At 39.2% G+C, this 126,376-nt stretch overlaps 1 protein-coding gene across 2 annotated transcripts; it reads right to left on the reverse strand.

The window, feature by feature from the left end:
* Positions 1-14,108: 14,108 nt before the first annotated feature.
* sema6a (sema domain, transmembrane domain (TM), and cytoplasmic domain, (semaphorin) 6A) lies at positions 14,109-82,938 on the reverse strand. 2 transcript variants are annotated; one of them, XM_037680967.1, is made up of 18 exons: positions 82,830-82,938; positions 81,919-82,036; positions 69,345-69,405; positions 67,165-67,227; positions 66,513-66,614; positions 58,467-58,557; positions 56,266-56,385; positions 55,680-55,768; positions 50,646-50,863; positions 48,200-48,331; positions 46,292-46,447; positions 41,438-41,611; positions 39,774-39,914; positions 39,601-39,678; positions 35,365-35,423; positions 34,620-34,640; positions 31,159-31,338; positions 14,109-17,268 (listed from the first exon to the last, which is right to left on the reverse strand). In XM_037680967.1, exons 1-18 carry the CDS (start codon positions 82,927-82,929, stop codon positions 16,133-16,135), a joined length of 3,039 nt encoding a protein of 1,012 aa, XP_037536895.1. In that variant the 5' UTR covers positions 82,930-82,938; the 3' UTR covers positions 14,109-16,132. The 2 variants fall into 2 exon arrangements, with proteins under 2 accessions (XP_037536895.1, XP_037536896.1); XM_037680968.1 differs by lacking the exon at positions 31,159-31,338.
* Positions 82,939-126,376: the final 43,438 nt, after the last annotated feature.

Consider the following 126,376-nt stretch of genomic DNA (forward strand, 5'->3'; position numbering starts at 1 on the left):
TATATATATATATATATATATATATATATATATATATAATTTTTTTTTTGCTTTGATTCTTTGAATTATTGATTTTACTCCGACAAAATAAAAAAATAAAATATTTTATCTGAAGTCAACACAAAGTTTCAGCTTCTGATTTTGTCAGAAGATGTGTCACTCTACAGAAAATGTTTTCGTGTTTCACAGCAGATCACACAAAATGAAGACTTTAAACCAAAATATTGAAGATCTAAACAATATTCACAGTATGTTTAAAGCTTTTTATTAACTTTGGATATCTTTATATTTTACAGCAACACATAGGGCGGCTGTGGCTGAGTGGTTAGAGCAGTCGTCCTCCGATGTAAGAGTTGGGGGTTCGAATCCACCAGCAGTCACATGCTGAAGTGTCCCTGGGGAAGACACTGAACCCCTCATTGCCTCCGATGTTTGTCCCATCAGTGCATGAATGTGATAAAGCTCTGATTAGTCTTTGTATAGATCTAGTAGAGTGCTGTATGAATGGTTAAATGAGGGCACAGATTGAAGTGTAAAGCACTTTGAGTATCCTGATAAGACAAAAAGGCACTATATAAGTACAATGTATTGACATATTTATGGATGTCTTCCATTTCATAGATTGTTTTAATTTCAAACTTATTCCTAAAGTCCATTCAGTTGCTTGAAAGGTTCCTCAGTAACATGTCGAACAGTGGATGTGTTTAATGTGTTTGTCACAATTCAAACCTTTTTTACATCAGAAACGTTTTGTCTTTACCAAAAACACTAAACCTAAGAGGAAAATGATCAGGTTTGTTTTTAAATGGGTCGATCTGCGTCTGTTCTTTTATTATATTTCTCCGAGCTGCTCTGCTTCTGGTGGATTCATGAAAATCTCTGAGAAAAGAGTTTTCCGTGGCTACATCTGTTGTTTGGTGAAACAGTTTCTTTTATTTCAGAAATTCATACAACAGCCTCCACCACGACAACGACACACAAAGTGCTGAGCTGATACCACAGAGAGGATGTCAAGTGAGAAGATGCGAGGCGGTTCATCTAACAGAGAGGAGCTGCTTACACAGGTGGTGGTAAAAAAAACACTTCCTCTATGTTTGTCTTTCACAACATATATTTATTTAATTCAAGGAGTGCAAATGTGTTTGTCTCATGAATGCATTTTTAAGATAAGTGACACAAAGCAAAAGTCTCGTTGATGCTCGTACTTAAAATGTTTAAAAGTTAATGTTTCATATATTGAATTTTTATTCATTTATAAGAAGAGTGGGTTTGTGTTTTAGATTTATGTTTAAGGTTTAGCTGGGTTTTTTTTAGCAGAGAAATCACGTGAATTTACTGTTTTCACGTGCAGTCACGTGGAAAATCATGGGACAATGTGAGAGCTTGTGTTTCCCATGTGAAGCTAACATGTTTGTACATTTCAAAAAGTGATCTCCACATGTGACATTCGTGTGTTTGTTTTTCCTGTAAAAGCAGCAGCGCAGAGAGAAAGCAGTGTGGGGATTATGCGTCACATTCTTGAGCACTTCTTCAGCTTTTCATTTCTTCCTGCCTTCACATCACCTGCAAATGCGAGCAGCAACGTGAATTGGTTTATTTGAATTCATCATTTGTTTGCACCTTGTGATCTTGGAAATAGCATCTGTTGACCTTACCTTTTCTCTCCTTGCTTTAAAGTGAACGCAGTCCTGTGGGCGTGTTTCAGCATAACCTCAATCTGAGGATGAGTCCTTTCAACTGTGTTAGAGCAAAAGATGTTACACAAGCAGCCACTCTTCCCACAAACTGTGATTTATAAAGTTTTTTTTTTTTTTTTACCCACTCACGCTTCTTCTTTAATACACAGAGCTGGTAAACGACTCGCCTCTTCCATTAGCTCTGACTCTATTCATATGTGTTCTACAGATAAATGCACTGATGTGGGGGGAAATCTGACTCCAAGGTATTAAGAACTCATTCATCCATTGATAAAACAGAAGGAGGCTTTGCTTTGGACTCTTTTACTTTTAGCGACGTTACATTTTATCCTCATCTTTACTGTAGTATGGATCATTTTGACAGTATTTTACCATCTGACTGTCAGTACTGATGGAAAACATCAAAGAAAATGTAAAAAAAATAAAAATAAAAAATCTAATATCAGTTGCCAGCTGCTTTAAATTCAGACATGTGACGCCTCAGAATTTGCATTATATGTTATTTGGGCAACTTTTTGTTTCTTTGCAAAACTCCAAACAACTGGTAAAGCAAGAAAATGGTATTTGTTTTCTTGGGGGTATCAAACCAGTCCTTTAGTACCAGTAATTACTGGTGCGACTTTGTGTTTTCAGAAGTGGCTGCAGAAAGAAGGTGAGCGCTCACTCACCAGGCGACAAGTTTGTTCCTACTTTTTGTGTCTGACAAGCCCAGACCATCCACACTGTCAGCAACTCTCAGCAGACGCCAGAACTTTAACCATTTTTTACTAAAGGTCATGGATCAGCTTGTGAATTAGATGAATAATAAAATACTTTAATGTGAACATGGCTGTTTTTTCTTGTGAGTTTTTCACATCATGCTTTTTAAATCCATGCCAACAGGCCGCACCTGTTCTCATGTGAAGAAAACATGTGAATTTAATTTTAGCAAATAATGTCAGCAAAACTGTAGCCACGAGTGTCTGGAAACATTTTAATAGCTGTTTAAATGAGAACAGGACTTAGGATTGGATAAGTTTAGGTTATAAATGTCTACTTTATTAAGCCTTGTAAAGAATTTGAAGAAGCCCCCATAAAAACTAAAGATCGTCAAAAATGTGACGTCAGTCAGTTCATTTAATTTCTTTTTAAGTTTTGCACAAAACAAACGTTTTGCAGATGTTTTAGAACGATGCTTAAATCCAAAAATTATATTTAAGATCCAATGAGCTATAAAACAAGGAAGTTAACTTTATTTAATGGTTGTTTGATTCTGTTGCTATAAAGCACAGACAGAATGTGACTTTTTGAGACAAATTCGCGGAGCTCTGATGGTTTCCCGAGTCAGCGTTTTACTTCTCTGAGCAGGTTTTGTCACAAAGTCCTGAAAGTCTTTGGACTTGGTCTCTCTTTGTATTTATTTCCTACAAGACTATTGATAATTTGTTTTAATTTGTGATGTTTTACCCAAACTTTTCCTAATTTACAACAACCTATTAAGAAGACACCACTTTGTGAGCACACACATCTTTTAATCTTAAGCTTGAATTTGACTTTTATCTCCATTATTCATAAATATTCTCTCCTATGTGACAGACACATTGAAAGAAAAGTAAAACAACCAGTCATTATTGATTATTAATCTTTATGGCTGATGACGTGCTCATTAAGTTTTTCAATGCTCGTGCATTTCTGAGTATTTATTTTATTCTGTGACACAATGGCACAAATTATTCAACAATGACAGATACTTAAAGAATTTAAAAAGAAAGAACAAACAGCAAACTGGTCACGGCAAGCTGTTTTGAAGTAAAGGCCATAGCTGTGGTATATTTCCACAGAGAGAAATAACACCAAAATGACAAACTGAATTTCCTTATAAAGATTAGATGGATGAAAGCTGTGGATGAATTCATAGGAAACGATCGTGGCAGCTTTCACACAAACAGCGCATGTTTTCACGCTTGTCCCCCGAGAGGATGGGAAGGTGAGACTTTCAACAAAATACTCTTTTGACCTCTTCTTCTTATGTTTTAATGACTGCAGGAACACTGGTAGACAACTTTGGTGAAGCATTATAATTGTATTGATATAAACTATTGATGCTTTAATAAGGATAAGAGCTGCACATGTCGAGGAAAAATGTGATTAAATATTAAAATATTTAAGCACAATATATATAGGAATTTATATTGAGGGAGTGTTGGCGCAGAGGTTAAAGAAGGCAAGCCTGTGATAAGAAGGTCGCCGGTTTGACCTCTGGCACCAACACCATCAAAATGTGCATGGGAAAGGTGAAACACACACACCTGTCCCCCACTCTTGTTTACCTCACTCTGGGCCCTTTATCAAGGCCCGTAACCAATTCAACAATTTCCTGCGGGCTCAATAAATTTCTTATCTTATCTCCCTTATCTTAACTCCACCATCTGCTTCCCTTAGTTCATGTGGCGACCCCTGAGGAAGGGAGCAGCCAAAAGAAGAAACAAAAAAAAGGGGGGGGGAGTGGGATTTATATGACCTTATTTGTCGGACTATAAGGCACAATGTCAATGAACGGGTCTGTTTTCATATATAAGGCGCACCAGATTATAAGGCGCATTAAGAGAAACTAAAACATTTGGACAGCTTTTTGAGCGCCGTGTACCACATAATATCAGTTCGAGGTCAGTAAGCATAACCAGAATTAATACATAAGGTGCATTGGATTATAAGTCTCACTGTTGATTTTTGAGAAAATTTAAGGATTTTAAGTGTGCTTTATAGTACAAAAACATATGGTAGTTTATTTATATTGCCTATTTGTTTTAAATGAGCAAATACATCAGACATGATGTCAGCTCACATAAGGCTAAACTCCATTGTGCAATATGACTCACAAAAAGGCAACTTCTTTCCCGTGAGAGTTCTAATTCGTTCATCCATATTTTTGTAAAGAAAATTAAAACCATAAAACTTTTGAATTGCATCCAATAATTGGCTGGATTTTGTAGGTCTATCATTTAAAAGACTGTGTAAGTATTTCAGACGTTCTGAGCTACAGTAGCATCCATTTCTGCAACAAACCGCTTACACATCTATTTTGATACAAGCAAAGAAACTTTTGCTGCTTCCAGCTTTCAGAGGGACTTGTTTAGTCTGTTCTGTACAGAAGCAAAGCAGAGCCATAAATCAAGTGACATTTCCCTTTTTAATACTTGTCACTTCAGTACGCCCATAAATCCTGACTTTTTGATCCTGTTTAATTTCGCTGACACTCTGCACCTACGCTTTGGAATACAGGCCTGGTGCAAACGCCATCTATTTGTTCCACACTACGTATTACTGCGTATCTTGTTTTCATTAAACTTGCTTTGAACTATGTGCGGATGAAAACAGCAGGCATTTCTGCAGAAAATATTGAAACGGGCTGAAACAAAAATAACTGGATATATCTGTGGTGCTGATATTTTCACCCCTTAAAGGTTCAGCGTTTGGAAACCAGGTCACAGATTGTTGTGGTTTAAAGCTGACTGGCATGTTCTCTCCACTTTTGAAGGGAGTTTTCTTCTTGCCACTGAAGCTAGGTTTCTCTGCAAATAAACAATTTCAAAGGATTACCCTTTCACTTCAGGCAAAATCATCCATTTAGAACCGTATGCTGTGGGTGTAAATGCGCTTGAGAGCTTGTGATTATTATTTTTTCCTCCGTGCAGTGTCTTTTTTTCGTGGTCAGTGTGCTCCAAGAATCAGTAAATTCACTACGAGTGTGACTGTGTGAGTACGTCCAAACATGCATATGGTCAGTAGATGAGTAGCAGGTTTCCATCCCGACTCCCTGAGCTCCCTTCCAACATCACCCATGGGTTTTGTTTTGATCCCCGTCCACACACACATCTTAAGCCCCGTGCATACAGGGCTGCATGTGTATGTGCAGGGCCACAGGGTTGAGTGCACAAAGTAAGCGCCCCGAAGACTTTTGTGCTTCAAATTTACACCGCCTTGCCCTTATTCCCACTGCCAATTTCTCCCCTGCATGCTTGTCAGTGTGTGCAGCACAGGCTTATAACGGCAGAACAAGGCTTGGCGCTTTTTCTTGCTCACTCTGCCATCAGAAGTCCCAGAGGTATCCTCCTCTTACTGCTTCTTTACTGCCCAAGGCTTTTTTTTCAAAGTGCAAGAGACAGTTGCTTTCACCCTCATTCTTGTGCTTCTGCTGGATTTTTTTTCAGGAGTGTTCTGAGAAGTTTGAGCTGAATCATGCATGTTTTAGTTTGCTGGAAATATTACAAGAATAGGCTGTTATTGTGTCATTAATGTCGTATCCGTCTCTTCGGAGCATCTTTCTTGTCATAAGAGCTTTTTTGAAAGAAGCTTTAATGGATTTCTGGTCAAAGTTCATGAAATTAAATCAGTTGCACTTCTAATGGAAAGCTGAAAAGACACACGTGTAGAGCGTCTTACTGAAAAGGAGGCCTAACTAAACACACCGTATTGTGTAATCAGAACGTTTTGTCATTTCTTCCAGATGGATCGACAGCAGTATTCAGCAGTTTTACTTCATAACACAGAAAACTGTCATAAACTAAGTCACTTTGTTGGAACATTTTTTGGTTTGGTGCTTTTTTTTTGTCTGAGGTTGTCAGTTTTCCTGACACACAAACAGTAGAATGGAGACCTTTCTCTCGTTTTTTCTTTTTTTTTTACTTCCCGCTTCACAACTGAACCAACTAAATGACATAAAAGTACATCAAGTGGGTTTCTAGTGCTCGTGATGTGTTAATGGGCCACATACAATTGTAACATGTCTCCTGTGCGCTTTTATACCTTTGACAAACAAAATGTGCACTCTGCACTGATTTTTGGCACACAACCAGATTACAGGAGGATCTAAGATCAAAATGGAGAGCATAATGGTGGTTCATAATAAGCACTTTATGGTAACTCTATTATCCATATCAGACTGAAAGACACACATTGATTAGATGTTGTCATTTTTCTTTCAGCTGCTCCCTTCTGCAGGCGTTGCCAAAGTGAGGGAACTTGCATGCAGCTTTTGCACAACCAAGGTTTTGAATAATAAGGCATAGTCATAAAAACTTCAATTTTTTTTTACTTTGCAACCAGATGTTCATGTTCACGTTCTCACAAACTGGCCTGCTTAAAGAGCAACAGTGCAGATAGATGTTATTTACTATGGTAGAAAATCTGCAAAAAGCTATATTGGTCATGGAATCATTGACATATAGTGCATTTGTCAAACACTCACAAATAAACGTGTATTTTTAGAAAAAAGTAACCTTTAATATGAAGTTTGATAGCATTAAAGACGAAAACATCAAAAAGCAGGAAATGAGTTTAACATTTGAAAAGATGTGATGCTGTGCTGGGATTTTTGCCATCCTCTCTCAAAGATTTGGCAATTGTTTTACGCCGCATGTCCTTCCTGACACAACCTGGGCCCAGCTGACCAATCTACCAAAGCAGCAAATTGATTAGATGTTGCTTGTACTTATACTAATCCAGTTATTTATATATTCTAGTATATCATAAAGAGTAGTCTATATTAAAGCAGCTTCTAGAACAGTGGATCTCAGCTGCTCTTGCTTCGGAACCTACCATCACCCTTAATGCCAAGTTGTATTCCAATCTAATTCTCAACTTCTCAAGAATGAAAAGATGGTGCAGTTTGAGTTTGATATAGTAGAACAGATTATTGTAGTATGTCAATGCAAAAAAAAAAAAAGTTTATTGATAAAACAAAATGACCAAAAAGGAAATATTAACTGCTCGAGAAGGAAATATTCCTCTTTATGCTTCATTTTAATTAAAACAAAAACTTCTCACTTCAGTAACGTCAGCCTTGTTTAACAGACTTAAAACTTGCACACTCAGACATGAAATACAAAAAGTCTGACTACTGTGAAATATCTTTAAAAAGACCCAAAAATATATAGCTTCAGATGAGTACCTACTCATTTAATGATTTGTTACTAATCTACTCTTCCTTTTATTCGTTCATCAGACTGAATGGAGCCTTTTCCATCAATGAAATTAGTTGAGAAACATTAAAATGCTTCTTAATTTGTCTGTTGCCAATACATTATAAAGAATAAAAAAATATACCCTTAAAAATCAACCTTAAAACCACACATTGCTAGAAAATGTTCAGTTCTCACTAAAATGTCCTCTGGCTTTGACCACTAGGAAGCTCACATGTTCTTATTGCTGTGATGACACATTAATGACAACATGGAGAATGGCCATTAAGGGGCCTATTGACTCCCATTAATGGCTCATAGAGGGCCATATTATTTCCCCTGGGACATATTATTCAACATTGTTATAATGTGTCTGTGTCTGAGAGACAAACGAGTGACTGACTGTCCATTTTCATTTTACCAAATATAAATCTATGTGAGCCTTTTTAAAATTTGGCTATAAACACATACTTTCTACCAGCTTAATTTTTATTCTGTGTGCCTAAATGTTTGAGTCACTGTTGATGGAACAACCACATATTTTAAAAATCACCATGCCGTTCTTTGCCATTAAGAGCAGCGACTGATGCAGACGTGTATCAGTGACAGGATAATGAATGCTGGATGTAACAACGTGGATTAGCACACAGCTAAACTGGTTGTGACCACAGATAGTAGGACACTCAAAATGAGCACTGGCAAGCCACAACCCAGTCAGGTGGATTAGAGTTGTGAGGGACCGGTGGGGGCTTCATGGCTAAATGAACGACTGGTCGGCTGATGTAAACCCAAGCTGGCTGGGATGTAGAAAGCCTGGCTGGCCGACCCCTGATGCTGCTGCTGTCAAGGAAAAGAGCCATTAAGCTCTTGGATTGACAGGTCACAATGCCAAATCATGAGGCAAGTTTAATTGATTTCTGCTGATATACATTCAAAAGGATTTGCAGCGTTCTACAAAAAAAAAAAATCCTACTTACAAGATGCATTAGCATATATTAAGCTAAAGACTCTCAATAATAGCACCGCTGACTGATATAAATTCAAACGTTTTGAATAAATCCTGTGTATAGCTTGTAAACAATAAGAAAAGGCACTGATTGATACATCAGTGACTAAGACATTTCACAGTTAATCACAAATTGCCATTTTTTAGGAACATGTGGCCAAGTCTTTAATTCCTCTGACATGAGGCTGATGTTACATCATTCATTTTTTTTCCAAACTGGTTGAGACTTACTGAAAATGTGTCACGAAGTAAACATTTTAATGTCACTGTGATAACCTATTTAACATTATAACAGAACAACATCATTAAAGTAAAGTAGTAACTTAAAATATTTTATAGCTGTAACTCAAACTGGGCAGCATCAGCACTGCAGGGAAGCCAGGGAGAATAAAAAATATATGCAAAACATAAATTTATCTAATTCCTCACTCTGAGTCAACAAAGGCAGAAAATGAATTGAAACCTTTTTTTTATATTTGTGTCATTTTAAGAAGAAGTTGCTAGAATGCCTGAAACATTTGGAGCAGGACAAGGCTGTTGACTGTATTCTGTACCACAGACTGTACCCAGGGGAGGCCACACCTAGTCTGTATGGTTTACCTAAAATCCACAAACAAGGTGTACCTTTAAGACCAATTGGTTAACTCTGTCAATTACAATGTTTCCAAATATCTGCGTCTGTACTCATCCCTTTAGTTGGCAGCTCAGAACACCACATACAGAACACCATGGACTTTGTGGACAAGGTGAGGGATGTCATCATGGAGACTGATGAAACAATGGTCTCTTTTGATGTCACATCACTCTTTACGTGCATTCCTGTTGATGATGCAGTAGAGGTGGTCAGTTTAAAATTAAAATCAGACACCACTCTGAGCAGCAGGACCACGCTTTCCACAGAACAACTGTGTCAACTCTTGAAACTGTGCCTGCAGTCAACCTACTTCACATATGGGGAGCAATATTATAGGCAGATAAATGGGTGTGCTATGGGGTCTCCAGTTTCTCATATTGTTGCCAACCTGCACATGGAGGAGGTAGAAAAGAGCCTTGAAGTCCTTTTCAGAGACACCACCAAGTCACTGGTTTAAGTTTGTTGATGACACCTGGGTTAAAATTAAATTTCAGGAAGTCCAACATGGGCAGCACGGTGGCGCAACTGGTAGAGCTGCTGCCTCTCAGCGAGCAGGTCCCTGGTTCAAACCCCGGTCCAGGGGCCTTTCTGGGTGGAGTTTGCATGTTCTCTCCGTGCATGCGTGGGTTTTCTCCAGGTACTCCGGTTTCCTCCCACAGTCCAAAAACATGCATGTTAGGCTGATTGGTAACTCTAAATTGTCCCTAGGTGTGAGTGAGAGAGTGAATGGTTGTTTGTCTCGTTTGTCTCTATGTGGCCCTGTGATGGACTTGCAACCCGTCCAGGGTGTACCCCGCCCCTCGCACAGTGATTGCTGGACATGGGCACCAGTGACCCCCCGTGACCCAAAATGGAATAAACGGGTAAAGATAATGGATGGATGGATGGAAGTCCAACATTTTACTGACCACATCAACTCTGTGGATAAATACATCAAGTTCACACAAGAAGATGTAAAAAATGGCAGGTTGGCTTTCTTGGCCTGTGAAGTCAGTCTTCGATGGACGACATTTAGGAACTGAGGTGTACCGCAAACCCACCCACACATACCAGTATTTGCAGTTTGACTCCCATCACCCTTTGGAGCACAAGTTAGGAGTCATCAGGACTCTGTACCACAGAGCAGACAGTGTCCCCACTAACTCAGGAGCCAGGCAGAAGGAGAAATCCCACACAAGACAGGCCCTGGAGCAATGTGGATATCCTAACTGGACCTTCCTGAAAGCAGAGAAGAAACCCGAACAGGACTCCTGTCAGCCATCAGGTGAAAAGGAGGAACCCAGACCCAGACCAGTGGTCATTCCATATGTTGAGGGAGTATCAGAGAAACTGAGACGTTTATTTTCTAAACATAACGTCCCAGTGGCTTTTAAACCCCAAAATACATTACGGCAAAGACTGGTTCATCCCAAAGATCCAGTCCCCCGGCACAAACAGAGTAATGTTGTGTATGCTGTTCAGTGTCAGGAGGGCTGTGATCAGTCTTACATCGGGGAAACAAAACAGCCACTGGCCGAAAGAATGGACCAGCACAGAAGATCAACAACATCAGGCCAGGACTCTGCGGTCTACACTCATCTCCAGGCCAGCGGTCACTCTTTCAGGGATGAAGATGTTCACATCCTGGATATAGAGGAACAATGGGTTGTGAGGGGAGTGAAGGAGGCCATCTTTGTAAAGAGAACCCGTCTATCTTTAAACAAGGTGGAGGCCTCTGTGTTCAACTGTCCCCCTCTTCCAATGCTGTTATTGCTAGTATCACTCAGCCCTCTGTGAATAGCAAACAGCCATCAGGGCACTAATGATCTGTCGTTAGGCTGATGTCCTACTTTTGCATGTGAACAACTAGTTTTGGATGCCACCAGCAAACTAGTTGATCCATTATGAGAAGGTGCTGTTTGTAAGACTGGTTGTTGCAGCTCCTAAGACTGAAGAAGTCTTTTGGATAAAAGATGAAAAGTTTTATCAAAGAAGAATCCGTCCAGAGGACCTGACTCAACCTTGTTAGATTCATCTACCTGGATATAAAGCATGCATCAGGATACTTGTCATTTTGCTTCTGTCCTTCTTCTGAATTTTTAATCCAAGGTTATTGTTTTAATTGCTGTTTGCTGAAAGTGAGTGTATTAAAACTTTCTCAGCTAAATCTATTTTGCTTCACTTATAAAACTAAAAAAAAAAAAGATTGCTTGAAGTACTTTAGTACATGTCGACAAGTCAATTAAACATTTGAATTTATCCTATTCCTACCTCAGATCTTAAGATGTTGGTTGTGGTTTAACTGGGAAAAAAATAACCCAAAGGTGGTAAATCACTAGGCTGCAAATGCAAACACCGTTCATGAGGGAGCCTCCAAAATGTTTTGCCACTTACACAGGGGTGTCCTCTTCCTCACGTGAGTCGCAGAGGCGTTCAGTTTAGTTGCTTGACTTTTAAACATGTTCAAAGAAATTGTGACAACTTTTCTTTTAAAAATAGATTTTCAACACACCCCCCCCCCCCCCCCCCCCAAGAGCACTGGAGCTGTTTTTTGTTTTTACCCCAAACATGAGTTCTTCTATGACAGAAAGCAGGTCTAGAAACGTTGCTGATGATACTTACAACAACAACAAAACTAGTCCAGATCTGCTCATTTTCATTTTGTACTCCAGATTAAATCATACATGTGGGGGTGGCTGCCAAGGCGGGTATGATGTAGGCAGAGATAGACTACAAAACAATCTGAATAGCCATAAAAGCAGTTTCTTAAGCTGTGCATACACAAATAGGACATTATTTATTTTTTTTTAACTGGCTGCTCAAAATGTAGGTTCATGGATTGCTGGTCACTTGATCACAAACACTCAGAAATCAGAGCGACTGAAAAGAAAAAGATTCACATATTTCCTTCAAATTTTCCTGTGATACACCAACAAGTCTCCCAACAGCAGTGCGATACCACCTTAAGGTCACAAAATAATGATATTTTTAAAGGAGGCTTCAAACCCTCTGTGAAACCAGCACCTGATTTGGTATTGCACCAAGCTGAGAAAATTTCAAGGGTCTAATGGGGAAAAAAAAACAAGTGAAAAGTCAAGCATGTATCACAGAATTTTATTTTATTTTTATTTTTTTAATTACATTTTGCATTAAATTAAAGTTTGTTTTTCTTTACAACATACAATAGGTTGTGAATCAGATGTTAAGGAAGTGGAAAGAGTAGGGCAAAAAACTTTGTGACATCACAATATATTACAAGCTTACAAAGTTCAAAAGTTTGAAAGGTTGATGAGAGAGTTGATTTGCATCTAATAGCAGTGAATTATAACAAGGGTGAAAGACAAAAAGGCACACACTAAAGAACCTCACTGTCCACAGCAGCCTTCACAGTCTACCCCAAACCAGCCTTTAAAATCTTTTAACCTTATTCTGATATCAAAAAGATTCAAGCTCCAGAACCTTAAAAGCCCTGACAGCTAAACTCACATGTCTACACAGGATGTGGACATTTCAGAACTGGTTTTCCAGTTCACATTCTGTGTTGACATCATGACTTTTCCAGGCAAGGACCATTTAATTCAAGAAATGTTCAGCTGTCAGTATTATTCCAGACCTATGGAAGTTTTAGGTTGGTGGACATTGGCAGGTAAAACAATTTTCTTGTCCTAAAACACACACTTTCAAGCTAATCTTGGGCCGCTTACATTGCTTTATTTAATGGATAGCTTTTCTTAAATGCCCTCAGACAATGTTTAAAATTGAGAACTTTTAACTGGAGCTTAGCATTTGTCAAGTGTAGAAATAAAACCAGATGTGAAAATCTGCTGCCTCAGTACCAGGAACACAGATGTGGTGAAATGCATCAGTTTGTATTAGAACACACAATTAATCATTGAGTGAAGTTAAAACTTTAGACAAAACTTATTCCCAGGAGAAATAATTTCTAAATGAGCCATTGTAAGATGGCCGCGCTCAGAGCAGTTGCAGCTTCACAGGCTCCCGGTACCATCCCAGTTTTTAGAAGTTTTGATATTGACTCTGTGCCTGACTCCGCGCGATTTATGCGTGTGAACTATAGCCTGGGACCTTGTGTACATAATTTCGCTCCACCACATGTACCCCATGAGGTGCGAATGACAATAAAGAAACTCTGACTCTGACTCTGACTCTCTGTAAATATCACAATTTTTACATTTCTTCAACAGAAAATAAACTACAAACAATACTATTGCTGTTGTTGAATTTTCCGGCTTGAAAATGCAATAGACAGTTTCCAAACTCTCGTTTCACATCTGTTGGTGTGGTTAATAAAAGCTACTCCATTTAGTTTAAAAATACCCAGCTCAATACACCTGATGAGTCCAACATTATTGCAAATCCATGCACATGGCTGACTAAACCAAGGGAACTGATTTCCTTTTTATTTCAACACCTGACACTCGCCAAGCTCCATACTTTTACCTTGGCTTGTGCTTTCAGCTAATATTCCATGGCCCATTGTTTGCGACTGAACCCTGCAAGCATCACATATAAATAAGTCCCAGAACCTACATGTCCCACTTGTTTCAGCTGTGGATTCAGACATTGTTGGCTTTCTTCCATTAAGAAACAGAAAAATTGCTTCATGTCAATAAAACTGTGACCTTTCAACACATACGACACTAGGAGAGTGCTCCACTGATTTAAGTGTTCAGGTGAAGGGTAGAAGTGATCAATAAAAGTTTCTAAGTAAAAATAAAATAAAGCAGAAAGGTCATTTTAGATATTAGTCAAGGCCTTAATAATGAGAGTTGTGAAGTAAATTTAAAAAAAAGCATCTAAACTTTTTCAAATTGATTTTTTGTTTCATTGCAAAAAAGGGAGTTAAATAAAAAAAAAACGATGTTTATTTTATAATGCCAACTTTTTTATTTAACAGGAACCAGCCTGTTATTGCAACCGCCTCCCAAATGAATGGTTACATGTAACCTTAAATTAGTTCTTTAGGGTCTTATGAGTATCTCATACGGTGAGTTTGCTACAAATTCACCTTGGCCTTCTTGACAAATAACAAATGTTAAGTTTCAGTTTTTCAGTCAAATGACCATCACGCCAAATGAACACCAAAACAAGTAGAAACAAACACCAGGACTTTTAGCTCGTATAAAACAGAAAATCAAAAACACGACGTTTTCATCAACACTCCAGCACAACAGAAAGGGCTGCTTTAAGCGCATTAATGGCACAATCAGAAATGAACCACAAAGATGTTGTGTGTTACGTGTGTGTGTGTGCATGTGTTTATTTGTAAGAAAGAAAAAGACTGTGTTTTAATGTCTATGGACCAGAATTACAACAATAACACCTACATTCTTTAAAATGTATTTTTTTTTCCTTTTATCAAACCAGGGAAATAACATGACGTAAGAAAATAATAATAATAAAAAAAAACACAACAAAGACACAAAGTTAACAGCTATTAAAGAAAACATTGTCACTACTTGAGGGTGTAAGGCACAAATTTACATGTGGAGACAGAAGCAGGCAGTACAGATGTTTTCTTTGTTTTCGTTTGTCGCCTGCTCGTCTGCGTGACGCCACCGGACGTAACGGTATGTTCCGACGAGGGAGCATCGTTCGGTTTGCTTGCAGCCTCACCCACAGCATCGTTTTGAAAGTCTATCCTCTGAATCCTGCACTGTTGCTGCAGCTGCTTTTCTTATTTTTTGCAACATGCAACAGTGAGCTTTGATGGCACCAATAAGCCGCTCAGGACAAATGTTTCTGACGCACACAAAAAACCACAGTGCTGGTTGGGGGTGGGGTTCTGGTCGGAGGAGTGAAAAGGTGAGATTCAGGTCTTTTTTTTTTTTTAATGATTGGTCTGAAACTATGGAGTCTGTAAAAATGAAAGTCAGGACTGGCACAGTTTCAATAAATATCTCCTTCGCATCACAGAGGTCATGTACACCTCAAGCAGGTCCCACTGATCACACAGTAAGACCTTTATGGACCTTTAGTCACTGAGAAAGTTCTACTGGCTCCAGTTTAATGACTTTAAATATTTCTCCTCACTTGAATAATTAAAATTAAAAGATTTCTTCTTTGTCTTCTCTCTGTCCGAGCCTAGAAAGTCAGTTTGTTTTTATTTTTATTTTTATTTTCTTAAAAGCACTTAATAAAAATAAATACAACAGGCTATTAGTATTAACAGTCACATGATATTTAGTTACCATTACAATAGAAGATTCTTCTGGCCAGGCTTTCGGTAAAACCCAGGCAGGTCTTGATTGCTGTAACACTGAGATGCTTTTCACAGTTTCCAACAGAAATCAGGGAGGTGCCTGTCCTTTCAGTCCATCTCTCTGAGTGCCCCTCCACTCAGATTCTTCAGTCATCAAGGTACTGTACAACTATTATTCTCCATGCTCTGCCACCCTGCATGTCATCTTCTTATGTGCTTTTATTGGCCTGATAAAGTACCAAGTCAAGCTATGGCAGCCAAAGACGCGACAAACAAGAGAGCCACCGCCTTGAATGCTACAAGGTGCCAAAAGGATGAAATATTCAGTACAGGACTTGTCTTCTTTTTCAGTAGCACACGGTCCCATTTTGTTCACAAACAAAGTGGGAAGCTGGTCAGAGCATGAGCTCAATGACAGGGACAACAGACAACAACCAGTTTATATTTACATATTTATATCAAAAGGAGGGTTTTCTAGGAGGGGGAAATGTGTTGAATTTTCCACCACAATGTACACCAAAAACATAAACAAACAAATAAAAGCACTGAAGGAGATGCAAGTTGTACAGTATTCCCTGTTTTTTTTTTTCTTTCTTTCAGAAAAATACCTTTCACTTTTGTGTGTTCACATTGGACTGATGGACTGAAGGCTGACTATGTGCCAGAGTCACTGGACTTGACTTTTGTTGACAGTGAGACTACAGAAGGTTTTGGAGGGACATCAGGCTTAAGGTATTTGATGCCTGTTCGAGGCAGTGAGCCATAGGAGATCACTCTAGGCTGTCGCGATAGTGATATGCCCTGTGCTGTCATTTGTATAGAGTCCACCCTCTGGGGTGCAGGCGGTGGTGTCTCCACACGGAAGCTGTGATGCCTCGCCATATGGGAGGAGTTAGATGAGTTGGTGTTATGCTTCTTCAGGGCAGAGGATCCAGACGCAACAGATGCTGATCCTTTTCGGAGGGCGTAGACCGACGAGTGGACCTCCAGGCGTTTTCCCATCTGTGGGACGGCAGGAGGGATGGTGAGAGACGCCTCTCGTTGGGGCACACGAGGTGGCAGCCCCCCATCTGGATCCACCATGTGGCTTTTTGCTGTCTTGTACTCCAGCGTGGCCCCCTGGTCATCCATGATGCCATGGCTCAAGCTCAAATCACTATGATGGGGCTGTTCCACATACTCATGCTGGTAGGATTGCTGCAGATGAGGCTGAAGTTGGTGCTGATGCTGCGGCAGAGGCAAGACTACCACACTGGGAATGTGTCCAGGTGAGGCCCTCAGGGGCAGGTCTGTTGAGATGACAGGGGAGCCCATAGGCGGCATGTCCTTGGTGCAAGCGTTGATGAGGTTCTGATTTCTTTCCCACTCACGGCTTCCCCGGCTGGGTTTACGACGTGGCTGCATGGGTGTGGACTCAGGTGTTGGCAGAGCAGCAAGATCCAGGTGGTGCTGGTCAGCTTTTATCAGCATCTTCCCATTTGGTGTCAGTCGCCCGTTGTGCATCAAAGGGGTGAGGATGGCTTCCGGGCGACCATCTTTGGCCTGCGTTTCAAACAGACCGGACAGCTTGGTCACACTGTTCATTGATCCTCTGCGGGAGTGAAGGTGGAGGCTGTCCTTTTCTTTGCGACCTGTCAGGTCCAAATCTCGCCGCCGGTGGTCACACACACAATAGACAATGAGGCCTGAGAAGATGGCTCCCATTGCAAATGCCAGGATGACAGCTATGGCCAACAGGGTCACAGGAACCAGCTGATCACGACCCTTCTGGTAGCTCTCACGGATCACACCTACGGAGAGACATTTACAAATGGCATTGAGACTGGCAGAAAAAAACAAGCAGAAAACCTCGTGGGCGTTTTGTAAGAGAAAGATATCTGTGGAGAATTATCTGTATTTGACTAATCTAAAAGTAGAAAACATGACTCATTCACAACGATTAAAACATACGGTTTGTTCTGGGAATAAAACAGATTAGAGATTGAAATCATTTTATGAAAAACATGCAAATGAATGAAGATTGATCCCATTAACTGGTATTCATAACAACTACAAATGGTTGCCTGAAGTAGCAAGATTCAATATTTCCCAAAGACACAATCTTGGACTGAAAACGCTTCAGAGGAGTGATTAGGATTCTCATTTTAAATCCCAGATAAAACCTTCTGCTGAAATGAAAAAGATAAGAGAGCAGATAAAGAGCCAGAAATACTCTTTCTTCTCATTGATACAAATGTGAAACGTTTCAAAAAGCTTGGATGCAATTTCACGATTTCCAGAGAATACATTAAAATGCCTCTGATTAGGCTTAAATCCAACGAGCTGTGTCAGAGTTTTTCAAAGCTGTCACTGCCAAAAAGTGGAGAAGACTCACTGTGATACAGTAAAATAAAATCTAATTAAATTAAAACAGTTGTGACATAATTTATTCACCAAAGAGTTGGATCAACAAGATTACAAATGAAGTGTTATCCACTAAACACATGAAGAACTAAACTCACACACATTTTTGAAAGACTGCGTATAAATGTAGACATCTAACCCAGCTGCATGGTCTTTGGGTTAAACACTCCGTTTCATAGCAGAAAGATTTATTATGCATTCACACATGACCCACAGCCAGCACAGATCAGTAACTGCAGACAGAGGATTAGACAGGTGGACTTCATCACAAAAAAAGGCAACCACAGCACAGAGCTGGTCTCGAGTCACATGTGAACAGCTCTCGTTGTCCCGCACCAGGCAGGACATATATCACTGTGGGGAGTAAACACATGAAATATTTCTCAAATTCCTCTGTGCATGCTTTCTGTCTCCCAAGGAGATCATTAAAAACATATAAAACTGCAAGGACCTTTAACATTTTAAGTAGGGATGCACGATATTGGATTTTTGGCCGATATCCGATATGCCGATATGTTAAACTTATTTGGTCTGTAAACGATACAAATACCAACATTTTTTTTTACCTAGCCCTACTTACAGAGACTACATAGATTTCTTTGCTGTGGAGTTAAAATACTACATTATTCTGCACGGTCTTTGTCAATTTGGCTTGTTACCAAATGCAGATGCCAAAAAGGGGGCTGAAAATGATGTAACACTTCAAACTTGTTTTATGTTTAATGTCAAATTTATTCATGACATTTACTCTCTCTAACACAATGACAACACCTGAACAGTGCAAATTTGTAAATTTTCACAAATCTAAACTCAACGGCACATGTCGTGTCATAACGTTGTGCTAACGCTGCAGGCGTCCTTGTCACTGGGTTGTCATACAAAAACAGTGCCATATATATATATATATATATATATATATATATATATATATATATAAATATAAATATAAACAGTGCCTTATATCGGTGAGTTATTTTGATGGAATGGCCAATGGTCAATATTTAACTTTATCGCTAATATCGGCCGATACCATGCCAATAATATCGTGCATCCCAAGTCAGTTTGCATGGTGTGATTGTTAAAGTTAGGTGAATAATCATAAGTATATGTCGAAGCTAATTTAATAATTTAATCGTCATGACAATAACGACTTTTTACTCAGGAAAGTTTAGAGAAAATCTAAAAAGTTAAGTCAGGTCCTCTGGACGGGTTCAAAAAACAAAAAATTGTAGAAACATTTCGTCTTTCAGCCGAAAGACTTCTTCAGTCTGAGGAGCTGTATTCAGCTCTTTTTGAACCCGTCCAGAGGACCAGACTTAACGTTTTTAGATTTTTCTGCCTGGATTATTGAGCATGCATCAGGATAGTTTAGAGAAAAGCTCAAATAAGCAGGAGGGAGGTGATGCAACCACATTTATTAACTAGCAGTTTATATTAGGGTGGCAAAACTGGTACTTTGTGTTATTATTTGTCTGAGAAAAGTAAGATCTTTAGGCTTTTGTCATTTTTCAAAGAAAATATTTTCTATATGAATTTACAGCAGACCTAATTTTCTAACCTTTACAGATTTATGAACTTTTGTCTTGTTGCACTTTTGCTACACAGTAAGAGTAATAAGTGATGATTGTAACAGTCAGTTATTGCCATAGAATGTGTTTCAGCTAAAAATGATAATGTATTCAAATTGTTTAGTCTTGCACAGCCAGATCTATCTTTGGTGTGTTTTGTCTGCACAGAAGAATAATCTTGCTGCACAGCTTCCACACTCTGCTACAGGGGAAACAGAGAAATCTTTCTTTGGTTTCCTTCTTCTACATCAACAAGACAACAGATTTTATGCTGCGCTAATGGCACAATATGGTTTTGGCTTTTAGTTTCCCTTAAAAATCACAGTTTAATTGTTTTACAGATGTTTAGCTGGAAAATAGATTTGGATACACTGAGGAGGATATTCATTTTGGCAGAAGTGGGCTAAATATCAACAGCCTCATTGTATTAGTTTTGATGTATACTTCACTTTACCAAGATATTATTGTTGTTGACAAATACTGTAAAAATGTGCTAAGACTGAATTTCATTTGTTTGCTTGAGCTAAAAAGATGCAAATTTAGTGACTAAATAAGAATATACAACATTTCATACAGGAATTAATGGTGATATAATTTATTAAAATATGTGTTTTAATTAATTGTTTTAAAATAAAAACAATAATAAACATTCTAGACCTGCAGCTGAATTTTACACACACACAAAAATAAATTCAAAAATCCCCAAAACAAGCTTTATAAGTCATATTTTCTAAACTGTAGCTCAGATTTGTTACCATCTGATTCTGCATTTGATATTGTTTCCTAAACAACCAGTTCAGAAAGTCAACATCAAACTTATTTGGATGTTCCTAATCTAAAAAAAAAAAAATCATTGGGCAAAGTATTTTATGTCATGCTTTCTCAGAGAAGTTGATGCTGAACAGCTGATAGTTTATTTAAAGTCAATTAACAAACCAAACCTAATACCAAAAAAGTCCATGCTCAATAATCCAGGTATACAAGCCAAACATTTTCAGTCATGTCATCTGGACAGTTTATTTCTTTTTTTTGCTGAAACATTTCACCTTGCATCCAGAAGGCAGTCCAGAAAAAAGAAACTGCCCAGATGCCATGAATGAAAATTTTTGGATCGTATACCTGTATTATTGAGCATGGACTTTGTTGTTTTTGAACCAGTTTGACATGACTGTCGACGAGGGAGGGGGCCGTAACCGGAGGAGGGTGCGTGCCAAAGAGACCATCTTAGAACCAACATAACTGGTTTGTTCCTCTTTGGAGTAAGCTGTTGGGGGAAGATTCAGTTTTGTGTTGCGTGCTTCCTTGATTGATGAAGCCTTCTGGATGGAAGGACATGTTTCAGCAAAAAAATAAAAAAGACACTGCCCAGAAGACATGACTGAACATTTTTGCAAACCTAATACCACTCGTGATTTTCCCATTAAATTTCTCATCACACACAACGATGGTGTGTTTTCTGAGTTGCATTTTTATACTTCTGAAATCCAGAGAATATAAAACTAATCTCATAAAGGGATATGTCAGGCAGGAAAAAGGCATGCGACAAAAATACAGTAATATTTAGTGTTTAAGACAGTTATCACCATCTTGGGTGGCATTACTTCCAGCAATGGTTTATTTTGCATCAGAGGACTTGTTTCTGTGGAAGCGCTGGATAAATAAAAAGTGAACAGTGGATAGGTTATAAAACAATGTTTGGTTTTTAAGCTCATTTGCGTCACAGATGATGTACTCACATTATCTCCTCTCTGGGTCTCCTCAGTGAGACAGAACACAGACAGCTGGGTGATCTGTTCTCATGAAGCTGAGATCCTGACTCACTTAAACCAACATCCATAATCCTCTCTCACTTCAGCTGCACTTCATTAGTCCAACAACTGGACTTTTAAAGCCCTTTTCCTCCGAGCTAAAATAAATCACTGAGTACTTCAAGGTCTGTCTGGACTTTTTTTAAAAGAGCTGTTATGATCAATCCTCATTTACTGTAAAAGCTAAACTTTTTTAATGGCAAAAGTTGTTTATTTCCAAAGATGTGCCTCGGTGTGTGGATGGTATGAGAAGTGATGAGCCATTGGGCTTTGACAAGTGTTACGCCGTGAACTTACACGACCACATGACCTGCCTGTCGGACAAAACATCTGCTTCCCGTCACATGCGCTAACATCTGAGAACGAGAAAGATACTCTCCTTCGCTGCTATCTTTATACTTTGTTGACCTTACTCGCTTAGATCTTTATTTTCCTCAGTTTTCCTCGGCGTTTGACTTTCTTCAGGCTTCAGAGCGTTTTCTTTCAGCCTCAGCGTGGTGTTTTATTCAGTGGAAACTCGGAGGGCTGTAATTACAACCATGTGGTCTTTGTGAGTTATCATCCTTTGGCAGAAAGGACAGTGGTCACAGCGGTGAAGGGTGATGTTTGAAGGCTGTTGGGTTAAATATTTCAGCTAAAAAAATAAAATAAAAAAAATGTGGAGGAGGAATTCAGGCTCACTTGATACAAGAAACCTGGGGAATCTCCATAACCCAAATGGAAAATGAAAGTAGGAGCATAAATATAGTTTGGCAGGTCTCTCATTCCTTAATTGGTGTTGTTAACTCATTTGTCGCTGTCTTTTCGACAAAGGTGCTGAAAAAACATGTCAAAACTGGTACAAGCTGTCATGACAATGAATATTGTTACTGAAGGTTCTTCAACACAGCATTTGGATTTGACATTATAGAAAGCTGCAGGGCTGTTGAGTCAAATAGATGTCCGCTTTGGTACAGGAGGTGAACTGACGGGCTGGATATTTAATTTCGTCTTTGTGTATGAGAATAGGTGAAAGCCCTATTTAGCTCACATTACATGCAAAATAAAGATTTCAGACTTTTTTCCTCACTCCCCCCCCCCCCCCCCCCCCTCATCGATCTATCACTCACCTCTCTCGAACACTAAAGGGTACACTCAGCCCAAGGCCTTGGGTAAAAAAAACTAAAAAAAGGAGGAAACTTTGAAGGCTTCCATCTTTCTTGGGAGGAATTGTTTCTCTGAGATCAAAGAGAGTGAAATTTGCCACAAAGGACACCTCGGTTATCTTAGTCAAATCACATAACTTCAGGCTTTTAAGTCGAGATGGCAACACTGCTCTTTTTTTTGTTGCTGGTTTGTGATCTTCGCAAAAAGTTTTCCAGACTTCTACAACCTGACCTTGGAGTATCAAAGCGCTGCTGAAAACCACAGATTTTCTGCTTCAGCCTCATCTTGTCGTACAGCGCCAGCCCTTAAACGCATCGCGAGGCATCCTGCAGCTCGACGCCTCTCACTGTGGCTGAATTAGTTTTTAATTTCGTTCTGCTTCTGGCCTCAACATTCACACACTGAACACATATCTCAGATATTTCTCACAGTCAAAACAGAGTAGGTCCGTATAGCATACGCTTGTAAAGCAGAAAAACTCTACTTTGGTGTGACCGGAATGGGTGAACCCTTCTCTCTCTATCTGTCCGATGCACATTCGCACTCGGAGACTCTTTTAATCTCTTCACAGGAACCGTCTGACTTGAGCCCACAGAGTTTGTCTTTGTGTTGGAGAAACATCAAAGACCGTTAAGCATCACAGAGGGGTCACAAAGAGAGCCGTAACCTCTGACTGAAGGTGTTTACACAGAGGCATCGTCTGAGAAACAATAAAAATATTCATCAGTCTAATGTAGAGAGACAAAATGCAGCAGATGACAAACTGAGTACAAGAAATGCTCAGGCTGACATCACTGCTGCCACCTCTGCAGCGAGTTTTCTGATGAGGACAAACTTGTTTTCGTTTGCCAAAGAGGACATTGGAGCTTAAATGACGGCAGCAATTTATTAAACTCCATTTAATCCCCCGTTTGAATATTATCCCATTAGTTCTTGTGTATGTTTTCGTTGAAGAGGCACTTGCATTAATGGTATTACTCAATATTAGAGCCTCCATCAGACCGTCCTGAGTCACTGCGCTGCATACTGATTAGTTAGTTAAGATATAATTAAAGCTCTAATTAAATCAGTCTGCACCTCAGGTACTAAAACTAATGTACTAACCTTGTAGTTGATTTCCTACGTACAAGCCGTGTTATTTAAAAACCACACCAAGGTAATTTGAATGTACACGGAAAACTACCAAAAAATGCAACAATCCACCGTCATGCATGACATTAATAAAACTGTTATACCAATACAGTAGTCCCTCGCTACGTCGCATTTCGTTTATCTAGGACTCGCTCTATCGCGGTTTATCAAAATAAGATTGGACATGACACTTATTTGGCTGATTGATGGATGAACCGCACAATCGGCATGGAATTTTTATTTAAAATAAATTATTTTAAATTATTTAGCAACTCCTGCACCCTTGTGCAGCCCATACTGCAGGATAAACTTCCTGCTGCAGCTGATCAGCTGTTCTCCGTGCAGAGCAAAAAAGTGGGCGTGGCCAAGAGCTCTTGCAGGTGGTAAAGAGCAGAGAAGGCAGGGAGCTGAAGTCATGACATTCTGTGCTCTTTTAGAGCTTTAGAGTTTAGAAACATTGTTCAGAATATTGCAAGGTGTGGGAAGTGTTTTAAATGCCTTAATATATATTTATATAAATACTAAAATAAACTACTGCTTACTACTTGTACTACTATTTCTACTTCGTGGTTTTTCACTTATCGCGGGGCTTCAGGGTACGGATCCCCCGCAATAAACGAGGGACTACTGTACTTTAAATTTTAGTAATATTGCACACTGGAAAATTCAAAATCACAAGATTTTACTGCAAGTTTTTACAAAGCAAAATTGGCAAATAAATAAATAAAATATGGTCTGAAATGTCACGTGGTTTTATTCAAGAGTCATGGATCCTGTTAATTAATATTCAGTCCTGATGAGTAACTTTTTCACAGATGGTGACCTACTCAAGTATCGTGTCAGCATGGTAATTAATAAGAAATGTTTTATTAAACAAGAGCAACACCACCAGAGAGAAAATACTTTGCTTGTATTTTTCTCTTCTTTTTTTTTTTTTTTTGTGATGAGTTCACTCATGAATACGAGTAATTTGATTCAGTCCAAAGCTGTGCGATGCCAGCTGAGTGTGGGTTAGAAGGTGTGAAACACACAAACCAGCAACCTGTTATGATCAGAAGTTTATTCCTATTCATCTGAAAGAGAATTCAGTTTTTAATAGCCCAGTAACTGCAAAGGCTTTTATTGAGTAATCAAAACTTAGAAATGATCAACTAAGCAGCAAATGTGTGTTTAAAAGAAAGGCAAGCCTTAAGAACAATAGGCTAATCAGTGGAGGAAATTATGGCTTGTGGCTTGATGTCAGTCAAGGAAGCACGTGGTGCTGAGAAAACATCCAGTCCATTGTTTTTCCAATGACTCACAAAAAGCTGTAAATAAATGTGCCTCACAAAAGCCTATCACAATCTGGCTGACGAGAAACACTAAACCAAATCCTCTGCGTCATATAACAGTGGAGGTTTTAGGAATGACAGGAATTTGTATTGTACAGAAGGATCATTTAGTTCATTTATTTTTGTTTGCAATGCTGTGTTTGCCTTTTCCTAAAGGGCCATTACACCAAACTTTAACCTAAATCCGATCATCCTTTTTTATTTACAGGATTAGTCTAAATCTGATCATTCTAATGCAAAGACATATAAAACTACTAGCATTGAATTTCTCTTATACTTCTTAAATTGACACTAGCCAAATGCACAGAGATTACTCACAGTAAATTAATCCCACAGTCAGTTTATATTTAAAGGAGTGATTTGTGCAATTTGGCACTGCATGGATGTTTAAAAACAACAAAGTTCCCCTTTTTTTTAACTAGAGTTTTGCGGAAAGATTGTTAATATTTGTTTAATATCTTGTTGAACAACCTCAGTTTGGGTCATGGAATGCATCTAGACCTATGATCAAAACCCAGAAGTTGAAGTCAGAATGAGACCAGCTTCTCTGCAGACTGATATCAGAAAAAAAAAAAAAAAGCAAATTCCGCCTCCTCCATATAAAACATTGTACTTGGTAAAAACAACAACAAAACTCTGAAGTGGATTATTGTAATCTTAAACAAGTCCAATCTCAGAAATGTTATAGCAATACATGCAAACTATATTTTTAAACATTTACACCAAATCAGTTTCCGTTGCACAAATATTCCAGCAGTAATATCACGATGTTCTGCACCTCATGCTGCGCAGGTAGTACCACAGCTACCTGCTGCTGTCGCTATTCACACTTTCAGAGCACGTCTATGGAGCATTAACTTGATAACAAGTTAAAGGTTTATGAACTGGCAATGAACACATACATTACTATGAAACATTTAAGATTTGGACTGTTTCAATATGGCAGCAGTCTTCTTGGATCTCAACCTCATTCTGACTAGCTGCTATCTGGTCAGTCCAGTTTGAATTAAATTCTGGTCACTTAATGAGAGTGTTTATAATCTTTACAAAAAACTTTTCTACAAAAGATCCAAACTATTGCTTTAATGTGTGAATAAATGCTGCTTAAATGAAACCAAAACCATTATATATTTAATTTAAAATCCTTGAATTTTCTCAAAAATCAACAGTGAGCCTTATAATCTGGTGTATTAATTCTGGTTGTGCTTACTGACCTTGAACCAGTTTTATGTGGTACATGGTGCTCAAAAATCTTCAAAATTAACTTGTTTCGCTTAACGCGCCTTATAGTCTGAAAAATATAGTAATATGGATTAATTATTTGTAACCTAAGGAGTAAGCTTTTTTCTGTCAAAGTGTAATTGAATATATTGTGTGCAACAATCTTTCCTGCATAACTTTCTCATGTAACATTTTAGTCACATGACATCCCAAATGACTGCAGTGAGATGTTCCTTCAGCTTCTTTCCACAGGCTGAGATGAAGAAAGATCAAGACACCTTGACAAGAATAAAAAAAATTGCTACATCCCTGTCTGTACAAGGTCAAATCCTTTTTCCATCATGCCAGCCTCACCTTGGCACACAGGTGTCAGAAAGAAACCTGCAGCTGAAAATAACCCTTGCAGAGCAGCTGTTGGTTGACAGCTGGTATTACTGTGAAACTCCGGCATGGAGGGAAATCACGTCTCAAAATAAATTACTCTAGCACTTGTGGGGTAGTAAAAAAAACTGCCATCAAAATAATCTGAAATATAGAAAAATTGCAGTTCTGTTGATTAATGTGAAAATCCAGCTGGTCATCATCAAAAGAACATTCAGCATCTGCTTTCATCGGCAGCAATTAAAACAGAAAACTGTTTAAGAAATTTGATTTATCACTTTCCAACTGCAAAAAGCATTTGAAGTATTATAAACTGCTTTATACTTTCTGCCTATTAAAACATGTTTTTTAATTATCACTTTCATTCTGGAGCTTTATGACATTATAGTATTAGATTTTTGTCATATACTGTGGGCAGAAAAATATAATAATACTTTATTTTAGGATGTAAAAATTAACCATTTACTAGTTGATTAATAATTTATTGATAACCTACACGTATCAGCTCTCACTAAGTCATTATTAAGCTGAAATTATTAACTTAGTTTGACTTGTATTGTACAAAAATAACCAATAATTAAAGAGTTTTCTAACAATTTATTTATTGTAGAATTATTCATTTATAAAGCCAGTCTGGTTACTACCATTAACACTTTTAATTAACTGTTTTGTTACTTGAGAAAAAGGCAAAAAAAAAAAAAAAATCAGTGTTGAATTAGTACTTTCAGAGCTTATTTTGAGCTTTTTTTTAAATAATATATTAAATTAAAGCATCATCATTGTTCACATTTAATAAAAATAATAATTTTTAAAACAAAATCTCAAACCTATTAGTTGTAAAACACAGTCGTCAGAATAAGCAATTTTAAGTGCTGTTAATTTATCAGTTAGGAATTTATATGGTGCTAAAATACTTAATAATAACAAGTTACTGATGATTTGTGTACCCAAAAATTACCAAAAATGCGTACAAGTTATATCAGTTATATCCCTCTTATTATCATTTGCTATTATTTTGCATAAAGTCTATAAGTCCAGGTGCATCTTTTGAGGTAAGAGCATTCATACAACACAGTTCTGGAATTGAGGTACAAGTATTTATAATGTGGTAATGATGGGTATCACTCTATTTTGGAAAATGTAAATGTCCATAAGTAAAATGTTTGGTCGTGAGTATGATAAATTGTGAAACAATAGAGGATAAAAGAACACCCACAACAGTTGGTACCAGAATGGATTCTGATAGACCCACATTCGTTGTTGGATTTTTAGTGATAACCTTCAGCTGGTTGGCTGTAAACACTGACAACAGGCCAACGTAACAGAGAATATCCCTATCAAAGCCCATAGTCTTGGAGAACATCATGTTCAAGTTATAACTTTGATATTTTTGTGCCCTAATATTAACCTTACTCTGTTTTATGAGTTAACTAATACAATAACTGTAATCACATAAGAATCATCTGTATTAAGAGTGAGAGAATAAGTGAATTAATTGTAATATAGAAGCGTAATTTTAATGGAAACTGGGACTCAAAATGTGTGTCGATTGCTTTTGAAATATATTTTTATAATTACAGTAAAGATGACTTTAAAATGAAACACAGAATGTGAACTGATAAGAGTAAAAATAGTAGCTCATTTCACCAAACAATGGAAAAGGAAGAGTATTTCAATACATCCTATATCCTCTCAGAGCCATATCTCCTCCATCTTGTTTCTTTGTATCGCGCAGCTGCTTTGTCTACCTTCCTTGCCTATCCTCCATGTAACCTTCACTGCTACGTTATTGTTCTAGTCTTTTTAATAAATCGTTATCGTGTGGCCCTCTCATCATCCACAAAGTCTCTTTCCCTGTAGTCTTTTTCCATCCCCTCTTTCCTCCCACCTCTCCCCTTTCCTTCTTCCTTGGGTAGCAGCTTTAATGAACCCATAAATTGGAGCAACACAGCGGTGGCTACAGGTCGGGGTTGGGGGAGGGTGGTTGTAAGAGAGGGGCTGAGCCTGACAGAGAAGAGGAGACAGGTATAAAAGAGGAAACTGTGGGCAAAAAGAGGGGGGCGTGGGGCAAGAATTTATTCCTGCAGAACAGATATGACTTCAGTTTGTGATACGACAGACTGCAACAGGATAAACGGAGGTGCAGAGATGGAGGACAAAGAGAGGGAAAGAGGAAAAGGGCAAGGAGGTTCCATCAATTGGTTTAGCTGCTAATTTGCATCAGGTAAGGTATAGCCTTGGAACATGCTATCCTAGTCAGATGAGAGGTCCAGTGGAAGGGAGACTGATCACAATGGCAGCAGGTGGTGGTGGAGGTGAGGCTGCTGGTGGTTTGGGGGTGCAGGGTGAGCTAAAAGGAAAAGGGTGAGGTGTGTTATAGCATGGTATGGAGTAGGTGAATATGTAGCAGAGATAGATGAGGCCCAGAAGGACTAACACAAAGCTCAAATGTACTGTGAAGCACAATCAACCACACAGTTACTGCAGTGGCCCCTTCGGAACAGCAATGATGCTGCATATAATCATTTTGTGGGAACACTCATCAATTTACAGCATTTCTAATTACTCTGCTGGTGTTGGGCTAATGCATATTGACAGCACTGTCATATTCATTAGCAGATAAGATTCCATTGTAAATGAAAAATTTCGGGGGTAATTTTACTTTCTTTTAAATAATAAACAAATGGCTTTATGAGATAATGTATTTTCCTGGAGCATAAACTTGAGATTGATGCTTTATCTCTTATTTCTGCCACACAAAAGTTTCTGCATCATTAAAATGGAGGGAAAATTGCTAATTTACTTGGTTTCAGACTCCATAATCATTTCTCATAAACATGTTTTCCTCATTTTGTGACTCACTCAGTTTTCACAGTACAGTTGACACCTGAAGCTAATGATATGAAAGGCAACAGGAAGGAAGAGAAGGCAGGATGGGGTGGAGCGGAAAAAAAAGAGTACTGTTGGCTGTGGTGCTCAATTTGCCATGCTGAAAAGCATTAAGCCGTATGGAGGCAAAACTGTGCTTAATACCATCAAAGCAAAGAAATATAGGAAAAAGTGGCAAATGTATAAATAGCACAAAATAAAAGAAACACAGCCATGCAAAATATCAACTGCTCACAAAGAACACAAAAATCATCAAAGCTGGCTTTCAGCAAAAAAGGAAAAATAAAGATAAGAGAGCTGAAATTGAAACTGAACAAACAGTGAAACAAGCTGCAAAGGTGTCTCATAAAATAATAATAATGATCATACAGAAGAAAAACTGCTAGAAGCATTGTTTTGGAATGTGGAGCCCTGTTGCAGTTACCTGAGCATGATTGTACACCATTCCTGGTGAGGGTTCCACACCTGCTCAGGTAAAGGCAACTGGGGGCGCGGCAGCATGTTGTGATGCTGACTGCAGGCATGCCGTCTGAAGTCTCTGCCACCACTGTGCTTGGATCTACCCACTGGTGCCTTGCTGCTTCCAGCTGACATGTGTGTTCATTTCACGCACAGAAAAGACAGAAACGTGTTTCGCACAACGACTAAACCAACAGAACGCGGACAGGTTGATTTGGCATATGGTTAAGATTTACATTCAGGCGAGATTTCAAAAAGTTTGGTGTAGATGTGAATCATTTGTAAACTTTTCACACAAGCGCGCTAAGCAAAAATAATCACACACAATTCAATAAAATCACACAGTTTCTTACTTCAAACATGATGTTTGCTGTGTGGTAACCCGGCAACTGATTCACATCATCACCATAAAATTTCTAACGTGTGTGAATGTATTTCATAACCACGTGCAAAATCATCGTCATGTCAGCAAATGAGTTCTTTAAAGGATTACAATGGTAAGAACAAAGACATTTTCTGTGTTTTGTCTCAGGCTGTACTTACTCCCCAGGAAGATGGCAGTGAGCCTAATTGTTTTGTGTGAAAAGGAAATTTCACAATCGCGACGCTGCTTCTAATTGCCTAAACTATAAAAAGTAGCAGGAACGTGTTGCATGTTGTTTTAATAGGTTGTGTTATAGGTCTGCCTGTTTTATTAGAATGAAGTGGCAGCAGCCTATAGACCTTTATATTCTCTCCTTCGATTTGTGCGTTGTCTCTTTCATCTCCTCCTCTTCCACCCTTTTCACTCTGACTCGTTTATCCAGTGAGCCGTCCTTGAGGCGGTACAGCATTAGGCAGGTTGTTAACACGGGAGAAAAGGGCGTTCAATGTCATGTCACTGTGTTGCGAAGGATGACAGAGCTGGAGACTGAGCCATCTTCTCGAGGAAATAAATACATCGCCATCTTCCTTTTTAGAGTGTAATGGTCTGGATATTACATCTCCTGTGGGACATTACGGTCCACGGGTAATAAATCCATTCTGCACAGTGTGTATGTGTGTGTGCCAGTGTTTATGTGTGCATACATGCCTCTTGATGAGCACTGAATGTGCGTGCACGTACATGTGTGTCTTGTTTGCTACTTTTCTTTAGAGGGTTTATGTGCACAGTATGAGGCAACCTGCCCCCCGGAGAGAAAGCCATCCGCCATCTCTACACCTCGTCAGCTGGAAGCAGCCAGGCAACAGTAAATCTCAATTACTTAAACCCCTCCCTTCCACTTCACATTCCCTCCCCAACTTCCATGCCACAAGCAACAATGGACCCAACTGACTACTCGCTGTTGCGTTCCAAGGCTTACCATTGACTTCGGCTTGAGTCTGAGAGGGCACTGCCACGTACGGGTCCTCCCCTTTGTCTGAGCTCATGGGGGGGTCCTTCCGCTCCACCATGCGGCCCCGCCCCAGGGGGCCCTCTGCAGCCTCTGGGAGGGCTGATGTGGGAAGTGTAAGGGTGTGGTGATGGTGGTGGTGCTGGTGGCCTGCCGGACACAACACAGGTTAACTCACGCTCGGTGCACGCAGGCACAGGCGAGCTGGGTGCTCACGCACACACACACACACACACGTTTGTTTCTCTGATCAGACACACACAGTCACATAAACAGTCAGACAGCTTCTGGGCTGTGTGAGTTAACAGGCTGTTTCCCTTGTGACCTTCAGCAACTCATTAGCAAACACGTGAGCGTTTGCTAATGATCAACATGTTTCCTTTTTCTGTCATTCTCTGCGTCTCTGTCTTCCTCGCCGTCCCTCCTCCTGCTCTGATTGACATGTCAGATCTCTGCTGGGACCTGTCAGCACATAATTCCTCCACAGTAACCACAGGGTGTCTTATCTTTCATATGTAGGACAAAAGATAAACTTCCCCAACACTGGTCTTGTTAAGAGTTGCCTGTAATTTTGCTCCAACTATAAAATGCCTCTAATGCTGTGCCTTTTCCTTTTCCTTTAGTTTTTCTCAAGTCTTTAATCATAAAATTTAAATCGGTGTAGTTGCACTGTTCGTTGTGCTTTGACATACAACCATAACTTATCCCACTTTCAATTTAAAACTGAACTGAGGGATAAACAATTGGTTAACGGTGAGAAAATGAGTCATTGCTCTGCAGTGGCTCTAATCATTTCTCAACCTGAAATCCCAAATGATTTATGATTTCAGCACCTTAACTGTAAAACATAGATGCTTTTTCTGCATCTCTTGAGACATCTTTGCATTGGACCGCCTGTCACACAAAAAAGGCAGCTTGGCTGTTATCTTTGTCCGAGAGAAATTGTTCTTTTTCTGACGTTTTGTAGAGTAAATGATGAATAGGTCTCTGTTGAAATAAATGCACATATGTGGGTGATGGATCATAAATATCATGTCTCTGCTTATATCTACACATCGCATCAGTTTTCCTCTATTTGTATAAGTTACTTATTGTCTTTCATAAGCAAATTCTGAACATGTTTTTTGTCCAGCTTTTTATTTTTGAACCACCATAATCACATTAGCATCCCACAAGCTTAGAGTTAAGCCACCCTGCACCATTTAGCCCAAGCGACATATTCTATTTAACTCGGCGTATTTAAGCCACATGTGAAAGGGAAAAAGGTTTCTGCCATGGTGAGTGACAACACTTTTATCAACATCCTCTTGCAGAGCTCAACCCCCAGTTTCCATTTTGACAAGCGCTCGCTCCACGGAGGAGGTGACAGCACGTGAGAGTGTGTTTGTTTGGGGATGTGCACGTTCAATATGTGTTTGTGCTTGTGTTTGAAGATGGGTGCAGACTGCACATAATAGATCCCCGCACAGAACACCACTCAAAGCCCCCTCCTCCTCTGTGTGGCGTGGCAATCATTAAAATGATTTATTTAACTACTGGCCCAAGGCTGAGAGATTAGTGTGACAGGCCTATTTTATAATTCATTCCCCCGCCACCAGGGGAAGTGCAATTCAGGCAGATGACACACATAGAGAGAGCTCAGAGCCTCAGTGCTCCTCCACGAATCAGGAGGGGGGGGGGGGGGGGGGGGGGAGAAAAACTGCCAACTGATGCACAACTCCCCTTTTTCCATATTAAAAGATAGGCAATAGTGTTAAGATTTTAAGAAATTAGAGAATTTAGAGGGGGCAACTATTTATCTTGATATCAACAAGCAACAGTTGGAAATAAAGTTTTAGTCTAGGTGATGGTGTTGTGAACTGTCTGCGTGAATTTGTGCATGTTCCTGAAAGCACACAGCCAAGCCTGTGGGAGCATATTCATCACTGCATGGAGGGAGAGGGTGGAGTGTGTGGGGGTGGGGGTCATGCTTTTCGATGACCTTGAATCTCCAAAAGGAGGGAGACTTACAGTGGGAGTAGAACCACAGGGGGTGGGTGAAAGTGCTTTCTGGAGAGACTTTGAAAAACATCTATTTTTGTTATTCTGTATGGATCTGGCAGCTGCGAGGCATCCGTGAGTGGAAGACGAAGGTGGGGTTGTCTTTTTTATTCTTATTATTTGTGTGAGTGAAAAAACATTGTATCATGCATCTAATGTCGTCACTGATTAAGAAAAAAAAAATCTACAGAACACTCTGATCTAGTCTACAGCAGCACTTTAGAATTAAAGGAACGTGGTGCAGATTTTATGAAGCAGGGTTCTGTGAAACGGTTATGAACAATTAATATTTAGTTCAATGTAGATACAATTTTAAACAGCCTCCATTTGGAGACTTTAAATCTGACTATATTGATGAGCTTGACTAGTCCGAGCGGGCCAAAGGCCAAAGTGGATTTTAGCTCCGGTAAAACAACTCCACTCTCAAAACGTTCATAGCTGGATGCACACACTCGTTTAAGAATCGTTTTCACTATTTCACAATATATTGTCATTTGAGCAGAAATATTATAATGTTCCTCTCATGTGTGTCCCAGACTCAAAAAGGAAGTGCTACAGCTAGCTGCTGTTGGGGCTATTTAAGCTTGCAAATAACCGCAAAATGAATGAACCACAATATAAAAAATAAAATAAAATTCAACAACGCAACAATCCACTTTTGTCTTGGCTCTGCTCAGGTTAGCCGTTAGCTCATTGTTTCAGTCTGAATTACCTCATTTCTCCAAGATGAAGTTGTTTAAAGTTGTTTAAAGAGGTAGGATGTTCTTTGTTTTTAACATTCCCCCAGAAACCCACCTGAGAAAATTGGAACTGTTGCTTTAAGTACGTTTTCTTTCTTTGGTTCACAGAATCACACTAAACAGGCCAGGTTAATGCATCCTTCTCTCTATCGACTTGTTTAGTTCACATAGTGAGGGACTTGCTCACTATCAAAGCCTTTCACCACCAACAACCAGATCCATCCACTTAACAAAGCAAAGGTCATGGCTAATCAATGCTATTGCACAGGGGAAAGGAGGCTGGAGCTTCAGAGATGAGGAGGAGGAAAAGGCCCAGTAAAACTAACAGAAACAGAATGAACATCAAAGATGAAGGATTTTTAACTACGACCTTTATTCTAAACACCAAAGGGGCTAGATAAGGAGCATGAAAGTGACCGACTTTCATTACCTTCATAACTGGAAGGGGAGTCTATCAAAAAGAAGAAATGAGATCAATTCGGTTAAAACCCCAAGTCATTAATAACCCGTCTTTGCACATGTGGGAGGAGTTTTAATTTCCTTGAGAGCTGATGAATGACTGAGTAGATGAAGAGGTGTGGCTGAAGGTAAAGATTTAAGATGAAGAGATGGAGCTTCCATCTTATATGATTGCCTGTGTGGGATACTTACCATTCAGTGCCACAAATGTATCTGGGAAAAAGAAAAAAAAAGAAATGAAGGGAGACATTATTGTGTGCAATAAAAGGAGCCTATTTGCTATAACATAATGAAAAGCCATGACTTTTAAGGTCATTCAGAATCGTCTGGCAGCTCTTTGCTCTGCTCACTTCTAATCAAAAAGATTTTAATCTCCCTCTAAGAATGATGAAGTTACAACAATATGTGTTGCCTTCACTAAAATTACAAAACAAAAGTGGAGAGAAAGTGTGCTACCTTCATTTACTGGGTGATTTGATAAGTGATTTATTGCTGAATAGTTTACACGTTTTTTTCAAACTGTGCAGCTCAGAAGAATTGCATCTTTAAAAAACAGGCTTGCAGCGTCTCACAAAGTAAATGTTTTCTCTGTGCTTCTGAATGTTGATGTTTTTGAAAGAATTTGCAAGAAGCAAACCAATATTTGTCCATTATGGGACACAACACTCTATTGACCAGGACACCAGAGAAACAGCGGGGAATGGGACTCTGGAGGACAAGAGCTGAAAGAGACAGATGGATGGAAGACTCTGAAAGTGAGAGGTTTGTTGGGAAGAAACAGACGGGAGAGGAAAAAGGTGACGGCAGCAAAGAGGGAAATAGAGCGCTTTGGGGGGAAGGAGGGCAGAGCTAACAGAGAAAAGAGGAGTGATGGTGGTGAAGAAGGTGGGGGTATGGAATAGAAGAGGAAAGATAAGAGTGAAGAAGGCCTGCTTACTTTGGCAGTCTCCCAGGCCATCTGTGTTACCATGCTCCACGTCCTGCTCAAAGGCAGATCTGCAGGGAACAAAGACATCATGGTCAGCAGCGGAAAACAGGCCAGGCCATGCAGGCTTGACACACCTAGCACAGGAACAAAGCCATGTGGGGGAAAAAAAAAAAATACACCCCCAAAGATAGCGCACACTGGAACACAAGCTGCAGAAAGTCTTATGCTGGCTTGAAATCAAAGAACACCTGGAAAAGTGCCCTGGAGACCAGAATCAGTGAAAATCCAGACAGGTAGTAAAAAGCTTGTACAGAACTTGTTGCCAGGAGTGTTGGAAAAAAAAAAAAAAAAAGTATTTTAAAATTATGTGTGGCTCTGAAAAGTAGTTTAACGTTTTGTATCATAATGCTTTCTTGGCAAGTAAAAGAGGAGTGATCACTAATAACCAGTTAGCTTAGCCTAGCAAAAGTAGCGAGCTAGTGGTTCATTAGCCTAACAGCTAACTTGATCTTACTTGCAGTAAACGACATAGCAAAATAAAAACTGCAAAAAGTCACTGCCTGTTTTTATTTTAAAAGGTCCAACACAAGCTCTAATTTATTTTGAACAATGTAAATGTGTTAAATCGTCAGTTATTTGCGAAGCTATTGTTACATCTGTCCTCATTGAACTCAAAAGTGTACTTTATATTGTCCACCCAGAATCAGACCATGGGCCTCTCTCTGACCGGACAAAGATTTTTCATCTGCTCAGAGATGAGCAGTCCCAGAAGAAACTCCTTCTATGGAATCGTTTGCTGCTTGTTGCATATTTTAGACACAAACATTATCATCAGTTTAAACCAGTTATGACCTGCTCAAGTCCACACATAATATACATTATTAATGATTCAATGAGGTTGCACTCCCGTCCCCTTTAAGGGGAGGAGTCTAGGATCGAAGAAAGCCAAGATTCTCTGTTGGGTTCAGGACTTCATTTCCGGTTCCTGGTCGCGGAGGTTCGGACGTTGCCAGCAGTGCTGCAATAATTCTGTAACTTTTATCTGCCTTAATAGAAATTACATGTTACAACTTTATTATTTTCTGCCGTAACTCATGTCGGCGCGAGTCTCCTCTCCACCTGGGATAAACGAGCCGGCTTTGAACGCCACGGCCAAATGGTGTCACTATCCAACATACTGCTGCTAGTAGCTCCAGATTTATACAAGCATAAGTGGTATCAGTTTTCTAACGTAATTCTTTGCAAGAAAGTAAAATTCATATTTATTTCACAATTTCTTTTTCTCCAGTGCTCGAAGTTGTGCAATCTTGTCTCCTTGTGCACTTTGTCTGATTTTATCAAGTTTCAGGAGATATGAGTGTAGTTACAATCACATGGACCAAGAGCAGAGCAGTGGGGGGTAACCATGCTTGAGGGCCATCATATGACACAGAAAGAAAGAGTTTTAGATGTGTTATTTTCTGATACAGTCTGCACAGAGACATGTTTTCTCCCTGAAAGACCACCAAGCAAGCTGTAAGGAGATCGGTGAAACAGAGCGGACCAACTGTCAACCAGAATTACAGTCACGCATGACAGTTTTTCACAGTCCACCTCAGCTCCCTCTTCAGCACTCCACCTCCTCGGTCTGTCCACCCGCCTCTCATTTTCCTCACCCTTCACTGATCAGAATGATAGCTTAAAGCAGGATTATTTTCCAAAACACCATCACCTCTCCCTTGTGCACACTGGTCAAAGGGAAAAAATGTGGACCTCACAGGAATAGGAACATTTTGGATGAGAGGCTACAGCTGGATTTCTCTTGTTTGGGAATCAGAGTAGAAAAAAGTCTAATTTATTCAAAGCCATAAACACATTTAGGAGTAACACTGAGCAGAATGACAGTATTAATTACAACACAATGTTTTGTGGTATTCATATGGATTATTTAATATGTACCTCCATCCTAAAGATACTAGCAGACCTTGAGCATCTATGGTACAAATTAACATCTTGAAATAGCTTGCACCCTCCACATTACACAAGACCAAAGCAACTTTGTTGTTGGGATTTTTAGCATAGGTTCTTAGTAACATTATCAACTGTAGTATGATAAAGATTTACAAGGTTGAAATCCTACTGGCCTGAAAATGAATTAACAATGAGCATTCATTGTACATATGTAGTTTCTGGGCCCCACTTGGCACATATGAAGAGTGAATGAACCACAGCATGAACCCTCAGTTAAGAGGGTCAGGCTTATAGAGGCTGCATAATAGCAACAGAAGTGCAGTGTGTTCAAATGTTCGACACTACAGGCGGGCAGATCAGGGTTGAGGTCCCAGAGCAGCCATATTATACATATTTAAAGCAGATTCAAAATGTGTTCTACATAACTGGAGGCAGCTAAATATCCTATATTTGTATTATTCATTATTTTTCATCAGATTAGATTATTATCTACGATTTGATGTTGCACAGAGGGGACTTGGTTGTTGAAATGCAGGTCAGGCATAATAACACTAATTATTCATGTAAAAATAAAATGGAAAGCGGGGAATATACTGTAGAAACAGTGTGAGAGAAATATGCAAATTAGACTGCAAAGCTGCCATTTCTTTATGATTCATGCCATTTGTTTAAAAAGAAATAGGAACTCATCAGGTCACAAACCAGCATATGGGCACATTTTATCTGAGCATGCTTATTTGATGAGCTGATTATTGCAGTACCATGGTGTACCTATATTACAACATAACAACCATTCAGAATCATATGCAATTATATGCATGAACAGGGGGGTAACTGGGGACCATATTGCAGAAGACTAGAGTGCAAGCTGTTTATAGGCAGCAGGTATAAGAGGCATAACTACACATGGGAAAGCTGGCACACTAGCATCAGGACCAGATGGAAGAAGAAAGGAGGGGAGGTTTACAAGAGAGAAAGAGCATGTGGAAGGAAAATCGAGGGAAAAACAGATAAAAATAGATACACCGAAAGGAATGGGCATGCACATTTAAGAAAATATGTTTGGGTAGAAAGACTAGAAAACAAAAGGACAAATTGTATGAGCAAACTTTTCCACACCTGTTTAGATAGCTCATCCCACCAAACCAAATGTACATCATTTTACTGTAAAAAGGCAGTCATCTGCCCTTGTTTGTGTCAGCTCCTGCTGCAAACACAGTCAAAACTGTCCACCAGTTCATCGTCACAGAGTAATAACTGGATGGGTAGCATATGCGGTTTGATGTATGTTTTGTGCGTATGTGTTGCACTGGCATGCAAGACCAATATATTTCAAGGATGATCAAATTTATCCATCGTCAATTAGCCAGTGGTCCTTCTTTATGCTTTCATCTGTAAAATATTTTTCCCACCACAAAATTTCATGTGCTGTTTGTTCAGAAAGCATAATCTGGTTCTGTGTCATAACTGCAGCCACAAAATTATAGTCGCTGCAGCCATCAAACTTTCCCCGAGCCCTGCATACCCAACATCAGGCTATGGTCAAACAACACTTTCCATCCATTCATCCTTCCAACAGCCTCTTCAGCTGGAGGCAAGTTCACTTACTTGCCAAAAAATAAGAAAATTCAAGAGAAAATGGCAACAGGTACAATGAAAATGGTAGAATATTGTTGTAGTAGTGACATTCAACTAAGTTCATAAGATTCAGGAGATGAAACAAAAGGGGTGGATTAATACACTATGATACCCATGAGCCTCAGAAAGTGGTTTTATGGCAAAAAAAAAAAAAAAAAAGCCAGGAATATAAAATATGTGGGAGCTGTAGTGGTGAAAAAAGCAGGAAAAATCATAACGGTATTGGAATCATGAATCAGAGGGATGTCTGCTACACAAACTGAGGGGAACAAACAAAAAATGAATAACTACCCAGTGAAGTTACACAATAAATACATTTCTGAATATCTTCATAGTAATAGCCCTAAAATGACTAACAGAAACTAAGTTAGAAAACTGAAATTATCGCAGATTTTATCGACAAACGGTTATTTAAAAATAAATCAATGCAAATTGCCATATAATTTGATTTAACTCTTCAAAACAAACACATTTAGCTTAGCAGCACTTCTTTTATGCTGTTTACATAGGACTGGGTGATGGTTTTTTATAGTAGCTGATTTCTATTCCAAGGTTTTATTGTTTCTTTCTTTGTTTCTTACATAAAAAGAAACTTGGCTACCCAAAAGACTTCCTCTCACTATACACATTTCAAGGCTTGCGCTTGTGTTGACTTACTTGGTGTTGCCAACCACTTGTCTGCAGGCACCTTCTGACACCCAACCACAGTATGGGTCCCTGGAGGCTATACAGGACCTATACAGGATAATCAACCCACAATCAGTCACTCATGTTTTACACACTGAAATAATGATTCAAAGAATGGTTTTACAGGCGAATATCAAACTTACTTCTTGCACCGTCCATGCCTTTCACATCGAGACAATGGCACTTTGACCACACAGGAAGTGAAAGCCACCCACAGAGCTTGACTCTTGGTGTCAATCTGCATCCCGATGATGCGCTTGTCTTCCACACCATCTATGTTGCATCTAACAAAAGGCAGAAAATAGGAATAAACCTTCCTTAATAGGTCTTTTCTTTGGTTGTAAATCAAATGGAAAAGTCTAAGAAAAAAGTTTAAGTAACAAAACAAGATGTAGAAATAATTTAAAGAACAAAATGTGGCGATTAGATGTAGAAGACAAACAGTGAGGTAAACAAGAACACAGATGAGGCTGGAAAAGACTACATGAGGTCAGGGACAGAGTGGGAGATAAAGCGAGATAAGAAACTGGGTGATACGGATACAGATAAACAGACAGATGGTCACTGTGAGCAGTCTGCAGCACTTAACTGTAAAATCCACTAACAACTGACTCAAGCCCCTCCACCTCCTACATGTGACCACTCCTCCATCCCTGTTAGTCAACTCTGCCTTTGCAGCCTCACAGGACCCCATTCTAATCCCTCAGAGGTGTGTCAAGCATCTCTATCCCTTCTTTCCCTTCACTCTTCTCTCCATCCTGCCATCCAGCTCCTGAGATTTAATCTCCTCTTCACAGAGCTCTGGTTCTGCATTAACATTCTCAATTAGGGCTTAGAGTCAATCTACACTGGGTAATGCACAACAATCGGGCCTGGGCTGATCCAGCCAGCCAGGCGGGGAAGCAAAGTCACTTACTGTACACGACTGAAGCCAGATGGCCAGCAGCCGACAGATTCTCAGCCCAAGCCGACAGGAGAGAGGACAGTAACATGGAAGAGGGGAGAAAGAGACACAGGAAAGGGGAGAGGAAAGAGGACAGAGCCATGCCCTCATCTCCTAAACACAGCTCATCACATGGCTGCAGCATGTTAGATAATAAACCATGAAAGCCCTCCCGTCAAGTCCTTCACTTGTTCCTTTTAGCTTCCCATCACATTTCTGTTCTTCCCAACTGTTTTCTCCCATTCACTGTGTTTGTGCTGCCATTTGCTCCCTCTCGTCCATTTCCTCCCAACCAAATGTTTGCTCTGGCAGGACTGTATTGTGGCTGATTTTTCCTTATTCCCTTATACTTGAAATACAACGTTCAACTCACTCCACAAGTTCATGGTCACACATACATACAGCACAAACCAACAGGCATGTAATGTATTAGTAAGAGATCGGAGGCTGGCTCCAAAGACTAACATAAACCTCAAAGTGAATGTGTGTTAGCTTTAATCAGCCAACATTTTTGAGGAGCTGGGCTCCGCTGTGGTTAGGAACCACACTCAAACACTATTCAGAGTCTTAGTGTCTATGTCTTTAATTTAGTGGCTGTGGTTGGGCAGAGTGTAACCTGATAAAACTCTTAAATGATAGAGTAGCCATCTGGTTGACTGGCTTCACTACAGAGCTTGGGTTGGGGGAACTGACTTGTAATGATGAAGCTGGTGGGTTGGCAGAGATGATAGGTGCTAAAAACATACAACGTCTCTCTGAGTAACACACACACATTTAAGCAATGACTGGCCTTCCTTCGTTTGTAGCAACTGTATCTATGTGTACCCTCCATCATACATGCCTACTGTGCCCAGAGCTACGTACTTGTCAGGGTTGTAGACGTTTAGCTCCTCTAGAAACAGGCTGTCATTGAGAAAGCCATTGTTCATCTTGGCTAAGAATTTGAGAATGATGCCTTTCTCGGATCCCAAGAACACAACTGTGTGATTCTTATGGGGCCCTGCTTTGTTGTCCACCACGATGCGCGTCAGACGATACCTGGAAAAAGGGATACCAAGTAAGACAAATAAACCAATCAGTACATTAATTAGTCAATTTGTCTACCAATAGAAAAACACATCAGTTCTTTGAAAGAGAAACAAATAGCAAATCACATCAATCGTAGGAATACAAGTTGAACTAAAGTTAAAGAGACAAGCAGTCAGTCAATAATTGTGTTTTCCATTGTGTGTCTAAAGAGGACAACAGAACTGCAGGGAACACTTATTAAAAATGTTTTATTCATTAGACTGGAAAAAAAATCCTGTCGGAGAATTAAAAAACATAACACCTATATATCTTAGGCACAATTTCTTATCTGCTTGACAATTAGTGATCACACAGTTTAAATCACCCCTCCCCCATATATCTACATTTGTATATCCATCCATCCAGATATACATACATACATACATACATGCATACATACATACATACATACATACATACATACATACATATATATATATATATATATATATATATATATATATATATATATATATATATATATGCAATTTTATTTATCTTTTGAGGTGATATTAAACCAGTAATTTTGGATTCACACTCTTCTTTGTGATTGTGAGTGTTTGAATCTTAAAATCACAAAGAAAAAAAAAACAAGTATTTATTTAAATAATGAAGTAGACTGAAATAGATATCGCTGGTGTTTATATGTTTTCTTATTCTGGGAAACAAATGTGTTGAGGTTATCAAAAGGAGAAACATTTGCATGTTGGTGTGCCTTATGCTAATGTTATTTATTTTTCTTCTTTTATATATGATGGATTTTTAGGATCTTTAGAATTTGTTGCAATAGAATGACATTGGTTCTTAATAATATGGAAACATGTTATTGTGTAAAGAACAAAAATTATAACGTAACAAATGTTATTGCCATGTAAGTGGCATATTTTTGTTTCGTACATTTATTACTTAAAAATAAAGATTTTAACACAAGTTTTAAAACATCTTTCTCTTATTTACACATTACATTTGTTGTCAAAAAAAAAAAAAAATTTTCAGAAAATTTGGTGTGATGGTTCGGGAAAAAAAGCTTTTATTGGCTCTAGAGCGTCTCTTACTCTTAAAGCCCAATGTTTTTCTGTTTGGTCTCAAAGTTGTGCAATTGTTACTAACTGGATTTGAGAATCTTTCAAGATAGAAGCTCCAAAAAACAGCTTAAGGCTTTAGGGGTTAATAGAAGTAGATTGGATTTAAAGATTAGAGATGAGCGCTTATCCGGAAATCTAGGAAGTCCACCATTACCCTCATTAATATTGACTGTGTTCTTGACGTGAAAACGAGTCAAAAGCTACACACCAGTGAAGCAATTATCGAAAAAATAAAATGTCTGCATGCATCAGGTTATTTTTTTCCTTACAAGTGCACAGTTTTACACCAGGAGACCATTAAAATACAAAGTTACACCGATGTGACCAGTAACACGGGTTTCATACTGTCAAACTCAACAAGAATGTGAAGGTCTAATTAGGTTTTGATCCAAGAGGAGCTCTAAGGACATCAGTGAGGCTGCAACTCAGTAAAACAATACAATCTCTACAGATAATACAGTTTATTTATTTCCTATTTAGATCCAGATAATAAAAAAAATCACAAGAGCGAGATTCTTCAGTGTCTCTCCAGTTTAAAGTGATTGTGTTCAGCCAGCTGAGGGCCTTACCACAGAACACCAAAATTCAAAATTCAAGCTAAAAAAAAAAAAGAAGAGAGAATGAAAGAAAAAAGCTTTTTCATATTGAGTCAGAAGGTTGCACTTGATACTGGAATTTCCTCTCGTGTCAAGTATGAAATCATATTACTGGCTTTATTTCCAGTTGAATTCAGCTTCATGCTGAAACCACAGCAAATATTCTCATCCATCTCATATACTTTTGTGAAGCTTTTTAAACTTCAACAATTCTTTGATGATTGGCTCACATAAATTCAGTCATTTCATGGTTGATCAATGAAAAAAATATTTACTTTATTAAATAATTTGCTCATTTATTGCTTATACAACAAAGAATGTTAATCAAACATCAGTTTAGAAACAGCAAGGAAACTTACTGAAACGTACTAAAGCACTTTAAAGTGAACGCAGGTTCACTTAGACCTGTCACAAATCTGTCAGTTTGTCCAACCTTTAAATCGCAACCAGCTTCAAGTATAAGCAGTACGATGGAGCTTTAGGGCCACGCTAAGAAAAAAAAATAAAGTCCATAAAGTTACGAGAATAAAGTCGTGCAAGACTTTTTTTTTACAGTTCTCGTTTATTTTATTTTTTTCCCCATGAGTCGGATCCTCAACGCGACCTGTCAATCAATCTAGTAGGCGTGTCAGAAAATGACCAATCCAAAGCTAAATGCTCCTTACCTGCAGAGAACTGTGCTGCAGCCCATCAGAACATACCACTTTACTGTAAGCAGGTTCAAAGTCCTGAAACTGATAATAATCTGATGCTGATGTGTTGATAGATTAACTATCTCCTTATTTGTAAAACCAGTACCAAAGTATAACTTAACAAGATGCTCACCATTCTTCATTTTACCACAGTTAAAATGTGGAAAACCTGCTTTATCGTGTTGGAGTTCGGATAATATTACAACTCATTTAGATTTGGATTGGTCATTTGCTGACACGCCAACTGGACTGATTGACAAAAAGACTCGTATGACTTTAATCTTATAATATTAAGACTTTATTCGACTTTATTCTCATAATGCTACGACTTTATTCTCGTAATTTTATGGTTTTCAATTTTTATCTTTTATTTTTAGTGTGGCAATGTAATTTTTCTTAGCGTGGCCCTAAAGCTCCATCGTAGACCCAGATCCACACAGGGAAGTTGGTTTTCAACTTTTTACTCCTTCAATTACTGGTAGAGGTGTCGTGTCAGCTAGTTTTGTCCTGCAGATGAGAACATGATGTGCCATTGTATCTCCCCAGAGCCTGGTTAAATGTCTGTGTAGTGTTCATAAAAGCCAGAGTGACCTTTAGGACCAAAAGACAAACGCCATGGTGCTCTGGCTTTTGGGAACTGGCCTCGGGTGCTGAAGCTCATCAGTAAAGGCAGCCACTCAACAAAAACAAAATATTTCTCCAGTAATATTGCTTTGAACGTTTAATTTATTTATTTGTTTGCTTGCTTGTTGGGGGAACAGTGAAATCTAATTCAGTTGAATTCAAAATAGTTTGTTTAGAGAGTGCCAAATCACAATAAAGGTTATATCAGTGTGTTTTATAAGGCAGGAACAAGTCCATTTCAAATACAAATCTGTTCAGAGAAATAAACTATAATGATAAAGCTCTTTGTCTATTCTTAAATAACTAAGTATAAACACCAGCAAGTCTTAAAATGGCTATTAAAAAACCAGTCAGGGGTGAACCTGGTCACCTCTTTTCTGAGCACTTAATTCAACACAAATGTTGTATGTCCATGTCAATGGATAGGTGTGTCCCAGTTGTTTTTGTCATACAAATGAAGGGTCAAGTGGTAGTGATGATGATGATCTTCTGTGCTGGGCCAAAAGGATGGCCCAGCACAGAAGATCAACATCATCAGGCCAGGATTCTGCGGTCTACACTCATCTCCAGGCCAGCGGTCACTCTTTCAAGGATGAAGATGTTCACATCCTAGACAGAGAGGAACGATGGTTTGAGAGAGGAGTAAAGGAGGCCATTTTTGTGAAAAGAAATCGTCCATCATTAAACAGGGGTGGAGGCCTCCGGGTTCAACTGTCCCCCTCTTACAATGCTGTGATTGCTAGTATCACTCAGCCCTCTGTGAGTAGTAAACAGCCATCAGTGTGCTAATGACCCATTGTTAGGCTGATGGTCCTTCTTGAGCATGTGATCAGCTGGTTTTGGTTGTCAGCAGCAAAACTGGTTGATCCACCCTGAGAAGGTGCTATTTAAGAGACTGAGCTGAAAACAGCACCTCAGACTGAGGAAGTCTCTTGGATGAGAGACGAAACGTTTCTAGATTTTTTTGCTTTGTTTTGTTTTTTGTTTTTTTGAATGTCCAGAGGACCAGATTGAACTTTTTTGGATTTTGCTCATGCAATCATAAAGTCTTGTTCAGCACATTCTGGTGTATGACAACTGGTACCATTGTTGTCCATTCTTAAAAATAGTTGCATCCTCTCGTGGTTTTGTACAGCTAATTCAATTTTGGGCAAAAACACATCACGTGCCTAAGGAAGTTGTTTACACCATCAGCTTCTCGCAGAGGTAGAATATTTTATTTAACCTTCATGACTTTTAAATAAGACCCAAGAAGAAAATACTTAAAATGTAGGGCAGTGATCATCAACTGGCAGCAAACACACCATATCCAGCTTCTCACTCCGTTTGGATGAAGAAATCCTTAATAAATCAAGATCCATAATCAATTACCTTCTGTTCTTGAGCCTTGATGTAGGAGTTAGGTTAGAAGTAACACTAAGGAATGGCATTTGGACTGATCACTGGTTTGTCATACAGGGAGAACTATAGTAAAGTGTGAATTTGTGTTTTTTCCACTCCACAAAAAGTAGGTCAGTTGCTGGTTTGCGATGAAGGACTACTGGCATTTAATGAGCTCGACTCCCTGAGCAGCACTTGGAATAATTACTGTCCTGGTCTAAAGAGGCTCACAGACCTCCGATGATAGCGGTTTGTAGAGTGTGAAGTACTTACCGCACCATGGTCTTGAGAAACCAGGGCCTGTTAGCAATGGAGGGCACAGCCTCGTCCATCAGAGGGTGCATTTTGATGAAGTTGAGCGTGTCATCAGGGAACTCATTGGATACCTTGTACCTCTCCATGGATGGAGTGCCGGCACAGCTGCCAGGTCTGCAAGTGGAGCGGAGGAAGAGGAAAGTAATGAGTACGAGAGATGATGGGAGAGGAACAAAACAGTGAGCGGATGGAAGAAAAAGTGCAGATGAAAAACCACTTCAGGACAAGAGGCCAACAGAGGACGGAAAGTCTAATTTCCAAAAATCAATAAGAGGGATGCTATAAATGACCCAACTCTTATTCCAAGAGGCTTCGGTCAAATAAGAGGATGCGTCATGTCTTCTTTTCTCTGAATTCAGGGTAAAACATTTAGACATTCAATCTATGTGATCCTTTTACAGGGAGCTGGAGAGTTTCTTGTAAAAGAGAAGCAGCTTTTGATAGCGTATCCTCTTTGCAGGCATGTCACTTCTGAGGGCTTGTAAAACCTCTTTACAGTGTAGTCTTTGATACCTTGCACATAATGCACACCAGACTCTTGAAATATTAGCCAGCTGGCCTGGCACTGTCAACGCATTTAGTGCAAACCCTAAAATGTAAATTCGTAGATGATCCAGAGAAATGTATATTGGTTTTTTGTAATTATTTTTTGTTGATGATGAAGTGAGGTTGAGCCATGGTCAACTGGGTTATGAAGAAAGTGTGTGCATCCCTTTACACATATCTTTTACACCTTTGTTACAACACAGGACTGGAAAGAATTTCATCAAGGAATGTGTTTTGATTCGTCTCTTGGCAGCTGAAATAGGCTCCAGCCTCAAACTCATGGCAACCCAGAAAAGAAAAAAAGAAAAAACTTGCACAAAATAATATTGAACAGTTTGAGGCAGGTAAAATTAAAATTTGATCCCGCTGTGTGAAAACGCAAAGTTCTGCTCCTGAAAGTCCTTACTTTGTCCTGAAATAAAGTTCATATGAGTTTTGGTCAGCTGCTAGCTAGCAATATAAATGTAATCTCAGAATTGCTGCTGGGAGTCTACTGGTTATTTGTGCACGCATATGGACGGCAGAACGGAAACAGACATGTCTTAAATATGAAAATCTGCAAATGATTCGTTTAAGAATGTAGCACATGGAGGAACAGTCTGCTGAAGGACCAGACCTTGGTGGCATTGTTACAGCTCTCCATCTGCTTGCATGTTAATAAAAAAAAGATCAGAAAACACCAGAGAATAGATCAATTACTGCCAAGTGAACAAATGCTGGCATATCTGCTCCTTGAAACGTCTGACCTTACTGTAAATAAACACGCTGTAATGTGCTAATTGAGGTAAGAAGGTGAACTCACTCATATAGTCATTTACACAGATTACTAAGATGAGTTGCTCCTACTCACATCTCACAGATAAACACTCAGCATCAACAATTACCGTGGCCCAGATCTTTGTAGTAAATTTGTTTTTTTGTTTCCCTTGAGGATACAAGAGAAGCTTTTAGCGAAGTAATTAGTGAGTGATAGATGAGAGATTGATCAGGCTGATGCTTTTGTAGACTAAACCAACCATCTTTAAAATGATCTTACGCATCATTTGTTGATGCTTATGCAACTGTGTGTGGACGAGTGCGTTCAGTTTTGAAAAACAGGTTGCATTTATACTAAAGAATTGCAGAGATAAGTTGGGTTTAAGTATTTGCCGTGCATCACATTGTTTTCTGCACTAATTTGAGAGCTGCGGATGTATAGCTTATGTCTGTTTACAACAAAAGAGCGAGAACAATAACTGAGAAGAAAGACAGGATGAGACACTTTTGGATTTGATTACTTTTATGCATGTGTTTATGTTTATGAATAAGACACAGTTTTACCTTGGCTTGGGAACCTTCTCTTCAGGAAAAGCCGTCCAGGTGGAGTCAGGGGATTTCTGCTCTTTGAAACGCCCTGTGAATGCGTGCGCCACCTCCGCCATGTCGTAGGCGCAAACAGCTGAACCTGGAATACTGCCACAACATAAACAGATGCACAGAACAAAAGCATGAGCATTTCAAAGAAGCACCTTGCCAATTCTGGACTATCACCAAGGGACAGAAAAATGGATTTCCAACCCCCTTTCAGAAGAGTTAAATCCCCTGAGGATGCTTTAATTTAGAAGCTGCATGTTTTAAATGATGACCATTTTCAATTAAAATAAAATACAATTTCTTCTATTATTATAATTGCCCACAGCTGAAGGCGATGTCAAAGTGTTTTTTTGACCATTTTGTGTGTGGTATGTGTTAGCAAAAAAGCTCATGATTTGCTGAACAAATTTTTATGAAAGATTTAGAAAGTAATCATTAGGTGTGCATTTAGTTAAATAAAAACAGCCTCCACCGCTTATTAAATATGAAAATAGCTGCAACTAGTCAAGAGTTTTTGAGACTGATCTCTGAGCACAGACTACCTGAGATTTGGGTTCAATGGACTCAACTGTCTGTGTTTCGTGGTAAAAATCTCACAATTCTCTAATAGATTTTAATGAGACTTTCAGGAAGTAGTCACTGGGTTGACACATACAACTGGTTAACTTTTGGAGCCAGCACAGAAAATCCACCTTAGTCTACGCAACAATTTTTACCTCAGTAAATTTTACAGATATGAAGCTAAAACTTTGGTGTGGTAGTAGCTGACAGTCATTCTCAACACACACTCCTAGTGCTAGTAGTTTATAACAGTTCATGCTGCTGTTGTTTGGTGTATTGTTTTGCACTATTGTTGTTTAGCATACGTCTCGGATCTTTTGGCGTGCCGTTTGGTTTTGTTTTAGCGTATATCTTAGTTGATATCTTGGATCCTAATTTACTGTTTCTTTTTACACGTTATATTTTTGCTGTTGTTGGACGTAACTGGAACCATGTGTACACAATTTCATTCCACCTCACGTACCACATGTGATGCGAATGACAATAAAGAAACTTGAACCTTATACAAGAGCACACAAATTATCTATATACTGAAAGAGATTGTGCAAAATGCTTTTTTCAATGTTGGATCAAAACAGCTATAAGTGCATAACTTTTCATCCTGAAATGATCTTTGTGTAAAAAGCTCTGGTATGAAAGGCAGCAGGCGATAGGCATTCCTTCAAGAAATGCAAAGCTTTTAATTCTTCTTCCTTCTCCCCTCCCTTCTGTGGGTTTCCCCAAAAACCTCGTGTCCTTAAAAGTTCATCACAAGTTTACTGCTAAGCTCCAAATATGAACAACAAATCATTTATTATTGCCTCACAAAATACCCATCTTGTGATAGCAGCAGTGTCACTGACATCTTGCCTTTGTGAGGAATCAATGCATAGCTGATTACTGAGTCACGTCTTGGATTTTTAGCGCATCCTTTTAACCAAGAATTGTTTACGGGGAGTGAAGTCCTTCTCCCCCTCTTTTTGCTGCCAGGACTTTCTTACTGTTGCATCATGAGTTAAACTCATAGACATCGAGGGGACTGAATACACAAGGGCAGTATTATAGAGGTCAGAAAGTTGTTCATTCTTGGCTCAGCTGCTAAATTGCAGTAATTACTGTCTGCTGTGGATATGTACAGAAAGTTAGACAATTATATTTCTGTTTATTTCAGGTTTCTAACAAGGCAAATAGAGGAACGAGGTGGTCAGTTAGCAAATGGCCCGGTCTTGAAACGCTGCCGTGTTTCCAGACAGACAATTAAGTGACACAAACTTTCTAAATTTGCCTCCTCTAATTCCACTCCCTGAGTATGAAATGTAAAATTAATACTAGAATCAAAACGGGTGCTTATAGAAATTTTCAGAGGTGCTGCTTCGTTGGGTTTTAATGTCCATTAACCATGCTCAATTGCGTTGTCACAAGTAATTGTCTTATCTGCTCAAAAGCAGGCATAAAATAGAAAATTACAATATGTATGAGCTATCAGCAGAGCTCCGTGTCTCTGTGGTAATTTTCAATTTGGATAAAAACACTCCCACGGCCTTCAAGGAGAGGTCAGCATATGAATTTTAAGATAGAAAATATGATTCAACGCCTGCAAGTCCAAAGGGCATTAAACTTGTTTTGATGGAGTACGAAAATGTTGACCCTGTGGTGCTCAGAAAATACACGTGGCCAAAAGGTAGATGAGGATCACAAGCCAGCAACAAATAATATGATAAAGACTGTCAGGTTGTCAAAACACAGACAGTTTGAGGGCATTTTAGTTCAAACAGAGAGATAATCACACTAACGGAAGCTTCTGACATTTTAAACATTAGTTTAGATTAGAAATACAAATTTGTGTCTCTTTTATTTCTTTTGCTCTGGATACCTGTTGTAAGGTGTGGAGAACGTCGCCATGACGACGTCCCTCCCGTTGATGTGAATGACGTCTGTCACGGCCTGCAGGATGTTGAAGTAGAAGTGAGAGTCGCCGGGGATGGAGCAGTTCAGGCGAGATTTTAGGAAGGAGGTCCACTGTTTCTCCAGGACGCGGGGCGAGCCACCGCGGTCGTTCTTACAAACCCTCGCCACCCGTGGAAACACGACCTGACAGAGTGACGGTTTGAAAAGTTACATTGCTTTGAATCAGCTGTCACTTTTGTCACATCCAGTCTGATGCTTTAAGTGAAAAGAGTACTCTGTGGATTTAGCATTGCACCCCTACAGCGCTGTCAGACTCATGATGGACAGTTTTACAATAGAGATCCTAATTGACGCTGGAGAGCAAAGAAGACATCTACAAAACTCAAGGCAATTCATTATATTGCACGTGGCACCCTCTCAAACCAATCCACAATCCAAAGACATGCATGTTATAGGTTAACTAGTGATTTCAAAGTGTCTGGAGGTGTGAAAGCTAACGCTTTTCTCTGAGCTCTGTAATGGATGTGACTTGTGTTCTGCCTTTGGCCCAGTCTCAGATGGAGTTGACAGATGATGAATAGTGGCTTTCACCAAATAAGAAAAAAAAAATGATAGTCTCACATTCAGAGTCAGAATAAATAGATTTTTATGTTGCTTTTTTTAAAATTTGCTGGCTTTTGTGCCAAATTATGAGCTGTCACACTTTGTCACCTTTCATTGTTGGGCTTTTTCTTTTAAATATGACAAGATGGAGAAACAATTTTGTGTGAAAGCAGATATTAAAAAATAGCACATTTTACAAAGCCTCTGCATCAGTTGCATTTCAGTGTTATTTCACTGTGATTAGTAAAAATGTGTGGGGGAAAAACTACCGCGATACGTGAGCAGCCTTCAGAACTGTTGACTGTCATGTTGTTTTACTTGACCTCCAGTTTAAAGAAATAATTCTGTTTCAGAAAATGTTGTGAACAACAAATATTGTCATTGTTGAAGATATCGCTTAACCAGTGTTGTAATGTAACAAAGTAGAAATACTTAGTTACTGTCCTTAAGTAGAATTTTGACGTATCTTTAATTCACTATATAAAATTCTAGCGACTTTCACTTTTACTTCAGTAGATTTTCTCAATAAAATGTGTACTTTTACTTGAATACATTTCCCTTAACCATCTTAGTTACTCGTTCCTACAATATAAAATTAGAAGAAATCTGATTGGGCAATGCCTGTTTGTTGTCGAGGGCAACCAACGGAAGTAGCATTCTAGAGCCTTCGGCCAAGCCAACCGCAGACCAGCGCTGTGACTGTCAAGGCAAGTTGTTATCAGTCATTCTGGATGTGACCAGCACCATGATGGAAGTTTGAGTTTCTAACAGTGAAACTCTGAAAGCAGGTGACGACTGCACTGGTGATGAACTCGGTGGTGTCCAACACAAGAACTTTTTTCATACGTTGGAGTGAAAGATTCCTCTTTCCGGATGAAATGCCTCTTATGCCTACCGAAGACAACAGAGATATTAGCATTCAAAAACTCCCCATCCCACTTAAAGAAGCATGTTGAGGTATGTTTATTTGTTTGTATGCTTATTTAAACAATATAATTCATATTAATTCAATCAAGCCACAGTGTGGCTTGATTTAATTAATTAACGTGTTATTTAACGTTAAATAGTCGATAATTGGTTGTTTAGATTAATTAGAAGTTTGCTAACTTTGTGTTCGCTAACTAACATTGTAGGGTACAGACTGGATTAAAAACAAATTGCATAGTGTCAAAAGCTAGGGAATAAAAGTGGGTTTTTAAACAAGACTTAAAAACAGTGAGAGTGGGAGCCTGCCTGACATGTAGTGGTAAATTATTCCACAGTCTTGGACCTGCAACAGAGAAGGTCCTGTCACCTCTGAGTTTGAGACAGGTTCCTGGAACCACTAGGAGCATCTGATCTGCTGACCTCAGAGATCACTGTGGGACATATGGCTGCAGGAGATCATTGAGATAAGAGGGGCAGAACTTTTCAGATGTTTGAAAACATACAGAAGGATTTTGAACTGAATTCAAAAGTAAACTGGGAGCCAGTGCAGGGAGGCCAGAACGGTGTAATGTGCTCTCTTTTGCCTGTACCGGTTAAAAATTGGGCTGCAGCATTTTGGACCAGTTATAATTGTGCAATGGAAGTCTGACTGATTCCAAAAAGAAGTGCATTGCAGTAATCGAGCCTGGATGTTATAAATGCATGTATTACAGTCTCAAGGTTATTTTGGGGCAATATGGGCTTCAGCTTAACTCCAGGCCTCGAGGGCCGGAGTCCTGCAACTTTTAGATGTTGCACTGGTCCAAAACACCTGAATCATATGACTGAATTAGCTTCTCAGTGCAGTCAAGTTCTCCACAGTCCTGCTAATGACCTCCTTATTTGATTAAGCTGTGTGGTATCAGAGACACATCTAAAAGTTGCAGGACTCCGGCCCTCAAGGCCTGGAGTTTGACACCTGTGGCTTAGACTGTCGCCTCAGCTGGAAAAAACAGGATTTAACAATCATGTTTACATGACTGTTAAATTTCATGGAAGGGTGCATTATCATCCCCAGATTTGTGACTCTTTGTGTCTCTAACGGGGCTAGAGAGGAAAGGTTGATGCAGTGGTTCTTGATCGTGCCATTAGTAGGAAACAGTATGACTTCAGTCTTCTTCTCATTGAAACTTAAAAAATTTAAAGCCATCCAGTCCCTGATGTCAGCCAGGCAATCAAGAAGAGGCTGAACAGAACGTGCACCAGTGTGCTTCAGAGTGAAGTAAATTTGACAGTCATCAGCATAGAAATGAAAGGAATTGTTATGTTTACGGAACCTAGTGGTACCTAGTGGTAGCAGGTATAAAAAAAGAGAAGAGGACCGAGGATGGACCCCTGCGGTACCCCCCATTGAAGCGCTGTCAATGCTGAACTAAAATATTTGATGTTTACAAAAAAGGTTCTATCAGAGTGGTAGGATATAAACCATTTGAGGGCTGACCCTGTGATGCCCACCCACTGCTCCAGCCTGGAAATGAGGATCTCATGGTCGATGGTGTCAAAAGCAGATGTAAGGCCCAATAGGACAAGCAGCACAGAGTCACCTGCATCCATTTTCTAAACCTTTACACCAGTATTTGTATTGTATTACAGAGCTACTCCAACACAAATATTATGATACTCCTGCAGGAAGTGCCTCAGGCTGCACCAGAAGTGCTACTGCTGCTTCTGCTATTTGCTCTTGCAAATAACCAGATAATATTATGTAAATTACCATGTAATACAAAATTGGCATTTGATGTAAAACAGCATTTGTTTAAAAATCTGTTAATCTTAACTTTTACTCCAAACTCCACTTCAAAAGATCTGAAATACTGTTTACAGCTACGTACTTATTCAGAATGTACAAGTTTTTTTTAATTCTATAGAAACTGAAATCAATTAAGCTTAGACTATTTTCTCAATAGCTAGAATATAAAAATACAAAATCTAAAACTTTCATTGTAATATTCATTGTAAAACTTTTTGTTAAATGAATCAAATATTTGAAAGACACCACAGTTTCAATCCAGCAATTTATCACTATAACGTAAATTAAACTAGAGGAGTAAATTGGTGTGCTTTGGTGTGTTTGTGAGTCAGCACCTGGCAGCAGAAAGTTTAAACTATACAGCTTCAAATAAGAGCCATGCTATAATTACAGTTCTGCTGTTAGATCTTGCAGCCAGCGTTGTAATTAGCTGTTGTCACACTATACTTAACAGCTACAACTTCGACCATGACCTGAAATTGACAGCGTGACTGTGAGCAAACATGCATTTAAATCAGATCTCTACAAATATACACACCCTCACCTCTGCACACACACCACAGGTATTCACTTCCTCACACAGAAATATGAATCAGAAATTCAGCAGCTATGAAAAGCACAGTAGCTTCCTATATTTAGGGACTGATGGCATAAAAAGCATTTGGAGGAACAGGTAAAAATGTAAACTTATACCAGTTTCTCATTTTTTTGTGCTCGGTACTTCTGAATTTAACTGCTTAAATTTACCCACATATACATAAACAAATGCTTATTAAATCTCTAATGTGAATAAATATTTATCCTTTGTTTTTCCCAAGTAATACTTGAGCAATCAAACTGAAAAACGTATCTCTTCAAGTACATTCGTCAGTTGGCGATAAAGCACAGGCGACTCTTTATATCGTCAGAGAAGGCCATTTTGCTGGGATATAATGAAGAGATATCATTCACTAAATGTTAAATTGCTCTCTGCTCCATCACTTCTCCCACCACATGCATAATTACGCTGACACTGCTTTCAAAACACCCGGCAGATTGAGAAGCTTGATCTGTATTCATGCTCTATATAACACGGCTGTCATTTCTGGCAGTGAATCCATTATTTCTGTGTTTTGCATCGCCTCGGCTCTGTTCTTCTACCGACCCTCTCGTGCAATCCATTTCATTTATTTTGCAAAGTGCATATTCATTTTCATAACGTAACTACCTGCGGCTCAATTAAACTTTCTCGTTGCAAGATCCAAAACTGAACTGAGCGGATGAGGAGAGACGATCCTGTCCCCTTGGTGGAATACCTGAGAAAAGCCTGCTTGTTCTTCAGCTTCTCAGTTTCTGATTCAAGTCACTTGTGTGGAATTTCTTTTGGGAAATTTGGAGACAAAAGGTCAAACGGGAGCGCTGAGGGACGGATGTGGATGTGCAATTCAAGGGGTATATTTAGACATGAAAAGTGGGTCTCCAGACATCAATATATTTTGTTTTAGGATCTATTTTAGGTCACATATCCGGTTCAGGATTGCTAAAATATGTTTGGGCCACTTAACAGCTCCTAAAAGCCTCCTTCCCATTATGTGATACACCCATATCCTGTTGGCTTCCCCAGGCACTTCCTGATTCTCTCAGTAAATAGGAAGTCACCTCTGATTAGAGCTCAAACAATTGAGAAAGAACTGTGCTTACCTTTCCCATTGTGTTGTACTCCATGGCAATTTCCCGAAAGAAGAAATAGATGAAGTCTCCATAATTGACTGCCTGGACAAAGTACGGCTCTGCAGGAAGGCAAAAAAGAAACGAACATTTGAGTCAAAGTGATATTTTGTCCTGACAAAACAGTTCTGACACCATATTTCACAGTAAACTGGTCCAATTTCTGTCATAATACGGAGAAAATGTCCAACTGAGAGTCTTGCGAGCATCAATCTATAATCTTTTATCTCGGCACAACAATTTGCATCTGAGAAAAGACAGTTATCTTTATTGAGATTTGACCTACTGGACTTGTGCTTGTTTCATTCTGGGAGCTGAGCAGTTTCAGCTAGAGCAGAGTGACAAAATAAATCTGCATCAAGCAGAGTGTGTCGTTTTAGCACGTGTCACTGTACACAGTCATTTATACACAGAAGTGCAAAGATGAGTTTTCACGTACATCATAAATCACAGAACAGTGAAGCATGCATGCCTAAGCCCCAGTGTGTGTTTGCATCCTTTTTTAGCAAGGTTGCTTCTTTCCAGCTACCATAACTGTGTTGGTGTATCCCCAACTCACCTTTCAGCCATTTGGAGTCGTGTTTGACAGTGCGAAGAGTCGGACTGTCGCCAAGGCTACGATAGATGACCGCATCGATCGCTAGAAAGTCAGTTACGGTGGCCGAGTACAGCTTGCCATCTGGAAAGGGAATGCAGAGACAGAGAGTGCAATGAGGAGGAAAGATGGAGACAAACAGAGAAAAAGAATAAAGAGAGAAAGAAACATTTGCCACAAAGAAGAGAAAAATGTGAGGCGAGTTACATTAATTCAAAAGAAAAGAAAGTGCACAGTTACTAAGAGATTCATTCTCTTTGTCACTGGATGAACAAACATGTTTTTGATGATTCAGACCTGATTCACAGAATTAAGTGATGCACAACAAACTTTTCAACATGGTGCACCTTTTTTCTTTCACAAACACCCTTTAAAATCCCAAAGACTGAGTTTCTGTAGTGTAGAGCACCAGAAAAAGCCACAGTGACACACTTCTACACACGTCCATACACACATACGCTTCAAAAACACAATGCAGAACCAGAATGACCTCAGCCTGCTTCGGCTAAAACCACAGTGGAAACTCAAACGACATAATTGAAAGGATGGCAGTTGGAGGAACCCTCTTGATTACTCAGTGCTCCCAGCTCCTTCCAAGCTGCTCTGCAACACATCACTGCACAAGTTTGGCATTTGCTCTCATCATGTGCTTCAAACCAGCAGGGACAGCTCATCAATAGTGCCATAAATCGGTTCACAGTGAACGAGAACTGGATGTCTTTAGCAGCCAGTGGATAGCACCCCACCAACAGAGAGCTAGCTGACTCATTCTGGCCCCATCTACTTGTGACTTATTTTTAATCACATGCATATTGAAAACACTGAATGAGAAACAAAATGGATAACAGCAGAGTACAGTGAAAGCCAAAGATAAATTATTTATTCTGTTTCCACAGTACCACTGATGCATTTCCAATGATCTCAATAAGAAGTGAATTCCTGACATGGAACAAACGTAGCCCAGAGATTGATGTTTTGCTCTGTTGTACATGTCAAACTCTGGCTTTCTCCTCTGACAATGTCAGAATACCACCATTAAAATAAACCACAGGAGCTCAATAAAATTAATAAATGCAACCACTACTAACTGCTCACTCAAATGCACACAAATAGCAAACTATTTCCAAACTGTTCCACCATTAAAAAGCCACAGATAGCAGAAAAATAGGATTAATACTTTGTCCTTCTCATAGCAGCCAAAAACCTTGCTTTCAAAGACAAATCCAAAGAACAAAGACTAACAATCAGTAGAGGTGGACAGATTTGGATTTTTAAGTGGTTGATTCCTGTGCCAGTCTTTATCTTTATCAATAACAGTATGGTCTAAGGCCATTTTTAAACTAGAATGTTTGCCTTTTTTAAGTCAAAAGTTTAATATTTTATACTATGAATAAGATTTTGACTAAAATAATTGTTATTACATGCAATTTAGGGTCTAATGAGTAAATGTCATATTTTTTTCTTGTTCAGAACTGGTTTGCAAGTCTGACAAACAGACTCACAAACAGAACAGAGAAGAACTGAGACATGGTCAGGATGGACCTGACAGACTCAGAGGAAGGAGGCAGTTGGTTGTGGGTGGATAGATCACCACTGAACACAAGGTTTGATTGTTGCAAAAACATTTTGGTCTATTTCAAGAGTTAAAGCCGATGCAGCTTATTAAACTTTTTTTTTAATTTTGTTCTTTATTGCTTAGTTTGAGTTTATGGGGGGTACAAAGAGCTTGACGGCAAATGTTGGATCATTACAGCAGTAATGGACTGTATGAGGATGAGAAAGAACAATGAAGACTATCTGAATTATTAATTTGACAGGTATTGTGATGATCCTAACAAATTTATTCTTTTTTTTTTAACCTTTTCTACAATTTATTGACATTTTGTTATAAATGATGCTCCATGCATGAAGTTATCTATACTTTCCCCTCTAAAAGTAGCCTTTCTTTTCTTAAAAAGTAAATTAAACAATGTTTTAAAAGCTAATAATTAAGCATAAATAGTACTCTTTTAAAAGTTTGTGGAATATGATTAATTAATCAGTTGTGGTGCATACAGATTTGTGGATATTAGCAAAAGTCATCTTAATTAATTGACCAGTCATCCAGTCGTTCTTTGCTTTTTAATGTAAAAATAAGTAAGTCACAGAAAATTGTTCAATCTTACTAGCAAAAAGAGCAACATTGGCGTGCTTTGCATCGTACGGACAGCGGGCCATCCCACTGATCTCCTCCCCCAGAGGCTCCATGGTGTCCATCTAGGGTCAAGAAAAAGGTGAAAGGTCAGAACTGTGGCGTGTCAAACAAATCAACTGACTAAAAATAAAACTTTGACTGTGATGACTTCCTGTTGAAGTCAAAATAAAAAAAGGAACGTCTTAACAAATGTCAAAACTTTGACTGTTTTAAGATAGTAGTAAAACAGAAAGTGTGTTAATGCGATCCGGTGGGTGTATCGATAAAATTATTCCAAATGCTGTCTTCTCCAGGCCAGGAGTGCATCCATTTAAAACTGATCTAACCTAATCACCCCTGGATGCCACTCGTATCCCACTGATGTCTGTCAAAGCTGCACAGATGGGGAGTATCTGGGAAACTGTCACAAAGAAAGATGAAAAACCAGACATTTTCCACAGTAATGTGCTTCACGGTATGGGTGGATGGATCTTTTATCCTCCATGTGCACTGATGTTGCAGCAGAGTTTTAACAACCCTCAAGACAGATCTCCAGCCCATTTATTACACATCTTTCTCCTGGCCTGATTTCTTAAATCTGTGCTTTTTGCTGTGCAGACGAATAAAATATGTGAAAAGGGAGAAAACGGGTGAGCACACAGCCCTGAGCAGCGGATACGAGAAACTTTTACTAAACCACAGAAGTTTAAAAATATCGGATCAGATAGTAGTGGTTATTTTAGTGATATATTTTGCAGTTTTAACAGCCATGTGCTGAGAAGTTTTCCTTCAGCGAGGCTTGTTAACCTTCATTTTAAAATCCTATATTTTAATCCGCACTTCAAAGAGAAAAGTTGACTTTTTGTGGCACTAGGAGAGTAGTTTAACCAATTTTGTTGAGTTACTCAGTGTTCCCATTTCCTAAAGCTATTTAGAGTTCTTGTTAAATGTCACTAGTTTGGATCTAGTTGCAAATATCTAGAGAAGTTTGTCTCTTTTTATCCCATGTTTGGTTCTGGTGAAGCAGGAAAAAATAAGCTATGGATACAAATGTTCATGAACTAAGAACAAAAACAAATACTGATCAGGGATTGAGGTCCAAAAATACAACTATACTTCAAATTTCTTAGTTTGCAATAAATAATATAGTTTCTTTCCATATATCTATTTCCCTCTGTCTTATTGTTTACGACCACGCTTTCTTACTTTCTCCTTTTTCTCTCCATAGAAGCGAGAGAGGCTCACAAGTCTGCAAACTGCTTACGCCGCCCTTTCTGCTCTCTAAACAGGTCATTTTGTTTTCTATTCCTGTCTCGGCGGAAACAGTTATCATCTGCCCACTAAAAAGGTCAAACGTGCACGCAAACCGGCGCGCGCACACATACGCACTGCAGTGCAATAGTGGGAAAAAAAAAAAAAAAACCTCACCAGAGAAATTGTTGAAGCTGATTTGGCCGAGAGAATTAGAAGTGACCTTTTACAACAAACAGAACCACTAGCAGCAGTGTGATGCTTGACCTCTTGTTCTGTTATTTTGGAAATTAAAATAAAATAAATGTGAACACATCATATATTGTTATTTTTCAGGCAGATAAACAGCTGGAGAAAATGACATGGGAACTTGCATCAAACGTCAGCAGCTCCTGTGTAATCTGCCTAACATAAGCAGCCTGTCCCTCCCTGTCACAACTCTCATATCTCTCACACCTCCCCCCGCCCCCCCCCCCCCCCCCCCCCATTTATATCTCCTCTCTTGTTTTCACCAAGACAGTGACCTCTGTCTGCTGGGCCTGGCCGTCTGTCACTAATCTGTTCCTGCCGCTAGAACAGTGGAGGACACTCCCAGCCTTGCCGCAGATACGCGTCAGGCTCCAGTCTCCTGTCGAGCTGGCATGTGCTCGTGGTGCCTTCCATGGCATTAGCCCTGTCAAAAGCAATATTCAATATTTTGAAAAGAGCTGACAGAAATACTTAAATCGGCCATGCTCCACCACAACGAGCATAAACACAAGAAAATGTAATGTTTAAACTGGTTGATGGAATTTTTTTTTTTTTTTCCCATTGTTTACCAGACTAACATTATTATCCTGTCAACCTCACTGGCGTTGACAAAGAAAGAGAGGGCTTAGGCTTTGTGGGGACATAATTTAAAACAAAGAAAGGGGAATATAGAGTTGTTAGATGTTGTCAGGCCTGCTTCACACACACACACATGCACACACACACTGTTGTGGGGATCTACTGTATCCTTGCAGATTTAATGTATACAGTAATTTTAGCTTGAGGTATATTGTATTTGAATGAATTAATTACTACAGCAGCTCATTTGTGCTTTCTATAGGCTATATGCTAATTAATTAGACAAACACCAAGCAGGGCCAAAACATGCCCATTAGGAACGTTATAATTGGGTCAGAATTGCTTGTGAGGTTCTGATTCCATGTAACAAATGCTTGGAAGACTCAAAGTATTTGTTTCTGTTACTGGATGCTTTTTTTAATTATTATTATTATTGAAGACAACTGCAATTATTGGTTTTGTAGAAATGAAACACTTGGGGTTTCAGTTAAACTCAGTCAACTGAACCAGTTTTACATTACATATTGAAAAGCTGAATTGAGGTTTGTCAGGTTTTTTTTCTATCTATAGAGTTGTTACATATAGAAATGCATGGGTTTTTTAACAAAACTGACACATAAGCAAATAAAATGTCTACCAAACCAAATTAGTTTGACTACTGCAAGAGATATGAATCAGACCAAGCACTAAATAAGTTGAATCAACTCTAAAGGTTCATGCTGACCCAACCTAACTAGGCAATTAAAGCTTTTTTGGCATTAGTCAACAGAACTGCCTGATGCCAAAAAAAAAGTAGTTATTTGTGCTCAAGGGTAGTCTGTAGTAAGTCAGCACATTCAAATAAAAAAACTTGTTTCAACCAAGTTATTAAAATAAATAAAAAAAAGAAAAAGAGACAGTGACAGACCCCAGTGGATTAGCCCTGCAGGTCATTTTCAGAAGCTGTTTGACACTTTGCAGCTGCGTTGAGTCCCACATGTGTTTCTATGTAATCCATATTTTCACCTGCAACCACTCTCCATTCATAAAGTCGAGTGCACAAGTTCACACCTGGTGCAGAAGAGGGTTTGAAAACCACTAAAAAGGAAAGCATCTCCCTGGTGATTAATAGTCATGGTTGTTTTTTCTGTGAACTCGATCTGAGGCGGATGAAAGCTTTCCACGATCCCCCTTTCTCAACAACACTGAAAACTTTGCAGATACCTGAACAACAATCGTGCTTTAATTCAGTGGTTCTCTATTTTTTATTTTATTTTGTTGTTATTTTCGCTTTCAACCCACAAAATAACAACGAGGGTGTGTAATATAAACTATTTTCTGCCGTAGTACAAATTAGCTAATAAAGAAAAAGAACAAAAACATAATGACAACAGAAACCGTCTCAATAACCATTATGTTATTTTATCTGTTTATAATCATTGTTTTTGTCTTTAACAACATTTACACATAAAATGTGCTCTTATCAATCTTTTTTTATTTATCTTGATTTCTCAAGACCTTCTTGTGAACCTTCATTTGGTGTTTTATGGCCCATGGTGGGATCTTAACCTCAACTTTGGACGATGCTGTTTTCATATTTCATATTCATCACCTCCTTCTCTCCTTCTGGTATGTTTTAGTAGAATTTATAACACTAAACATAATAACTGTATAATTAACTTTCCATTCTAATGTAACATTTTAAATGAAATACATTTTAATCATCAGTCGGCTCCTGAAATAGCATCAGCAGAAAGAAATCACGTAAACTTCATTTTTCGCCTAGCAACAATACTTCAGCTACTTCTGCCGGCACAAATTGTTTCAAATGCTGCAACTTTCAAGTACAAACAGTATCATCACCTGGAAGTCAGAGACTTCGAGGCTCCCCACCGATTCCCTCACCCCAGCTTCACCCGGCAACAGGCGATGAAACTGACTCCATTCATACATCAACCCAGCTGGATGGGGTGTTTATTATTACAGCACAGCAAGAGCGTGACAGTGGGAGAAAGCAAGAGAGAAGAGAGGGAAAGACGGAGAAGTGGCGGCAGCGACGAACGGAGAGAGGTATTAAAGTTGGCAGAAGACGAAGGGAGGAGAGAGGTGAGGCAAGAGGGATTAAGAGAAGGAAAAAAGAGTTGCGTGGTGTGCCATGTTGCTAAGGTGTCTGACAGGGGTGTTTCTACATGCATTTGTGGGTCAAAGTGCACTGAATGGGGTGTACAAACTAATGAAGACAGCAAAAAGAAAGAAAGAAAGACTCGGAGAGACGTGAAAATAAAAAGATAACCTGGCAGCGAAAGTGTCAGAACACAAAACAGTGTGTGATGTTGCTGGCTCAGTCCGACGCCCTCTCTGCCCCCTGTTTTCTCCCGACTTTCTGCCTCCTTCCACCTCTTTACTCCCCTTCCATGCCTCCCATTCCCTCCTGCTCGCCCTCCCAGCTTTGTTGATTAATGTGGGATGAGGCTGGCCCCAAAACAGAAGCTCTTTTTAGTGCTGTCACACTGGGGAGATGGAGAACCGGACTGTGGCCAAGGTGGATTTAACCACACACACACAGAACACACACACTCTTTTTGACCAAACAGCCTGGATGAGCCCAGTGGGCCATCAAAGGCCCAGTATCTGCCCAGAGAGTCTGCCAGCAGAGTGGGGTGTGTGATGCTTTTTGAAAAACGTGTGTTGCAATGTGGCATGTTTGCAAAGGTTTCAACACTTGTTTGATGTACTCACACACTTTTTCTCCCTTACATGTGTTCAGACTGACTGGGTGCAAAAATTCAATATAAAAGTCACACATGTTTCTAAACAAAACCGGGGCTTGCCATACCAAGAACATCAAAATGGCTCCAAAATGGTGGCTAATTGGAGCGAATATGAAAGAAGGGTTTACCTTATTGCTACAGACAAAATCAATTAATCAAATTCTCTGACTGTTCTGTCACGGGGAGGCATGCTTGTGTCTCCAAGCAAGGCCATTTGACCAAACCTTGCTTTGTTTTACAGCACTTCCCTACACTTCATATTAACTCCGGCAGCAATATCAGCGCAGTAACGGCTAAAACCAACCTTGAAACCATAACCTGAGGCGCTATAAAAGCTAACCACCCCTGATAAATGCAGAGACATAAATTCCACTTTCCCTGCAGTGGGAGTTGGTGAGTTGAAAGACATCCATTCTGTGTGCTTAGCATGCTGAACCATAAAGGCAACAGAGCAGAAATGTCTAGCTTTTCTGATAAACAGACCTAGTGGACCAAAGCAGGAGAGAGTTCGCCACAGGCTACACAGATAAGATCTCTGAGTGCTGCTTCTGTCGCATCACATCCCAACAAAGACAACAATAACGTTCATGAGGACGAAACCGCCGCTGAGTGTGTCCTGCTGTCGCTCTGTCCTGCTGTCGCTCTGTCCTGCTGTCGCTCTGTCCTGCTGTCGCTCTGTCCTGCTGTCGCTCTGTCCTGCTGTCGCTCTGTCCCAGGCTGTCTTTGTTTCGTGCGCAAACTTTGCTCATCAGATTTCTCTGTCCTAATACTTCATATTTTATCTAACTAACATAAATTCTTGTGGTCTTTTAGAAGTTTGAGCAGGCTTGGAAACAAAAATTGTGTTTGATTATGTTCTATTAATTGAAATGTATTTTTATTTAGTTAGTTTAAGATGGGAGACTTCTGCAGTGCGTTCGCTAAAATGCTGCAAATGCAAAAAAGATTGTCTTATAAAAAGAATTGTAGTCCACACTTTATTTTGACCTTGATGCAATGTGAAAAAGATTAATTAAAAGGAACTAAGCAGTTTAAAACAAAATCAAAACTGAACCTAAAGCCCCTTAACAGCTTGTAAATCTTTCTGCCTCAAGAAAACCTGAGCTAGGTTGACTCTAATCTTTCTTCTTTCCGTTTTTAAAGTTTATTTCCTTGACAGAAGGAATTCACAGGCACTACCAATAGTCAGATAAGCTGCCACAGGACTGGAAGGTGAAGTTCCCACTCCCTAGAAAGAACAACATAACATTACTAATTAAATAAATTCCCCAATGGCGTACTACTTGTTCTTCGCTAAAGCATCATATTTGCATTACCAAGTTTTTCCATCTACATTTTCTGTTCAGTGTCCTGAGATGACTTTTGTTGTGACATGGCGCTATACAATATAAATAAACTGAATTAAATTGAATTCACCCTAACTAACTTTAAGCCAGGGGTTCTCAAACTTTTTGGGTTCAGTGACCCGTTACAGGGGAGCAAAAGTTTCAGGGACTCCCTCATAACCCTCATGTTTATGAAATAATTTTCTTCAATTTGTCTCTTCAATGCAATGGAAATATATGTAATAGTCCCTCGCTGCAGTTCGTTTATCGCGGACCCGCTCTATCGCGTTTTTTCAAAATAAGACTGGACACTACACATAATGGCTGATTGATGGATGAGCCGCATGATCGGCATGGAATTTTTATTTAAAATAAATTATTTAAAATTATTTAGCACCTGCTGCACCTTTGTGCAACCCACAAAGCTGGAAAAAAAGCTTCCTCCTGCATCTCTGTGCAGCCCACACTGCAGGATACGCTTCCTGTTGCAGCTGATCAGCTGTTCTCCATGCAGAACGTGGGGAGTGGGCGTGGCCGAAAGCACTTGCTGGTGGCTGAGTGCAGCTGAGGCGCAGAGCTGAAATCATGACGCGTTTAGAGTTTAGAACGATTGTTTAGAATATTGCAAGAGTTTGGGAAGTGTTGAAAATGGCTTTTTATTTTATTTATTTATTTTTTCTAAATGCTAAAATAAACTACTACTTACTGCATGTACTACTATTTCTACTTCACGGTTTTTCACTTGTCGCGGGGCTTCAGAGTACAGATCTCCTGCGATAAACAAGGGACTACTGTAATATAAATACTTAAGACATGTTCTTTAATAGTGTTAATACAATATTTATATTTTTAAACATGGGGAATTTTTCATTCAAGACACACTAAATTAACTTTTTTTTTATTACAGTTTGGAAAAAATTAGCAGCATCAGAAACTACTTCAAACTTACAGAATCATAACACGGTAGTTGTACCAAGTAAAAGTGTTTAATTTGTAAACTGATCGATGCCAGAACGCAAATAGTGGGCGGGGGTGGGAGTGGGGGGTCTGGGTGTCCTTCCCCAGACATTTTTGAATAAGGTAGATGCATTCGCACATGACTTACATGTGGTGGTTCGAAATTGTGTAAACAGGGTCCCAGTTACATCCAACAATAAAATGTAAAAGAAAAACAGTACTAAGATCTAAGATACGAACTTTAGTGACTTTAATTTACACAATTTTAATTCTGATCAAAATTGTTATATATATATGTTTGTTTGTTTTTTTTACAGCATCATGTACTGCAGATTTACAATCGAAGGAGGGAAAATCTCAACTGGCACATCTGTTTTTATGTTTTCCCATCTGCTTCCTTAGCTTTCTTCTTCCTTTCTTGTCGATTTATTGACAGCTTTATTCGTCTCCTGCAAGTCACTCCTAATTTTTACCTGCAACATTTTTTCAACCACAGTAAAAAAAAAGAAAAAATTGATTGAAAGTTTTCCAGACATGCCTGCCTGAATATGACCCTGCAGAAGTTTACAGGAGATGGTTGAATTGGATTTCAGGACTGTGTCATCACCTGCATTTCACACTGTGTGCATGTGTGGGTGAAAAATATGGGTTGATAGGTTTCTGTGCTTCTAAATCGAGCGTGTCAACCTGCAGATAAAGACTTAAGAGGAGGCCTGCTGACTTGTGAAAGTCATCTAACTACACTCATACCATGGCAACTTTTACAGCTGAAGTAAAAATATATATATATATATATAAAAAAAACTGGAAATGTGTGTGTGTGTGTGAGCAACAACACAAGAAAGGAATTTTACAACTCTCTGTGCAGCATGTATGACATTTATCTGCCATTGAGGTACATTTCTGTAGATTCATCTGCTACCCTACCTTGTAGGTTCGACAAGAGGGATTGAAAGCGTTTGTTCCACAAACAAACAAGGTGTCGTCATTTTGCTGCAGGAGGACTTTGATGAAATTGTGACACTCGTCCTTCGGGAGCGCAGGGCAGGAAAAGAAACAAAGACAATAAGAAGACAGAAAGTCCACGGTGACATTTATGACTTTACTGTTATCTTCTCATAGTTTGAACAACAAGAAGGTATTTTTTTCTTGTTTTTTCCTCTGAAATGTAGCATGTAAAACGAGCAAGAAGCATGCGCAACACACAGTAACACTTCATCAGGGGAGATGTTTGCAGCAAAATTTTATGAGCCTTTTAAGGGCTTTCTCAAGGAATATTGGAATAATAAATCTTGCTTGAATCGGAAAAAAATGTAGCAAAACTAAAGATAAATATAAATATCACCAATGACACGATCCATAAAATATTAGAGCAGATGCTCATATAAACCATAAATAACATGTTATTGCAAATTAGGGTTCTTTTAGTGTGTATAAATGTGAGGAGCAGAGTGGGAGACTGTATGTTATTAAATCGGATGTACTCTGGAAAGGTTTTGTACAGAACAATGTGAGATTCATTCCATAAATGACATAAAGGTGAAAGCTGCATATGCAGAGTTTACATGTGTTTTCTTACCTTATGCTTTCCTTTCATTCTGCAGGTGTCCACATCTGGCTGTCTGGACTTCCACGTCATTTTCTGAAAATAATGCGTAAAGAAATGAAACCAAACTGATAAACATTAAAAGAGGAAAAAGAAGCAGACGGCTCAATACAGCTCAATAACCCGTCCACACGCTGGTCAATAATCATCATTTAGCATTTCCAATTATTGATTTCCCTCATGAGGAAACAGCTTTGAGGTGAACTTTATTCTAACCACTGACTGATGATCAGTTTAACTCTACAACACTGGTCCTGGATCAGAAAGGACACCCACCACATCTTACATCTAACATGCACTTATCCATCAATGACAAGTCACAAATACTAACACACACACACCCCACTCCGGACCCCTCCTTGTGTGGCCGGAGGGTCAGCGCTCAGCCACAGGTTCAGACCGCTGCATACGCTGCGACGCTGTTGTTAAACATGTTTGGAGCTCAGCCGCTGATTAAAGACCCTCAGTCATCAATCAGTAGTCGCCTCTCCCACCAGCCTTTCATCTCCAGCCTGCTCTCATTAAGACCCATTCGCCAGGCTTGGACATTGAAGTGGATGAGGTGGAGGGATGGAGGGTGGTTGTATAAAGAGAGCCCTGTTTGGGTTTAGTTAGCGTCTATTATGTTCAGGACAAGCACTGCTAGAGAGAAGTGGTTTGACCAGATTAGAGAGTGGTAACGATGACCAAAAGTCTATTGATTTGTATATGAAAAACTGTTAAAATAATCTGAATATGTGCAACAGAGTTGTACAATGTCCTTTTATTTCCTTTAACTAAAATGTGCATAAGTTTTGATTCATTCCAAATTTTGGTACATGTTGTTTTCAAAGAACCAGACTTCCTTCTAGTTTGTTAAGAGTCTTGATCAACAGTCTTCAATTATTATTTTTTTGTTTGTTTTATTTTTGTTTTTACTTAAGCTATTTTTACTTCATTTTAGTCAAGTTGTTTAATCTACTATGGCAACATAAAATTACAACACTGTGTTGTTTAACCAATAAAAAAAAAGAGGACAGTTAATTGGCCAAAACAAGTGTCAGCATTAAAAAAAACTCTCTATAAAATATAAATACTACCTTTAGGAAACAAATAAAAAAACAATCAAGCAAAGACTTGGCAAAATAAATGGATTTTTGGGAATCCCCTTGTTGGTAATTATTATTTTAAATTGTATCTTTAGTATTTTTCAGAAATTCATTTAAAGAAATGGGACACGGTAATGGCTGGACATGGGCACCAGTGACCCAAGGAAGAGGTGGGTAAAGATGATGGATGGATGGATGGATGGATGGATGAATGGATGGATGGATGGATGGATGGATGGATGGATGGATGGATGGATGGATGGATGGATGGATGGATGGATGGATGGATGGATGGATGGATGGATGGATGGATGGATGGAAAAAAGTGTCTTATTATGACTGGCAGCTGGTAACAAAGTACCTAAAATTACAATTTAAAATTGGTTATTAGGATTTCTGTCGACCCAACACTGGTCTGTTGCTTCAGTTTAGGAATTTTTTTGCCTGAATCATTTAAAAGTATAAGACGGGTAGCTTAATAAGCCCACACATGCACAAATTCCTTCTGAAAATGATCAGATACTGGACCTAAAAATGAGTGAAAAGGCAGCTAATGTCCACAGAAAAGATTTAAAAGACCTTCAGAAAGTCTAAAGGAACATACATGTAATTAAATATACTTTTAGAAGATTTCAAGTAAGTCTGGCTGCTTGGAGGCAAAACACAAAAGGGATGATTCGAGACTTCTGCACAGTACTGCATCTTTGATTTGCAGTTCATTTAGAAAGTGTTCCTTATCTGTTCCCAGTTTATCTGCATCAATCCATTCTCTCCAGCTCCTTCCTTTTAGCTTCCAGTACACACCCACTCAACTTCCGCTGCCCCGCTGATCAGCGTGGATGACGCAGGTGGTTTGCTAACTGATTGATTGGATAATCTTCTTAGCGGGGTCACCATGGCTCCCACCAGTGAGCAGGTGGGTGAGTGCTGACGGGCAGATAGATGTAAACATGCATGAAACGCACGTGCACGCACAAATACACCGAGCCAGGTTATTAGGGTTACGCTGTCGATCACTGCGCAGCGAGCGCAGCAAATCCTCAGAGAATCTGACGTCTCACTCACCTTGCTGAAAAAGATCTCGTCACCGTTGGCAGTCTCCGTGTCCACCGTGTATATGTGATCCCTGTCAGCGACAACGAGATTGAGAAAAAGCAGGAGGTTAGGCGATAAGAGGTCAGACAGTGACAGACAGTCAAAAACCCAACAATCAATAACCCCAGCTACTTTGTCTGTTTCCCCCCGCCGGCAGCGGACAACATCAGAAAATGGGGCATTTGCGTAAACTTTGTTCAAACTTCAAAAAAATGTACAATAAACAAAAGGAGGCCAGAGCTATTTGCTCTGTCAGACAGAAACAGTCAACAAAGCTTCAGAGCGCCGTGGCACAGGCCCGAGGACAAAAGCCTCTTTGTCCCAGAGAAAGGTCCCTATGAGAGGGGGGGTAAGGTTGAGACGGGAGGTGCCAAGTCACTCAGAGCTGTTCGGGTCAATTAAGTCTGGTGTTTGAGTCACAGGAAATCTATACTAACACTCATTATTGCTCAGACAAGAAAACACATGTGTACTGGCCTGGAAATATAAAAGCTTCTCCTGTATTACGCAGTCAAGCCATAAAAGGCCCAGCAGGGCATATGGAAGTTATAAACCTGAAAAAAGGTTACCCAGATCTCAGAAGGACAGCCCAGCATGTGGGGAGTTTGAGTGCAGAAGGTGGTGCGAACGGATGAAGGCGAAGGAAAGAGGGATTTATCTCATTTTCGGTAAAGAACCAAAGGTGACCATGCCAAATGATGTAACCACTTTAATTTGGTGTAGATTAGTTGCCAAGCGTGTTTTTAATCAAAGTGTGTAACAGTGGCATCGTCAAGACTCGCGGCTTAATTACGTCCCAGCTCCCCACCCTGTGCTCTGCCTCGCTCTCTCATTAACTAAATCTAATAAAGTCTTTGGAGTAACAGCCACCTTGAAATGAATCTACTTATATCACTTTCCTGGGGGGCGATGAAGTTTCCTTGAGGATAAAACCCAGTCTGCTGCGCATTATCAGCCTCAAAGCTCCAAAATGAATAATTAATGTTTGAGAAGTTGATATTAAGGTTCTGCATTCTCTGTGATGGGCCAGTAATTCCCAAATCTGTTTTTAGCTTTGGTTTGGTTTGCTCGTTTTTTTATGATGGCACTGAAGTCTTGAAATGTTTCACACAGTCCTTCACAACTGCTTAAATTGTTTTATTCTGCATTTTTGTCTTTATCATTGTGGACTCAGGAATTCACAGAGGAATAAAAGCAACAGCATGTTTTGGTATAGTTTTTCATGTGAAGTTAAACTGCCTCTCCAACTTAATTTAGGGTAAATTATTTCTCTCAGGGGATGAATGAAATATAATCTCTGTTTAATCTAAACTTCAACAAATATTTTACAAACCTGACCAAACTTTTTATTCTATTTGGCCAAAATGTAATCAGATTTTTTTTTTTTAAGTAGAGTTCTGTTAAAAGTCATAAACAAAGTTTTGCATGTTGTAGAAACCTCTCTCAACAACCTCAGTTTGGAGAAACAGAGTTGAATTCTGGCCAGACTGACGAGCTAATGACCAGAGACTGAGATTAAAGTGCATTACTGCCATTATATAACATCTCCAATTCCAAAATTGAGTCTTTACTAGAAATGTAAATGGTAAATGGACTGTACTTATATAGTGCCTTTCTATCTAATCAAGACACTCAAAGCACTTTACAACACAATCTGTGCCCTTACCCATTCATACAGCACTCTACTATATCTATACAAAGCTAATCTGAATCTGTAGAGACTAATCAGTGTTTTAGTTCACATTCATGCACCAATGGGACATATAAAAGGCTGAGGAGTTCAATGTCTTGCCCAGGGACACTTCATCATGTGACTGCTGGTGGAATTGAACCCCCAACTCTCCTTTTGGAGGACAACCGCTCTAACCACTCAGCCACAGGTGATGTGACAGTACTCATGTCACAGTTCATTACCTACATCACTATGAGGGTCACAGTTTGGGATAGTTTTGGTACAAAATATTTTAAAAAGACACCATTTTTAAATAGTATTTTTTACAGACTATAGCCCTCCCAGAAGCAAAGACGAAACAAACATGCAAATTAAAAAACAGTCTTCTTAGCGAGCTAAGTGTAAGCACGATCCAAGTCTTTTGAACAGCTCTTTGCAACAAATGATGGAAACTAAGTCGTGGAGTCATTCCCAATTTATTAGTTTTATTTTGTTCCTCCTCAAACGCAGAGACAAACACTCCTCCTTTGCATTACACTGTGAAAGAGGACAGGCAAAGTGGGCGAGTGCAGCAGGGATGGGGGGGGGGGGGTTCCCCACTTGACAAGACACGTGGTACAGCCCTTACGTCGTGCATCACGTACGTTCTACGTCACGACATACAGCCATATAAGGTGACATGAAACTGAACAGCTCTTTGAAATAACAGATCTTCAAGATCCAGCTCCCTTCAGACAGCCATATATATCCCATCTCTATTGACTTCAAATTAATTTATTTAATATGCTAAAGGCTTTACCCAGTATTGTTTTAAAACATTACATGATAGAACTGCTTGCCGTACTTGTACTTTTCGTCTCCTTCTGCTGCAGCTGATTGTGACCATTGGTTCTTTTTCACACGGTGGATGTAAATTAAACTGAAAGTATTTAGTATTAATTTAAATCAACCATAGTTTAGAGTGTTTAAGAAGTATATTTCTCAGTTTGTTTGTTCTGTCTTGGCTGTTAGTAAAATGCAATTAAATAAAATGTATGCCCGCTCTGGGATCAACAATCATCTGTGGTTGATATATTCAGAATCAGTTTTTTGTACCTGTTCAAAAAGTCTGCACTGAACCATCATGACATGAATTACACTCCTATTATGTTCATAAAATTAGAAATCTGGCAACAAATTAAAGTGAAAGTAACAATTGATAAGGAAATGTGCCTTAAAAAAAAGAAATAGAACCAGAATGTTTCTAGAAGTGGAGATGTAAAGTTCTATGCAAAAAATATTTGGATGGTTTTAATGTTTTCTGAGATCAAAATGGGTATTTAATATGTAATAACCACTACTATCATTGCACAACTCTATTAAAGTAAAAGGACTGAATCTCCTTGTTTTATAAGTGGAAACGTTTTAAAGGGTGCGTAATATTTAAATTTATTTAAGCAACAACGCAGTAATTTAACACAGTTTTGCCCATTTCAGAATAAAAAGAGACATTTTCTGTTTTAAAATACACAAAAATCAGGGTCTAAACCATTAGAGGTAAAATAGACTGATAATATTACTTTGAAGTGCTGAGAGGTACAATAAAAGTTGTTTATGTGGCTTTATATATTTATATATTTATTTTAAAGTTCATACGACAAAACTAAATCAAAAACTGTTGAAATCAAAGGATTACTCGGTGGATTTGGGGTAATCCCTCTGGTTATTTCCCTGCCTGCAATTTTAAAACAGCTCGTGTGTAATCTGTAATTGACTACTCCATGATTTTCGGCAGTAACCTTCTCAGCTTTTCTCACCAGCATGTGCCTCATTTTTACCGGCGCTCACGGTGCTTTGGAGGACTAAAGGCCCGTGGAGCCGCAGGGTTTTTGGTTCCAGCAGAGATTAGAGGGAGTGGAGCGATGAGGCGTCCCTCAAACATCCTGACTGCAGACTGAGGAGGACAATGGAGCGGTTGTGTCTGTGTCAACACCAGTTCTCCAAACATACACATGTGCACAGACAACAGACAACCCCCCCTTCATCACTTTACTCCAACATGACCACACAGACCCAATGATGAGCCCCTTCACATCTTCAACACCTGAGCTCTGATCAACACGTAGTCGCTTTGCCCCATGTCTAGGTTGTAGAGTGTCTGAAAAAAGTCTTGGTTCTCAACACTTCAAGACCAGAAAGAGTTTATTTTCAATCTGTGACGAAATAAACAGAAAGAAGTGGCTGCTTGAAGGTGGAGCATCCATTCGCAAACCCCTTCAGTTTGTTTAACAAAATGTCCAAGATGACGGTAAGCACAGCATTTCATTTGATTTACCATCATCCATCTGGTGTCTGTCTACTTTTACAAAAAGAAACATTCAACATATTGTAGTTTTTTTCCTTAAATAAATGTATTCAAAAAGCGTTCAATACAAAAAAATAATAATAAATGTGATTTTTTTGTTTTGTTCTGTTTTGGAAACTGTGTTTTTTCATGTTCACTTGGAAAAAAAAAGGCATTTTACTGACTCAGTAACTTTAAACAGAAAGTGTTTCAACACCATTCTTCTCTGCTGAAACTACTTTAGACTAAACAAACTGTAAATAGCAATTAAAAAACACTACTAAAATGTCATTTTCAGAGAAAAACTATTTATTAAACCTGTGCTCTGCCTAATCTTTGCAAAACACACGTGGTGATGGTAAAAAACACTTATTCTAAACACATTTTATGTTGAAAATTGAAATAAACAGAGTCCAGGCAGACTTTTTGAGCCTAAAGCAGGGGTGTCAAACCCACTTACAAAAGGGGGTCAAATATAAAAAAAATTCAAACTAAGGGCCGGTTTCAGAATCTACTTTAGCTCAAGTTTATTTATTCATTACATGTATTTGCTAGGGACTGACACACAATAACACAGACAAACTGAATAAAGCAGCAGTCCCAAGCCTGTATCGTGGTGCTTATAGCATGAGCTAATTTGCAGCACTTGTCCCTAGATGGGTTTTAATACACAGGATATCTAAAATACTAATAAGAAATGTTCGCTAATAAGTGTAAGAACCTAGATACTCAACATCTTTTCTAGGTTGCAGGTTGCTCAACAAGAGTTTGCTTGGTCTCATTTGACATTCTCTGTTGCAGTTTTGACATCATAATCAAAGATTACTAAAAAAAATTAAAGTGATAAAAGTATTTTACATTTAAAATAACATATTGGGGGCCAGATAAGATGTCAACAAGAGCCACATTTGGCCCCTGGGCCTTGAGTTTGACACACATGGCCTGAAGTGTTAAATTCAGGCATTAAAGGCAGCGGGTGACATGCATTCTGTCAAGGAATGCTAAGCATTTAATCGTTCAATGTGACACCCTGCTTTAATTTGTACTGAACAAGTACACTGTTGCACAAAACGTTGTTCTGGGGGATGAACTGCTGAGGATGAAATCTGAAACATGAACGAAATAAATAATGAATTAACAGAAACCTTTGACATGGGAAGAGTCCCAAACATTGGGTGTCACTGTGAAACAGTTGGCGTGGGCTTCATATTTCCCAAAATTCAGTGACAAATATGTGAGTTGGATGGAAGGTATGCAAATGTTCTGTTAGGCACAAATATGAAGCCACGGCAGAAGAATGGGTACACAGAGAGAAAAATGAGCTCAGCGATCGAGTCGACAGTAGAACAACTGAGCGTGGGCAAAAGTGTGAGACAGCAGAGTGACATAGAGCGTCTCCGTCGAACATGCAGCCATGAGAACACTGGCTCTTTGTGAGGAAGAATGTCGTTTTCATAGCAGCGAGTTTTGACTGGGGTGACTGCAGGCCAGCTTGGTTCATCTGCTGGGTCTTTGTCAATCCATCTCGCACCCCAGCAGCAGAAAAGAGGAGGGCGTGATTAGCATGCATCCCACACCTTACAGGCCACCACCCCATTTTCCTCAGAGTAAATGCCTGCACATCCACCCTCCTCTCCACCTCCCACCCCCTTCACCCATATTCCTCTCTCTTCATAACTGGTTCATGGGTGGCAGAGGAGGGCTCATTGTACATTGTTTTGGCTTTCACGGGTTCAAATCCTCTTCACAAAGCGGGTGGGAGGGAACCGGGGAAGCCAGCAGGCACCTTAGGGACTGTGAAGGGAGTTGTTGAAGTATCTGAAAGAGCTGAGGGCGCCGAGGGGCCCTTGGTGATGTGCTGGCATGAAATGCAACAGACCAGGGTTCAGCCTCCGAAGGTGGAAGTTCTCCGTTTCCACATTCTCCACACCGTTCCTTTTGTTCGAGGCAGTAGTAGGGTGAGGTGTGTTTTTAAGCAAGTTTGGAAGGCAATAATAAAATAATTGCATAAGAATGTGATTTTCTTTATACGAAGTTTCAGAGTCCGCATGAGAAATCACAGTTTCTAATATACACGTCAAGGTTCAAGGTTCTTTATTTTCATTCGCATCACATATGGTACATGAGGTGGAACAAAATTGTGCACGCAAGGTCATAGCAAAAATATAAAGTATAAAAAGAAACAGTATTTAAAGATTTAAGATGTACACTAAACACATTGTAAAATAATACGGTGTACTAAACAGCAGCCTGAACATGAGTCTGTGGCGAGCAGATGGGTTTGAATGAATACAGCAGCATGAGATCAGCAGCATGGATAATCAGCAGCACAGATAAGTCACATGTCGCACATTAAAGTGGAATTACAGTGATCCCCCCCCCCCCCCACACACACACACACACACACAGTAAATTTCCTGGTTAGGGATTTATTAATTGAACAGCTTCAGGGTCAAAGCTACTTCTTCTAGTTCTGAATCAGTTCAGTTGGGTGTAAAAATGAATTATCTTTGCAGCTACGTAAAAAATGCACCTGTTGTGTTTAATGTTCGACATCAATGCAATTATATACAAAAACAAATCAGTTTATTCTTATCAGATTAGTTGTTGCATGACAGTTTCAAGTGTTATTACTGTGAACTGTTTCCCTGTGGTATTTAAAAGTATTCTGATTAAAATTCTCGTTCACTACCGACCCCCTTGTTTATAAGCTGTTAGAATAACCCCTTCAGAGTAATCCATGATGAGTTTAAAACATTTATAAAAGAAAGTAAAATTGATATTGTTTATGGGTAGAATCTTGTGTCTTTGAATATAAATATAAAGAAAGAAGGGTGAGAACAACTCACTGTAAGTCCTTATGTGATGAGGCTTACAGCTTTTTTTTTTACTTGGTCATAATTTTGACAGGTTTACTAAAACCCCAAATTGTTGGATGCTGTAAACCTCAGAGGGAATAGATAAATATGCCCCTCCAACCTCCAGTTTGCATGTTTAATCTTGGGAGGATCTGACTCTCTTGTGCACGCCACATTCCATTTTACACCTCAACTTAATCAGGACAAGTTAGCACATATTTTGTTTCATTTCACATCATCACTGTGCTTTCAAATCTTCCAATTGTGCATCATCTTGTAAGATTCTCACTGTCTTGTATAGAACTAAAGATGATGCTGTGTATCTTTTTTTTTCTTCTTCTCAGATTCATTTTACTCTCCAAGTCTCAAATATATAAAACTTCAACTAAACTTGTGGTTCCATAGTCCTGGAAGAACATTGTCTTTTTTCATAATGCACTATATATCATGTGCGTATAGTTGAAGTGACAATAAAAGCCACTTGGAACGTAAGCAATTTTCATTTTCTTTGCTTTCTTTTTCTACTAAAACATCTTGATTTTTTTTTTCTCTAAGACATCAACAAGTGTGAGGTTGTTTCTTAAATCTTTTCTTAATAGGTTTATTAGTTGCATTTTTACTATTTTTGTGATTGCATCCATGAACCTTCTTTGCTTCTTCTTTATGAGAATTTCAACTTACATTACAGGCAATTTAGGTGATTATAATTTCGCATCATGAAATCTTTGTTTCAAAGTGCGGACATGGCTGTATGTCATTGGTACTGCAAGCAAGGAGAGAAGAGGCAACCGTGTAATCCCAGTCATTAGTGAGCTTAAACCGGATTTGGTGGAGCTACAATAATGGAGACTCTAGTGGCTTCCACTGTGAGACCCAACAGGGAGGACCAGCGTCCGCAGAGGTCCGACTGTCCAAGTGGACTCAACTGAGAGACGGTAATCTGGATTTTTGAGCGTAACAGTCCGTCTCTGTGTGACTGCAAAATGGCAAACACAAATTTTGGTCCTTCAGCTTTCAATCTCCCAGAGATCACTCTCGCTCTTTGTCCTTCTCTTTCACTCTCTCACACACACATTCTTTCTCTGATTCCCATGCTTCCCAGCCTCATAGAGAGGTGTAAACAGAGCGCCGTTGGTGTTACCATGGCAAAGTCCGGCTGCAGCCCAAGAATGGGGAATATGCTCTGCATGTGGAGAGACATACATGCTATACAGTAACATTTTCACACACCCTCGCTGTAAAGCATGCATGGGCAATCTGTCTTAAATGATTTAGTTCTGTATGAAAACTTTGCAAAACCCTTAAAGAAAAAATCAATTTGTACACATGATGGGTCACTTCATCAGAGTTTGGTCATCTTTAGTTTTGGAAACTGTGCAGTTATTAATGATTGATGGCAATATGAAAAGGAGCTGCATTCCACATATTTGCTTAATTAGGATATTAGAACGCTAACAATCAGTGCAACTTTAAGATCATAAAGCTCTCCCTTTATCTAAAAAGGGCTGTAACTGATTAAATGGATCTCCAACACACACACAGTCCTAACACAGGCAGTTTCTACCAACTTCTTCTGGACAGAGAGCAACAAGCTGCACGTTTCTGACGACACGCAGTGAGATTCAGGTTTGAGCATGTCAGTCTGCAACAAAACAACTGGCTTCAATCACAGTTGTTGATTGAAAACACAGACAGAGGAGAACAATCAACATGACATTTTGTTCCTTGCCTGCACACACACCCTGACACACACACACACACAAAGATATTTTCTGCAGGAATCAAAATAATAAATCTTTCTTTGAACTATGATAAATTCCCTCTGAGTGCAGTACACAGTGTACCCTGCCCATGAATTATGGACCTCTGGGATCAGAATCCTGCAGCGGTCATCTCTCACCGAACAGTTTATTGCTCTGATTAAATGCGACTCTGCTACCAAACACCTAAAACACAAGACAACGGGCATGCATAAACCACCGGACTCACACGCGAGGACGTTTTTATGTCTTTTACCTGTGTTTAAATATGCATCATGTCTTTGTTAACAAGAATAATGTTTAGCTGATGCGTGCAATAAAAACAGTACGAAACAGCAGCTTGTTACAAAGCTGTAGCTCATAATTGTCACTGCAGTCCCTCTTCGATATCCACTGCTCTGCGTTGAGTTTGCAGCATTTTTGTCTGAACAGATGTGCTGGTCAATAATGGTTGACTGAAGTTCACTTGTTGTGATTCACGATGGCTAAAGTAAAATGGACAAAGTTTTCAAATCTTTGAGCCAACATCAACAGCCAGCAACAAAAGATGCATCTGGTTAACTATCTAAAAAGCCACCTTGAATTCAAATTTGTTTACAAAATGTCCATCAAAGGCCTAAAACAATCTCCATTTGTCTCATAAAATTAAAGATTTGTGCCAAATCAGCTTTCCTTTCATTTTAATTGGACTTTACCTCCTAAAATCCAAATAAAAACATTAAAATTCCCCCAGAAAGCCTTAGAATATGTTGATCCAAGTGCTTTGATAAAATGGCAGAACAAGTGGATCCTTAGAAACAAGTTATTAAAAAATGAAGGATGACTTGAAACTTTTGCACATGGCATTGATTTGACTACTTGCTGTAGGAAAATACAAGATAAAGAATGACAATAAAAATCTTACTCAAATCAATAATGCTTAAAAAAAACATTATTGTGAAATTCATCCATATTTCCATTCTATCTTTTCCTTATTTTCTAACAACAGATGTTTGAAGAAAAGGGAAATAAACCGACATTATACTTAGTTCAGTCCAGTTCTGAATAAATAAGAGGGGTTTTGAATGCCTGCCCATGTATAGATAACACTCATTTCTAATCAAACTGCATCATTTCTGTGGATAAAATACTAAAGAGAAACAGAACTGTGGAACAAGAGTCAGAATATTTCAGAGCTAAGCTATCCATGAACTGAATTTATAATCAGAATCCAATATAAATTAGTCTAAGAAGACCAAAAATATTTGCAAAAAATCATACAAGCTCATCAGTGGATGCTGTTTTCTTAACTCCTTGCCCACATACACTGACTGAAACAGTGATTTTTCTCAAATAAAATCCTTTTTCATTCAAGGCTGGAAAAGCTGGATAAATTATCAATCACTTCATCTGTTGCTGAGCTCCTCTGCTGCCAAAGACTCGACTCATTCTCTCAACGGATTAAGCCACTTTTGTCTGTTTACAATTTCATCAGTTTCTATGTTTGTATGCATGGCACAGCTTAGAAATCTTGTGTGAGTGTGTGTGTATTTTTTTTTCTTTACTTTGCCAACGTTGAAACAGGAGCCAAAGGGATTTTATCCACTGTGAGCAGTCATTCAAAAACAGGCTGAAACTGTGCCGAGTTTTGGACTACGTTCACAGAGGCCATCTGCAAGCTGCTGCGCACCAAGAACTGAGGCGAGAGCCGGTCTGGAGGCATGATGGCAAAGCAGTGTGATGCTGGCCTCAGAATAAACAAGCAATTTAACTGGACAACCTTCATAAAAGCAACTATTGACGCTGTTCAGATTTCTGTTTTGTAGTCTGACCAATGGCTAGCATTAACATTGATTTCAGAAGTTGTAATTGTCTCTGCTTTATGCCTTACGCTGTCATTTAACGTTTACATGTCTTTATTGATATCCCATTAGAACCGATGGATGTTTCTGCTGCCGCCACTTGCAGCGTCCATGTAATTGACTGTAACGTTCCTCTCTGAGCCTGAATCAATGGTGGTCATCCGACTCTGTCTAATCTGAGGCAGCAGCTCCGCTCGCTCAGGGGTCACATACCATGACCATGTGTGAAAATTCCTGGCCACTTTAAGCAAGCACACATGACGGAGACCAGCGCACCAGGTGGCATTCGCACACAAACACATGTACGAGTCGACGCAGACAGGATCGTAGACTACGGCTCCTAAAACCTGCCAGCACTCGCGCTCCCCATTCAGATATGCACACATGTGGACACAGAAATCACTTTTAAATCCTCGGCACAACTGGTCGGCATACACCAGGCAGCACACACCCTTCGTCTTTCATTCACACACATGCACACGGCTTCAATAAGCCCTCTGTGTCTCATTTTCTTGCCCGGCCCTTCAAGCCCCAGCTACCCCATGTGGAGCAGGTGGATGACAACACACACACACACAGGCTCTCTTTTTTCGCTCTGCTTCCCCTCACTTTCCACGCACCTCCTTTTAATGACCACGGATATGTTAAAAAGCTCTGCCACTTAAAGCAGCAGCCTCCCTTTGCCACTTAATTTGACATGCTTGGAAGGAAAACAAAGAAAGACCCCTATTGTGTCTTTTCAACAGTTTCCAATCAAGCCTGCCACTCAATTAGCCAAAGAGGGTGAAGAGAAAGAAAAAAATACTTCATAAAAATCCATTTATTAAGACCTTTCATCAGAGCTACGGTGTTTCAGAATTTTTCTGCACATTCAAACCTCAGAATCAGCTTCTACCCCACCGTTGAGTCTTGTTTCTCAGATTACTTTCCTAGAAAAGATGAGCAACTACACAAATCATTTCTAAAATACAAATAGGAAAGACAAAATATATGGATTTTTTTCCATGTCTCCTCTCGGCGTGTAGAGTTGAGCTACATTTCCTCCAAAGATGAGTCACATCAGAAGAAGATGCACAGGTGAAAACAAATCGACAGAGGAACAGAAAGCAATAACGGTAGGTGACAGACAAAGAAGGAACATCCAAACAAAGCATCAGACACTTGAAAAAAATCAATTTGTGCGTCCTGCCAACAAATAGAGGAAACAAACCTCTGTATTTGTTCTTGGTTACTGTTGGTGGCACAGAATGTGTATCAAGACTGTGTTTGGTAAATTTAGTCCATAAATGATAATTATATTTTTGTAGCGGGAAGAAAAATGAAATATTTTCTTTGATGTTTTTGTTTTACTCTTTTAAATTTTGCTATAAGAGCACGGGTGGGTGTGCTTGGAAGTTAAAAAAGCAAGGCTCAGGTCTCCAGGTAATCTGTACAGGGTAAAATAAGTTCAGGCAGATGAGAAAACTCAAAGTAGAAAACAACATTAATTAGTAGTTTGATCTGATGAGACACTCCCGACTCCCCAAAATTAAAAAGTATCATTATTTGATGATGAAAAGCAGAAAGTGCACGAGTATTTGACTAATCTGCTTGCTCTTGCTCTAGTGCTTCAGGGGTTCCTGTTATGCTGGTCTCCTGAACTGCTTGACTGCCTGTTCCCTGCAGATGTCCCACAAGAAAACAATTGTTTAAAAGTCCAACCTTAACCAGGTGAGCAGAGGGGACATGGACGGGGTGGGGAACTCTCATGGTCTGTAGATTTTCTTTCATGATTTCTTGAGTTTGTGAATTTGTTTGAAATTATCTTGGTTTTATTTCCTGTTCATCAGTCATGCAAGCCTCACTTCCTGTTTTATTGTGTAGGAGCTGATCGTGGTTAGAATTCAGCAGACCTGTTCATCATCGCTTACTTTGTCTTCTGCTTTACTCAGTTTATTCTTGTCTAGTTGATCACCGTGCCTTTTCATTTTCATGTGTCATGTAAGTTGATTTGAATCCTGAACTTCCCGGCTGTTTGCATTTGGGGTCTTTCAACCACTACCTGCAATAATACCATACCAAACAGTACTATCATATATACTATCACCCACCTGGCAGCGACATATAACGTCCTGTTCATGATCATGATGAGCTGGATGTCCAGTTTGTGCCGCTGCGTGTTGTTCCTTCCAGGTTTGTGTCCCACAAACGCTGGATACTGTTTTGTGTCTGTAAGAAAGGAACAAAGAGTATTGCTTGTGGACATATCACAGCTTTTCTCAATTTTCTAGTGAACTTCGGTCAAACGTAAGCCCGCGTGTCCTTGCTAGATGAAAAGCTACAGCCACAAAACTGTGGGTTGAGCTCTCTCCCATGCAACAACAACTTGTCAGATATAAATATGCTACACTGTATTGTGGCATTGCTCTATTGTTAGTGGCTTTAGATGAAAGCGTGCGGTTTCAGGAAATAGTCTGAGGCACGCAGGTTTATATGAGTCTGGCTGGCTTGTGTTTTATGTCTCCAGGCCAGGACATACAGCGTTTACGCCCACAGAGAGAAGAACAAGACACGATCAACAGAAATATACAGAAGTAACAATGAACATATCTTTACAGCTTCCCTGAGCCTACACTATCACATAGAGCATAAGAAGCCCGACAGAACAGCAGATTATCCTTTGATGTTAGGTGGGCTCTGTTTCAAATGCTGCCTTAAGTCTTTTATTATAGTTTGTGCATAGAAGGCCTATCCTTGGGTGCCAATTTGCGCTTCGTGCCATGAGAATGCGTTCAGCTCATGGAATGGTAGGGGTTGCAGAAGAGGAAAGGGTTGAGAGGGATGTGGAGGAGCAAAAGGATGAAACAAATGAGACAGATACCGAGAAGGAGGATCTGTAAAGTTGGAGACAAAGAGGAAAAGGAGTGAAAGCAGAGTGACTACTTGTAATGAGAGGAAGAGCAGTGCCCAAGTGGAGCTAGTGGAAAAGGAAAGAGAAGCAGAGAGGAAACAATTTACTTACAGTTTCCATGTGAGATGCTAATAGGCTCGCTGTCCTCAGGGAAGCCCGCCCTGGCTATTTGTAGTAGCGTGAAGTAGAGTACCAAGGCCTCTGACCTCATGGTCGCACCAACACTGCTGGTCCTCTGCTGAATATTTGGCTTAGCCTGTACAAGAAGAGGCACAAGTGGTAGACAATGATTAGTTGTAGGATAAAAAGGGTTGACAAACCACACTGTTAACTGCAGAATCATTACCTCCACCTAACAAGGTTAAGTCTGGATTCTTCTTTGTTGAAACGTTTTGTCTTTTGTCCAAAAACGACTTCTTCAGTTTTGGATAAAAGATGAAACGTTTCAACGAATGGTTTAGTCTACATATTTGTAGTGGGTACACTGGGCTTAGAAACCAAAGTGCAGCGGTTAATACAATGTAATTGTTAATTTGTTTTGATTTTGAAGCATATTGAACATTTCAAAATTTCTCGGATACTCATAGTACAACAAACATTGTACAACAGTTGGCTTTGTATTAAAAACTTGTAGAATTTATAAAACAGTATCAAAGCAAAGCATGTTCAAGTATCAAGTAGTAAGTACAGAAGTATTAATTATATTAAAAAAACAGGTTGAACCAACTCAGTGTGTCTATAACATGTTCCAGATGTGTTGACAATGACACAAGCCCATGTCATGTATCACTGCCAATGATACATGACATGGGCTTGTGTCATTGGGAACTTTTAAGTGTGTATACTGAAATTCTCAAGCTTTTCTAGTATCACATACACCACTGGTTTCAACAAAGAAGAATCCAGACTTAACCTTGTTAGATTTATCTACCTGGATTATTGAGCATGCATCAGGACATTACCTCCACCCTTTGATGTCTTGAAGACATAGAAATGCAGAAAACAAGGAGGAAAGTCCCAAAAAACTTCAGCTGGTTGTTTGTGCGTTTTGTATTAGTCTGTTTCAGTCGGTCAGAGATATATTTATATGCATGTTCAATGACTCAAGTAAGCCATGGAGCTAGTGAAACAAAACTAATTGGATTAGGGAGGTAATATGCGTCATAGATCGATGTCAGACAGAGGAGATCTCTGCGCTTCACCCTCCCCCTCGTTACTTTGTAGGAGAGCTCTTGTTAAGATGAACCTGCTGCAGCGTATCAACTGTGTGTGAAGATGAGGCAGGACAGAACCTTATTTCCCACCCGCCTGTCTCTCACAAGTGTGGCAATCTTGTTTCCCAAATGTGTGCATCAGAGTGGATATGAGTCTGGAGAACACTTCACTTCACCACAGTGGTGATTTACCAGCCACCTGGAGGGTTCCTGGGATTGCCCTTACTTGTATTTGTCATTTCACTTGGTCTTAACTTACTATTATCAATCAGCAGACAAGAAGGCTACACAAAATGTTAGTTTTTGTTGTTGTTTGATTATCATTTTACAATTTCTACAATTTTATAAAAAGATATTCACTGTTATAAAATAAAAAAATATTTTTTTTTTTTTGCATCTTTCACCCACTCAGAGGTTGAACCCTCACTGCTGCAAGCTTCGGTTCATTGATGACCTGACCATAAATGATTTCTCTCATCCATATTTATGTTTTTATTGGGCTTCAGTAATGCCATGAAGTGAAAATTTGATGAAATTTCCAACACAAAAAAGTCAAAATTGCACATGTTACTGTCAAAATATGCATACATTTGCATCACTTTCTCCCTTCAAGGTCTAAACAGGAAACTATGGTTCAAAATTCTTAAATTTAGTTCATTTGTAAACTCAAAAAGTTTTCTCAAAAGAATATTGAATAATTCTTTAAAGCACTGCAAAAATGAAAAAAAAAAATGTCAACAGGCAGATTAAACTATTGCTGCTTTGTTTTCAGGAATCACATTTTCTAAAATATCCTTTAAGCGCTCAGAATAAAAGTAAAAAATAAAGATTTCTTTGTCAAATAAAATAAAATGAAAGGAACTTATCTGCTGGCACATCTGATCTTAGCTCAATAGTTGTAAAACTGACTTAATTAAAGCATTTTATGTGTTAATTAAGGTTAGTTTGCTGTGGTAGCCATTTTAATTTGAAATCACTCCAAAAGTTAAACAGTTTTCCTATCTAGTGTTTTCTAAAGTCATTTCAATTGGTTTCAAAACATATCACTTGTTACGGTACATCTGATGATTTTATTTGAAAGTCTTATTTAAATTTGTTCAGTGGTTTGTGATATATTTTGCTTTTAGACAGCGGTGACACTCAATAAATTAATGACAAAATTTAAACAAAGATCCAGCAATTTAGCAGCGCGTAGAACATTTGTTGATTAGTCTCAGCTACTACCACACTGAAACTTGGGTCCGTTTTTGTAAAACTGAATGTGTTGTAGCCGTTTTGTTTTATGCAAGTACAGTTGACTGTGGCAGCCATCTTGAATTGGATTGACTCTAAAAGTTAATCAGTTTTAGGAGTACACCCAATACCTTCTTCCTGCAAATTTCATTAAAATCCGTACATTGGTGCACGAGATCTTTTAACAGACATCCAAGTGCACACAAATATACAGACAGCAGCAAAAATCTTTATCATCCAACTTCCCTTTTTTGCGGTGGATAATACAGATATTTAGAGCCCTTTATTATAGCTCAATATCTGTAAAATTGAAAAGAAAAATGACAGTAATGCCTCTTTAATTGATGATATGTGACTTATCCATGCTGCTGATTATCTCATGTTGCTGGTTATCTTAAGCTGCTGTATTCATTCATACCCATCTACTCACTAAAGACTCATGTTTGGGCTGCTGTTTAATAAATCATATTGTTTTAGATTATTAGTGTTTAGTGGATATCTTACATCCTGATGTACTGTTTCTTTTTATACTTGATATTTTTGCTATTTTGGGGTGTAACTGGGACCTTGAGTACACAATTATGTCCAGCTCATGTACAACATGTAATGCAAATGACAATACAGAAACTTGAAGTTGAACTTGAACTTGAACAATGAAATGACGAACATAACAAAGAAAAATCCCTCAAATTTAAAACCGATAAATCCTCTTTTTTTTAATCGTCTAATGGGACTGTACATATTGAAGGAAGTTTTATTACAAATGGCCAACAAAGATTTGATGCAATGTTTTCGTAGCTCAAATCAAGCCAGCTGAGCTGTGCTCACCGCAGTTTGAGGCAAACAATTACACCCATAAATCATCCCGGACAATTATTGCATCTGTAATCTAATCAAGAATAAAGCATTTAATTTGCATGAAGCACCTTCCATTTTTTCTGGGCTGAAGCTGCAGGGGTGAGATGTAGCTGGGTAGATAGATTAGAGGGGGAAGCTTCAGGGATGAAGAATTGAATAAAATAGTCGATTTCATTTGCTCCAGCCTGATAAAAGTCGTTTATCCCACGCTGTATTTTCATGCCCTATTGTATATCCAAGGGGAGAAAGAACAGGAGAGAGGAAAGAGGAGGAGGGGTTACTTTCTCTTTTCTCTGTCATGTCCCTCTAACCCTCTCTTCCCCCATCTTTCTTTCTCGCTCCATGCTCCTGTGAATCTCATTCAGGAGAGGAATGAAAACACTATTCACTGGTAGATTCATTTTAAAACTGAGGAGAATACCAATACCAAAGCCTGGATACAACCTTGATCTCCAAAGCTTCTCCTTTCCCCTCCATCTTTTCTCACTCGCTGGCATGCTTTTCTCATCCTGACATATTTTTTTTTCTGTAGCCATAGGTTTTCTAGAAGAAAAATTAAAAGTGGTATTTTCTCACCTTTAACTTAAACCTCAACTAAGCTGCACATGTCAAATTTCTCTAAACTGTAAACAGAAATTGGATTTCTCATGTACAGTAGATTAAGCCTCTATGGGGGGTTAAAAACGAGAGTCTTTTCTGAACCTTGACCCAGAACTCTTCCCATAATTGACTGATTGATGAGCAGGAGGCAGCATGAGAAAGAGAAGTTAACCCTGAGGGAGAGAAAACGGCAAATGATGGATGGAGGATGCACTGACCAACAAAACAAGATCCGCCTCAGAGCAGCCTGATAAATCCAAAACTGTGTTTTTAAACAAGACCTAATAGCGTCAGAATCATAAAATATGGCAATTACTTACAGTTTTCATACAATTTTCACAGATGTTTTTCTGCTGATCATTTGGGGCTAAAGGACAAGCATCCAGCTGCAACAGCGGATTTTAATTTGATGCTAAAACGCATCATCTCCCATGATGCACAAAACAAATTGAGCACAAAATGACTTAAGTGAAACCTCCACACCTTCCAGCCGCCCTTTCATTACCAGCCGCGACACATGAGTGAGAGGATGGAGCAAGACACAGTCGGTGTTTAGCGAATTACACAGTTTGCATGGAGGAGCAATTTGCTTCTTCGGGTGGAAGTGTGACTGAGTGTTTCAGGCGCTGATCTAAAATGCTACGTTTTGCGCAGCGGTGTTTAGACGCTCACACACACTGAGAACATCCGGATTTGAGATTTGAGAAATAAAACAATGCTCGATCTCCAGTGATAGATCAGCCCAAAAAACACAGAGCGGAGGTGGGAATATGTGGATTTTTGTTCTTGTAGGAGCAAAGAAAAAAATTTTTTTCAAGGCTTAGCATTTCTTTAAAGAGTGCGTTTCTCTCGACACTTTCTTGCAAAAGTTATAGTCGAGGATTTTCTTACTCTGAGAAATGGAAGTAGCATGTAGTATTTAATTATATTTGGCTGTAGTGTCCATCCTAAGTTAAAATTAATCCAATGGTTAATCAGCTGTAGATAAACAAGGATTAATTCTTGAATGGTTCATTAAAATGTGTCCTGCAGTTCATGAACTATTTTGCTAACAGACAAACTGGGTTGACACCAACAGGCAATCCTAAAATTTTTAACAAAGCTCTTGCTCCATGACTGTTTGTCATGTTTCAGGAATGACTCTCAGCAACATGTAAACATAATTTTAGCACAATATTTGTGAAAGTGACTGAAATGTAGCCATTTTGTGTCTTACAATGTCAGTCAGCTGTGGAGGCAAATTTAATTAGATTTGCTCCTAAAAATAATCTGTTGTAGAAAAGCATCCAGTGGTCATTTCATAAAGGTTTCAATTAAAATGTATCCAGTGGTTCATGAGATATTTTGCCAACAGACAGAATGATGTGACTCTAAATAGAAAATGACTACATTTTGAACAGACTGTGAAATCTGTCTGCGCTTAGAGTTTGTGTTAGATATCAGACTCAGCTATCGTCACATAAAACAAAAGTTTTCTGTAAAATTGAAAAAGGTAAAATCGTTTTTATGCAATTTTACCGTTTATCGTGCGATAAAATCGTTTTTGTGTAAGCTCAGCTGCTTTTGTTGGCCATCTTGAATTGTCTTCACTTCGAAAGTTAATAAGTTGTATGTGTTAACACAATGATTACTTTCTACAAGTTTCATTACATTATGTCCACTGGTTTATGAGATTTTTTACAAACATTACAGACCAACAAACAAAACGAGCAACATTTTCACCTTCAGCTCCTGCAGTGGGTGATGAAAAGTAACAATGAATCTCTGTACCACACACTTTGTCTTTCCATGTAAATACTTTGTAGAATCTTTCCTGCTTTTCCTTCTCCCTTCCCTCCAAAGTTAAAGCAGTGATGTGCACGTACTCTCACATGTGAGAGCAGAAAGAGAAAAGATGGAGGACTTAATCAAGCCGGATGCTGGCAGGAGGCACCAGCAGGTAATAAAAACACAAAGACCCCCTGTAATCCACTGTGTGTGCACCACGCCCTCTCATGACTTCATGCACACAAGCAATAACCTTGTAACCTTGCAGAAGACTTTAATTAGAAAAAATAAAACAAAAAAAAACCGCATGATTTCAAACTATAACAAAACTCGAAGCCAGCAGCCAATCACACAGATGTGCGCAGGGCACCCCACGCCGAAGGGGGCAGCTGAACCGTGCTGCATTAGCTTCAACAATAAACACATTATCCAACTTAATGACTTTATCGTCGTTCTTGCGTCAACACGTTAGCTATGGCTGCTTGGAGCTAAAACATTCACACAATAACACATTTATTTAAATGACAAGGTCAGCCGCGGCGGGCTTCAGGTGAGGAAGGAAACGTTAGCCGTTGCTTTTGTTCCTCAGACTGGATCGAAGCACAAACAGATGAACGAGAAGATTGGTTCCCCCAAATACAAACAAGTAATTAGTTCATCTTTAGAGGGTCCCAGCTGTTCATCTTTTGAAGCCCACACAGCGCCGGGGACTAAGCGTGCAATGAAGTGAAAGATGGCTGTTTGATTGCAGCTGAGTAGACCTGTTGCTGATTGATGCTTCTGATTCGGAAACCGATTTCACAAAAACAACGAAACCAAATGTTTTTTAACTCAGACAGCACCTGGTTACAATCTGCTGACTTCAGGTTGCCCGCACTCTGATCAGAAAAGGGATTATTGTTGTGATGTTACAGATACAGGAACAGGAAGGTGGTCTTTCAGGATAGATTGGTTCAGAAAATGTGGGAACTTTTTCCTTGCTGGTTTCTTTTAATCACAACCCAAACTGGTCACAAACGTTCATCATGTGGTTGCTATTAATGTAACCAGGACATCCACGATTTATTTTACCCCAAACACTGGTCTGGGTTTAACCTAAACTATCATCATTCTTTAATTGATTCAAACTATTCCAGAGCAAAACTTAACTGAAGCTTTACCAAAAGTCTGTAAGATCAGAAAGCAGTTGGATAACTGAGATAAAAACATTTCCGTAAATGTTTGTGCGTTTAACTAAACTCTTTAAGTAAAGTGGGGCTGATTGTTGGCTGACTCTGTTGCAGTGTGCTGGAAGCTGATTTAATCTTGTGCATACTGGCGTCAGATTAAAAAACTGATCAGACTGCAGTTACAAACATCACCGAAGCGTTTTGAGTTTGTATTTGAGTGATTTTTATCAGAGGTTTTATTGCATAACTCAGATGAATGTATAAAATGTCAAATAACACTGCTGAACTAATTCCCCTTGTGTTTTAGATGCTCTTTCTGTATTCTGCCACATCAGATGACATGTTAAGCCTTAAAGCTTATTTATTTATTGAGGAAAAAAAAAGTCTTGTTTTGTTGGCTTTGGGTTTTCAATCACTTAAATCTGTCAGAAATGCTCCATGTCATGATTTTAAAGCGGCAGCTTCTTGTAAATTCTGTTTGACAGCTTTCATACGACTGCCGACTTCTTGTGTTTGTATTTGGCAGTCTGGACAATGTTCGCAAATTGATTCTGAAGGGTTCACAGAAAACAGGAATACCGGAGAAAAGAGATTTTTTTCCAGCTAGTCACAACATTTAGTGGCGGTGCTGCCTCATGTACATGATTGTGTAAATTTGGCGCAAAAGCTTTTTGTCAGTGTTTCTTTCATGGGTTAAATAATTTTGAGTATGTGTTGGTTTAACTGAACATTGCTGACATTTGGTCCTTGGATACTAACCATTTCTTCAAAAGAGGCTCCAAAGCAAGCCATCCGGTCATGTTCGTGTTAATTAGAGATCTAAGCTGCCTGCAGTCTGCTCAAGTGACGCTCAAAATTTTAACAAAATGCTCTACTAGATAAACCAATCCTCTAAACATCAGTTGAAGTTGCAGAAATGATACCTGAGTGTAAGGATGTTACTTTTCTGTGGCCCGTTGTGTCTGTTTCCCTCGTGCTCCTCATTAGTTCCATTGTTGCCACCTGTGTCTCGTCCCAGCTGTTTGTCATCATGTCTCGTCTTCTCCTTGTATTTAAGTCTCCCTATTCTGTCTTGTCCTTTGTCGGGTCGTCTTCGTTGGGTGTGCTTCCTTGAGTCTCCTGAGTCTCTCTGTTTTCCTGGTTCCTCGAGTTCCTCGTGTCTCCCGAGTTCCCCGTGCCTCCCTCCTTGTTTATGTAAGTTTTGCTGCCCCGTCAGCATATTTATTTTGTACTTTTCATTTATCATTAAAAACCTATTTTTGTATATCTGCCGAGTTGAGTCCCTGTTCTGCACTCTGGGTTCGCTCCGACCACAAATCCTAACACTGAGTAATTGTAACGGTTGGGAAGGGCATTGCTTTGTGGCTGCCGGAGCTAAATCAGACCTGAAGCAGATGAATGCACAACAATGAGATACTTCTAACCACTTCAGTAGCTTGTATGGCAGTCTTAAATCATTATAGACTAGATACAGACCTGACATACAGATGTGAATGCAGCACTCATCTCAAAACACGAGACTAAACTAAAACCAGACACCACTTTCCTAAAGAGTCCTTGAACACCGACAGCTGCGATACCTGTTAAAGCAAGCTGGAGGAAAGAGTGTTTTGGGTGTTGAGTGAAAATAGGAGAAAATTAGACCAAGCACTTTGTAGGTTAGACAGACAGCAAGGCATAAATAAAACACTGGAGCTAACATAAAGAAGAAAAATGGGCCACATCCAAACACCTAAGGCTCCCAAATGAGTAGGATCAGCTTGCAGGTGTTTACACTTGTCAGTTCAGACCAGATAAATTAGACTGAAATGACAGGAGGAGCTGCCTAAACCCAGGAGGCCATGATAAGAAGAGGCAATGGAAAAAGGGAGAAGAAGAGAAATTGTCTTTTCTGAGAACAAGAAAACCAGCAAAACTGGCAACCAATGCAAACACATTAATGTGGACAGACTCGCATGAGCTACCAAATAAAGCATACATGTGTTTTTCCTCTCCTCTCCAGTTTCCTTACATGTTGCTTCCAAAAAAGTATCTGTTCGGAGGCAATCCATCATGGTTTGTATATTAAAAGAAAAGGAAGTAGACTTGAATGAGGCACCCTGTCGCTGGATGCCAGTTATTAAAACAAAAGTCCAAACGCAAGAGGTGATGGATTGAGTCTGGAAGCCAGCCACAGACAGCTCAAAAGCGAGACGAGAAAAGAAAAGACATAAGAGGCAAAAGTAATGTGAGAACAACATCTGCTTAACAAAGACATTAAAGATTTACAGATAAGCTGCAGTATTTATACGATACTGTTCTAAGAGCCATTAAGCCTGGTCATCTCCAGGATTCCTAGTCATTAGAAACAATTATCTTTCACAAAGTAATGAATATCCATTTTCGAGACTGATTGAGGAATGTCATTGTAGGAAAGACAAGGAGAATAAAAATCAACTCCCAAAACTGGCATGAGGAAAGGACGAGAGAGGAATTGGAGATGGGAAGAGGAAGAAAAGGTAAAGGTGTTCATTGTCAGAGAATAATCCAAAGTAAACTGACATCATACCAACCTCGCCACGAGCAGATTTTCCACCGAGAACAAGGATAAGAGGAGATAAAACCACTCTGATTGTTTTAAAGTAGGTCAAGAGCTGAGGCAGCAAGAATTTCCCCCAAAAAAACTTTGAAAACGCTCACAAATTCAACATGTACCAAAAAAAGTTACAAAGTGGTACATTGACCCAAAGCAATCCCTAAAGGGGCTGCAATTTACTGCTAGAATGGCTTCACTTACTATGATGCTCAGGTAAAATAAAACAATAAAGGTCGTCACACCTGCAAGCTTTCTGAATCACCTAACAATTTATTCAAAATTGAAACATTTGAACACTTTTACCACTATGAATATATAATAAAAAGTAATTGAGTAAAATACTTGGTTATTGTGTTTTGTTTGCTCATGAAGCAACTCAGTGTTGTTGTTTTCTCATGGCTGAGTCCAACAGCGCTTTCAGATATCCTGAACCAGTTCACACCCACCTTCCTTCCTCTGCAGCCCACTCCTGTTGTACAGAGTGGACTAGCTGGAGATGCATTTAGCACTTTATTCATTATTATTTTAGTCATCCAAAGCTACTCAGCACCTTAGAACAGAAATCCTACCTTTGAGTAGAATAACTTTAGAACAAAAACAGACACGTTGGTGCATCAGGATGTTGTTCACACAAACAGTTTAAACATACTCTCTAATATGATCACTGTCTTTTTTTAAGTCACGGTTTTTAACTCATATTGGATAAGCTAAAACACATACAAATATTTATCAAAACATGTTTTCTTAGTCTAGTACAGTAGTCCCTCATTTATCACACAGGATCCATACCCTGAAGCCCCGCGATAAATGAAAAACCGCAAAGTAGGAACAGTATAAGTAGTAAGTAGTAGTTTATTTTAGTATAAACCCTTCCCACACTCTTGCACTATTCTAAACAATGTTTCTAAACTCTACATGCTCTAAAAGAGCACAGAATGTCATGATTTCCCTCTCTCTGCCTCTGCTCAGCCACCTGCAAGCCTCTTGGCCACGCCCACTTCTATGCTCTGCATGGAGAACAGCTGATCAGCTGCAGCAGGACGTTTATTCTTGCAGCATGGGCTGCACAACGGTGCAGGCGGACACCTTTTCTGCAGCTCTGGGCTGCAGAAAGGTGCAGCATGTGCTAAATAATTTAAAATAATTCATTTTAAATAAAAATTCCACGCTGATCATGTGGCTCATCCATCAATCAGCCAATTGTGTGTCATAAAAAACCGTGATAGAACGAGTCCGCGATAAACAAACCGCAAAGTAGCGAGGGACTACTGTATTTAAAATTTTGTGATATCTACTGGCAAATGTACAGACTGCAACCAAATAATTGCTCTCGTGTCAACCATGTAGGAAAAAATGACTGTTAATGCGAATAATACAAGACACTGAAACGTGATATCACATGTTTTCTCTTACAGTAGGTGTTCAGTTGATGCAAAAAATATATAAAAATATTAGTTGAATTAAAAATTTCACTGGTTACTTTAGAGATTTTGATGTTTTCTGAAATAAAGAACAGAAAGGCAAACTGTCAACTAAGCAGTCATTTACCCTTTCTTTATAAAGTGTTGAAACAAATCAATAACTAAAGACCTGTTTCTTGAAGAAATTTACAAAAATGCATGCCTTACACTATGAGCCCAAGTTTTAGACTGAGATTATTTTATGTTGAGAAATGACAGAGTTGTAACTATTTTGATTAAATGTTTAAAAGACATTTATGCACAATCTAATACAATGTTAAATCAGAGTCCGTGTTGGGAATGACTCTCAGCTACTACTACATCAAATTTCAGCTCAGTATCTATAAAAGTAAGTTGTAGTCACTTTATGTTGAGAAATTTTCGCTGTGGCAGTCATCTTGAATAGGGAAATTTGAAAAGTTAATCTGTAGCTGCACATCCAGTGATCACTTTCTGAAAGTTTCATTAAGACCCTTTCACTGATTTATGAGATATTTTGCTAAATGCCTATCAGGGTTGACACCAACAGTTAAAGCTGATGGTTTAAACTAATATACTGCACAATGAGTTGCACTTAGCAGTATGGGTTGGGAGCATACAATCTGTAAAATTGACTGAGTTAGCCATTTTTTGTGTTTAAGGTCAGCTATCTTTGGTGGCCATCTTTTAATCAGTTTTTTACCAAAGGTAATGAACTGTAAATGTGTACCCTGTGATTATTTTACACAAGATTCATTCAAATTTGTCCTGTGGTTGATAATATATTTTGTTATTGACTGTATGCACACACACATGCATTCAAGAGCAAATACATTATTGGCTATTTTTTGCCATTTTTGCGGTGGGCGATACTTCAAATCAAAGGTTTTCGTAGTCTCTTCGTGTCTTCTCGTGCACTCTGTCACCTCACTGCAGACTTAATAAAACCCCTTGATATGTTTTTTGCTGGCAGCTTGAAAATAATCTGCGTATGCTCCTCCACTTGTTTGCCTGGAAAAAGCATGTCTGAATTTCTGTAAAAACCCCATTCAGTCACACAAACAAACAAAAAGCTCAACTCATATCACACACGTCTGGTGTTTCAGACATTGGCCTCCCAAAAAGAATGAGGTTACGCGTTTAAATATCAGAACCTTTTTCAGGCCTGTCAGTCACCGGTTGGGATGATACAAGCGGGGAGCCTAATCACTCTGGATGCAGCTGATACAGAGCTGTGTGGGCAAAGCAGAGAAAATTGCTACTGATAAGGACAAGCTTGGTCGCACATGGTCTCCTCTGCCTCTCTTTTGATCCAATTATCTCTTTGGCCAACTCTGTCTGCCTTTTTAATGTACATTCTGCCATCCATCCCCCTGTTTATTACCCTTTGTAATATCAAGCAGTGCTTTATGTACCAGGTGGTCACTTAAAGCAAAGTTTGATCTTTTAAATCAAGCAAAGCAAATGATAAAACAACAGTAAAAATATGTCAGTGTCACTGGGATAAATTCCACATTAAGTCCACAAAGACAAATCCTGGCATGACGGAGGCAGCGCCCCATGCAGTCGCGATCAGAGTTTTGAAACTGTCACAGAGCGTAATGCACATTTTACTTGAAAACGCACTTTATGAAGGCCGACTGCAGGGTGCCTTCAGGCAGCCCTCTGCAATTTTATGCTATGCTTAGTCATAATACAGACCTGGGAGCTCCAGCCTGTAAGGTTGGTGAGTCAAGTAATGCTTTAATTTAAGCTGCCTGTGGTCACAAAAGTGGCAATATGTTTAGAAATGTATGATAATGGGCGCTCAGACTATCACTTATGGTAAACAACAGATAAGTCATAGGCAGAGAAAAGCATCAATGACTAATCCATTTCTCGTTATGTATTTTTGAAATCCAAAATGCATCTGCCATGAAAAGCTAGATGAGGAGTATTGACTGACTTGCAGTGATTCAAGCATAAGATCTTTCAGTCACAACAAAAATCACCGGAGGTATTTAGAAAGAAGGAGAAAAAGCTGCTGTGATGGTGCTGGGGATGTTTTTCCCACAAATAAAAGAAGATGACCAATCAATAATAAATAGCTGTAATTTTCTCCACTGAGCTTAATGATTACAAGCCTATTTCTTTCATAGGCCCTGGCTACAAAATGAGAAAAGTCTCAAAGTCGATATTAAACGGCTGCTCATCAATTGGGTTTTATGGATATAACCTTCTCTAACAGATTTAGAGGAAAGATGGATTTTAGCCACACAAGACCTGAATTAAACAGGCATGAAGTTGTATTCAGATTCTCTTTCATGCAGGTAAAACAAAACCATTTGCAATAGAGTTCAATTTTGTCTTTTGATACTACTGTTTTTTTTCACCTTATAAGTCACATTTTTTGCACAATTTGCATGTCCAGCGACAAATATGCCGAAGCGACGTATTTACGGATTGTTTTTCCATATTTATAATCCAATTTTTGACTGAAATATGACCGTTTTCATTCATTCCGACTGAAAATATTGAACACTACCATTTTCAGCCACTAGATGGCACTCCAGTAGTATGGCATGCCGTTGTGACATGTAGTAGGAAAAAGTGGCTATTAATGGCACAATTGGCTTGCCATAGTAGAAACGCACAGTGACTCGTCCCTCTGCTCGTGCCTGCTTCCACAAATCAGGTTTTGAAAATGTAGCTGATTTGACCATCAAAGAGCATTTATTAAGCAAAAGTCAGACTGAGACACACCTTTACTATAATTTCGAGAAAACAAATAATTGTTTTTAAGTGTTAATCTTTTGTTAAATTCTTGTTAAAGTCCTCCCGTGCACGCACCCGTGGCCGCCATTTGGCAGCCAATTGATTTTTGGCACAACACCGGCCCATGTTTCCAGGTTCCGCCCACATTTCCGGGTTGTCAGCGGTGACGCATAACAAACGCGACGAGTCAGCGGTGACGTATAATAGATGCGACGTATACAGCGACTCAACTTATTTATGGATTTTTCCACTTTATTAGACATATTTGGACTGATGTGACTTATAGAGCTGTACGACGTGTACGGCAGAAAATACGGTACATAACAAGTGGCAACATGAGTTTTTAAGAGTCTAGTTTTTAAGAACTGCATCTCTAAATATACATCTTCATTTTGTTTGATGAGTTTACCACTCAGTCCAGCTGTTTACGTTGTTTTCTTTTTGTCTCGTTGAGACTGAACTGGAGCAGCAGACACGGGATATAAACAGGTGGCCTGCAGGGACTGAATAAAAGGTGTGATGGCTTTCTGTTGTTGCGTCCATCTGGTGCAGTTTTCACAACTCACAGTCTCCTGCCTCTCCATAATAGGTGTGCTTCAGAGTTTTACGAGGTGTTATATGCTCTATCTGCGCCTCATTGTGTACCTAATGCAATCCTCTCTGTGGCTCTGCTCAGCATGCCTTGAAGAATTCTCAGTCTAAAATGTTTTTAGTAATGAATGAAAGATTATTCTGCCAACGTTCAATTTTGCAATGAAACGTGTCAAATAGAAGTACAAAAAAAAGACTCAGTTATACGACATCGAGGCCAATGAAATAAGAAAAGGTATTACTTTATAAATAGTATCCTACATTTCTTTCAATCATACAGTCTGCAAATGCACCATGATTTAATTTGGTGTTTTACTTACACAGAAAACATTTTCAGCTTTGTTAATGGCATCTTTTTTGTTTTTGTTGAGCTGCTGCTTCATTTGATGCAGGTTCCATTATGCTAAATGGCTGAGTCTGTGTCCTCGCTGATAACTGGCTAACTGGCCTTCTGGTCCACAGCAATGAGCCTATCAGATCTGACTTAGCATGATGCTAATCTCTATTAAGGTGGCCAGGTGCTGGGAAGACAGGAGCACACAATCATAGCCTCTCTCTCTGTGTTTCTTATTCACTTTAAAAAAAAAACCACACACACATTTTCTGTGTCTATAAATAATATTTTTGCCTTCTCGCTCTTTCTCCCTCCATCTAAACATCAGATAAGCCTTTTAAACTGAATAAAAGCTCATACAGACCCTGTTTCTGTCCATTTTCAACCATGACAGGAAGCATAGTTATAATGGAGAGTGGAGCAAACTGAACACAATTACAGACTGTGTTAGCCTGTGATATTGCGATATTGATAACAGAGTATCTTGTTGGCTGTTAATGCATCATATCCAATGGCATTATGAATCATCTGTTATAATAATAACAAATAAATAAAAAACATTGGAGCATTGAATTCTGGTGCTACATGAGGCTGCACTGACAATGTATTGTTCCTGAGTGAGTGCCGTCCTGCTATTGTACAGAACGAATCTGTCTGAATGCCGTTATCTTCGTAGACCACATTGTAGGAGTGATACAGCACGGCTCAAAATGAATGAATGAGGCTGAAACAGACAGATCATTGAGACAGCCCCATCGGTATGCAAAGCTAATTGTTCGAAGAGAAAAAGTATAACGAAATGCAGGACAACAGGTTGCAAATTACATGTCAGTCTGCAGCAGAGTGGTAAGTGTCATTCGGTTATAATGTCATAAAATGAGGTAGGATTAATGGTGACACGGGAAATATTTTTGAATGTGGTTTCTTCTTTGTGTTTTGGTTGAATCGTAAATAGATCCTACTGCAGAAGAAAGGGGCATAGATAATAGGAGGAAAGGGGTATTATTTAAACATTGCCTTCAAAAATATGCAAGAGATGTGACAAAGACGAGAGATGTGTTCAAGAAACCTGTGTCTCTGCCACTAAACCTCATTAGAGACAACCTGATCAGCTGGTGTGTCACCACCCTCAGAGCTATGGAGAATTGTGTTCAGACAAGTTTCATGACAACAAGAACACAAATACAGCTACAGGCAAGCCTCCAGTCAGTGACTGCATGCAAAAATGCAAGTTTTTAATAAAGAAATAGGCTAAACCACATTATTATTTGCAATTTTTTCTAAATTCAAGAGGTAAACCAACTTGAACTCCACAGTCTGCTATAACCTAAAAGCCAGCACCATTATGAATATTTTAATACCCTAAATTGGCAACACTATTTCACTGAGCCTCATTAGAGACAACTTGATCAGCTCAGTTATTGGCTAACTCTGGATATAAAGTAGTGTGGTCAGACATGTTTCATGACAACAAGGACACATATACAGCTACAGGCAAGCCTCCAGTCAGTGACAGCATGCAAACATGGAGCTCTTCTTATATAGAATTAAACAAATCAATTCTACTTCCTCAGGCAGCTGAGACGAGCTGGTCTGGGAATCACGCCTCTCACCTCCTTCTGCAGGTGTGCAGTGGAGAGCATCCTGTGCTCCAGCATCAACGTGTGGCATGGAGGCTGCACAGCTGCAGAAAGAAAAGCTCTGCAGAGAGTGGTGAAGGCTGCACAGAAGTCTGCTGGAGTCAGCCTCCCCAACATCACGAACATCTACACCTCTAGATGCAGGAAGAGGGCCACCTGCATCACGAAGGACCCCACTCACCCAGTGCACACACTTTTTGCCCCACTCCCCTCGGGAAGGAGGTTAAGGAGCATTAAGTGTAGAACCATCAGACTGAGAAACAGCTTCTACCCTGAGGTTGTTAGACTCATGAATCTCTAACCAGAATAATCACTGTGAAAAATCACATCATGTTGCTGCTGATCTGCTTCATGTTGCTGCTGATCTGCTTCATGTTGCTGTGTTCATTCGTAGTCATCTGCTCACACAGACTCATGTTCATGCTGCTGTTGGGCATATTGTTTTTATGCTATTAGTGCTTAGTGTATTTTTACTTAACGTTTTTCTTAGTTCATATCTTAGATCTGATTACTGTTTTTCTTTTACATTTTATTGTTGGATGTAACTGGGACCCTGTGAACATAATTTCGTTCCACCACATGTATCACATGTGGTGCGAATGACAAATATAGAAACTGACTCTGACTCTTTTTTTATTATTATTTAAGAGGTAAATCAACTTAAATTTCACAAACAGTGTCCTATTATCTAAAAGCCAACACTGTTATGAATCATATATTACCTTAAAATGGCAACTCTAACAAAACGGCTTATTATCCACGTAATCAGTGATGAGCCCGGAAACACAGTCCCTTTAGGTTTGTGCATAAACATGTAGCTGGGTTATTGGTTAACCTCAGTTAACTCAAGATGTGCTTTTGGCTGCTGTGCATGCAAACAACAGTAAATATCGCAACAAATATGACCTTAATAAGATACAACCACAAGCATTAGTATGACAAGCACTGAAGTCATAGTTAATTAACACTGAATGCCAGCATCCTGTAATGATCTGCATGAATGCTGGCACAAACATGAGATGTGGATTCCTTCTAATGAGACCACGGAGTCGATACAATGAAGATAAAGTTCTTTTTTGCAGCAGTTTGATGGAAAAGTCTTGACATACGAGCAAGTCATGTTAAAATTACTGGGATGAAACAAGCTGATGGAAAGGAAATATAATTCTTTGTATTTTTGAGCTGTGGTCTACAAGAATTGCAACACTCCTGTTTTTACAGGTATATGGCACTGGAGGAGGATTTCCATGAATTCAGAGATGGCAGCGAAAACATGGTATAAAAATAACAATAACATGACCTTGTGGTTGAATCAGGACAGCTTCTCATATAAACTGTAATCATGCTGTAATTGCAGTGTACGGTTACAACGAACACTCGCACGGACCTAAAATTCATGTTCTAACTGGTGGAAAACATATGAAATTACATCCAAATCACTGCCTTTCAATTGACATTTGCACTGAAATTCATTTCAAGTGCTACATGAAAATGTTCAAAGCTACAAGAGCTAAGCGCCCTCGCTCGTTCACATTTATTGTATATTTATATATATTGCATCCTCTGTTCCTGTCCTGCATCACAAATTTCAGTAAAGTACAGATGACAATTCATCGATAAGCAATTTTCCATGCTGTGTCACAGTGTCTTTGTGATTACTAACTTCTTATATGAGCTGTGTCATGCAATTTTCTAATGGAAATGTTGCATTAATCCACCAGCGAAGGGTCATATATCATGGCTGTAAATTTATTTTGCCAGTGGGCAACCAGATCAGACTACCCAGTTAGTGTGGCTTTAATGGATTATAAAGAAAAAGTTACTACAAAACTTTAATAAAATATAAAAATGGCGTACCTAATGTTCTTTTTTAATAACATTTAGAATTAAAGGCGTAGCTTTCCCTAAAGAATATGAATCGCATGCTGCTTTTCATGCCAGGCATTTAAACTAAAATAAGTTGTATTGCAGAGAAAATATAGAATTGAGGCCATTTTAGTGTGAAAAATATGTAAATGACACAATGAGAATGTTTTCAGCTGCTCCCTTCTTTGCCACAGTGCAATAACTCAAAATAGTTTAGTGCCAGATGCCCATCCTGACACAACCTCGGCACTGACCACCGGGCTTTTGTGGTCCAAGAATGACACACTAAACTTTGGCTTAATGTCTGTGAATTTTTCTGAGTTATAGCCATTTTTGTATTGACTAAAAACAATAAACTACGGTGGCCACCTTTTTCATTCAACCTTTATTTATACAGGTTAGTCACATTGAGTCACGAGGATTCATTTATAAGAGAGACGTGATTTAAACAAAGAACACAGATGAGGTACAGACAACAATAGACATATAAAAGCATATACAATGAAAAGTAAATAAAAGAAATTATAGAGAAAAATTAAACAAAAATAGCTACATTATAAAGCTATGTAAAATACTAAAAACAGGAACATGTCTGCATTGGTCAATTTGATTAACTCCAAAAGCTAATAAGATGTAGTTGTACACCCAATGATTACTTCCTGAATGTTCCATTAAAATGTGTCCACTGGTACATTAAGAAATGTATTTATTAGGGATGCACGATATTATCAGCATGTTATCGGTATCAGACGATATTAGCGATAAAGTTAAATATCAGCCATTTCATCAAAATAGCTCACCGATATGAAAGGTTTCTATTTTAAGTAAATTTTTTAATTAAGAAACCAAGTATATATATTAATGCACTACTACTTATGCGCTTTTCACTTGTCGCTTGTGAACAGGTTAGATTTGTGAAAATTTACAAATTTGCACTGTTCGAGTGTTGTCATTGTGTTAGAGAGAGTAAATGTCATGAATAAATTTGACATTAAACATAATCCAAGTTGAAGTGTTACATCATTTTCAGCCCCCTTTGCATTTGGTAGCAGCCAGGCCAAACTGACAAAAACCATGCAGAATAATGTAGTATTTTAATAGCAGAGAAAGCTATGTAATCTCTGGTATTGGTATTGGTTATCCGCCAAATAACTTTTAATATATCGGCATATCGGATATTGGCCAAAAATCCAATATTGTGCATCCCTAGTATTTTTATATTTTGTGAACAGCCAGGGTTGAAGTTATCTGCAAAGTTTTATAAACTGAAAACTGGTTGAAAATCCAGCTAGTTCAGCGCAATTCTAAAAGAATGTAGTAATGTGTGGGACAAAGAGCACTCCTTCTTCCTGCTCTTTTCTTCTCATTTTCACACCACAACTCACTATCTGTTGCTCCTCCCAAGTGTTAAGCTGTAACCGTTTCACACCCACCACCAAACTTATTTTTATTTCACCCTCTTTCCCATCCGACAAAGTGTTTAAATGAAACGCATCACACATGAGGCTAAAAACCTCAAACAATTTGTTCTCCTTTCATCTCTGACCTCCTGACCTGTTCCACTGCCACCGTCTGGCAACATCTAAAGATCTGCCTTTATGACTTCCTGGTATGGTAAGTGCAGAGGACGGAGGAAAAAGGCAAGTTTCATACTGAAAGTGGCGAGAAGCCTCGGCCTCGAACTATTTTTCTGAGTCTGAGTGATAATGAAGGATGGAGTGTGAGGAGTGAGGCTGCTGTGTTTGTACTGTGTGTGCATGTGCTCATGAGGTGTTATGTTACAGTGGGTCGGTCAGACGGTGGGCGTGCGTCTACCTGCAGCTCCGCACTTTACGCTGTGGAAACAAAGTGGGAAACCTGAGCCAGTCGAGACCACTCACTATGATGTTAAGCTAATTCCACGATTACTGCCTCCTTTCAATCAAACCTCTGGAAACACCCAGCTTTCTAGCGTGCCTCATTTCATTGTTGCTCCCATCTGCCTGACTGACTGCCAGACAATGAAGACCCCTGCCCCCCAACACACACACACACACACACACACACACACACACACAGGTAAAGCAGCTTCTCCTAATTGTCTGAGTTAACTGATAAAGTTGGAGCAGATCTTGAAGGATGGCTGCTGAAGTTTTTTGGACTGGGTATAGATTTAAAACAGAGTGGAAGTAATCACGTCCATTACGGCAATTAAGGCTGTCATAAAGTCATTATCACATATTTTTTGCTACAAAAATTCAATCAATTCAAGATTCTTTATTGTCATTGGCATCAATGTGGTACATGAGGTGGAACGAAATTGTGTACACAGGGTCCTAGTTACATTGAACAATAGCAAAAATATAAAGTGTAAAAGAAACAGTAAGGATCTGAAATTTAAACTAAGAAATACGCTTAACAATTAATAGCGCAAAACAATACGCCAAACTAACCCCAACCAGGCAGTGCACACACACACACACACACACACACAAAACCCCAAAACATTTTGGTTTTGATTCAGAACAAGGAAAGAAGGCAGGGACATTTTGTCCATCTGTATTAATGTTGAGGATGCTAATAGATTCATTAAAAATATATAATAATAAAAGCGATTGCACATAGTGTTATTTTTGAAGTTCATTTTGAGAATCATTTACGCTGATTTAAACCTGCAGCACCTTTGTGCATCTTATTTTGTAGTAAAGTTCTTTACAAATGATGGTTTGTTTAGCAAAATTTCATCTATGCTAATTCTCGGGGCTGTGAATATGCACTTAAAGAGCCATTGTAATTTTCACATGATTACCCATAGTTCCCTGTTCCCTTTGTCATCTCAGGACCTGAACATCTAATGAATATTTGACGGCTTGCGTTTTGACGAGCATGGGCTGACATTCACATCATGAATTGAGCTGCTGAATCAATCACTATGTGCATACTGCTGTATAATGGTTTTAGAGACAATAATTTTTACCAAGTTATTTCTCACATTTTCTACAAAAAAAAGACAATAAATATCAATAACACGTTTGATAAAAAAAAAACAATATTGTACTAAAAGCTCTAGAAAAAGATAACGAGTAGGAACGACTGTGAATTAGATGACTGACATGTTGTGGTCAAACTGTTCCAACATTTGCTGAAGTATTAAATGCAACTCCTTGGTGGGGATAACATCATTAGAGAAACAGAAAGATAAGAAACAAAGTGCACATGAAATGTTCTAAAACTTTTTAGTTCTTCATAGCAGCCCAGTTTGACACTGTTCACTGTTTGAATGATTCTTCTCTTACAACCAAACATCTTCCAGACACACGGGCACCTAGATTAAGACGAATGTCAGGAGATCGGTGCTGTTTTATATACAATACACAAGAACCAAAAGCCTGCAAATACATGTTCCATCTCCTCAGGGGCTTGTCGCCTTTCTACTCATCTCAGCAAACATATGTTCATTTTGTGTGTATTTGTGTGTATTTGTGTGGTCTAACTAACCATTTTATTTCCCCGTTGGAGGACTCAGTCTGGCTGTGACTGCATCCTCTGGCACACTCGTATTAACATTTCATACTGATTGTCTGTCAAAGTAATTCATCTTCGTCAGTTAAAGGACTGTGACCGGAGCCTCCCTCCATGCCACATCTCCCTTTTGGCAGCAAATGACTGCGAGTGGATGTAAAAGTGAATTTAATCCATCTGTTTGTCTCACTTGTGCTGCATTAATTGTTGTTTTTACTGGTTTTGATGAAGGGTAAAGGTCCTATTTATCCTTGCTGGGATTCAGGCTAACAATGTGGTTACAATGAGGGGAAAATGTGACTAAAATCTTTGTTTAAATGAGGCCACTTAATGGAATTGAAGACAGAAATTTAAGAAGCAAAGAAGGTTGGGCGGGAGTAAGGAGGGAGATGGAACAGGGTGGCTCTGGGTTCAAATATTCACTCAGCTGAAAGCCAACAACAGTAAGCAGACCTCAGCTGCTGTCACACAAGATTTAGAGAGGAAAAAAGGATGACAGGCGCTGTCCTTTTTTCTCTCCTACTGTTTCCCTCAATCTGTCTTCCTTTGATGAGTCCCTGGAGTAACCTGCCCCTCCCTTTCATCCATCCATCCCGTCATCAAATCCTCCTTTCATCCACCCAGATATGATCCCATCCAAACCCTTACCACCAGCAGTACCACCATCTCTTATCCAAGGACAAGGCCTGTGTAGCATCACACAACAAGCAGGAGCATGCACATTCACCTTCACGCACGCACAGCCTCAGATAAAAGCCTACAAGACAGCACTCTACCGTCTGCTGGCTGCAACAATGCAATCTATGCTTTACTGACAGAGTTAGGACCCCTAAAGCTGTAAGAGGATCAAGTTGTTCATCCAGTAACTTAAACCATTTAACTGTTTGTACATTTAATTCCAAGTGACGTTGAATTTTTCAGGAAGAAGCTGTGCAAGCTCTGGTCAAAGCAGAGGATTAATATCCCAATCAAACTGGCTTAAAGAAGAATGGGATGTAAAAGGGACAATCAGAAGGGTGCAGTTTGTGGAGTTTTTAAAGTCAATTACTTTCAGATGTCAAACTTTTTAGGATAAAACAACAACGTGATTGAGCCTTCACTGTAAATGCTCTGTGCCTGTTTGCAGTTGATTTAAAGTTTTGCTGTATGGGTCACCCAGTGGAGAAGGCTTATCACTGGTACCATAAAACTCAGTGGAAACTTAAAGAGACAGTCTAGCCATTTTTCAAGTGATGTTCTGTCACATAGATCTCAATCGTTAATGTCAATGTCAATTTATTTATATATCACCTAAAAACAACAAAAGCCGACCAAAGTGCTTTACAATTTAGTCGAATTAAAATGAAAGCAATAAGAACAAAAAAACAAATACATCTTGTGCTACTCGGAAAACAACAAGAAAGTTGACAATGACATACATCACACAACAACGGTAAAAATCAGGTATAACTGGTTCTCAAACTCTGCGTGGATCAAACGCCAAGGAAAAAATGTGAGTTTTGAGCAAAACGTTAAAAGTCTCAACAGTCTCTGCGGTCTTTAAATGATCAGGAAAACTGGTGCACAATTTTGGACCAGCAACCTCAAAAGCCTGATCACTTCTGGACTTCAGATTGGATCTAGGGATATCTAAGAGAAACTGGTTGGTAGACCAGAGTGCTCTTACTGGAGTGTAGATGTTAAGAAGATCACATAAGTAAAACGGGGTCAGACCTATTTAGTACCTTAATGGCTGTGACTTCAGCTATAGATCCTAAAATATTAGGGAAAAAGCAAAAGTCTTGACCAGGCCAATGGCCAGTCGAGGGGTGTCGCTCAATAGATGGCCACCATCCTGCAAGTTTAAGATGTTTCTCTGCTTCAGCACACCTGATTTAAATTAATGGGTGATTAACAGGCTTCTGAAGAATGATGAAGATATAATTCAACCATTGAATCAGGTGTGATGGAGCAGGGAAACAAGCAGAACGTGTAGGATCATTTCCCTCGAGGACCAGGACTGAACATGGGCTAGTCAAAGGACTGCCAGATTAGAGTTTTCGACTACTTATAAAACAATTGTTCTTCTCAAAAACAACATACTGGTATGAAAGAACACTACTTGTTTTATAAACCTATAAACAAGTTTAAAACTGACATGTTCGGCAGCTTTGCATGTCAAAAGGTATAAACAAAGATGTTGCAGTATTTGTTATCACACGGAGTCTGTGTTGGGGATGACTTTCATTTACCACCACACCAAATTTGAGCTCAATGTTTGTCATATTCAATGAGTTATAACTATTCTTGTGTTTGCCAAAGTTGATTTACTCTAGCGGCCATCTTGAATCAGCCTAACTCCATAAGTTAATCATTTGGTGACGGATATGAAATGCTTATTTCTTAAGTTTCAATTCATTCCATTGAATTATTCATGAGATATTGTGCTAATAGACAAACAAAAAACACCGTGCACATACAAGAAATTACATGATCACCTGACTTGATCATCTGCAACAGGCAATTATTACACACCACTATTTCATTTCTCATAACAGGTCTCTCTTGTAAATGAGTCTTCGAGGCTCAATGTGAACTAACCTAAAGGTCTAATAATAATAATAACAATATTATTCTCTAGTTCCTCTTTCACAAGCAATATGAACTTAAAAGCATGTGTAAATCACATCTATGTGCTGTGTGTCTAATCATGCACTGCATTTGTTTCCTTTTTGGCGCAGGTTGTTAATTGGCAGTCTCTTCAATCTGGCAGTTTGTACAGGAATCAATTCTGTGCTGCAACCTAATAGACGTAATTTTTCATTTTCATTTTGTCTTCTCCGCCAAGAAGCCAGCTGTGAAATGATACAGTAGAGGATCAAACTCTTGCAGCATATTAATGTGATGAATTGAACTCACTTAAAAGCAGGTCTGAGGAAACTTGCAAGGTGATTTTGAAAGGGCGTTTTAAACAGATTGATATGAAAATTCCTATTTCCGTCTGCATGTTTAAAAACATTCTTGATTGGGGCATTTGTTTCTTTACGCTATGAATAAAGAGTAAAGCTCATATATATATACCCTACAGCAAAAGCAAGTTAGATTTCTGCAGACAGGCATTCCTTTCTGGTCTAAAGAGTGAGCAGCAATCCTGTAAAATGACAGTTTCATGTTGAATCCAAAACACTTCTGTAGAATCAGTCAAGGCCTCAAAGGTATGCCAGCGTCTGACATGTTTCCAGAAGCACTCAGTCATCTGCTTTGCCCTTTAACCTTTCTCTACATCTGTTAAAATTCTGACACTGACAACAAAAGTGCTGTAAGAATTGCTGCTGTGAGGTAAAAAAAAATAAAAGGCCTGTCTGAATTGCTCGACAACAAGTGCACTGTTGCGTCCTTGGTGTCTGTTTGTTGTTTGAGATGAGCGGTTGGTGGACAGCAGCACGGTGGCGCAACTGGTACAGCTGCTGCCTCTCAGCGAGCAGGTCCTTGATTCAAACCTCGGTTCAGGGACCTTTCTGGGTGGAGTTTGCATGTTCTCTCCGTGCATGCGTGGGTTTCCTCCGGGTACTCCGGTTTCCTCCCACAGTCCAAAAACATGCATGTTAGGCTGATTGGTAACTCTAAATTGTCCCTAGGTGTGAGTGAGAGAGTGAATGGTTGTTTGTCTCGTTTGTCTCTGTGTGGCCCTGTGATGGACTTGCGACCCGTCCAGGGTGTACCCCGCCCCTCGCACTGTGATTGCTGGACATGGGCACCAGCGACCCCCGTGACCCAAAATGGAATAAGCGGGTAAAGAAAATGGATGGATGGGTTGGTGGACAAGACATCGGAAGTGTACCGCCACTGCTCATCCCCTCCGTGCTGCAGCAACACAGCATCCACGTGGAATACCAGCAGACTAATGGAAAGACGGCCGTATGAGGACACAGGTTACAGAAGGGTTTAAAGCAGGTGAAGGTGACAGAGACATCCACATAGAATAAACTGACGCACTGTGATTCAGAAGCAATCATTTGTTGTTTATTGTATTAAAGCATGCAGTAAAGAGCTACAACTGACTCCTTTTGACTTGTGTGCTGCACAGACAGGTAATGCTTCCTGGAAAGGAACGTGCCTGGGAACATAATCCAGTCATCAATTGCTCCATGAGACACACTGTACTTGGAACAGTAGTAGTTTGTAAAGGCAATTTGTAGGTCAAAGGGTTTTATAAAGATCAACCAGGGACAGAACCATGTGAATGTTACCTGCAGCCTATTTACATGCAACCCTGTAAATATATGATGGCATTAAAAAGTGCTAAATGAATCATAATAATTTAAATGGACAGGGTAATCTGCAGGCCATACAGACATAATCTTCAAATATGCTTATTACATTGAGTATTATTGTAGCCTCTCCAGCAACAGATAAGCACAGTTTAGTTTGCTGCACAGTGGGGGATATGATGTGAGCCATAATAATAAAAAATTAAAAAAAGTATTTCTCTTTAACTTTTCAAATTGGTCAGGGTAAAATTACAGCCCAAATTATAGAGCCACAATTAGGTCTGAGGGAACCCACCTGCAACCAGAAAGCATCATCTACCCATTTTCTTTGCACTCAGATAAAAAGACAAGACAAATGACAAGAAGTGGGTGTTTAAAACACAGTGCATGCATGTTTATCCAGTTGTCTTTTTATTTTAACACCTTACGTACAAACAGATTACAAACTTTTATCCCCCTCCACATCTTTGGATAAGTATATTATCCTATAGTGTACAGCTGCTGTGTTTGCATCTATAGCTCATGCTATGGAGCAGTGGAGATGCAACAACAACACAAGCTAATCCGAACAATGTGCCTCAGAGGGGTTTAACTCAGGGGGAGGGACCTAGAAAAGAAGGGGGAGCGGCGAGAGGGACTTAAAGCAGTTATTGTCCCTCCAGAGCAGATTAACTATTTTAAAAGCTGAGATGACGTATGCTTCTGGCTCACTGTGAAGGCCAGCCAGCGCTTTCAAGCACTGTGTGAGTTCACCTTTCTCTGTCTAATTGTTTCATTCTTCATCGCTTTCCCCACAACGCACTCTTTCCCTCAGCAAATGAAGACTTTGCACAGTCTTTCTTTATACTTTCTCACTTTATTCTTGTAAATCCTCACTTTCACTTTTGTTTTAATCAAAAGGAACACCGTCATAGGATCCATCAAAGCTGTTTCAGCAACAATCAGAATTACCAGCTGCCAAAATGAACACACTGGACGTGTTGGGAGACGTGCCCACTTGTTATTATGCTGCTGCAGCAGTTGAGTGAACAGTAGACATGGGGCCGTAGGGGCTCTGTCCACGGGGAACAGCACTAACATATGCATAGGATACAGAGGATTATACTGTTTGCAAAAAATGTAGGGCACAGCAGAGAGATGAGTGTTAATATGAAGGGTTCTTATGAGTTTGTGAAGGATGAAAAAGAGTCAAAACACTATAAATACAAAGTAAAGCAAGCTTAATGTTGCTTTGTGCTTAAAAAAATCAACACTAGTACTTAAAATTACAGCTTTTACAATAAACACTTCAAAAACATATGTCTAATTCTGCCTTAATAACAAGTAAGCAATAAAAAGTTAGAAAGGTAGTGGGGAAATAAGCCTGGAATGTCCATCCATCTTCTGAAATCAAGAATTATTTCAAAATAAACTGTTGAGTTATTTTGATGATTCAGTTGCTGGGTTAAAGTTGGATTAGTATGGAGATACTGCTCTAACAATTTTGCCCAATGGTTGGGTCAGATATGACCCATGTCACTTTTCACAGTCTGCTGTTTTAAGTTGACCTATGCTTTAAGATGTAATAAGTAAAGGTAAGACATGGAAAGCATCTTGCAAGAAAATGTTCATGCTTAATCAACAACTTTAGTTTTCCCTAGACAACGAGTGGTTTAGTAAAACAGCATCATTTGGCGCTAACCAGCTGATGCTATTAGTGGTTAGCACTAGCTAGCTAGCAGCAACACAATTATATAATAACACGGATTTTAACTTTTTGTTGATCTAATTCAATAATCTAGTTTTTAACCTAACTTTATGGTATAAAACTTAAATTGATAACTCAACTGCTGAGTTAAAGCTAATCAGGGTTGGCTTGGTCCAAATGTGATCCAAGACATTTGACTGTTTTTAACCCAGCAGTTCTTAGTTTAAGTTAAAAAAAAGTCCAACAACATACAATTAAATACACATTCTAGTGCATGTTATTTGATTTTTTTATACATTAAAATAAAGCAACAAAAAAAAATTTCAAGTCCTTTAAGCAGCTTGAGCTGCAGCTCTATCTCAGAAAAACTAAAACCACGGACTCTGGTCTTATCCTTTTCTCTGTGTGAAGCTTTTTAGCAGATGAGTTTTATTTATTTAGCACGGGAAATCTGCAAGACTGCTTTTAGGAGAGAGATACTGAGCTCCCTGGTCAAAATAACTTCAAAATGCATATCACATTAAGGATTTAAATATTTTACTTCAACCCTCTGATAAATATAATGTGGGTGATTTTTGACATATTAATAAAATATTGATTTGGATGCACTAAACACATTGAAGGTAACTTGTACAGAAAAGAACAGTGGCTGGGGGGTGATCCCTGCCTCTATTTGCTTGGGAAAGTTCAAGATGACATTTATATCTCTTCCAGAATGACTAAATTTTACTGCTCAGAATAGAGATGAGCACAATAATACACAGAGAGGCATGGCGTGGAAACACAAATAAATCTCCCTTTGCCACTAAAATATTCTACAAATCCTAAGAAAGACTCAGCAATGTAGGGAGGCAAGGGAGACGTTAAAAAACACGTTCACCACCTGTCTGATCATTACATTTCCCTTGCTTTTTCACACTGAGTGCGTAAGAGCGAACTGTGTGTGTTTTATAATAATCCGCTGGAGTCATACTTTCCTCTCTCCTGTCACACAGAAAACTAGTCCTCTTTTGTGATCTGCATAATGCATGAAATCTCTGAATAGACTGTCAAGGGGGAAACGAGGTTTTAGGCGGCAACAAAAGCAAGCAGGCAAACTTTATATACACGTATAAATTCTGCTGAATTATTACAAATGTGGTGAGTTTCGCTCCAGTTTAAGATATTGAAGGTTTTCACAGGGAGAAGGAACTTCCTGATGGTGCACACATTTCTCTGATAAATGGGAGTAACTTCTAAGCATGGCCACACACACACTGAATGAACACGCCACACATGGACACACATGACGGCTTCTTTGTCACTTTGCCTGTCACTCTGTTTTTGCCTCTTTCTCTCTGCCTTTTCCAGTTGTTCAAACACACACACACACATCCAAACTAACACAATTCAGGTCTGTCATAATGAGGCCATCACGATGAGCGACGCACAGAGTTAAGAGACAACCATTCATACCACAGAGCCACAGAGTCTCCTCAGCTCATGATCTGGCACCAGCCCCAGTGTGTGTGTGTGTGTGTGAGAGAGAGAGAGAGAGAGAGAGAGAGAGAGAGAGAGAGAGAGAGAGAGAGAGAGAGAGGCTGCCAGGCAGGGTGGGCCCCAGAGGAGAGAGGCCAACATGGCATGACCTCAGCAAGAGACTTACCTCCTCCTGGCCCTGGCACTCATACACACACATGCACAGAGTTCCCAGGAGTTCCTGGAGGCACCAGTTAAACCAGACTGCTCCTCCACATCTTTCAGTTAGTATGTGATTTCTCCAGATCGTCACCTCACTCATATTCAGCTGCCATTTTGTCAAGATTTATTCTGAAGGAATCCACAAAAAACATTTAAGCATCACTCATTCATCCAATGAAGACATAATGTTTAAATGTTATAGGTTTGTTTGGCATGCCATAAAAACATCTTGACATTTTTCTGAACCTTTTTTGGTTAAGTGTTATGTTCAAAGTGATGCTTTGTGTTTGAATTAATTCTGTAAAGGTAAATAGAAAAGAATAAAATAGACATGAATTAAAATCAATAATCTAAAATAAGTCAAAATCCATCTGTAACAGTTTCATTTACAATCCATATACACATCATGCTGATCCATTTAGAATAAGGCATGAGTTTCTTTATTTTTATTTTTAGTGTTGCAGACATTTTTAACTATAATAACATGAAAAATAGAAGGAGCCATTTCACCAATTCTACACAGAAAATAATTACCGGTAGTTTTATACGGGTCAAGCGTGGCAAAGACCACCGAGCTAGAAGAGGTTTGTATAATCTGGCCTAAAACGTTTGATCGTTGTACATGACGATGGATTATTTTGCATGTGTTAAAAATCTACTTTTGAGATTCCAACAGGAGTTTGGCTTGAAACACAGCAGTGAAGGCTACCTATGAGACAGATCTGGTTGGCAGGCCGTAGACTGAGGAAGTCCTCTGGATGGGGGATGAAATGTTTCTCTCTTAAAGAAACTGGTCCAGATGACACCATTTAACCTTTTTTATTGTTACCTACAAGGATGATTGAGCTTAAATCCCTTTTTCAGGTTAGTATAAAGTTTATCAGAGCTAATATTGGCAGACTGACAAACTTGTTGCAGCGACAAATGCATGAAGGAAAATGGAACGTGTGTGACGGCAGCTGCCTCATTTCCTTTTGCCAAAAACGTATTCATTTATTTTGTGTGTTGAAAAAAGAGAGCCAGGTATGAGCAGACATGTGTTAGGTAGCCTTTATCTCAACAAAAAAAACATGAGAAAGTATTTAATGCAGCTGATGAAGGGTTTGTTTTTACGCCACAGCATTTATTTAGAACTGTTTCTCCTCCGTGTGTAGAACAGGTGCTACATCTGATTCAAATGTGCTATCTTTTACAATCATTAAAATTATATTTATGTTGGTTTCTATTTTCAGCTAAATGTCCCAGACTGGCTCTAATAAGCTTTGAAACAAGGACAAGTTTCCCAGAATAAAGTCTAAAAGTTTCTGTTTTGATCAAACTCAAGCAAAACTGTAAAATGAATGGCCAGCAGAAACCGAGTCTGCTTTATATGTCGGGCACAACAAAGGACACTGAGCTTTTAAGGATGCCACTGATGTTCAGCAAGCTACAAAGCAGCTGTCTTGTCATCCAATAAAAATATTTCCCTTTCATCTGTGTTCAGCTTTTCAAGAATAAATGCATTCTGTGTATTATCCTACCAACATTTTCCTTGCATGTATTATGAGTCATTTCCTCTGAGCTTGTGCTGAAGGCAAAGTCTTTGCATTTGCATAACTACTGTATGACAAGAGACGTGCAACAGCATTCTGTGCAATGCCACAGTTATTACAGGATAGCATCAAAGAAAAACTAATATTCAAACTCTAAATACAAAGTATGTTATAGTTAATTGATATTATTGCATATAAAGCTGTGAATAAACACAGAAAGTTTTTAGGTTAAAGCATAGAGCCTAATTTGGCTTTAAAAAAAGTAAATGATCTTAAATGTTCTGATGTATATAGAGCCCAGTTTACATCTGAGCCATAACTGAATGGGTAATTTTGCATATTAAAAACAAACAATACACTAGTCCAAATGTAAAAACAGATAAGTTTGTATTCAAATTAATGTTGGTTCATGCCAGTGAAAAGGATGAATTGTACACTGCTTGCATCACCTTACCCAACCTTTATCCCTTCCTTTCTCTCTTTGTGCATCAAAATGTGATGAGCAAAGAAACTTAAGAAGCAGCACTGGGTGTGAAACTGTATCCCTCTCAGGGGGTTTCAGCCATTTTGTTGAATTTGCATCTTAACAACCTTTCTGAGTAATTGAAAAAGTGGTGTCAGAGCCCAGAGTCTTGATCTCTGATATGGTAATTGCCTTCCATTTATGCGAGACTTTCAAGGAGTCCTGAAATCCAGAGGCAGCAGCTGTCTTTGAGGAGAAAAAAAAGCATAATGACCTGCATATGTCTGCCTTCTTTGGAAGCTCTCAGAATGCATTTGGTTGGACTCTTTTTTTTTTCCAATCCGAGGTTCACATCTCTGATTATAAGATCTGGAAAAGTTGTCTAATCTTTTAACACAGGCAAGGGTAAAATATAAAGTGAAGAGGGTATGGGCTAATAGAAATAAACCTTTTAGTGTGGTTTTGCACCACTCTGAAATGGCTTCCAGAAGTTAGTGTGGTATAGACACTCAGCACTTACGTCTAAGCTTTTGATGAAATGCTACTGGTTTAGTGGGGGGGGGGGGGGGGGGGTGCTGGGTGACAGAAAACATTTTGCTTTGTTTTTCTTGGGGAACATCTGGTGAAATCTTGTGTTAAACTGAGGGGAAAAAAAGACAAATTAAGATATGAAACCAAAATTTGAACAAAACAAGACTGATCATTGCTCATTGACACATTGTGTGGCACTAAAGCAATTAACTGCAATGCTTTTGAAGGTCTTTTTTACTTTTTGTCTTAATAACCAATGAACATGTGTGTAATCTTTGTATATACCAAAAATATGACAGTTAACAAATATAAACTGGACTGCTTTTAAAGCTGGCAGCTTTTATCGTCCAATAAAACCTAATTCTTCTGTACCTATGGACACTAACAATGCAAAATGGCACAACTAAAAGCTCAGATGGACTGATTTTACAGAGAGAAATACAAATGTGTTTGTTTCTGGTAGAATCTTTAGAGTTTGAATGAATGTGTGTGATATTTGGTTCACTAAATTTTACAATAATTCCTCCTGTAGATGAATGATTGTGTCCTGTCTAAAAAAACACACATTTTTATTAAATTCTTTGTACAATCTGATCCATATAAATGGATCAGGGTGGATTAGCAGCCATTCTTGCAACTAAACAAAAACAAAAAAAAAACATTTTTAATTTCACACACTTGACCTACACGTCATACAAGGTAACACTTTTACTCAGTCATCAACAACACAATCACCTGATTAGCTTCTAAATCGTTTTTCAATTAAACTGCTTTCTCCTAGTCATCCAGTCCAGTCACTAATCATGGTGAAATAGAGACGAAGAAACCAGGGGAGCCAGAAGAAAACTGGAACACATTTAATGAACCATAACACCTTTGTAGCTCCCATTACCTGATTTATGTTCTTTATGCTTTTAGGATAAACTATTGGTTTTAGCTTCTTTGACTGTTTTTAGCCACTTAAAATGCCTGAAACAGATTCAAGACTGGTGAGTTCAAAAAGGCTAAAAGGATCATAAAAACTGCCAGGAGAAAAATTATCAAATTAAGCTTTGGTGCTTTTTCCCACTTTAAGTCATTATGCCCTGTGCAATGTCCCTGTCAGAGCTATGGTGCTAATTGCATTCATGACATTATCCTTTGGTATACATGTAAGTCTTCCTCTAAGTCCCAATCAATACAGAGTTTGTTAATGCCTATGGTTCCATGCCTTGAAGACACTAACGACCTCGCTCTGGATCCAGCTACGACAGCTGAAGACACCCAGCACAAACTGCAATCAATATGTTCTCATACTCAGTCTTCCTGCTATCTGTCTGTTTCACTGCCTCTCCTTATTTTATCTTTCATGACTATCTTTTCCTTTCACCTCAGTCATTTCAGCTCTTCTGCCACCTGCAAAGAAATCTGTTTTTTTTTTAACCCCAAACACTTCCCATATCTCTTTATCTTTACTTTTCATTTCTTCCATTGTCCTCTTCATTATGCACTCTGTCCATCTCAATCTTTTTCTGTCTCATTTTCTTTTTTTTTAACCATCTTTTTCCCTTCCCTCTGTCTCTCTCAGTCCAGCCAACAGCTTTATTGTCCTTGGGTCGGGGTGAACAATGTCGTCCCACATGGGGCCCCTGTGCAGGCTGAGCCGAGAAGGCAGGGAGCACCAGAGAACACCCATAATTCACTGTTTCAACTGGGCTGTGGGATAAAGGGAAGCCTCACACATGGCTGACTATGTGGGTCAGCCTTGGATCATTTGTAGAGGAGGAGGCCAGCAACTGGCACCAGAATTCCCCACTGAGTGTGTGTTTTTGCAAGAGTGTGAATGAGTGAGTGGATGAATGAACGAGTGTGTCATGTTCCCTTGCAGCCTAGTGGCAAGCACCCCCCGACATCCTCACCCCACATTCCCCCAGCTCATCCCAGCCAGATATTCTATGGGAAACCTGCTCATCCCCACTGTGACTCCCCCGCACCCTCCAATCCTCTGCCTGACCGCACCCTGATGTCTTTGTGAGCATTGGGGGACAAAACAGGGAGTTCCTTGGGGCCACCAATTAGTCCTTCCCCATGGGGTAATATAGCCAATGAATAGAAGAACCCCCAAACTGTCCACGCATATAAGCTCAGCTTTTCTTTTCAAGTCATAGTTGCACAAATTCAACCTTGTTTTTAGAAAGGTCCTCTTGATTTAAAGGCATTGCTTGTTGGTCAAAAAAAAAAAAAAAAGAGCATCCGGAAGCCAGTGAGTCATTTTGTCAGAAGAATGGGATGGGACTTGTTCTTCATTCTGTGTGTACAAGGGTGGCTGGAGGTGGAGTAAAAGAAGGTATTTTTTTCCCATCAATCACCAAGTGACATAAGAAACAATAGCAAGTTGGAATCCATTACCTAAACAAACAAAGACAAAGCAGTAGAGTCTGACACAGGAACTTATGATGGAGAGGCAGACTATGTAAACTAAAAGTGGCGACTGAGTGGGTGCAGGGGAAACTATTGATGGAACAACTTGATTGCTGGTGAACCGAAACACATGTCACAGACGAGATGTCTCGATACATTCAGTGAGACTTCCCCCTCACTTTACTGATATAAACTGAACCAGTTTTTACGTGAGAAGACAAAAGCTTGTAAAATAACTCTGATAAGGTTCTAAAATGAGGGATAATTCGTCCCTGCATGTCGTGTGCTTGGATAAGTCAAAAATAATGTGTAGATATCACATTTTGACTCAGACTCAAGAAGATTTTTTTTTTAAAGTATTTCTTACCCAATGCCTTACAGTGACTCTTAGATTCAAACATCTCTTGTCTCCTCATCTCTTGGAAAAACAGTTGAATCTTTTTGACTTTTTACAGGAGCAATTTGGCGCCCAAGCTGCTTGCAGACAGTCTGGCACTAACCCTCACTAAGCACTTTAATTAGCACTATACACACAGAGATGTGCATCAACAAATTCAAAAGACATTACATTCACTACATTAAGACCTTAGCCTGATCAGTAACTATTTCTAGCCTGAAATCCAACTTTACGCTCGTCTGCACAACATGTGGACTTTACTTTTGTCCCGTTAAGGTTGCATCCTTGTCATGTGACATAAACGAATTCCCACAACACACACGCAAACTGCAGGGATTACACTTGCTATTTTCTCTTCTTACCTCCTCTGCTCCGACCATTGGCACAAAGCTTACAGGACATGGCAAGATAAAGAAACAAAATACAAAACGACTGAGCTTGGACAGAGACCAAGATGAATGTAAGATGTAGGGTGGACACAAGTTTTTGTTTGCTAGTCATATTTTCTGCTCCTCTTCAGGTCCAAACAGTTTAGAAAGGTGAATGTTGTGCAGCAAATTATTTCCAACACTTGAAACAAGTTTGTCCAATCATATTTATGTTATATTTACATTAGAATTATTCTAAAATTGCATGTGATGTTTGGGAAAATTTGTCGTAAATCTTGAACCTACTTAAGCTTAAACTGAAACATACACAAACCAAGTGGAATTTGACATGGCATATTAGGGTCATTGTAAATAAAATAATAAAAAGAGCTGGTCACAAATCTAGTTGTGAGTTTTTACTCTTGAATTTGCCATTTAGAACATCCAGAATGCCATTTTTAATTAACAATTTGAATCTCAGAAAATGTTTGCTTTTTTACTTTAAAATGTCTAATTTATCTTTAGCAATCTTTGTAAAATTAAGAATTTTTAAAATGTGAACTTGAAAGTGTTTTTTTAAGTTAATGCCTTTAACCATAACATTTTTTTTCTTGTGAACTTGCACCTTTCCAACATAAGAAAATATCAGTTTTTGTTTTTTTACTTATGTGACCCCCGTGACCCAAAAAGTAAGAAGTGAGTAAAATATAATGGATGAATGGATGGATGGATGGATGGATGGATGGATGGATGGATGACTAAAGTCACTAATGACACTAATTTCTGAGATTTCTCTCCAAATTTTGCCCCATCCACCAGCTTCTTTTTAAATATTATCTTTTTTATACTTTTTTATAAAGATCATATTATAACATTACAGTATATGAAATAATCAATACCAATAACATGTTCTTATTGGAAAAAGTTGGCACTAACTCAGTAAAGACAAAGGTGAAGAGCATCTCATACAGAGGCAAATGAGCTCAGTGTCCATCATCACTAACAACTCTTCTCTGTCAGACTATTTAATTCTTGGCTGGAGACGTTTTATCTGTATTTCAGTCAACGTATCCAAGGACAACTTTTCCATTTCCAATTGTTTCAAAAGGGCAGGGGTTGTCAGGCCCACAATTTACAGAAAACACTGCACGGCCTCTCTGAACTAGACACAAAGCAGAAACTTTTGCTGAGGCTCACGGTGCCGTGATATGAGACTGAAAAGCATTTTCAAATGATCTTCTTTCACACAGCTATTTGTTTTACTCCACAATACAGCTGGTATTCCATCTGAAGGTGAAAGCTGCTGGGTTCCCACTGAGAAAGGGTGGAGCAGTGGGTGCTGCTAGGCAATAGATCAATGACTTTAAGTTCCCACTGAGAGAGAAAGAAAGTACAGGGGGAAGCAGCAGCTGGGGCCTTAAAATAGCTCCTGTGATTGCAGCACAGCTTTAACCCAAATAATGGAGAGTCTGACCAAGACCTGCAGAGGTCTCGTCAATTTAGATTCCCTCATGACCTCAGTGCAGATTGGAAACAAGAGAAATTTGTTTGTGTATTGTGGGTGCACTAATGTGTAGCGTGTCTGTGTCATCAGTCAAACTTGTCAGATTAGAGCTAACCAGTAAAAGCTTGAAGGGAACGTCAGACAGTCAAATAAACATTCACACATTTCTGTCTACTTAACACTGAGTTCTATTTGCTCAGTGACATAAAAACTATGAAATTTATTAAACAAAAACGCAAACAAAACTAAATTAAATCTTATCTTTCAAACTGAATAATTCCTCTCCAGCTCGGATGTTTACATACAACATCAATAATCTATATTTATAATTCCACATGCTCTGTTCTATAACTTGCTTCCACCAGTAAGGAGGTTTTACATTTCTTATGGTAGCGTCAGCTTTTTATTAGAGGTTTATTTTACTACATATTCTTATAGAATAAACAAAGCATGATTCAGCTCGTTGGCAGGGCTGTACTAAACAGGGAAGCCATCATTCATTGCCAGTGGTTGACAGGCGTATCAATGAGAAGCCAAGTCCAAACCATGAACCCAAACTTGCTCATGCTAATGACACCTATGGAGTTAGACTGTAAGATTCCAGCTCAACCAAATTTAATATGGATGCGTTATGTATTTTTAGTAGCAATAGCAAACTATTCATTAGCTTTATTGTCAGTTTGCCTCTCAATAAATCAGTCACATGCTCCTTACTGTACAGTGTTTAAATAAAATGCAAAGAAAAACATGATCAGAGTGTAATGTAATAGTTAGCCTGATTAGCACATCTCACTCGTTTCCAGACTGGCAGCTGGAATACAGTTAAGCTAGGAGTTACGTCATGTGCAGATCTGAGTCCTGTCTTCTGGGATAAATAGAATGCAGCATAGTGTTTGCATGGTTATGACTTTTTTAAACTAAACAATCACTTAATATTTTTTCAGTGCTTTCCTTGGTATATGAAGATGATATTTTAATATGAAAAATATCAAACATAGCTATTTTTTCTGTAAAAATGATTCCAGTGTTCACGGGCTTCAAAGCATCTCTTAAACATTTTCCCATATTTTCTATGTTTCATAATTATTATCTCTGAATCAAGTTGCCTGTTTAGCACCTAAAAAATTTTCCTTACCCTTTTGCAATCACCTTAAGTAGGGGAAAGTAGCTATCTAGTTATGGTTCCCTCAACTGAGTCAGAGCTTCACAAATGTAATCGTATGAGAGCTTAACAAGAAAAGATGAGACTCAGCTTTTCCCTGACCCAGAAAATAAAACAGCAAATCAGCATGCAATGAGCAGGCAAACCCTAAATGGAACCGCAAATAAAAATAAAGCACATAATTAGAAAGATGATAGTTCTGGACAAGTTTGCTCATTAGAATAAATCTCCATCCTATTGTTTTGTGTGTTCACCACTAAGACTTTGTCTGTTGACTAAACCAACTCCACAGTAGAGCTGATTCTGCCAACACAGAGCATCCTTTTTCTCACTCTTTCTCACACAAATTTTATTTTCTAAAAATGTTTGTCTCCTACTGCTTTGTCTGTTTCTTCCGACCTCCCTCTTCCTTCACTCATTTCTGCCCTCCTCTGTCTTTACTCTGCTTTCTCAGGGTCAATTAAGCTACAGTAACTAAACAGCAGTTCCCGCTGTCACATGCCATCCAGGCGTCCCTTTGAGTGACTACAACTTTCACTGTAACAAACGGGCTTTGAAGGACCCAGCTTCAGCAGCTATTACCATATGAACAACCCACTTCCTAAGGCACAATGAACTACCTTGACAGAGCTTCTTTGGCCTCAGGCTGTCCTTGATGGAACTGTGTTATTAATGAGGTATGAAGAAGGGTCTGTGTAGGTTGTCTGCCCTGGTTTTCTTCCATGCGCTCCGGCCGACATGGCCTACCTGCTTCTGCTTCCTCAGCGTTGCAAGACTCACTTCATGAGAGGTCAGCAGAGCTGCAAGCATACATACTAGCACAAGCCCAACTCACTACACACAACCTCACAGCATGGGTAGGCATAACATGAAACGTGAAGCAAAAACTTTGATGTGCACACTCAAGCACAGATTTTCACACAAAAACATGCCCTCAGCTTCAACTACAAGAGCCCTGTACTGTACACTTCAGGCCCACTTCCATCAAAGAAAAGTCCAGAATACCTTCAACTCATTGTCAGTTTAAAAAAAAAAACACTGCAGACCTAACAGAAGGTCAACAATAGCCCTATTCGCATGGGATTAGTTTTACCTAGGGACCACATGCTAGTTGTAATAATTACAGAGATTGTCTGTGTTGTAATGCAAATTTGCCATGTCAGTAATTTGTAAAGTGAAAATTCACCCACAAATTACCTACTATATTTTGCTGAACTCAGAGGTCCTGTGATAATACTAATCCAATGTGAATAGGCATCTCTGTGATTTGGACAGAAATGTGCAGGATCCGATACATAATGAGGTGTTTTTTGTTTTTGTTTAAGCAAAATCATTTGGGGGAAAAAAATAGAACAAGACTATTTTAAATGAACGCGCTGCTCGCTTCGGCATTTATTTATTTATTTTTTTAAATGTATTTTTCTTTTCGCTTCGGCTTTTACTTCATTCATCACAGATGACGGGAGGTGCGGAGACGCGTGCGTGCAACTGACCCATACATCCATACCCGCTTCTTCCTTTTCAGTTAGCGGGAGTCACTGGTGCCCATGTCCAGCCATGACTGTGCGAGAGGTGGGGTACACCCTGGACAGGTAACAAGTCTATTTCAACCGGCGGGTCAGCTGTCACCAGCCGCTCACACGCATGGCCAGTGACAGCTGTCCATCTGAGCTTAACAAGGCTTTTTTCCCCTTACCTCTTTTTTCATTCAACCTTTATTTAAACAGATAAATCACATTGTGCCTAAAAGACTCATTTACAAGTGAGACATGTTTGGACAGACAAAAAAGTGGAAAAATGGACACATGTAGGAGTTGGAGGCAAAAAAATTCCTATAAGACTTTTTTTTTCCTGCCTGAGAAAAAAAAACTCTAACATAAAAAAAAACATCTCGCACAAACAAGCACATAGTGACATAGACATTCTGCAGAGGGGGGAGCCGAGAGCAGTGAGCATGTTCATAGATGCTCTCGAGGTCATTGTAAGAGTTCTGATAAGGATGGAATAATCAGCCAATGTCCTCCGGTGAGATCCATAAACATTCTCGAGGTATGTCGAGGAATGGCCAAGAATAACGTCTATGAGAATCCAAGAGTCCTGAAATGATGACACAAAGTTTATTCAGCTGGTTTCATCTGGTTATTAGTTGGAAATTCCTCAGGGAGGGGGTGGTGAGCGTCAGATCACATTTTCTCCAGGCGATGTCAGATAAGATGATCAAGGCCAGCCAAGGGAGCCAAATTCAGATATACACACAGTTGTTTTGGGGACAGGCAGAACTTAATGACATCTACCTTCAGTCTGTGTTGGTCCACTAGGTTCCGAAATGTCCAAAATACATGGCCACACCAATGGAACGTGACTGAGTAAAATCCCCAAGATCTGATCCATTCTGCCCAAAGCATTTGAGTCCGGGTACTCAAGACACAAACCAAGCCATCATAAAGGCAAGCAGCGTGATCGGGTCCAAAATTGCTGCCAACAACTTCCTTGATCAATTGATAAAACCAACAACCAGCCGAATTCAAAAAGCAGGAACCAGTTATCGAAAATCCAATTAAATATGGGTCCTTAAAATACACAAATGGCAGCAGAGATAGACACATCATCAAGTCTTCCAGTCGATGAGATATCCAGCTGCGTGCCAACAGGGCAAATCGGCTCGCTTGAAGCCTGTCTTCTCTTCGAAGAAATGTTGTAAATTGAGTTGAGGGGCCAACTGATCAAGAAGTCCATAATTGTGGTTCAGAAGAAATGCAAGAGAGTCTCACAAGCAGTTTCACAGACAGACAGAGCAGCAAAGCAGAGAGGGGAAGCATCCGATCTTGGCAAGACAGGTCAGACCTGCCTCCTCCTCAAGTAGATTAACACTATTTTATATTGTGCATTCTTTAGTTTTCTTTGTGCTGATTCGTAAAACCACATCAAAGTCTGAGCCCATCCGGAACCACACATTAAGCACATTATTATGGACCGGCCCAGTCGTGACAACGCAGCGCGTTAACATCATAACCGGAAGATGTCTGTAAATTTCAGCTAAATCTCAGACTTTGGTTATCCCGTGCGAATGCGCCACATAAAAAAGCAGACATTGGAGAGATTACACTGGTCCTTAGGTAAAACTAATCTCTTGCGAATAGGACTAATGACAGCTTTAACAAGAAAGTAAGAGAGACTTCTCATTATTGTATTTAATAAATTTTTTGTTGAATTTGGTTTACATTTAAACGGATGTTTTGTCATTTTACCAAGCTTAGTCATCGGTAAAAGTAGAATTCTCGCTCACTTCGACAAAACATTTCCATTTGGTTTCCAAAAGACTCAGAGGAAGTTCGTAAAAATCCACTTACGCACAAGAACTTGTGTGTTTTTTTGTTTTTTTTTACAAATGGCTTCTATGAAGTACACTGAACAACACCTTGGTAACGAGCATGAAGCATTGTGTCTTACATTAAAAGGCAAAACCAACAAAGAACAAAAAGATTGCTTTTGTTTACCACCAAGAAACTGCAGAAAAATCTGGCGCAGCCGTTATTCCCAAACATGTTACTCAATTCTGTGTTCTTGTCTTACAAGGACAAGCTGAACATGTGACTAATATTTCCTGGTGCACCTGCAGGCAGGTAGACCTGGTTTTGTTGTGCCCTGATACTTTCCTCTGTATTTCTTTACTCGAAAGGCTGAGAGAACAACTCTGCAGTTGTATTGACTGAAACACAGAAGGAGGAAGTATCCCATGGTTCAGTCACGCACCCAACATGAGTTTGTTTCTTATCTTTATACTTGATCTTTTCAGAGGAAGACATCTGGTTGAATGGGTCTTTGTGACGATAGCAGAAAAGTAACCAGATTTGATTGAAAACATAAAAAAGCACTGAATAGAGCAAACATGATCTATAGCACAGTTCGATCTGGAAAAGATGCAGTCAGATTTACCTGCATCGATAGCTCACCAGATGACCCTAAATTTTTTAAATTGACAATATATTCATGCTAAAAAGGGTTTTATTCATTTGACTGCACTCCTATGCTTACTAAAACCATATTATAAATAAATATAAAAGTCAGATGGTGTGATAAAGTGCAATATTGTGCAAAAAATATTGTAACGTAACTAGTTTCACAGCTCCCAGTAGAGTTGTAAGGAGTGATGAAGCCAAAAACAGTCAAACCAGATAAAACCTGCATATGTGACAAGAAGAGAAGCTTTTCTAGGCTCGCTTCAATTAAAACTATTGACTCATGCACTGTTTTTCTACCACAACTAAAAAATATATAACACAAATAGTTTAATTAATTACCGAACATGCTGAAAAAGATGTGGATTTTGGAAGTTTATTGTAATTTCAAACATTTGTTTACAATTTTGTAGTTTGTTTTTGGTAGCAAATGCCCTGCATATACTTCTCAGAATCCAATAAAATTAATGTTTGGATATTATCTCTTTACACATATAATTCATATCAACTGTCAGCATCAAATATGATCAAAATCTTCACATTGTCACAACGGAAGATACTATCTCTAACCTTTTTCTGCTAAATGGCTGAAATGGCTCAATGAGTGTCAAAATAGTTGCCAATTAAGTTTTAGCTGCTTTTCCTAGCAGATTAATCGGCTAATTGCTTCAGTCCTCGTTCATAGATCCCAGCTGACCTCTCATTAAACTACGTCTCCGGCAGGCATCTGATTCCAACAAAACAAAGAAAACCTGAGTCAGAGAATCCGGCTTCTCGTGGATCACATCTTCCCCTGACCGCAAAGTTATCTGACTCCCAGCACATGTCCGGCTCACACGTTACTTGATACCCAGAATCCACATAAAAACCCAGATAGTAGATACCAGAGAGGATTAAAACCCAGCTGATGGCGTAGAAATTATAGGCAAAATGTGCACTGGTAAAGTTTAAAGTGCAACATACATTCATCTGTTTATACATACCTCCATCTGTAGAAGTTTCTTAATCTATGCAGAGCTTTTAACTGTAATATTATTTGACTAAAGCCTTTTATCTCCGTGAACATATTTGTTCATCATAAACCACAATAAATCCCCTCAGGGATGGATAAAGTTCCTTCTACTGCAAGATAATAAAACCCATTATTTGTTCTCTTATACAAATGGCTGCAATACAGGTGCACATCTCTTTCTGTCCATTTGAGAGATAGCTATCAGTTAAAAGTGTAACCAAAACCCCTTCAATCACCAGGTCCGGCCTTTTTACTCTTCATTACATCCCAGTGTGAATAAAGTCTCCTTTTAGCTCTGTTTACTTGAAGCATATGGCATGCCCACGGTAGTCAACAAGCTGTTCCTATGACTAACCTCACCATGGTTTTGTTGCTGCGCTCTTATGACCACATCATATGATGATAACGTTTAAGCACGTCTGAACCATGAGCTGAACTCATGATGAAAGTGGTTTTGCCTAAAAGAGGAAGGCTGCAGTCATCTTTGGAAGCAGAGAGAAAACACTAACACACACACATAAAGGGGGAAGTGTTAATGATTTAATTGATTACAATCTCTCCAGCAGTTTCTGTACCTTCATTAGATGTAACACAATGTGTCCTAGGGAATTAATAACCATAGCTAATGGCTATAAAAAGCTCCTGAGAATCTGCTAACATCCTAGCCTCTAAAATCAATATCTCCTCCAACCACAATCTTTATTTATCCTCAGTAAGGTGGCACAAGGAATTAAGAATGAAAAATAGATGAGAAACTATGGAAGAAAGCTACGCAGACATTCTCTACGTGCATGTGTGGGTTTTCTCCGGGTACTCCGGTTTCCTCCCACAGACCAAAAACATGCATGTTAGGCTGATTGGTAACTCTAAATTGTCCCTAGGTGTGAGTGAGAGAGTGAATGGTTGTTTGTCTCGTTTGTCTCTATGTGGCCCTGTGATGGACTTGCGACCCGTCCAGGGTGTACCCCGCCCCTCGCACAGTGATTGCTGGACATGGGCTCCGGCGACCCCCGTGACCCAAAATGGAATAAGCGGGTAAAGAAAATGGATGGATAGATGGATGGATGGCTGGCTGGCTGGCTGGCTGGCTGGCTGGCTGGCTGGCTGGCTGGCTGGCTGGCTGGCTGGATGGATGGATGGATGGATGGATGGATGGATGGATGGATGGATGG

The sequence above is a fragment of the Nematolebias whitei genome, chromosome 8 (genome assembly GCF_014905685.2).
Source record: "Nematolebias whitei isolate Nwh7 chromosome 8, NemWhi1, whole genome shotgun sequence".
NCBI classification, from domain to species: Eukaryota; Metazoa; Chordata; class Actinopteri; order Cyprinodontiformes; family Rivulidae; genus Nematolebias; species Nematolebias whitei.

Coding starts and splice junctions, on each gene's coding strand:
- sema6a (XM_037680967.1), bottom strand. CDS start 82,929: ATGAGGTCAGAGGCCTTGGTACTCTACTTCACGCTACTACAAATAGCC. Junction 69,406..81,918: donor ACGTTATATGTCGCTGCCAG/GTGGGTGATAGT, acceptor TGTCGCTGACAG/GGATCACATATACACGGTGG. Junction 39,915..41,437: donor AACGTCTACAACCCTGACAA/GTACGTAGCTCT, acceptor GCCTTTTGTTAG/ATGCAACATAGATGGTGTGG.